The following is a 144179-nucleotide window of genomic DNA, read 5'->3' as shown; positions in this document are numbered from 1 at the left end:
AGATTCATTCATGTTCATACTTTGTTTGGATGATCTTGAATCCGAATTTTGTATAGTTTGATTTCTTGTTTACCATTTATGATTATTGCTTGAATTGTTCTCATAATCTTGTTTAAAGTTTAATATAAGAATTGTTTGTTGTAATGTTGTTAGAGTTGATTTTAAGTTCAATATGATTGAATTTAGAAATCTTCATACTTTGTTTGTTGTTGTTGTTGAATCCGAAAATAGGATTGTTTGTTGCTAAACTATTGTTCAATCAAATTTTAGTTATTCTTGGTTGTTCAATTTATGTTCATATGATTTGTTGTTGAAATGTTGTTAAAATCATGTTCATGTGATATTGTTGTTATGATGTTCATCCATGTTCATATTGTTGTTTGAACATTGTTAGAAATTGATCATATTGACTATATTTTGGTTATGTTTGATTAAATGATGTGTTATAGCTGATGGGTAGTTTGGTAAATTTGTAATACGATTCAGGGGTAGTTTGGTAATTTCAGTAAGGTCGGAAGGGGTAGTTTAGGAATTGTACATTTTGAAATTGTTTATTTGAAGCATGGGGGACAAAATGAAATGGGGTGGGTTGTGATATGATTATTTAATATAAAGGGGGGACAAGATTTAAATTAAAGGGAATCTTGCATTATTTTAAATAAAGCATGGGGGACAAAATATAATGGGGTGGTGTGATATATTTATTTAATGTAATGGGGATGAGTGGGAAGATAATGGGTTTGGTAGAGAAAGGGATTGGTTTTAATTGATTTATGGGATGGGATATATATATGTGAAGTCTTGAACACAAAAGGGGAGAAAAAAAAATACAGACAGAAAAAAAAAGAGATTGAAAAAAAGCTGAACATTTATTCCGAAAAAAAAAAACATTGAAACTCTCAAGAAAAGAAAAACATACAAAGAAAAAAAAAGTTGAAAATTAGAAGAGAAAGTAGTACACACATGATAAATATTCTGGTATACAGGTGTATAAATTAAGGGTTGAAGATTAACTAGCCTGTCAAAATCTGAAAATTTCCCTTGGTTTCTGTCCGTTATTTTCGGCATTCCCGGATTTTATTTTGAATTTTTCAAAGTTGTCACTGGGATTTTCGTTAACTGGTTATTGCTGGTTATTGTTGTTGTTGCTGTGTTACGTATTACGTTGCTGACTTTCTTCTTCTTATACTGACAATATCAGGTACACAACTGTAATTTTGGCATTTTGTAAGCTGAAATGAAGAATGGAGTGTTAAATTTTTAATTTAGTTTAATTTAATTTTTGTATTGTATTTAGGTTATTCATGTATTATTATTCTGTAAATCACTGTCATCGGCATAACTAGGCATATTATAGCGACATATTAAATAACGCCTTTACCAGATTATTAGGAAATATATTTAAGCCTGATTATTAATTAAAACTGTTTAATAAAAAAAATAGAAGAAATAACGTAAAAATGGCGTTATTGAATCAGTTTGGCAAAAATTAACTAAGTTCCTTATTCAGAAGGTTTTTCGTCAACGATAAGTTAATCCGAATCATGTAGTCAATTTCAGTTATAACATGAATTAGTTTGCAAACAAGTATTAGGACATGATGAATTAAAACAAAGTTAGTTAATGTTAAATTGTTTAAATTTTTGGAAATATGATTTAGTACTCAAGTTTTTATTTTTATTTCTTTCAATTTTCAGTATTTGTAAATAATTAGTTTCAATAAGCTTAAGTCTTACTAATAATTTGAATTTTAATCCAACTATGGGATAATTAGTTTTTTTTATTTTTTTTTACTTTTCGATAATTCCATGTTGTATTTATGATTATAATTTTATTACTTTCTGTTAATATTTGTTTTTCTCTTCTATTTAATATGTCATTTTCAAGAATGTAGATATTGATTTTATATGTATAAAAAACTTAGTAATAATAAAAATGTAGTCATTAAAGGATATTATTAAAGGATATCGCTAAAAATAAATAGATGTAAATAATACAAAATTTATAGGATTCTCCAATCTCATTTATTTATTTAATTATTAAAAAAAAATTACTTAGAATTTGGGATGGATTGTTTAGTGAATTTCACTTCCTTCCCCAAAGATAATGACGCGTTAGACTCTTTAGGCGCGATTTAATTAATTTTACCTTCTTAAACTCGGATGCGCATTTCATGCGACCCAAATCTAAATCCTAAAACATCAAATAAAATATGTTTCGTATTGTGGGTGCATTTCATGTGACACAATCCAAAGATATGTTTTAAGCGATGTTCACATTCCTAAAAAAAAAATAATTATAATAATAAAGCGGTAAAAGATAAAATTTGCACATGGTTCATAATTGTATTAAAAATCAGATAAATAAGCCGAATATAACAGTTGAGCGACCGTGCTAGAACCACGGAACTCGGGAATGCCTAACACCTTCTCCCGGGTTAACAGAATTCCTTATCCAGATTTCTGGTACGCAGACTGTAATATAGAGTCATTCTTTTCCTCGATTCGGGATTAAAATTGGTGACTTGGGACACCCTAAATCTCCCAAGTGGCGACTCTGAAATAATTAAACCAATCCCGTTTCGACTGTCCTTTAATTGGAAAAAACTCCCTACGCACCTCGCGGTGCCGGAAAAAGGAGGTGTGACAGCTCTGGCGACTCTGCTGGGGACTTAACCCAGAACCAGTGGTTCAGGGTTAGAAATTCGAGCTCATATAAATTGTTATATTTGGTTTTATCTGATTTTTACATGATTGAGCCTAATGTGCTAAATGCTGCTTTTACCGCTTTGATATTACGTGAACTGTGTATAAACTGTGCCGAAACCCATCTCCTCTCTGAGTCTTCTAAATCATGAAGAAGGGTGTACTTCGTACGACTTCTTTTCTGTATAGTGTCAAATCCCAATTTAGAACGAGGTTCGGACAAGTTGCTAAGCCGGTGAAGCTTCTGTATTCCCGGTACGCTACCCCCCCTCGGCTCGAGCTGTCCGCTCGGGTAAGCCAGGTCTAGAACAAACACCCAGGTTCTGAACCTAGTATAACAAAACCACATGTCGGATCCCTAGTAGGAACGTTTGTTTGCATCACGTGCATCTGACTTTGGAGGCTCAACACAGGGGTTGGGTCTGTCTAGGACAGGTGCACCAAAAATGAAAATGACCATCCTGATGCATCTTATTTGTTTTATGTGCATTTATTTGCTCGGTCTTGCATGTTGACCGGCTTCTGAGTCTCGGGAGTGTAAAAAATAAAATAAAATAAAAATAGCAAGTGAAAAGTTATTTGATTAATTTAGAAAAAATCAGTGTCCAAGTACTGTCGAAGTACTGCCGAATTTTTTTTAAAAAAAAACATATATATATTTTTACTTTTAGAATTGTTGGTTTGCCTAGAAAGCAGAAAGTGTGTAGGAATAAGTCTTTTATTTTAATTTGCTTTATTTTAAAAAAAAATGAAAAATGAAAATAGTTTTTTTTTATATAAAAGGAAGTGGAAAAATTTGTTTGTTTTCAAAAAAAAAAAAAAAAAAAAAAAAGATTTAGTTAGTTTATAGCCTGAACTACGCGGGTATGATTCTCACCGGATGTGAGATCAGAGGCAAACCTCTTTGGTTTCGGCTCACCATATTCAAAAAAAAATCCAAAAATATTTAACATTACTCACTTCTTTAGAAAGTTTTTCTTTTAGACCTCAATTTTTTTTAAAAAAAAAAATATATTTCCTTTTAATCTCAAAATCCCAATTATTTGTTTAAAAGATATTCAAAATAAAATTCAAAAATATTTTTTCTGTAGTATTTCTTTCATAAATTCAGAATATTGGTTCAAAAATATTTCCTTTCTCCTTAAAAGTTTTTTTCAAGAAAAAAAATTTATTAAAATCCAAAAAAATATTTCTTTAGAATATAGATAGTTTTTAAGTCAAATAAAAGTTTTTCCTTCTTTAATCACTATAATAAATGTGCAGGATGAGCACAAGTCAAAATGAACCATTCTCAGTGTGTAGCGAGGTCCCTTCGCAACTCCACATGTGGTGGAATGATATGGGAAAGGATAGTATAAAGATAGTGGAAAGAGTTTTGGGAGGTTTTGTCGATCTGTTGAATATCAAGCCAAGGACAGATATCATCGAGGCTCTAATACCGTTCTGGGACCCAACCCGCAACGTGTTTCGTTTTGCTGACTTTGAACTTTCACCTACACTAGAGGAAGTCGCCGGATATGCGGGGTTGAATGGGAAACTAAGAGGGCAGTATTTACTTTCACCAAGACCAGTATCTCCGCACGCGTTCTTGGATTTGCTAAGCATTAGTCGGAAGGTACAGAATGATGATTTGTCGAAGGGATGTTGTACTCTCCAATTCTTGTATCAACGGTACGGAATTCCTCAGGGTTTGGAAGAACCAAACCTCGGATTAATTCACACTGGGAACAGAATCAAGTGGGAAGCAAGACGTACTTTGGCATTTATCACAGCATTTCTGGGAGTTGTGGTCTGTCCCCGCAAAGATAAAAAAATAGAGATAGGCCTTGTAGGGATGGCCGATGTTGCAATCAAAAGAACCGACAGTACTGTGGTTCCTTTGATTTTGTCTGAAATCTACCGAGCTTTAACTATATGCCGAGAAGGAGGCAAGTTCTTTCAGGGATGCAATCTGTTACTCCAGCTGTGGATGCAAGAACACCTCCATCACCGAGTGGGATACATGAACCACGGGTTGACTGAGAAAAACTGCATTAGCGGCTTTGAGAAACGAATGACAGGCGTCATATTTCCCGAAGGCGTCGAAGCATGGCTTGCACAATTGAGGTCAACAACAGCCGACCAAGTTGAATGGGCATTTGGGTGGTTGAATGATACTGAGGTAATATACATGGCGGCCGAGGAATGTCATGTTCTTTTAATGGGACTTCGTAGCATCCAACCATATGCTCCTCATCGGGTACTGCGCCAACTAGGAAGATTTCAGGTAATTCCCACTGATGAGGATCTAAGCAAGCACGCCATTGAGTTGAGTCCAGGAGTCGTGTTCCCCGAAGGAAAAATTAGAAAGTTGTGGCACGAATGTAGATTCCTTGAACCCAAGACTATGGTTCGAGAGCTGGCTAAGGGTGAGGTAGACCCAAAATACGATGTTTGGTTCGGGAAAAGGTTCCAGATTCGTCAGAGGCCTGCCAAAAGAGCTCACGTCCAACAATTTACGGATGATTCGCAGGAACAGTGGGGCTGGTTAGTGAGAGAGGAAGGCTACCGGGTTGAAATCGGGCAGCTGAAGCGACAAATTGAAAGGCTTATGTTTGAAAACAACGTTCAAGTAGCCTCAGAGCAGGGTGAGAAGAACAAATTAGCCAAAGAAAACCAGGCACTGAAAGCCCGAATTCGCCGAGTCAGTAAGAGTGATAGCGACCGACAGAAACGTCTATCTGATGAAAGGTTGATAGCGGAATTGAGAAATCAAGTCAGCCAAAGCCGAGAAGACTTGGAGAGATCCCAGGCTTGTATAACAAGAATGCGGGTCAGATGGGCTACAGTTACAACATCACGGAGAGAGCACCTATGGCAAGTAAAAAGGGACTACGAAATGAGTGTTGCGACATTGAGAGAGATAAACACCATTCTCAATAATCGGGTCCTCAAACAAGCCCAGGATGCTAGAACATATAGAGAACACTACCATGAGTCGATAGCCCGGATGGAAGAACAAATGGAGAGGTTCCAAGAGCAGCTCATTGACAATACTCGAATATTGGGACTAAAGAATCAACGGATAGAACAACTGTGCATAGAGAGGGATAGAATCAGGGGTAGGATCAATGATATAGGGCGCTATATCACCACAAAGTGCCTAACATGTGAAGAGATGCCTCGTGATGTCCTATTTGCCTCAATCATGGGCTATGTCCATCAGATCATGGAGGAACTAAAAAGCTTGCAAAGAAGCCTGGCCCCCAAGCCCGCGGAAAGGCCGAATGATGCCTCGCGGGCACCAAAATTCAAAGCTTTAATGTATCCCTAGTTCAATCTTGCACTTGTTTGTTTTTCAAGTCTGTTGTCTACCCATATGTTTTTTCCTTTTCTTCAAACATTCTCAAAAAAATATATATATATATATATATATATATATATATATATATATATATATATATATATATATATATATATATATATATATATATATATATATATATATAAAGTCTGTATTTTTTGTTTTTTCTGTGATGGCTTGTAATAGCATTATTTTTGAGTAATATAAAAAAAAATATAAAAAAAAAATATTTGGTCTTATGGCACGAACTACGCTTGGTCTGATTCGTGCGGGGTCACGATACGTAGGCAATCTCTATAGGATTCGACCGTAATTAAAAAGAAAAAAAAAGAAAAAAAAAAGAGGAAGAATATATATTTGTCAGAGCAAAAATAAGCCGGGATGATGCATGCGGTCGGAGCAAAAGCATGTTAGAAATGATTAACTGCCTAGGAGCATTGCATCCCCCTAACGTGCAATTACAATATCTGTTAAGACTCTACCACTGACAAGTTTGTTGTTTTTCCAATCAATATCAGTTAGTTGTTAGAGCGTACTGGCACCGTACCATTATCAGACAAGATCAAAAGGTCCTATACCAGAAAGCATGACTGGGTCAGACAACAGCGTTGAGTCAGAAAAAACGGCCAACCAGATGCTGAAAGAAGCCCTGGAGAAAATGGAAAAAATGAGGCTAGAAATGAATGAAATGCAGATAGCCTTAGCTAGAGCCCAGAAGGGGCAAGAACTACCCGTTACTCCTACCCTCCAACCAACACACACGCCGGAATACCCTTCTCCCGGTCCTTCAACAAGTTTCCCAAGCCATCATTATTATCAGGGAAGAGAGGCTTATGATTCCCAAGCTCCACCACCCACTCAAAACCCTCCTCCACCAAATGTTCCCGTCTTTGTGGCACCTCCCCCAGCCCCATTGCACAGATCATCTAGTGAGCCACTGTTTCAGGCTCACGATACACAATACTACCCCCCTGAACTCACATTCAAAGCACCCGAGCCACATACCTATAATCCCCACTTTGAGGTCCCGGCGGAGATTGAAAAGCCGGCTAAGAGCCCAGAGCAGGACGAGGTGATGCGGAAATTTAAAAGCCTGGAGCAATCCTTCAGGAACATACACGGGTTAGGTAACCAAGTCAGCGTGGCTTACAAGGATCTATGCCCTTTCCCTGACGTTCAATTACCAGCAGGGTTCAAAATGCCCAAGTTCGATTTATACGAAGGGCATGGTGATCCTATGGCACATCTACGAGGTTTTTGTAGCAAAATGAGGGGAGCAGGGGGCAAAGATGAGCTATTAATAGCTTACTTTGGCCAGAGTTTGAGCGGGTCGGCGTTAGAGTGGTATACAAGACAAGATCCGAGCAGGTGGTACACCTGGGATGACTTGGCACAGGCTTTCGCAGGACATTTCCAATACAACCTTGAGATAGTCCCAGACCGTCTCACATTGCTAAAGCTCGAGAAGAAACCCGGAGAGAGCTTCCGGGAATTTGGGTTCCGATGGAGAGAACAGGCAGCCAGAGTTGATCCCCCAATGAGAGAAGGAGAAATGGTGGATTACTTCTTACAAACTCTCGAGCCAACTTACTTTGGTCACTTGGTGACGTCAGTTGGCAAATCATTTAATGAAGTTGTGAAAATGGGAGGTATGATAGAAGAGGGACTTAAGTCTAATAAAATCCTGAGTTATTCGGCAATTAAGGCAACAACTCAGGCCATTCAGAGCGGCACGGGAGGTGCGCTAGGGAAGAAAAGGAGAGAGGAGGTCACGACATTAGAGGCCGACAATTGGTCCAGATCTAGAGGTCCTTCCCCTCATTACCAACCCAGACCCCATCGTCTAAACTACCCACACATTCCAAATTACCCTCCACAACCCTACTACCAACCACAAGAACAACATTTCACCGTCCATCAAGCCCAGACATACACCCAACCTCCGGTTCGCCCACAATGGCGCACGCCGGTTCCCCACAATACATACCCACCTCCACATAACACATACCCACCACCACAAAACACCTATCCACCACCAAGAGCCTACAGGAACCCTCCAGGGATGGGTTTCAGGGGAAATCCGGCCGCCAGAAATGAAAGATTGCAGAGGCAAAGAACTTTTACTGAGTTGGGGGAAACTTATATTGCCTTGTTCCACAAATTGAGGCAGTTGGGTTTATTAAATCCTGTTGAGCCTAGATTACCAAATCCCTTACCCCAAAATATGGATCACTCGGTAAGATGTGAATATTGTTCGGGAGCTCCCGGACATGATACCGAGAAATGTTGGAGGCTGAAACATGCAATACAAGATCTTATTGATACCAACAAGATCGAGGTACAGGCACCGGAGGCACCTAACATTAACCAGAACCCATTGCCAAAGCACCCTGAAGCCCACATGATCGAGCTTGTGCACGAAGGAGGGGAGCCGAAGAAACCCCCACAGACAGTGATGATGATCCGTGCCACTCCAAAAGAAAAATCGATCAATGAGGAAGCAGGGGTACAATTGAAGGGGGAAGATGTCAAGCCAGTGGTGATATTGGGGAAGAATCCATCTGCCGCTACAAGGAAACCAGAACCAGCCATGTTGGTAATAACGGGAGCATCATCTGCACCCGTGGTTGTTGTGAAAGGGGTCTGCAGGGAACCGGTCATCATAAAACCAGTAGTCCAAACACCAATGATTGATAGCAAGGCTGTGCCTTGGAAGTATGAGAAGGCAGTGGTGATGTACAAGGGACAACAAGTGGAGGAGAATAGTTGTGAGGCGCAGGGACTGACTCGATCAGGACGGTGTTTTGCTCCGGCGGAGTTGAGAAGACCCAATCCAGCTGCAATAAAGAAACCTGTGTCAGAAGAAGAAGCTGAGGATTTCTTAAAGAAGATGAAAGTGCAGGATTACTCCGTGGTCGAACAGTTGAAGAAAACACCGGCCCAGATCTCACTGCTATCATTATTAATCCATTCGGATGAACATCGTCGGGCCCTGATGAAGATACTGAATGAAGCTCATGTGCCCAATGAAATTTCTGTAAATCACCTGGAAACGATTGCCAACAAAATTTTCGAGGTGAACAGGGTAACATTTTCAGATGATGATCTGCCAGTGGAGGGCACGGAACATAATAAAGCTCTCTACCTAACTGTCAAATGTGAAGATTCGGCAGTTACTCGGGCATTAGTGGATAACGGCTCAAGTGCCAATATTTGTCCATTATCCACCCTGAACCAATTGAAGATCGACCACGGAAGAATCCAAAAGAATAGCATTTGCGTCCGAGGATTTGACGGAAATGGAACAGCCACCGTGGGGGATATTATACTTGAGTTGACCATCGGTCCAGTCCAGTTTACCATGGAATTCCAGGTATTAGATGCTACGGTATCTTATAACTTTCTGTTGGGACGTCCGTGGATCCATGCAGCCAAAGCAGTGCCATCCACCTTGCATCAGATGGTCAAGTTCGAGTGGGATAGACAAGAGGTCGTATTGCACGGCGAGGACACTGCGTGCACCGTAGGAGGCGCCATTGTACCCTTCATAGAGACTAATGATGACAAAGGTCCCTGGGTCTACCAGATTTTTGATGCAGTGTCGGCAAACAAGATCCCCGAGGGTGAAATCATTCAGCATCCTAGGATAGCTTCCGCAACGGTTATGATGGTTTCAGAAATGCTAGGTAATGGGTTTATGCCAGGAAAAGGCTTGGGAGCTGAACTTCAGGGAATTGTTCAACCTGTTTCCTTGCCCAAGAATTTGGAGACCTTTGGGTTGGGGTTCAAACCGACTGCGGCAGATGTAAAACGAGCTCGGAAAATGAAGAAGAAAGTTTGGTTTCTTCCCAAACCTGTGCCACGTCTCTCAAGATCTTTTGTTAGAGCAAGCGCCAAGGGGTCACCAGTCCCGAAAGTTCTCGGGCGATTGATTGGGATTGACGGGGATCTGAATCAGAGTTTCGAAAGATTGTTCACTAATGTCAATATGGTAGAAGTCGGAGAGGGTTCCAGTGGAACAGACATACAGTTTATGGGGCCTGAAGCCAAAACCAACAATTGGACGGTTACTCCTCTTCCTACTCGGGGAGAGTCCTGGTAGTAGGCTTTGATTTTTGCTTTTTTTATTTTTCGGATTATTCAGGGTGTAATCCAAATCTCATTTTATCTTGTAAAAGTGTGAACCCTGTTATCCCGCATTTTAATAAAACTCTTTTCTTGTCTCATTTTAATTTTGTTTTATTCTTTTCTCTTTCTGAACAGTTCTCTTTTTACTGGTTCTAATGACATGGCATGCACGACGGATCTTCGACCTAGTCTAATAAATCAATCTGACTCTGATTTAATGATACAAGAGATCGATTATGAGTCTGAATATGATGAGGATAAAGCCTTCGAGGAAATAAACCGAGAACTATGCCAATTTGAAGAGAAACCCAAGCCTAATCTGAATGACACCGAGGCTGTAAATCTAGGGGATGCGGATAATGTCCGAGAAACCAAAATCAGCATCCACATTGAGCCTGGCATCAGGGAAGAATTAATCAAAGCACTCATTGAGTTTAAAGATATTTTTGCATGGTCATATGACGACATGCCGGGTTTAAGCACCAAGCTAGTGGTTCACAAATTGCCCATTGACCCGGCCTGTCTTCCTGTCAAGCAGAAACTGAGGAAGTTCAAGACAGATATGAGTGTGAAGATTAAAGAAGAAGTAACCAAGCAGCTGCAAGCAAAGGTTATTCGGGTCTCTCGATATCCTGATTGGTTGGCTAATGTAGTGCCAGTACCAAAGAAAGATGGGAAGATCAGGGTATGCGTCGACTACCGTAATCTGAACAGGGCAAGCCCAAAGGATAACTTTCCATTGCCCAATATCCATATCTTGATCGACAATTGCGCCGGGAAAGAAATCGGCTCCTTTGTGGATTGCTACGCTGGGTATCATCAGATTTTGATGGATGAAGAAGATGCAGAGAAAACAGCTTTCATTACGCCATGGGGGACTTATTGTTATCGGGTAATGCCATTCGGTTTGAAGAACGCTGGGGCAACGTACATGAGAGCAATGACTACTGTGTTCCATGATATGATACATAAAGAGATCGAAGTGTACGTAGATGATGTGATCATCAAATCCAAGCGTCAGGAAGACCACGTAGCAGACCTTAGGAAGTTTTTCCAAAGACTTCGAAGGTACGACATTAAGCTCAACCCAGCCAAATGTGCATTTGGTGTTCCATCTGGAAAGCTGTTAGGATTTATCGTCAGTCGGCGAGGCATTGAGTTGGATCCGTCAAAGATCAAATCCATCCAGGAATTGCCGCCACCGAGGAACAAAACAGAAGTAATGAGTCTGTTGGGAAGGTTGAACTATATCAGCAGATTCATCGCTCAGCTCACAACAACTTGTGAACCCATCTTTCGATTGTTGAGGAAAGATGCCGCGATAGAATGGACGGCAGAATGTCAGGAGGCATTTGACCAGATCAAAGGTTATTTATCTAATCCACCTGTATTGGTTCCACCTGAGTCGGGGAGGCCATTAATCCTTTATCTAACGGTCCTGGATCATTCGTTTGGTTGCGTGTTGGGTCAACACGACATCACAGGAAGAAAAGAGCAAGCCATCTATTATCTCAGCAAGAAGTTTACAGTCTATGAGAATAAGTACACTCAACTTGAGAAAACATGTTGTGCTCTAACTTGGGTAGCACAGAAGTTTAAGCATTATCTGTCGTCACATACTACTTACCTTATTTCACGTCTGGATCCATTAAAGTATATTTTCCAGAAGCCTATGCCCACAGGAAGATTGGCAAAATGGCAGATATTACTCACAGAGTTCGACATTGTCTATGTGACGAGGACGGCCATGAAAGCTCAAGCATTGGCCGATCACTTGGCTGAGAATCCTATTGATGAAGAATACGAGCCTTTGAGGACGTATTTTCCAGATGAAGAAGTGATACATATAGAGGAGTTAGAACTGAATGAGAAACCAGGGTGGAAGCTTTTCTTTGACGGGGCTGCTAATGCAAAAGGAGTTGGAGTAGGAGCAGTACTTATTTCAGAAACAGGACATCACTATCCTGTTACAGCTCAGCTACGTTTCTATTGTACCAACAACATGGCTGAATATGAGGCATGTATTTTGGGCCTACGATTGGCTGCAGACATGGATGTTCAGGACGTCTTGGTCTTGGGAGACTCGGACCTCCTAGTACATCAGATCCAGGGTGAATGGGAAACACGGGATTTGAAGCTTATACCATACCGACAATGTTTGCACGATTTGAGCAAGCGATTTCGATCAGTGGAGTTCAGACACATCCCGAGAGTTCACAATGAGGTTGCCGATGCTTTGGCCACTTTAGCATCGATGTTGCACCATCCAGACAAAATCCATGTTGACCCATTGTATATTCAGGTTCGTGATCAGCATGCCTACTGCAACATAATAGAAGAAGAAATGGATGGCGAGCCATGGTTTTATGATATCAAGGAATACCTCAGGATGGGGATATACCCGGAGCAGGCAACCGGAGATCAAAAGAGAGCCATTCGACGACTGGCAAATGGATTTTTCCTCAGTGGAGGAATGTTGTACAAAAGAACCCCAGATCTGGGATTGCTGAGATGTATTGATGCAGGTCAAGCCACGATAGTGATGACAGAGGTACATGCTGGAGTCTGTGGGCCCCATATGAGCGGATATGTGTTGGCAAAGAAGATTCTGCGAGCGGGATATTATTGGCTCACTATGGAGCATGATTGTATCAGTTTCGTACGAAAATGCCATCAGTGTCAGATACACGGAGATCTGATTCATTCTCCACCAATGGAATTGCACACAATGTCCGCACCATGGCCATTTGTAGCATGGGGCATGGATGTCATTGGGCCTATCGAGCCGGCAGCTTCGAACGGTCACAGGTTCATTCTGGTAGCCATCGATTATTTCACTAAGTGGGTTGAAGCCAAAACTTTTAAGTCTGTAACCAAGAAGGCAGTGGTGGATTTCGTCCATTCCCATATCATTTGTAGATTTGGGATCCCAAATATAATAATCACGGACAATGGTGCTAATCTTAACAGCAACTTGATGAGAGAAGTATGTGAACAGTTTAAGATTACACACCGTAATTCCACTCCGTATCGGCCCAAGGCGAATGGAGCAGTTGAGGCAGCCAACAAAAATATAAAGAAGATATTGAGGAAAATGATTGAAGGATCCAGACAATGGCATGAAAAGCTACCATTTGCGTTGTTAGGATACCGCACTACTGTTCGTACTTCAATAGGTGCGACTCCTTATTTGTTGGTATACGGAACCGAAGCAGTAATACCAGCAGAAGTTGAAATTCCTTCCCTTCGAATTATCGCTGAGGCCGGGATTGACGATGATGAATGGGTCAAAACCCGACTAGAGCAGCTGAGTTTAATGGATGAAAAAAGATTGGCAGCAGTATGTCATGGCCAGTTGTATCAAAAGAGAATGGCAAGAGCATACAATAAGAAGGTGCGCCCCAGAAAATTTGAAGTAGGGCAACAAGTATTGAAACGGATCCTCCCACATCAGATTGAGGCAAAAGGCAAGTTCGCCCCGAATTGGCAAGGGCCGTATATTGTGACCAGAGTATTATCCAATGGCGCTTTACGTCTGACGGATGTTGAAGGAAGATGCGTCGACATGGCTATCAATTCTGATGCAGTCAAAAGATATTATGTGTAATTTCTTTTGTTGTTTATTTGTTTGTTTGTACTTAGTGCTTATCGGATAATGAAATGACGGAGGCAATTCTTTCTTCTATCCAAACACTTTTAACCTTTGCTTTACCCCTTTGAGCCATACTTATCTTTTTATACCCCTCTCTTGGAATCATTAATGAAAAAATGTATGAAAAAAAAACTTTTTGAAGGTCGCAAGAAAACAAAGGAGTCAGTGAACTACGTTCGACCTGATTCCTCAAAGAGGATACGTAGGCGCGTCACGGCTCGGTCATAAGGTAATAAAAAAAAAAAAAAAAATCAAAAGAAAAATCCCCAAGTAAGAAAACTGGGGCAGAAATTATGTTTCTAAATTTTGAAAGAAAAAAAAAAAAGAGTTTGATTCCAAGAGTTGTAATACTTTACCCATCAAAGTTATTTTGAATTTTATATCCTTTTCTTCTAAAACCTATATTGATATCCAAAAAAGACCTCCCGATCAGTATCCGAGAGGTGTTAAGATAGGCAAATGAAAACCAAGAATAAAACATCGGTCCCTGACTGAATGAGGATCATGAATTGAAAGAATTTTTAGCCAAAAGAATTCCCGGCAGAGATAAATCTTATCGGCAACACTCCAATCCCAAGCTGAGAAAATAAGATGAGAGAGTCTTATCGGCGAAAACCTTCACAGGCGCCATAAGGCGACGTAAGCTGAGAAATACAAAATGAGAGAGTCTTATCGGTGAAAACCTTCACAGGCACCATAAGGCGACGGGAGTTGTGAGAAATGAGAGAGCCTTGTTAGTGAAAACCCCGCGAAGGGCACTATAAGGCGACAAGATAGATTGACGGAAAAGATCCGTATTTTGCGAAGAATTGGGCACCTATTTATCCCCAGCAAGTGAAGACATCAGAAAGTTTGATCGACACAAATAGACTGGGTTGATTAATCCGGAATGCACAACATGATCATTGGAATCGGTTGTATCACCCAGATAAGTTCATTTTTTTTGTTCAGAAAGATTTTCTCATTTTTCTATCTTTTCATTTTGTTGTTTAAAAGAATTTTTCTAGAAATTTATGTTTTAAGGAAGGTCTTTCAGAGCTTACTACCAGTTGCCAAAATGGTACAACATAAAAAGTGAAAAGGGCAGGCAAGAGACAAGGCAATAAGGCAAAAGACGTTGGTTGCTAGGCCGAATAATATTGTCCTAAAATGGCAAGGAAAGTACGGGGAAGAGCCGAAAAAAAAATATGTTGAGGAAATTGTAAGCCAAGTTCCAAGACGATCCCCAGAGTACTCCGACCGAATATCGACCAAGCTACGAGGTGGTCGGACAACACAGAAGGGGAAGGGAAGAAAGGAAAATTCATCTTCGGCAAAATAACCTCCAGAAATTTTTGAGATACAAAATGGTGAAGGGATAAATGGAAAAACCGTCCCCAGCAGAATGTTATCCCCAGCAAATAACATCATCCCCAACAAGTTTTGAGAACGCCGAACAAGAATAAGGGAAAGGGAACAATCATCCCCATCAGGAGTGACATGACCATTCGCCATATTTCAAAAAAAAAAAAAAAAAAAACTAACTAAATTTTCTTTGATTTGAACAGGAAAATAAAGTGTTGATGATGGCCTAAAGATACGCCATAAGAAAGATCGCCAGAATTGGGGCATAAAATTTTCTACCACAAGTGGAAATTTTCTCGGAGAATCGAGGAAACAAATTCAAATTATTCTTTGCCAATTAGGCGCCCACCAGTATAATGCGGGAATACATTTCTGTCTTTTCATTTCATGTTCTAGGTCACCCACCAGTATAATGCGGGTATGCATTTATGTTTTCATTTCATGTTCTAGGTCGCCCACCAGTATAATGCGGGAATACATTTCAGTTCTAGGTCACCCACCAGTATAATGCGGGTATGCATTTATGTTTTCATTTCATGTTCTAGGTCGCCCACCAGTATAATGCGGGAATACATTTCAGTTCTAGGTCACCCACCAGTATAATGCGGGTATGCATTTATGTTCTCATTTCATGCTCTAGGTCGCCCACCAGTAAAATGCGGGAATACATTTCAGTTCTAGGTCACCCACCAGTATAATGCGGGTATGCATTTATGTTCTCATTTCTGTTCTAGGTCGCCCACCAGTAAAATGCGGGAATACTTTCTGTTCTAGGTTGCCCACCAGTATAATGCGGGAATACTTTCTGTTCTAGGTCGCCCACCAGTAAAATGCGGGAATACATTTCAGTTCTAGGTCGCCCACCAGTATAATGCGGGAATACTTTCTGTTCTAGGTCGCCCACCAGTAAAATGCGGGAATACTTTCTGTTCTAGGTTGCCCACCAGTATAATGCGGGAATACTTTCTGTTCTAGGTCGCCCACCAGTAAAATGCGGGAATACATTTCAGTTCTAGGTCGCCCACCAGTATAATGCGGGAATACTTTCTGTTCTAGGTCGCCCACCAGTAAAATGCGGGAATACTTTCTGTTCTAGGTCGCCCACCAGTAAAATGCGGGAATACATTTAAGTTCTAGGTCGCCCACCAGTAAAATGTGGGAATACATTTAAGTTCTAGGTCGCCCACCAGTATAATGCGGGAATACTTTTAAGTTCTAGGTCACCCACCAGTATAATGCGGGAATACTTTTCTGTTCTAGGTCGCCCACCAGTAAAATGCGGGAATACATTTCAGTTCTAGGTCGTCCACCAGTATAATGCGGGCATACATTTCATAATTTTGCATTGAAGCAACTTTTTAGTCTTGTATTACAGAGCTTGGAATCAGTAACCCCACCAGAAGGCGGAAGGTTACAACAGGAATCCCCAGCAGTAAACAATAAAATCCCCAGCACCGGGAAGCAGAAGGTTGCAACAAGAGGTCCCAGCATAAACTCAAGTCCATGTGTCAAAAGGAAGAAAAGCATCGGAAGAAAAGCACCGGAGGAAACACAAGCCGACAAGAAAGCAAGGCAACAAGAACAAATTTTAGTCTAGCCTAGCTTCTTGTTTTCTTTTAAGCACGGTGTAACAAGGAGATCGGTAAGCAGTAACAGTAACATTGCAGTCCAACGGTAGTCCCAGCTACCAAAATTTCCCGAACTACATTGACCTGATTCCTGTTTAGCCCAGGATATGTAGGAAACCTTTGAAGCAAAGGTTCGGTCAAATCTTTTTCAAAAAAAATGCTTCAACGGAGTACGCGAATGGGCAAAAATCGCTCGCTTTATCTTTGCACGAAAACCCTTCATGTCTTCGGGCAAAGAGGGGCAGCTGTAAGCACGTGATTTTTGCCCTATATGAGAATTACTCCCAAAAATTCAAAAAAATAAAGTAATTTTTCTTGGTGTGCAATTTTGTGATGTTTTGTGATATTTTGAATAATTATTTGTATTTGTCTGTGCGTGTTTATTTGATAAATTAATAAAAAATACAAAAATATGTCGCATTTTGCATGTAGGATTTAATTCTATAGTTGTTAGTAATTAAATTTGTTTTACAAAAATTTAAAAATTACAAAAATAAGCATCGTTTGCATTTTTAGCATTTAATGTCCAAATATACAATTTTATGCTTAATTAATACTTAATTGTGCGTTAATTGTTATTGGGAGTTAATTTGCGCTTTTATAACTTAATTTAATTCTTAATAATAGTTTAAGTATTTTTATAATTTAGTTTTAGAGAAATAAAAGAAGAAAAGAAAGCAAAAATATAAAGAAAGTCGGAATTAGGCCTCTTCTTCAATTTCAAGCCACAAGCCCAAAAATTGGCCCAATCTTCCCTACGACCCAGTCCATTTCGAACTGGGTCGACCCAGTCCATAACCCAAAAGACTCAAACCCCATTTGTCTTTCATTTTTACAAAACAAAAACAAAACAAAAAAAAAATAAGAGAAGAAAAAAACCTAAGTCATCCGCCCCCCCCCACCTTTGCTTCTTCTTCTCCAAGTTTCTCCCTAGCATCAATGGCTTCCCTTCCATCCTCCTCACTGCACACACACACATGTCGTCTCCAAGCTGCCCTCCCATGAACAACCTCAGAAACCATGAACGACCTCAAAAACCACCAACGCGACTTCATCCTTCTCGCCGTGTCGCGTCGTTTTTTTACTGTTGCTGCACCCTTTTCTCGACACATCTGCTGCTTCAGTGATTGCCATGGCCGTGCTTCAGTTCCTGGACAACTACGCAGTCGATGCCTTGTCGCCGCTACAGCTCCGCTCGTTGCCATGGCTGCTGTCGCGACTGCGTCTTCTCTTCGTCGCCGGTTGTCGCAGCTACTCCCTCCATCGTGCTGCTGCCGATGCTGCTGCTTCTGTTTCAATCAAATGACCAAACGAACACAGCCATGGACGAGCTTCGACGTCGACCATGTCGTCGTCCATGGCTGTCCGCGACGTGTTGCTGCCTTCGCTGCCGGATCGCTGCTGCCTATCGCCGTGACCGCTGTCTTGACGTCGCGTTGTTGCTGCTCGTCGCAGCAGGTGTTGGACGGACTGCTGCTGCTGCTCGTCGCGGCAGTAGCTACGGGCTGCTTCATCTTCTCTTCGTCTTCATCGTCATTTGTTCGAGCTTTGGGTCGAGGCTCGGACAGATTTGTTTACAATCAAAGTTCTTCGTTGATTCATCTCCGGTTAGTTGTTTTTGAGTTTTATTTTGTCCAATATTTCGTTTTTATATTTCTAAAAGTTAAAATCGTTAAATATTTGATTCTTGTTTTGTTCGTTGTTGATCGTTGAAATCATTTTTTTTCTAGTTTGTTCATGTTCATGTGCTTTGTTAAAATTAATTTTCAGATTTCAAAATAGAAGTTTAATTAGTTGTTTTCATGTTTATTTCATGTTTGTATTATTGTTTAAGTAAGTATTTGTTAGTTTGATGTTTGTTAGATTCAAATTGAAATTTAATCAACTATTTCTTCAATTTGTTTCATGTGTTTATGTATTGTTAGAAATTGTTAATATTGTTAAGTTCAAGTTTAAGTCCATAATTGTTTCTTCGTCGATCTTGTTATTTGTTTAAAGAATTTAGTTGTATTAAAGGAATATATTGTTTTAATCGTTTAATCCGTCATGTTTGTTGTCTTAAAATAGATTCATTCATGTTCATACTTTGTTTGGATGATCTTGAATCCGAATTTTGTATAGTTTGATTTCTTGTTTACCATTTATGATTATTGCTTGAATTGTTCTCATAATCTTGTTTAAAGTTTAATATAAGAATTGTTTGTTGTAATGTTGTTAGAGTTGATTTTAAGTTCAATATGATTGAATTTAGAAATCTTCATACTTTGTTTGTTGTTGTTGTTGAATCCGAAAATAGGATTGTTTGTTGCTAAACTATTGTTCAATCAAATTTTAGTTATTCTTGGTTGTTCAATTTATGTTCATATGATTTGTTGTTGAAATGTTGTTAAAATCATGTTCATGTGATATTGTTGTTATGATGTTCATCCATGTTCATATTGTTGTTTGAACATTGTTAGAAATTGATCATATTGACTATATTTTGGTTATGTTTGATTAAATGATGTGTTATAGCTGATGGGTAGTTTGGTAAATTTGTAATACGATCAGGGGTAGTTTGGTAATTTCAGTAAGGTCGGAAGGGGTAGTTTAGGAATTGTACATTTTGAAATTGTTTATTTGAAGCATGGGGGACAAAATGAAATGGGGTGGGTTGTGATATGATTATTTAATATAAAGGGGGGACAAGATTTAAATTAAAGGGGAATCTTGCATTATTTTAAATAAAGCATGGGGGACAAAATATAATGGGGTGGTGTGATATATTTATTTAATGTAATGGGGATGAGTGGGAAGATAATGGGTTTGGTAGAGAAAGGGATTGGTTTTAATTGATTTATGGGATGGGATATATATATGTGAAGTCTTGAACACAAAAGGGGAGAAAAAAAAATACAGACAGAAAAAAAAAAAAGATTGAAAAAAAAGCTGAACATTTATTCCGAAAAAAAAAAAAACATTGAAACTCTCAAGAAAAGAAAAACATACAAAGAAAAAAAAAGTTGAAAATTAGAAGAGAAAGTAGTACACACATGATAAATATTCTGGTATACAGGTGTAGAAATTAAGGGTTGAAGATTAACTAGCCTTTCAAAAATCTGAAAATTTCCTTTGGTTTCTGTCCATTATTTTCGGCATTCCTGGATTTTATTTTGAATTTTTCAAAGCTGTCACTGGGATTTTCGTTGACTGGTTATTGCTGGTTATTGTTGCTGTTGCTGTGTTACGTATTACGTTGCTGACTTTCTTCTTCTTATATTGACAATATCAGGTACACAACTGTAATTTTGGCATTTTGTAAGCTGAAATGAAGAATGGAGTGTTAAATTTTTAATTTAGTTTAATTTAATTTTTGTATTGTATTTAGGTTATTCATGTATTATTATTCTGTAAATCACTGTCATCGGCATAACTAGGCATATTATAGCGACATATTAAATAACGCCTTTACCAGATTATTAGGAAATATATTTAAGCCTGATTATTAATTAAAACTGTTTAATAAAAAAAATAGAAGAAATAACGTAAAAATGGCGTTATTGAATCAGTTTGGCAAAAATTAACTAAGTTCCTTATTCAGAAGGTTTTTCGTCAACGATAAGTTAATCCGAATCATGTAGTCAATTTCAGTTATAACATGAATTAGTTTGCAAACAAGTATTAGGACATGATGAATTAAAACAAAGTTAGTTAATGTTAAATTGTTTAAATTTTTGGAAATATGATTTAGTACTCAAGTTTTTATTTTTATTTCTTTCAATTTTCAGTATTTGTAAATAATTAGTTTCAATAAGCTTAAGTCTTACTAATAATTTGAATTTTAATCCAACTATGGGATAATTAGTTTTTTTTTTATTTTTTTACTTTTCGATAATTCCATGTTGTATTTATGATTATAATTTTATTACTTTCTGTTAATATTTGTTTTTCTCTTCTATTTAATATGTCATTTTCAAGAATGTAGATATTGATTTTATATGTATAAAAAACTTAGTAATAATAAAAATGTAGTCATTAAAGGATATTATTAAAGGATATCGCTAAAAATAAATAGATGTAAATAATACAAAATTTATAGGATTCTCCAATCTCATTTATTTATTTAATTATTAAAAAAAAATTACTTAGAATTTGGGATGGATTGTTTAGTGAATTTCACTTCCTTCCCCAAAGATAATGACGCGTTAGACTCTTTAGGCGCGATTTAATTAATTTTACCTTCTTAAACTCGGATGCGCATTTCATGCGACCCAAATCTAAATCCTAAAACATCAAATAAAATATGTTTCGTATTGTGGGTGCATTTCATGTGACACAATCCAAAGATATGTTTTAAGCGATGTTCACATTCCTAAAAAAAATAATAATTATAATAATAAAGCGGTAAAAGATAAAATTTGCACATGGTTCATAATTGTATTAAAAATCAGATAAATAAGCCGAATATAACAGTTGAGCGACCGTGCTAGAACCACGGAACTCGGGAATGCCTAACACCTTCTCCCGGGTTAACAGAATTCCTTATCCAGATTTCTGGTACGCAGACTGTAATATAGAGTCATTCTTTTCCTCGATTCGGGATTAAAATTGGTGACTTGGGACACCCTAAATCTCCCAAGTGGCGACTCTGAAATAATTAAACCAATCCCGTTTCGACTGTCCTTTAATTGGAAAAAACTCCCCTACGCACCTCGCGGTGCCGGAAAAAGGAGGTGTGACAGAGATTGTATTAGTTTTGTGCGCAAATGTCATCAGTGTCAGATACACGGAGATTTGATTCATTCTCCACCATCGAAATTGCACACAATGTCAGCGCCATGGCCCTTCGTCGCTTGGGGCATGGATATCATTGGACCAATTGAGCCAGCAGCATCCAATGGGCATATGTTCATTTTGGTGGCCATTGATTATTTCACCAAATGGGTTGAGGCCAAAACTTTCAAGTCTATGACCAAGAAAGCAGTGGTCGATTTTGTTCACTCAAATATCATCTGTCGATTTGGAATCCCAAAGGTGATCCTCACGGATAATGGTGCTAATCTTAAAAGAAATTTGATGAAAGAGGTATGTCAACAGTTTAAGATTACAAACCGCAATTCCACCCCATATCGTCCCAAGGCGAATGGAGCAGTTGAGGCAGCCAACAAAAACATAAAGAAGATACTTCGGAAAATGGTAGAAGGTTCGAGGCAATAACATGAAAAATTATCATTTGCATTTTTAGGTTATCACACCACTGTCCGTACTTCAGTAGGTGCAACTCCTTATTTGTTGGTATATGGAACTGAAACCGTAATACCTGCGGAAGTTGAAATCCCGTCCCTTCGGATTGTCACTGAAGCTGAGATTGATGATGATGAGTGGGTCAAAACTCATCTGGAGCAGTTGAACTTGATTGATGAAAAACGATTGGCAACTGTGTGTCATGGCCAGTTATATCAAAAGAGAATGGCGAGAGCATACAACAAAAAGGTGCGTCCCCGAAAGTTTGAAGTGGGCCAGCAAGTGCTGAAACGCATCCTTCCACATCAGGCTGAGACAAAAGGCAAGTTCGCCCCGAATTGGCAAGGGCCATTCATTGTAACCAGAGTGTTGTCCAATGGTGCTTTATGTTTAACAGATATCGAAGGAAAATGCATCGACATGGCTATCAATTCTGACACAGTTAAGAGATACTATGTATGATTTCTTTTAATTGTAATTGTTGTTTGTTTGCATTTGGCATGATATCGGAGAATGAAATGACGGAGGCAATTTGTTCTTCCATCCAAACACTTCAACCTTTGCTTCCCCTTTTGAGCCTTATTTATTCTTTCATACCCCTCTTTTGGAATCAGTAATGAAAATGAAAAAAGGGAGAAAAGAAAAATAATGATAATAAAGACAAAAGAAAAGTCACAAGAAAAACAAAGGAAGTGGGAACTACGTTTGACCTGATTCCTCAAAAAAGATACGTAGGCGCCTCACGGCTCGGTCATGGTGTAATAAGAATCAAAAATCCCCAAGCAAGAAAAACTGAGGCAGAAGTTGTGTTTATAATTTTGGGGAAAGAAAGTTGATTCCAAGAGTTGTAATGTTTTACCCATCAAAATTATTTTAAATTTTTCTTTAGCCATACACCAGAAACCCATATTGATGTCCAAAAAGACCTCCCGATCAGTATCCGAGAAGTGCCAAGTAGGGCAAATGGAAGTCTGGAGTAACACTCTGGTCCCCAACAGAAAAGAAATGAAATGAGAGAATCCCCAGCAGAAAAGAAATGAAATGAGAGAATCTTAACACCCCAATCCCCAACTGAAAAGAAATAAAATGTGAGAGTCTTATTGGTGAAAACCTTCACAGGCACCATAAGGCGACGGAAATTGAGAGAAATAAAATGAGAGAGTCTTATTGGTGGAAACCTTCACAGGCACCATAAGGCGACGGAAGTTGAGAGAAATAAAGTGAGAGAGTCTTATTGGTGAAAACCTTCACAGGCACCGTAAGGCGACGAGAGTTGAGAGAAACGAGAGAGTCTTATTAGTGAAAATCCCTCAAAGGTCACTATAAGGCGACAAGGAATTGAAAGTGGGCAAACGAGGTAAGGTTGACAGAAATGATCCGTTGAGGCATCAAGAAGAACAAAGATGTTTATTCGGCAAAAGAGTTGGGTGGTGGGACCTTTTGAAATGCAAAGTAAGGTCATCAGAAAGATTGAGTGATATAATAGACTGGGTTGATTAAGCCGAAATGCACGACATGATCATTGAGATCGGTTATACCATTCAGATAAGTCCTTTTTCTTTTTTTCTTCAAACAATTCTTTAGGAAAATTTATCTTTTGAAATCATCATCTTTCATTTCTTTTGGTTAAAGATTTTTTTATAGTAGTTTGTCTTTAAGAAGGATTTTCAAAGCCAACTACCAGTCGCCAACATGGGGCAAGGTGAATGGGGATAAGATAGGCCGAAGATAATGTGACGGGACAAGAAAGACGTCATTATAAGACCAAATGACGGATTGCTCTAAGATGTCGTGGAAAGTATGGAGTAAAAGTGGAAAACAACGGTCGAGAAAGTGGGTGAATACAGAAGCATCAAGAAGGTCGAAAGTTATCAGCCAAGTTTCAAGACGGTCGAACAACGCAGAGCATGGAAAAAAGAAAAAGGGAAAACCATCCCCAGCAGGAATGTCCCCCACGTTTTAAACTAACAAATTTTCTTTGATTTGAAGCAGGGACAGGAAACGTTATTGATAACGGAAAGACATGCCACAAGAAAGATTGTCAAACTGAGGCAGAAATTTTTCTTTCATTTCGAAAATTTTCTAGAAGTCTAACACAAGTTTTGAGGGAAGAAATATCCCCAACAGTTTTTGGAAGAAGGGAATACAAGTTTTAAAGAAATCAATTTCGGGAGGAAGATAACACAAGTCTTACGAGAAGTAATTCCAGCGGAAAGAAAACACCAGTTTTAAGGGAAGTAGTCTTTGAAGGAGGAAAATAACATATTTTTGAATGAAACACCGGTGTTATCCCCAGCAGTTTTCAGAGGAATGGAACACCAGTTTTGAGGGAGGTAGTTCTGAAAAAAGATAATTCAAGTTAGAAGGAAAATGGTTCAAGAGGCAGGAAGGAACAACGGCAATAGAGCGCATTTTTAAGAAGTTGTTGAAGTCAGGAGCCCGCCTGGAGAATGGAGGTGTTGTATTTTAAGAAGTTGTTGAAGTCAGAAGCCCGCCTGGAGAATGGAGGTGTTATATTTTTAAGGAGTAGTCGAAGTCAGGAGCCCGCCTGGAGAATGGAGGTGTTGTATTTTTAAGAAGTAGTTGAAGTCAGGAACCCGCCTGAAGAATGGAGGTGTTATATTTTCAAGTTGTTGACGAAGTCAGGAGCCCGCCTGGAGAATGGAGGTGTTATATTTTTAAGGAGTAGTCGAAGTCAGGAGACCGCCTGGAGAATGGAGGTGTTATATTTTAAGAAGTTGTTGAAGTCAGGAGCCCGCCTGGAGAATGGAGGTGTTATATTTTTAAGGAGTAGTCGAAGTCAAGAGCCTGCCTGGAGAATGGAGGTGTTGTATTTTTAAGAAGTAGTTGAAGTCAGGAACCCGCCTGAAGAATGAAGGTGTTATATTTTCAAGTTGTTGACGAAGTCAGGAGCCCGCCTGGAGAATGGAGGTGTTATATTTTTAAGGAGTAGTCGAAGTCAGGAGCCTGCCTGGAGAATGGAGGTGTTATATTTTAAGAAGTTGTTGAAGTCAGGAGCCCGCCTGGAGAATGGAGGTGTTATATTTTTAAGGAGTAGTCGAAGTCAGGAGCCCGCCTGGAGAATGGAGGTGTTGTATTTTTAAAAGTAGTTGAAGTCAGGAACCCGCCTGAAGAATGGAGGTGTTATATTTTCAAGTTGTTGACGAAGTCAGGAGCCCACCTGGAGAATGGAGGTATTATATTTTTAAGGAGTAGTCGAAGTCAGGAGCCCGCCTGGAGAATGGAGGTGTTATATTTTAAGGTTTATTGAAGTCAAGAGCCCGCCTGGAGAATGGAGGTATTATCTTTAAGTTGTTTATCGAAGTTAGGAGCCCGCCTGGAGAATGGAGGTATTATCTTTTTAAGTCGCAGTAGAAGTCAAGAGCCCGCCCGGAGAGCAGAGGGTTACAACTAAAACCCCCAGCATAAACTCAAGTGCAGAAGTCAAAAGAGAGGCAACTATGGTCAAAGAAAGATAATTCGCGTGACGAAGGAGAAACAATTCGAATTTCACAAGAAAGAAAGAAACATCAGAGGAAACACAAGACAACAAGAAAGCAAGGCAACAAGAGCAAGTTTGAAGATCTAGATAAGATTTTGTAATTCCTAAGTTTAGTCTAGCTTTTTGTTTTCTTTTAGCATGGTGTAATAAGGAGGTTAGTAAACAGATAGCAGCAGCAGCAATAGCAGTGACAAAAAAACCACAGCTTCATGGTAGTCCCAGCAACCGAAACTTCCCGAACTACATTGACCTGATTCCCTTTTAGCCAGGGATATGTAGGAAACCTTTGAAGCAGAGGTTCGGTCAAATCTTTCAAAAATGCTTCACACGGAGTAGCCGAATGGGGAAAAATTGCTCGTATCCGCTCACTTTATCTTTGCACAAAAACTCTTCATGTTTCCGGACAAAGAGGGACAGCTATGAGCACGTAATTTTTGCCCTATAAGAACTACTCCCAAAAATTCAAAATAAAATAGTTTTGTGTCGCTTGTGATATATTTGTACTTGTCTGTGCATGTTTATTTTTACTTTAATTAAGAAAAATACAAAAACTATATGTGTTGCGTTTGCATTTACAATTTAGGATTAATTAAGTAACTTGTTTTACAAAAATGAAAAATCATAAAAAAATAGTGTACTTTGCATTTTTTAGCATTTAATGTTGAATTGTGTGATTTTATTGTTAATTGGCATTTAATTATATGTGATAAATGTTATTAGAAGATAATTAGTATTTTTAACAAGTTAACTTGGTTTATAATTTTAGAAAATAATTTAGGAAGAAAATAAAAGGAAAGGGAAAAGAAAAGAGGAAGGAAATAAATCTAGGCCAATTTAATTAAATTCCCAAGCCCAAACACCCAACCCACCAAAAAAGAACCAGCCCAAATCACCCCTATCTGGCCCAATCGACCAAGCCAACCAAACGACGTCGTATGGTCACGTTCAATCTGAGTCATCGATCTCCTAAGATCGAACGGCCCAGTCCACCCCCAACATCGAAGAAATGACGTCGTCTCAGGCCTGTCGATCCAGGCCATTCATTTCATTTGATCCAACGGCCGCAAATCGCCCCCATGCCCCGACCCATTCCCATCCAAAGACCGATCCGGTCTCGAGGTAAATGAAGCGACGTCGTTTCCATCAATGAATGGATCCAAGCCGTTGATCTCATCAGATCGAGCGGCCTGGATTCATTCCGCCCCTTCATATATATACTTCAAACCATACCCCCCCCCCAAACCAAACCCCTCCTTGCCCCATCGTCTCTCTCAGATCCCTCAGAGACCAAACGACCCTCCACCAAACCCTAACTGCCCTCGTACCCCTTCGCCTGAAAGCCGGCGGCAACGATGGCGGTGACCACGAAATTCACACCCCTGAACCTTCTAACCACCCTCAACACAAATCCCTACCTCTTTAACCTCGAATCTTCAATCGAAGATTCGAGCAAAACCCTAAACCTACCCAACCAGTCCCAAGTTCACACCCCAGCTCTACCTGACCTCCTACGTTCCCAAACCACCCCTACTTTGGGTCGAATCTGGCTAGAACTGGTCGAATTTTAAATCTAATGAAGAACCCTAGAGAGCCAAAACCTGGAACTTGTCCGAGTAAAGGGGAAATTTGAGGTCTTAACCGACTTTAGCCGAGTGTTCTCAGTCGAGAACACTCGATTAAGGTCCGTTTTGGCTTCAAAGTTTCAAGACGAAGTTCAGACTGAAACGTATTGGGTTTGGTCTAAAGTTTCGAGGTATTTCTTTTGTTTGCCTTTTCCTTTTGTTGTTGTTTTATTTTAGAGTGATTAGTTCGTCATTTTGTCAATGATTTACCTCCTCCTCTCTTCGGACCTTTTTCTTGGTCCAAATTTTCTGTTGTTGATTATATGTTATAACTGTTTAATCAATTGAATAAGTTTCGTCGATTAGTCCGGTAGGTTTGAGTGTTAGTTTAACACGATAGTAGTTTAATTTTGGTTTTGATTTCATAGTTCATTCCAATCTGTTTCCCCTCCTGTTTCATTTATGTTCTAAATTTTGTGTTGAAATGAGCCTGTTGGTATATCTGAACTTAGAACTGAGCCTGTTGGTATATTCAGTTCATCACATTGAACTGAATTTATTGGTCATTTGTTATCCTAAGTCTGTCAATCCTCTTAAAGCTCTTTTGGCTGTTTCTTCTTTTGTATTCCAATTTAATTAAGCGTATGCTCGTCTAGTTGATTTCAGTTCATTTGTTTCTGAGCTAAATATGATTGGTTCCCCGATATAGTTAGTTCAATATGTGATGCCCTAAACCCTTAGTCTTCATTTTTGATGCCATTTGATTTGATATGAGTTTCTATCTTGAATTACTGACTGATTTGATAAGTTGAATTGGTTATAGCTATTGTAGTTTGTTGGTTAATTAGGATTCAACTTAGTTAGTTGGTAGGTTTGAATATGTTAGAGTTGAAAGGTTTAATACAAATTAAAAGGGATTGGGTAGGATAGTAATTTCAGGGACTTTAAGAGGGTATTTTGGGATTTAAAAGGTTTGAAAATGGTTTAAGTTGAATGTTCTGTCCACTAAGTACTAATGTACCATTAAAATAATGCATTAGTGGGGAACACAACATAATGGTAGGGGAAGGCTTAAAAGGGATTTATTAAAATATGTTGCCCATGCCTGTTTGAACATTAAATAAGGAAAAGACAAGGGATAATGGGAAAAAACATACTCTAGTGGAATTAAAAAGAAGATCATGGGCAGAATTATTTTAAGAATTCTGCCTGAGTGCTCTTAAGAGCTGGCAAGGTCAGTGTTTGGGTATAAGTGGGGGGATTTTGGATAGAGTTGGGGATCCTTTTTTAGTCTGGTCTTGGTTTTTCTTTTGGGCAGACCTTAGAGGAAAAGAGCAATCTGAAAAGAGAAAGTAAAAGATAAAGGAAGAGTAACAGACAAGAAAAAATATATTCCATTGAGGAAGTTTTCTGATTCTAGTTCATCTAGGAGTAAAATAGCTTAAGTTTTCTTGGTATTGTTGAGTAACTGAAGCTTGAAAGGTACAAGAATATGATTTCAAGTTGAATCTGGTTTGTTCGACTGAGTTGATTGGTTATTTGCTTGGGTTTATTGATTGTCGGGTTGATTCTTGGATTCTCTGGTGTCATATGTTTCTGAAAATTCTCCTATTGTCGTTGTTGAACCCTGCTGGATTGGTCATTTGCTGTTGTTGTTGCTGTTTGACTGACCCCCTCGTTTTTTTGGTTTATACTTCAACTTCCAGGTGCACGACTCGAGACTCTATGGTTGTAGCTTCACATGATTGAAACATAAAATCAATGAAGATTAACCAAATGTCTTCTGTTGTTGTTTTAAAATTGATTCGTTGTCTGTGATTTGAACTTGGACTCTAGTTTAATTGTGTGGAACAAAATTAGTTTTGTAATCATATGAACTAGATTTGAATAGGGCTGTTGTATAATTTGAACTGCAATTGAATTGTGTTAACTATCATTTGGTACAGATTGTTAGGTAGTATGAGAACTTGTGTTCCTTATTAACTGGGGATTTGCATGTTCGATAGCTGTTATTTTGAAAGTTTGTCTGTGATCCATTTATTGTGCAGTAGATGTTAGTTGCATTTTGAGGACTGAAATAGGGATTGTTGTAGTTAAGGTTGTTGTACTGGGCTGCACCAATTGAATGAACTATTTGAATTAATCATAGGTAATCTGGTTGTTAATATGAATACAGGTTGATGCACCTTCACCTAAAGCCAAAGCTTGTAGTAGTTATATCAATCAGCCACGTAGTTAATTGTAACCTCATATGATTAATTACCTTAAGCATTAATTGATATATTAGCTTGAAGTAGTATTTTCAAATTAGTACAAGAATGTTAGTAAACATCAGAATGTGCGCGTCTATTGGATTTATCCATTAAACCTGATAAGTTTCACTTAGTTATTAAGGTGTTAATCTGATCAGCAACATCTGAATAATGCATCAGAACAATTGTTAACTGGTCATTTGCTCAATTTGAACTATCATGTTTGGCTTAATCACGTGGGCTTAACCATTCCTTTTCCCCCAAGAGGTGTAATCTCCAGATTGATAAACGTGCAGCTCAGGTCCCGTTTTATGACTGTATGCGCTTGGACTTGGGCTGAGATATACGGATGGCCAGTTTCAAAGCCCGATATTTGGCTTTGGTATATCATCACCAATTAGTCTGCTCCAACCCTGAGACAAATCGATTAGGACATGTACTTGTTTATTTATTAGAGATCAACAAAAATAGAAATCATAGTTACCTTAGGATTTTCCCTTTAAAATAAATAATAGATGAGATGAGCCTAGCCAAATAAACGCATAAATTGCGGGGCCCTCAATAAATGGTTAAAATGAAACATTTAGAATTCAGGATGGGTCGTTTAGTGAATTTCACGGCCCTCCCCAAAGATAATAATGCGCTAGTCATTCTAGACGCGCTTTTAATAATTTACTTTCTTAAACTCGGGTGCACATTTATGTGACCCAAATCCAAATCTCAACAGAGTTGAAATGTGTCAATAACCACGGGTGCATTGATGTGACGTGGTTCGAGATGTATTTTCACGACGTTGCAATTCTCGTTAAAAATAATAATAATAAAAGCAGTAAAAAGTTAAAATTTGCACATAGGTTCAACATGTATTAAAATCAGATAAATAAGCCGAATATGACAGTTGAGCGATCATGCTAGAACCATGGAACTCGGGAATGCCTAACACCTTCTCCGGGTTAATAGAATTCCTTACTCGGATTTCTGGTTCGCGGACTATAATACAGAGTCAATCTTTTTCTCGATTCGGGATTCAACCGGTGACTTGGGACACCATAAATCTCTCAAGTGGCAACTCTGAATCTTTAAATAAAATCGCGTTTTGATTGTCCTTTAATTAGAAAAACTCCCTTACGCCCTTGCGGGCGCAGGTAAAAAGGAGGTGTGACATCCATGAGAAGCTTTTTTTGAAAAAGCCTGACCGAACCTTGCTTTAGAGTTTGCCTACATATCATTAGCTATAAAGGAATCAGGTCAGTGTAGTTCTGAAAGTTTCAGTAGCTGGGACTACCAAGAAGCTGTGATTTCACTATTACTGTTGCTGCTACTGCTTGCTGAACTCCTTATTACACCAAAATAAAAAATAAAAAGCTAAACTAGTTAAGCCTATCAACTACGAGTTACAAGATTCCTATCTATAAATCTTCTGAAGCTTGATCTTGAGTCTTGGCTCGTTCTTCTGGAGACTCTGATCTAAATCTAGATGCTTGTTAGTTGCAGTGGCTGGTTCATTCTTCAGCTTTTCGGATTAAGGCGGGACTCGAAAAGCTTGTGACTTCAATCAAATTTGAATAGTCCGCATCTTTTCTCCGCTTCTGCACCTTGATTTCAACTTCTTTTTTTTGTTCTTTTTCTTCTTTTCATTATTCTGGATTGAGACTCATTCTTTTGGTCGTCTCGAACCCTGTGCCTCGAGGTAAAACCTGCTCAGACACCAAAACAAACAAACAAACGAAATTTTTCTGCCCCAGTTTTCACTAGGAAAATTTCGTGAGTTATTGTAACAAAATTCTAAACTACTTCTTTATTGAAAGCAGTAAAAGTCAGGATTGTGTATCCCTGGGAAAAAGAGATTAGGGAGTGGAGACCTTATATCTAACACGAAATCAACTAGGGAATGGAGACCCTATGTTGGAAAAGGCGACAAGGGAGTGGAGACCCTATGTCTAAAATAAACTCGACTAGGGAGTGGATACCTTATGTTAGAAAGGCGACTAGGGAGTGGAGACCCTATGTATAAAAATAAACTCAACTAGAGAGTGGAGACCCTATGTTGGAAAAGGAGACTAGGGAGTGGAAACCCTATGTCTAAAAATAAAACTCAACTAGGGAGTGGAGACCCTATGTTGGAAAAGCGACTAGGGAGTGGACACCCTGTGAAGACTCTATGTTGAAAAAGCGTAAAAATTGAGATTGGGGATCCTAAGCTACCATTTTTTGAATTTTTCTTCTTATCTCCCTTTTTTTATTTTGTTTTGTTTTCTCTTTTCTTCTCTTTTTTTTAATAAAATGAATGAATGCAGGAAAGAATTTTTTAGGGAACTTCCCTCTTTATGGATTGTTGCTGCAAAGCTGCTTCTAACACTTGTGCATTTCTTTTTTTTTTTTGGTTGCACCTACTTCTTACAAGGTTACTTTGGATTGCACATGTTTCAAGTTTTCAAACAAAGAACAATTGTTAGTTTGAAACGGTGGTTGGTTTTATGGCCTTGATTGTTTTGATCACTTGATCTCGGCCCAACTCTTTTGATGAAAACCTTTGTTGCTTGCTGGCTTTCTGGAGGTCGGTCTCTCTTCTAAAACTGAGGACCTCAACTTTCCAAAATTTCACATGACGGCTCACCCATGTGGGGCTTTGGCCTTTTCATCTTATTTTGCCTTTATGGGCACTTGACTTTGGATTTCTTTCATTTTCGATAATTTTGACTTCGGAGCATCGGCTATCATGGCCAGTCGGGATTGACCTGATGCACCAGCTGAGGCTGGGTGCTTTTCTTTGAATTTGGCTTTTGTTAAGCAGAAACCTGTAAAGCCAATATTGCCATATTTTCTTTGTATTAGTTTCAGAGAAGAATTAAATCGAAAATGATTCAAAGAAAAGTAAACAAAGGATAGGAAAGTGAATTTAAAGAGAAGTATCTCTTTTGGGGAGGAAAGAAGGACTTATCTAGGGTGCATGCAGACTTCAATAGACATGACATGCTTCTTGGACTGGACACCCGATCTGCCCAACTATCCAACTTCTCGTAAACCCATCATGACCCATGTTTTAAAATCGAGAAACCTTGATAGGACTCTTTCAATGCCAATGGTGGTAAGGGACTTCTTCTTTTCGATCAACGACGCCCTTTGTGGGTTTTCGCCAATCGACCTCTCTCATTTTTCTTGTCACTATCGCCTTATAGTGAACTTTACGAGTTTTCACTAACAAGACACTCTTATTGTCGCCTCACGGCGCCCGTGTGGGTTTTCACCAATAAGACTCTCTCATTTCACTTCTCTCATTTTGTTGTATCAGATCCAAGTAACTTTATCCTCCCATTTTGAACCTCTTTGCCGAGTGATCAGAAGGACTTGAACAGGGTTTTGGGGTAAAAAGGATTTGGTATTGAGTTACAACTTTGGAACCTTTTGGGCGAAACCTTTGCCGAACCATTATAACATTTGCCCTGATTTCACTTTTGGAGGACTTTGGATTTTTATTTTGGTGTGACTGAACCCCAGAGAGAGGCTGCCTACGTATCCTTTCGAAATCAAGTCGAACGTAGTTCAGGAAAACATTTTGTTTTGTTGTTTTTATTTTTTATTTTTTTTCATTCTTAATTACAAATATTTTCAAGTTCCAAAGAGGGTAATGAAAGAAAGGTAATCGGCTCAAAGGGTTAGCAAAGGATTGGAATGTTTGGGGTAGCGAGAATGAAATCCTTCGTCATCCCAATCGGATAATGTTGTTTCTGCAGAAAGACTAGACATAATACCTTTTGACTGTGTCTGCATTTACAGCTGTTTTGGAGTCATTTCCTTCGATGTCTCCCAGGTACAACACCCCTTTTAGCAACAATTTTCTGATAATGTATGGGCTTTTCCAGTTAGGAGCGAACTTTCCTTTTGCTTCCTGATGGTGGGGGAGAATACGCCTCAAAAAGAGTTGCCCCACTTCAAAGTTTCTAGGCCGCACTTTCTTGCTGTAAGCATGGGCCATTCTTTGTTGATATAACTGCCATGGCAGACTGTGGCCATTCGCTTTTCATCAATTACGGTTAACTATTCCAAACGAGTCTTGACCTACTCACTATCCTTGATTTCAGATTTAACAATGATCCGAATAGAAGGGATTTCAACTTCTGCGGGTATCACGGCTTCAGTGCCATAAACCAAAAGATATGGGGTTGCTCCGACTGATGTGCGCACAATAGTGCGATATCCCAATAGTGCAAACGGCAACTTTTCATGCCATTGCCTGGAACTTTGGATCATCTTTCTCAGAATCTTTTTGATGTTCTTGTTTGCTGCTTCGACGGCACCATTGGCTTTGAGCCGATAAGGAGTAGAATTTCGATGCGTGATCTTAAACTGCTCACATATCTCCCTTATCTAGTGACTATTCAAGTTTGCAGCAATATCTGTAATGATAGTTGCAGGAATACCGAAATGGCAAATGAGATTGGAGTGCACGAAGTCTAACACAACTTTCTTGGTGACGGATTTGAGAGTAATTGCTTCAACCCACTTTGTGAAGTAGTTGATAGCGACTAATATGAATCTATGCCCATTTGAAGCTTTTGGCTCGATCGGCCCAATGACGTCCATACCCTAGGAAACAAATGGCCAAGGTGGTGAAATGGGATGCAGTTCTTAGGCGGTGCATGAATCAAGTCACCATGCACCTGACACTGATGACATTTCCGGACGAAACTAAAGCAACCTTTTTCCATAGTAATCCAGTAATAGCCTGCTCGAAGGATCTTCTTTGCCAAAACATACCCATTCATGTGGGGTCCACACACTCCTTCGTGCACTTCATACATGATTCTTCCGGCCTCTTCGGTGTCAACACATCTTAACAAGTTGAGATCCGGAGTCCTTTTGTATAAGACCCCGCCGCTCAAGAAGAAACTGTCAGCAAGCCATCTAATGGTTCTCTTTTGATCTCCATTGTCTTGCTCGGGATATTCTTTCGTTTTCAGAAATCTCTTGATATCATGATACCATGGCTGAACATCTGGTTCCAACTCAACCGTATTGCAGTAACCATGCCTTTCTCAGATTTGGATTTCCAACGGGTCAATATGGAGATTACCCGGATATGGTAACATCGAGGCCAAAGTAGCGAGTGCATCGGCTAACTCATTGTGAAAACGAGGAATGTACCTTAACTCGACTGACTTGAACCCCTTGCTAAGGTCTTCCACACATTGCCTGTATGGAATAAGTTTGACATCCTGAGTTTCCCATTCACCCTGAGCTTGTCGGATGATCAAGTCTGAATCCCCCATGATCAATAGTTCTTCAACATCTTGGTCGATTGCCATATTCATACCCATAATGCAGGCTTTATACTCGGCAGTATTGTTTGTGCAGAAAAACCGAAGTCGGGCTGTGGCTGGATAGTGCTGACCAGTGGGTGAGATCAAAATTACCCCAATTCCAACACCTTTTGCATTCACAGCTCCATCGAAGAATATTTTCCAAGCATTGGTGTCTTGTGACGTTATCTCATCTAAATTCACCTCCTCCTCCGGAAAGTAGGTACTCAGAGGTTGATATTTGTCATCAACAGAGTTTTCAGCTAGGTGATCTGCTAAAGCCTGGGCTTTCATTACCATGCGGGTGACATAGACTATGTCAAATTTAGTGAGCAAGATCTTCCATTTTGCTAACCTCCATGTGGGCATCGGCTTTTGGAATATGTACTTTAAAGGATCCAACCTGGTGATGAGGTAAGTGGTATAGGCCAAAAGGTAATGCCTAAGCTTCTGAGTGACGCGAGTAAGGGCGCAGCAAGTCCTTTCTAACAGGGTATATTTGGCTTCATAACTTGTGAACTTCTTGCTCAGATAGTAGATTGAATGCTCTCTCCTTCCGGTCATATCATGTTGCCCGAGGACACATCCGAAGGAATTCTCCAAGTCTGTCAAATACAGAAAAAAAGGCCTCCCAGGTTTAGGTGGGACCAAAACTAGCGGGTTCGACAGATATTCTTTGATTTGTCAAAGGCTTCTTGACACTCATCCATCCATTTAATCGCTGCATCTTTCTTTAATAGCTTGAAGATGGGTTCACATGTAGAAGTCAACTGAGCAATGAATCGGCTAATGTAGTTCAACCTTCCTAGCAGGCTCATAACCTCTTTCTTGGTTCTTGGAGGAGGCAAATCCCGAATAGACTTTATCTTTGTTAGGTCTAGCTCAATGCCCCTCCGATTGACTATAAATCCCAAGAGTTTGCCATATGGAACCCCAAATGCACATTTAGCCGGATTTAGCTTCAAATCATACTTACGCAGCCGCTCAAAGAACTTTCTCATGTCCCGAACATGGTCGTCCTGTATTCTGGATTTGATGATCACATCGTCCACATACACCTCAATTTCTTGGTGCATCATGTCATGAAAGATGGCAGTCATGGACCTCATATAAGTTGCCCCGACATTCTTCAAACCAAAGGGCATAACCCTGTAGCAATGGGCGCTTAGGGTATGGTGAAGGTTGTCTTTTCCGCATCCTCTTCATCCATCAACACCTGATGATATCCTGCATAACAATCCACGAAAGACTGTATCTCATGTTTGGCGCAGTTATCAACAAGGATGTGGATGTTCGGCAAAGGGAAATTGTCCTTGTGACTTGCTTTGTTCAGATCCCTGTAGTCCACACACACTCGAGTTTTTCCGTCTTTCTTTGGTACGGGAACCACGTTAGCCAGCCATGTGGTATGTCGTATCACTCCTGCCTTCAACTATTTTGTGACCTCTTCTTTAATCTTGTCACTGATATCAGTTTTGAACTTCCTCTGTCTTTGCTAGATAGGGGGATAATCGAGGTAAGTCGGCAACTTGTGGACCACCAAATCGACACTTAATCCTAGCATGTCATCGTAAGACCAAGCAAACACATCTTTGAATTCAAACAAAAGTTGGATCAATGCGTCCATAGTTCTTTCATCTGTGTGAATGCTTATTTCAATTTCTTGGACTTCTTCAGAACTACTCAAATTAACCGGCTCGGTTTCATTTAAGTTCAGCTTAGGTTTATTTTCAAATTGTTCTAGTTCTCGATTTATTTCCCTAAAAGCCTCTTCTTCATCATATTCCGGTTCTTGATTCATTATTTCACAATTAGACAGCGTGTTTGGATATGGGCATGAAGTCCGCAAGTATACCATGTTATTTAAAGCCGCATTATTAGAACTGAAAGAAGAAATAAGAAAAAGTAACAAAAATCATAAAGAATAAAGAGATGAACGATGAAATATTGATTTCATTTCATTGAATTTTTGAAGATAATAGGGTTTACATTGGAATTTAAAGACAGGAAACTAAAAGAAACATCCGAGTTACACCCTAAAATAACTCGTGATATAGAAAAGGTGGTAGGACTGGACTATTGAGATTCCCACCTAATTGGGAATGGAGTAGCCTTCCAGTTTTGCAACTTGGCATTGGGCCCCATGTGCAGCACCTCAGCGGTGCTCGAGCCTTCTCCCGGCTGAACCATGTGGGTTTCATACAGCATTTGCCTCATGGCTCCACATATGTCCTCAATTTCTTCGGCCATGAAGGTCTCATCTTCTCTTCCTCGTTGTACTTGGGCCTGACGAATGTTCTGTAGAGATGCGGAACCGGTTGAGGTAACACCCAACCATCGCTCTTTCATTTATTTGCCCATGTCACATCAGCTTCTGTGGCGCGAAAACCCACGCCGAAGAACTTCTTAGTAGCAAGTAGGGTGATAGGTTCCGTGATACCTTGCAATGATGTCCTGAGTCCCTTCCCAGGCTTATAACCATGCTTGATCATTTCAGCAGCGACCATGATGGATGCATTTGACAAAAAAGGTTAAGGACAAGGGTTTCCCTCCTCACATTGATCTGCGACCACCACTTCGAAAGTTTGATAAACTATATGCTCGCTACCTTCTCTGGCTTCGATACATAGGACTGACGGGTTCTGTAAATCGACTGCTCATCTTCTCCATGAACCACAATTTCCTGTTCTTCATATTCAAATTTCACCATCTGGTGCAGCGTGGAAGGTACGGCCCCTGCCACGTGAATCCAAGGTCTTCCCAAGAGGAAATTATAAGAAGTGTCCATGTCTAGGACTTGAAAGGTCACCTCGAAATCCACAGTACCAATAGTCAAAATAAAATCGATCTTGCCTATAGTGTCTCTCTTGATGCCATCAAATGCACGCACGTAGCCATTGTTAGGCCTGATTCTCTTAGTCCCAATCTCCTTTCTTTGCAAAGTTGAGAGAGGGCAGATATCAACTCCGAATCCGCCATCTAGCATGACTCTATTCACATAGTATCCCTCATATTTAACTATCAGATGGAGGGCTTTGTTGTCGGCAGACCCTTCCGGGGGAAAATCATTTTTGCTAAAGGAAATCCGATTAACTGCGAAGAATCTTTCCGCCATCCTTTCCAGTTGTTCCACAGTGGTTTCAATCGGAACATAAGCTTCATTGAGGGTTTTTATCAACACTTTCTGATACTCAGTTGAATTCATTAACAGATACAATAAAGAGACCTGAGCAGGAGACTTTCGGAGTTGGTGAATTATCTCGTAGTCCACAGTTTTTATTTTTTGGAAGAACTCTTCTGCTTCTTCGGCACTAACTGGTTTCTTGATTGGGAAGCGTTTCTGCTTGGCATTGTTCACTTCTCCCACATTAAAGTATTTCTCAGCTGGGTTAGTTTCATTTGTTTCTCCCAAGATCTCTTTTCCCCTGTAGGTTATTACCGCCTTGTTGTAATTCTATGGGATGACAGTAGATTTGTCATAGGCCTCTGCGATGCGCGGCCAATAACCACGGGATCATTCAGCCTTAGTAAAATTACTGGCCCTCGTACCACATAGGTCCCTTTAGGAACGTACATCTTAGATCCCTTGTTCAGCTCAAACCTTCTTGGAGGGCTCAAAGTCATTTGTTCTTTCTTGTGACCCCGGGGAACATACAAAATGGCATCTTTTAGGGGTGTTGCCTCAGTTTTGGTTTTCACTGTCTTTTCTGTATTTTGAAGGGTGGGTTTACTCTTATTATCCCCCTTGTCTTGTTTTGCAGTATCCTTTGGCTTCTTCTCGACATCAGCAATTGCAATTATGGCTTTTAAAGTAGGATCAAACTCCTTATCCTCGCAAATCATTCCTATAACTGGCTTGTTGTTGTGAGCGGTAATGAGTTGTTGGTCACATTAGGAATGTCTTCATCCTTTAGCACTATCCGTTTTTGTTCTATGAGATTTTCAATAGCCCTTTTTAGAGTCCAACTATCTTCAGTATCATGCCCTTCTGCTCCCGAATGGTAAGCACATCGAGCATTGGCTCGATAGGAGGGCGGCTCTAGGTTTTTCCTGGTTTGGGGTACGGGTTGCAACAGACCCATTTGGACTAGTTTAGGGAAAAGACTAGAGTATGACTCACCAATAAGTGTGAAATTCGTTCTCCTTGGTGGATCTCGAGCATGGGCATTGTTGGGGAAGTTATTTTGTGGAGGTCGGGGATTATACTAAGCTTGGTGAGGCGGGTTGTTTTTGGGAAATGGAGCTCAGTTTTGGTTGAACTATGGTTATGGCCGAGCGTATGGCTGGGCGTTCATTACTGCGTACGTCTGAGGTGCCATAGCATAGGCCTGATGAGGATAATAATGTTGTGGAGTGTTTGAAGGGAAGTAATTTTTGGGTGGACGGGGGTTTCTTACACTTGAAGTTGTCATCGCCACCTCTTTTTTCTTCTTTCTGTTTACTACACCTCCGGACCAGCCTTGAATTGCTTGGGATGTAGCTCTTATGGCAGATTGGCTCAATATGCACCCCGTTTTCAGACCATTCTCGACCATCTCACCAATCTTGATGGCCTCAGCAAACGGTTTCCCCATTGCGGACATCATATTCTGAAAGTAGTCAGCCTCTTGGGCTTGTAGAAAGACACTCACCATTTCTATTTCATCCATTGGAGGCTTGACCCTGGCCACTTGTTCGCGCCATTTGATAGCATATTCTCATAAACTTTTCGAGGACTTCTTCTTTATACTGAAACTGTCTGACAAAATCCCGAGCTAGATCATCCCAAATATGCCAACGAGATATATCCTGATCTATGTACCACTCAGATGTGATGCGACCAGACTCCCTCCAAAATAAGCCATGAGAAGCTCCTCTTTTCCACCTGTTCCTCTCAGTTGATTGCAGTACCTTTTGAGGTGGGCTATGGAATCCCCATGCCCATCATACTTTTCCAACTTTAGGGTCTTGAAACCCAGGGGTAAATGCACATGTGGGAACATACATAAATCAGCGTAGGATACGCTCTTTTGTCCGCTCAAGCCCTGTATATTCTTAAGGCTCTGTTCCATTTTCCTCATCTTCCGAGTGATTTCCTCCTGCTCGGGGTTCTTGGTAGTTTTCTCTTGTCCCGTGGTAAACTCGTACCGGAGTTGTTGAGGGTAAGAATTGGTGGCGAACTGGGTAAGTTCTGGTGGAAAGGATGGTACTTGGAAGGTGAAGGATGATGGATCAAAGCTAAGCCTGGGCAAAGTGGGTTGCACCATAGCCGAAGTTGGCTGAGCGGTGAACATGTTGGAGGCCACTCTTGAAATCACCTAGGGGAGAACCTCAGAAGGTGTTCCAACGAAGTGAGCTGAGATGGTGGGGTATCCAAGTGGGGTGTTCGGGTAGCTTATTGGGACGTTGGAGTTTCCACTTGCCCTGGGAAGTAACTCGGGGAAACCAAGTATGGCGCTTGGATGCTCCCTACCATTGGACCAGGCATCCCATATTTCAAGCACACGGAGGTGCAGTACCCTATTCTCCTCAGTAGTTGCTGACTCGGAGGCTGGGATAACAGATAGTAGGCTATCCTCCGGGATAGGAACTATTGGCAGATGACTTTCTGACGACATTTCAACACTTCCTTTTGATCTTGTAAAGTACGGATGTGAAGCCAGATTACCACAAAACCAACCACCTTAATATAGAACCTAAACTCAATAGTAGACAACAAACCGGTTAGTTTGAAGCAATTAACACATAGGTAATCGCACATTGGGGGTGTGATGCACATATACAGTTAAATGTATTTCTACATGTTTTGCACCGATTGCATGTCTTATCCCGGCTTTTGTTTATCTCCCTGATCTTCTCTCTTGCTCTTTTTGCACTCTCATTTTCTCATCTTTTTTTTATTTTTTTTTTTTGGTTTTTTCTTTTGGCTTTATCTTTCTTTTCTTTTGGTTTTTCTTTCGGTTCTTTCCTTCCCACATTCCTCTTTTATTTGAGTTATTTACAAAATCATGACCGGATCCGATGAGGATTGCCTACGTATCACGACGCCGCGTTAATCAGATCATCACGTAGTTCAAGAAATAAATGCGAAAAAATAAAGAAACAATTTTTTGGGATTTTCTAGTTTTCATTAATAAAAACTCTTAAACTTTTCTATTACAAAAGACTCCAACATACTCTTTCTAGGAATTTAAAAACTACAAACGGACTTGAAACATACTTTAAACTAGAAACTGAAATACAGAATCAAAATAAAAATAAGAACAAATCAAGAGTACATAAGTGATTCTACTCCAGGGGCCTGTGAGACATCGGTTGGTTTTACCACGGGTCTATGTGCAAGATTCCCTTAAAGACGTTCCAAGTCACTCATTATTTGGCGAACAAAGGTCATTACCGCAGCAAAGAAAGTGGTTCGAGTCATATCTTCACATTCATGGCACTTCATGACGATGTAATCAGCAATTGCTCTAACCCTCTCCCTAATAATACCCTTTTCTTGGAGCAAACGCCTGATTTGCTGAGACAGCTGTTGCATATCTTCCTCTACTTGGGACATTAAGGCATAACAATGTTCCCTTTCGGCTTTAAAGTTCCTAGCTTGTTTGGCCATCTCATTTTCGAGGGTAATTAGTTTTTTCTTCAAATCTGTGATTGTTCCCTCGTATTTTCTTTTCAACTGTCGTACAAACTCCGCCCGTCCCTCTGCATTCTTTGTCAGCTCTGCTCGGACTCTTGCTAGATTAGCCTTGAATTTTTCTAAGTCATCTTGATACTCAGATACTTTCCTTCTAAGACCACTTATGAGCCTTTCATCTGCCCGGCTTCTTTCCTGGTTCTCGACAGCTATTTTCATTTTTTGGATCTAGGCTCAAAGGGTTTTGTTTTCTTGAACCAGCTTCTTCTTTTCCCCTTCATCGGCAGCAGCTTGTACGCTATTATCAAATTTGAGCTCCTTGATTTGTCCCTCCAATTTTCTTATCTTGGCCCTGTAATTTGCCTCTTTTGCCAACCAGTCCCATTGCTCTCGCGAATCGCCAGTGAATTGCTGGATGTGGGGTCTTTTAGTAGGCCGTTTGGGCTTTCGAGGGATTTGAAACCTCTTACCAAACCAAGTCATGTAATTAGGGTCTAACTTGCCTTTAGATAAATCCCACACCTGAGTATTTAGTTCTAGAAATCTGCACTCATTCCAAATCTGACGAACTTTTCCTTTTGGGAATACAGCCTTTGGACCCAATTTGATGACTTGTCGGCTCAGATCTTTGTCATGTGGGATAGTTTGAAACCTGCCTAGTTGTCTCAGCACCCTATGAGGAGCATATGGCTGGATGCTCCGGAGACCCATTAAGAGAAGATAGCACACCTCGGCTAACATGTAAATGACTTCAGTGACAAGGAGCCAACCGAAAGTCCACTCAATTTTGTCCGAAGTTAAGAAACTCAAATGCGCAAACCAAGACTTTGTACCTTCTGGAAATTCACAACCTACCACTCGGTTTTCATACTCTTTAATGCAATTCAGACCAGTCATGTCGTAGTTCATGTACCCCAAGAGGTGACAAAGATGTTCTTGTATCCAAAGTTGTAGGATCAAGTTACAGCCCTGGAAGAATTTTCCCCCTTCTCGGCAGATGGTTAAAGCTCGGTAAATCACCGCTAAGATCATTGGAACAAGGGTGCCATTAGTTTTTTTAATCATGACGTCGACCATTCCCACAAGACCCAATTCTATGTTTCCATCTTTTCTTGGGCAGATTATGAAACCCAAGAATGCTACTATTAAAGCTAAACCCCGTCGTGCCTCCCATTTGTCTTTGTTTCCTGAATGAGTTAGGTCAGTATCTGGTGCCTCAAAACCGTGAGGATTGCCATAGCACTGGTACAAGAAATGGAATGTGCAAAATCCTTCGGATAGATTCCCATCTTGAACCTCCCAACTAATGCTCAATAGATCTAGAAACTTGTGAGGAGATACTGTTCTTGGAGCCACCAGGCACCGACTTCTAAGGTTCCCACTAAGACCGGCATAGCCCGCTATTTCCTCCAATGTGGGGGTGAGCTCAAAATCAGAAAAGTGAAACACATTATGAGTTGGGTCCCAGAAAGGTATCAAAGCCTCAATCACATCCAACCTTGGTTTGATTTTCAAAAGTCCCACAAGATCACCCAAAACTTTTACCACAATCTCTCTACTGACCTTTCCTAAGTCGTTCCACCACATATGGAGTTGTAATGGGATTTTCTCAAGAACTGTGAAGTGTTCATTTTAATTTGTGCTCATCCTGCACATTTATTAGGGTGATTTGGTTAAAAGATCATGATTTATTTCGACACAAGAGGGGGTTATCAATTTTTCAAAATTTTTTATTTCAAAACAAAAATCTAGCCTTGCAAATACGGCCTTTCAGCACTTCAGGAAAGAAGATTTTAAGGTTGTGTTTGCTAATCGGCCAAAAATTTGAAAAAGAAACCATATGTGGTTGTTCTTGCAAAAATAGCCTTTCGGCGCCCTTTTGGGGACATTTTGGCTATTTAGACAAGAATGGCACCACCTAACTTATTTATGACAAAACAATAAAGTTTTGTTCTTTTTTGGGTTCTTTTTGCAAAAAATCGAGTTGGACCCGGCGAGTGTTGCCTACGTATCCCACATCCGGTGAGAATCAAACTTACGTAGTTCGGGTAGTTTGACATAATATAAACAATACCACATGTTTTCTTGAAACAAAAATTCTTTCTTTTTTTTTTTCAAAATTTCAGCAGAGTTTCAGTACTTTTGGACGTCGGGTTTTTCAAAACAGGTAATTATCTCTCTCAGCCCTCAAATTGATTTTTCTCTTTCCCAACTTTTCTCCATTATTCATAAGCCGGTCAACATACAATCTGAAGCAAATAAATGCACAAGTAGAATGCATCAGGATGGACTTTTTATTTCGGGTACACCTATCCTAGATAGACTCAACCCATGTGTTGAGTCGCCGAAGTCAAATGCACGTGATGCAAACAAGCGTTCCTACTAGGGATCCGGCATGAGGCTTTGTTATACTAGGTTTAAAAACTTAGGTATATTGTTCTAGACCTGGCTTACCCGAGCGGACAGCTCGAGCCGAGGGGGGCAGCGTATCGGGAATACAGAAGTTTTACCGGCTTTGCAACTTGTCTGAACCTCGTTCTAAATTTAGGATATGACTCTAACAGAAAAGAAGTTACATGAAGTGCACACTTCCCAGATGATTTAGAAAACTTAGAGAGAAGAGAGTTTCGTAGCAATTTATATACAGTCCAAACAATATCAAAGCGGTAAAAGCGACATTTAGCACATTAGGCTCAACATGTACAAATCAGATAATAAATAAAGCCAACTATAACAGTTATTCTAAGCTCGAATTCTTAAACCTTGGTTCAGGGTTTGGATCCCTAGCAAAGTCGCCAGAGCTGTCACACCTCCTTTTTACACCCCTGAGGGTATATAGGGAGTTTTCTCACTTTAAGTGACATTATTCGAAATGGGATTGTTTATTAAATTCAGAGTCGCCACTTGGAATAGTTTAATTGGCGTTCCATGTCACCGGTTTATTTTTAAATCCCAAGTCGAGGAAATTCGACTTTCGTTTTAAAGTTTGCAAACCACAAATTCTAAGTAAGGAATTCTGTTAACCCGGGAGAAGGTGTTAGGCATTTCCGGGTTCCATAGTTCTAACACGGTCGCTTAAACTTATTAAAATTGGCCTATTATCCGATTTATTACATGTTTTAGCCTATGGTGCATTTTTAACTTATTAACCGCTTTAAATTATTTTAGGAAGATTCAACTTTATTTAAAACATGCCTTGAACCACACCATATAAAATGCATCGGCGGTTCGCGACACGTTCTATTTAACATTGTTAAGAATTGAAATTGGGTCACATGAAATGTACACTCCGAGTTTAGTAATTAAAGGAAAGTCAATTTAAAGAACGCACCTAAAGCAACTACGAAAATTCAAATTTAAAACAATGTTTGCGAGGGCCATGAAAAATTAAATTGATGGCACACCCCGATTTTAAAGGGTTAGTACTAATTATATGAGGGCCATGGACTTAGGGGTTTTATTCGGCATGACGCGCCTCAAATTACTTCTATTAAAAGGGTTTCTTAATCTAGTCTTGTGAGAGCCATAAATTATTGGTTTTAGTAACATGGCATACCTCAATCTAAATTAAAAGAGTCTAATTAATCAACGAAGACTAAGGGAATTCGAATTTATCCTAAACTAATGCTCAAACTAACCTAATAAATAATGGACTTGCGTTGAATTGAAATCAAGCATTTGGCTCTTGAAAAGGACTAAGGCCAGCAGTGGGCCTCATTACCTCAAACATAAAAGGCCCAACTGGAACTTCCGGTGTCTTAAGTAAAAGAACACATGGGGGGAGGTTGGATTTCGAACTCACCACTTGGCATGGATGAGCAACCTTTCAGCAATTTAGCTGGGCCCAAAATGAGCCTAACACGTTTCATTAGCCCTCGATCCAAACCTCAAAAATAGGCCAGACTTAGGCCCAACAATTAACGACCAAGCACATATACAGCAGGGGTAAGGGAATTGATTACAAGCCAAGCTAATTGTTAACACATGATAGCATCAAAATCATAATCCATATTTGTTTATCATACCACCACTTTTATGCAGTGGAACCTCCTTACTCAAGGAATTAAAATATGCTACAGCTCTTGAAACCATTGAGCCTATAACTCATGACCATTCATGCTATCAGACATGCTAAACTACCACTCCAACTTTAAACAAACATCCTCAACATGCAATGCATATGACCCTCGAAAGCCTTATGAATCACTGTTATTATCTATTTCAACCATAAGATTCTAAATTATATAAAATAAAAAAAAAGAAACTACTAGTCAATTTCACAATGACTCAATGCCATTAATCATATTAAGATATCACCTTCTGAAATTTACTCAAAATCAACATTATAACATTCACATACATCATCATGCTCACAATATTAAAAGTTGAACTTTCATCCAAAAACAAACATTGAAAGAAACAGTTCCCAAATAATTACTACTAGGTACAACAAGACTATAAGAAAAGCTCACTGTAGACTGATTGTCATTACTAGTTTGGGAAACAATTCAATCAAACATCACCAAATAAGATGTTACTCGTCTATAATAAACCATGCTACAACAGTCCAAATTAAGTACATGACAAAGAGAGTTCAAATACAGTCCAAAATGCACTATCTAAGCATGATTGAATATAATAAATTTCAAAATAGTAAGGCTAATTCAATATGGAACAACCAGGTAAACTTTGAAGAACATAAACTAGTATTCAGCTAACATTCATCCACAACTATTTGAATCAATTATGGGGCTTCCAAATACACTTCACATATTAACGAGATCCAAGAAATACCTGGTTACAGCAACAAAATAACAAGAAAATAGCCTGAGGTTAGGAGGAAGCAGCAACAATATATCAGTAACACCAACACAGCAAAAACCAGCTTTTATACCATTTTTGGATCCAAAATGAACCAGAAATCCTTTGAAGGTTTCAAAGTTAAGAAGATTAAAAGAAGACCCTAAGCCAATTTCGAACAAAGAATGCAGAAATTTCAGTATTCTTTCAGAGTATTCCTTCAGCCGTTTCTAAATTTCAGTATATGTCAAAAACTCTACTCATTTCACTGAAAACCAGCCTTATATATAGGGCTTTTAGGGCAACAAAATTGGTTTCCCTATATTATCAATCAATCCTTCCCCAATTTTTATTTTTTCACTTTTAACCTTGAATTTTTAAACCATTTACTGAACTAACCCAAACCCCTCTTTTCTGGAAGTTTCCCATTCAGTATTTAAAAGATTCTCTCAATTAAATTCCCCCAAATACCCTTTAACCCCCTGTTATTTACCCTCATAAACCAAACATGGGTCAAGCTAATCCAAAAATCAAACCAAAACCCTGGGCTCACGACCCGAATGGACCCTCCCCTCTTTGGGCTTCTAACCAACGAAGCCCAAAGTTTTAATTCGAAACAAAACCCATGAAAAGAACAAGCCACCGAAGTTACAAAAACTCCTGAAATCGATAATTCCAAAAGAAGACAAAATAAAGGGAGACTGAGCAAATCAGACCATGAAATCAAATGGACTAAACAACATGCTAACCCAACTTAATCCTAAAATGCAAACAAAACAGTTCAAAACAAAAAATAAGAAAGAGAAGGAAAGAATCAGAAAGAGACGAAGACGAGAATAAAATCAAAGATGAAAACCAAAAAACGGAAATACCTAAAATAGGAAGACGGACAATGAGCTTAGACGGAACTCCGATGTTTTCTGATTTAAACCAAAAATAAGTGTTAATTGGCTTGTTCTTGTGAGAACAACCGTCTAACACTCGTTTCAGGCCAAATTTTTCTTCAAAGATGGGAGAATCATGGACTCAGGCCTTTGCATGATGAGTCAGAGGCGGGAATGGATCTAGGGTTCGTTTTAGATCTGAAATTAAAGGAAACTGGTGGGGATTTTGGGAAAATTGACGATGGCTCAGTGTTTGAGGGAGTCTGGGGAGTGTGTGGTGAAATTTTGGTGGGATTTCGAGATTCAACACCGGCGGAAATGGCGGAAGTTTGAAGGGCGGCGGGCTAGGTTTGGAGGTCTAAGAGATAGGGGAAATGAAGTGAAACAGGGTACTAAGTTTTCTAATAAGGTTTGGACAGTTTTAAACGAGAAATGGCGAAGCATCAGGGTCGTTGGATGGAAGCAAATGAAGGGCTCGGGTCTACTTTTAACCCTTGAACTCTAAAAGACGTAGTTTTAGTTCCATACTACGTCGTTTGAGTTGTCTAAGTGACTGAATGGTTGGACCGGGTTAGGGGCGTGGTTTGGGCCGGATCTTGAACGGGTCTGGGGGGAAATTACTTGGGTTGTGCCAAATTGGCCCAAAAATCAACAGCCTTCTCTTGAACCTTTTTTTTCTTTTCAATTTCCAATTTCCCTTTTTCTTTTCAAATTAATTTAAGACCAAAATTAACTCTTAAACTAAATTAATTTACCAAATTAAGATAATTACTCGTCATAGTATTTACAAAAATTAATTAACTCCTAAATTAAAAGAAGAACTAAAAAATTTAAAATTAAAAAGTTGAAAATGCAAAGTGAGTCATTTTTTGTGATATTTTTCATATTTATAAAAAAACTAATTTACTAATTAACCTAAAAATGTAAAAATAAATCCTAAATACAAATGTAGAGTATTTTTGTATTTTCATGATTTAAATAAAATTAAACATGCACAGAAAAATGCAAATAATTAAGAAAAATCTACAAAAATTCCTAAAATGGCAAATAATTAAAAGAAAAATCTATTTCTTTGGGATTCTGTAGAAGTAATTCATATATGGCAAAAATCACGTGCTCACATATGCTTCGATAGTTCTGCAATTGATCATTCTCGTACTATTCTTCCTACTTTTCTTGTTTTTCCTCATCCCTTTACCCTTCTTTTCTGGAAAATCTCCAGTTACGCCATCGGTGTTAATTAGAATGAGCACATTTACACAGAATACAATATTCTAAGAACCCAATGAGAAACAACATAGTAGCTCAGCACTGCAAGCGCGCTAGAAGTCACCCTTATTGTGCTGTCCAGGGAGCTATTGACTAATGATCTAAAAAAATGCGTGAAGCAACATTAAATTGCCCTCTTCATGCTCTTTTAGCCATATCCTCAACTTGAGTAAACTTTTTTTTTATAGATACTTTTCACAGCTATCCAAGGATCCTTTGTTGCGGGGTCTCTTGCATCTATGGCTGCTTTATTTTATGAAAGTGTCAACCATGTTAGAGTTGTCTTGTCCTATGAAAGAATAAAACATGTGATAGACTTTATGCATCAGTTGAGAAAACTACTTTATGTTCAAGGGAAGAAGATCAAGTTGCAGGTAATTATTTTTGAAGAGATAGCTTCATTAAAGCTAAAAACATTTGATGCTTAGAGTTTTATCCAATATTTGGAATCACAAACCTCAATAGGATAGCAGCTGGTATTGGAGGAAACTTAATTTTCAAAAAGAGGAAATGAAGGATTTGTACCAACATAATAGATTCACCCTAAGCATAGGGGATGAGTATTCTATTTCGAACTGCTACAATGTCATTATTGGGGTGCATGGAAGACTGGAAACGGCATGACTTCTTTGGACTGCTGTAGCTCAACCTAAGCACAGATTCATAGCTTGGCTTGCTCTACAAGGTAGACTGTTGCTGAAGGAGAGATTAATCAAGCTACATATTCCAGTGGAAGATATTAATTGTTGTTTATATGATGATAATGCCAAGGAATCCCATCAGCGCTTATTTGTGGACTGTAATTGGGCACAACAATTCGTAATTCCCTATTCCAATGGACTAGTGTTCACAACTCGATTGGTAACTATCAGCAAGCATTAGCCAACATAAAAAGGAAGCACCGGAAGCAAGGTAAAAAGGAAATGGTGGTTGCAATGTGGGAAGCGAGTATATATCATACATGGAGGGCTAGGAACTGGAGAATCTTAAGATGGCAAACTGTGCAAAGAGAGCTAGTAATTGCACAGATTAAAAAGGAACTGTTAGGAAGAATAGATAAACTTAACAAGTCTAGGAAGATGAATCGAAGTAGGAGGTTCATACAGAAATCCACATGGAACAACCTGAAGGGTTTGTGGTTCCAGGTAAAGAAAAGAAGGTATGTGAACTTGTTAAATCCTTTTACGGACTAAAACAAGAAGCTAAATAATGGGATGCGAAATTTGACCAAATAATGTTGTCAAATGATTTTAAGATAAATGAATATGACAAATGTGTGTACATTAAAAATATTCCAAATCACATAGTCATTGTTTGCTTATATGTGGACGATATGCTGATAATGAGTAATGACAATGCGACATAAATGCTACTAAGCGTATGCTAACTAGCAAGTTTGATATGAAGGACTTGGGAGTTGCTGATTTAATTCTGGGAATTAAGATCCAGACTCCTCAAGGTCTGGCATTGTCACAATCTCATTATATTAAGAAAGTACTTGAAGCACTAAGGCTTTAAAGTTGCAAAGACTCCAATTGACGTGAATCTTGCATTAGCAAAGAACAAAGGCCAAAGTATATCACAATTGGATTATGCTTGTGTGTCGGGATGTTTAATGTACATCATGAATTGTACACGATCAGATATAGCTTGTGTTATAAGTAAATTGAGTCGATACACGAGCAATCCATGTCAATCTCATTGGATGGCAATGAAACGAGTTTTAGGATATTTAGAACATACCCAGGGCTTTGTTTTGCACTACAGTAAATATCCTGCAGTGATTGAGGGATACTGTGATGCAAATTGGATCACCGGTTCTACTGATTCTAAGTCCACAGAGGAGCGGTATCTTGGAGGTCATCCAAACAAACTTGTATTGTCCGCTCTACAATAGAGGCAGAATTCATAGCCTTAGATAAAGCCGGTGAAGAAGCTGAATGGATCCGAAATTTCTTGGAAGACATTCCATTTTGGCCTAAACCGTTGGCACCAATGTGCATACATTGCGATAGTCAAGCGGCAATTGAAAGGACTGGGAGCGTTATGTATAACGGTAAATCTCATCATATACGATGAAGACATAAAACCGTTAGGCAATTACTCTCTAGAGGAATTATCACGATTGATTATGTAACGTCAAGCGATAATGTAGCGGATCCACTTATAAAAGGCCTAACTAGAGAGATAGTTGAGAAATCATCAAAGAGAATGGAACTATGGCCGAGAACAAGTCATTGTGGCGGTAACTCTACCTAGAAGACTGTAGATCCCAAGATCTAGGTTCAAGGAGATCAAACAAAGTCATTAATGACGGTTCAATATTTCAACTAAAATTTTGGTCCATTCTCGTGATGAGACAATGTTCAGTACCAAGGATAAAGCGTTAAGACTTTTTAATGATTTCTAAATTTGGTACGGGGTATATCAAATAGTGTATCTACGGGATGACACGTTTAGGAATCACCTATGTAAGTGTGAAGTGTAAGCCGCTTCAAGGAGAATTTTGTAAGGCCAGTTCTTTATGCACTTATGAAACCAGGTGGTGTTCATGGTTGAAACGAACACAACAATGAGAACCAAAGACGGTTAAGGGTTGGTTGTGTGACTTATGGTTGTCTAGGTATACACCAAAGTTCGACGGTTCAAAGATATCAAATCTATCGATTGACCGAGTATATCCGACATAAGTTCACTACGGAAAGTTCAAAGGGAAACATATTTATCCAGATACAATTAATCCTTGTTTGCGAATCACACAGTTTTCATGCATATTTCCATGATATAGCCACTTCCCATTCATGTAGAGGATTGTTGGGGTTTTTAAGCATTAATATGGCTTAAAAGTGAGTGAATGGGAAATGAAGGGAAATAAAAATTTTAAGTGAAATTTTAAGTCTCCCCCTCCCCCCAATTGACAAAGGGACATTGTCCCATATTAGAAGAGGAAGAGGTTTTTGATGGGTATATAAGCAATTGCTCTTCTTCTAGCTCTTAGAGAGTTGAGAATAAGGCAAGCCTCACGCCGTCATCGTCGTCGCTCGCTCGGCTCGGCTTCGGCTTCGACTTCGGATTTGGATTTGGATTTAGATTTGGTCAAATGATTGATTGATTAATTTTTTGGACCAAATTTATTTGTTAATAGTAAATATTAACAACAATGTTATTAAATATTCGTTTTAATAACAGAATATTAATATTAATATTAAAATCCAACAAAACCGTTTTCAATTTTTCAGTTGTGTAACTGAAAATTAAACTTCCCTCTTCAATTCCCGATTTATTAATTTATAAATTAGCCATTTATGTTATGGCATTTATGTTATGGCCATTTTGCATAAACAGTCATTCTGAAGAGTTGCACCTCTTCAGTTTTCAGCCCAACGTTGGCTATAAATAGAAGTCCATTCTCTCAGAATTTTCATACGATTTTCTGAGTTCTCCTCCTTCTTCTGCATTGTTTTATTTTCAAAGAAAGCAACAGTAAGTGTGATTAGCTACCGAGCTTTGTGTTCGCTGAAACATTGGGGTTTGAAGTACCACTACACCAGTGTGTAATTCGTTCTATCCTGGGAGGAAATAATCCATAACCTTGGGTACTAGGAGGGGATTAAAATTCCTTAAGGAAACACTGTGAATTCAGTGGGCTCGGATTAACTTTTGTTTCATTTACATTTTCTGTTTATATGTTATTCTATATTTTCCAAAATTAGTTTATAAATATAGTATACTAATACATTTTTTAAAAGCACTTTTGAAAAAACTACTTTCAAAATAGCTGATTTCTCCAGTTTGGCCAAACCTGCTATTAGGCTAATGAGCAGCAACTCTTTCGCTAATCAAAATTCTACATAGTAAGCTTATTTTGTTTCTTTGTTTATCTTCCAGTGTTGTAAAGGATAACTTTTCACAATCTCAGTCTCATTATATTTATCCTTTTATCTTATGCTAGCTTTTCTTAAAGATTTTAAGTTACACGTAGGAGTGACAATTTGAGTCCAAACCTATTTGACCCATTTAAGATTGGGCTGGTCATTGATCCGCCCATTTGTTGAACTTAACACATTTTGACCTAGCCCATTTCAATTCTTTTAAAGTTGGGCTAATTTAGCTCAAATTGATCTACAAATAACTTTGCTAAAGTATCTTTAAAATAATTTTTTTTTGTTTGATATGTTATATACGATCATTACAAAAGAAAAAAAGTCTTATTCGATAATTAAACAATTCATAAGAATATAATAAACATTAATTAAAGATTGATAAGAGTTGGACGGGTTGGGCTATGACCAAATGTTAGCCCAACTTGACCCAACCTATCTCAACCCAAGTTACTTTTAAGGAAATCCGCTCTTTTATTGACTCAACCCATTTTGACCCACTTAAAATCAGTTTAACCCGCTCATTTGACACCCCTAGTTACGTACAACTGATAATAATCATTATTTTACACTTTTTAATATAATTTAACTTATTATAACAAGTTGTGTATTATTTATTTTAGGTTATCAATTAATAGAGTAAATAAGAGTTATCTTATAAATAATATGAGGGCAAACATATATGTTACTTGGTCAATGCACAAAACTTAAACCCAACTCTTTTCTTTTTTTTTTTTTTTTGGGGAGGAAACAAGGCTAAAGAAGCCTATTAGAGACTCTGACCCAACCTTACCTTCCTAGACCCAATTACAGACAGATATGGGTTCCAAAAGCCTTACAACTCCCAAATGGAAAGAAATTGATGATCCTCATCTCTCCACGCCTCTGTAATTCTAAAGATAACACTTAAAGAGGAACAAGTACAAAAACAAAAGATAGAGAGGTTAAGTAAAGAAACAAATTTTGAGATCTGGAAATGGCGAGGGGAATTGGGGCATTTTTCATGGCCACACTGGTCATTTGGGTCGTCTCAGTATTATTCTTTATACTATTCAACAAACGCACCGAACTGCTCCCAATCGTTGCGGGCTTCATATTCTACCAATCAGCCAATTGGGTCATCCGCAATTTCTCATCCTCTCGTAATAATCCGCTCTTCGTTAACACCTCTGTATCTCTCCTCCACTCTTCTACTACTTCAGCTTCAATACTCTTCATTTTAGCCAATCAATGGATAGTTATGACGTCATCAAGTGACGTAATTAATCAGATGTTTGAGCACTCACAGCTTGTTGTGCACACGTGGCCGGGGGCGTACACAGCTTTGTGCTTTTCGTGTGGTTATTTTGCTTATGACCAATTAGATATGCTTCTCTATAATCTATATACTAGCCCTTCGATTCTGGTGCATCATTTGTTGCTACTTGTCTGCTTCACACTTGCCTTGTATAAAAATGTCACGATTAATTACCTTATTCTGACTCTAATTTGTGAGCTGCATTCTGTTTTTCTGCATCTGCGTAAAGTGCGACGAATGGCTGGTTTTCGTGATTCGACAAGTAATTTTGTGAAGGTAGAATGGGTTCTTAATTTGACGAGTTTTGTGGTAGCAAGAGTTGGATGTCATGTTCTCATCACTGTGAAACTGATTAGAGATGGTTCTAAGTTTGAAAAGGGTGGTGTGGAGCTTCCTCTTGCACTTTTTGGTATGGCTGGGATGAACTTGCTTAATGTTTTTTTAGGAGTTGATCTATTTAAAGCTTACAGGAGAGAGATGAATCCTCAGAGGAGGAGTTATGAGAATCATCGTGATTGACAAGAGAATGATTTTTCCCATGTTCTATAAACAATTGAAGTTAATCGGCCATTCTTGTTCATAGTGGTTGAGAGGTCAAGAGTTCGAGGCTGGTAAGCTGCCAAACAATAAGGACTTTTCAGAAGATTTCAACTTAATGGCCGAACTCTATGACATTCTATCTAAATTTAGTGGATTTGAAATTATTATTATTTGTACTTATTTATTGAATTTTTCAGCACTAGTCTTAAGCCAAAATTACTATAAACGCGCAGCTTGTTGACTAGATTTGCATTTGCAGTGTTAGTGTACTTGGGCTTTGTTTGGCAATGCGAGTTGTAACTTTCAAAGTCAACATTCTCAAAGAATTTTATTAGGCACTATGACCGGGCGTTTAATTCCATGAATGTAGGTGTCATTTATTCTAACTGCCTAGCTATATTTATAAGAAAAAGTTGTAAATTTAAATCTTTCACAATTAGGAAATCCAAATGGGCAATAAGACTTATAGCTTTAGTCCAAAAACATTTGAGGCCTGAGATGAAATTATATCTGGAGAATGAAAGCAAGAAAATAACTGAGACAAGGGAATGTGCTTGTGGCACAGCTTTTAATGTACATTCTCATAGGAATAAATGAATAATAGCTGATAGTCTCGCTCTTTCAATTAGAATATCACAATTAAGAAATCACTTACAAACAACAAAATCAGGTGCCCAGGAAGGGAAAATATAATGTGTAAAGGTTCAGCATTTTCACAGAAAGAGGACAAATGCCGCAAGTATCAACACTGCATGAGATATTAGACCAAGCCCAGAGATTAGGTTTGCTGAACTGGTATCTGGCGTAAAGCTTCCCTCTGGGTTGTTTGTGGTCAAAACTACTACTACCCAGTTATCATCAGAACCAATTCCAACACCACTAAACTTGGTATCATTGAGATAATTAGAGTACTGAGACTTCGTGTAGTTGGAAAGAACGAGGTCAGAGACAAGGTTGGGAATGCAAGCTGGCATTATCATTCCGTCTCTTGTGGTTGTGGCGTTCAAGTCGCATTTAGAAAGGAGTTTAGGATAGTCAGAAAACTGAGGTTCGGTGCCAGGTACAGTATTGGCACCTGTTGTATTTGTACATGGTTGATCTTTAAACTGGTCAGCCATTTCATCAGCAAGGCATTTTGCTTTGTCATTCTCGCGTAGAGCTGTCAAGTTTAGGGATGCCCTGTAGCTGTTAATACCTCGAAGAAGGTTGTCTTCCTCGTCTGCACCAAAGTGTCAAAGATGAAACTCCCAAGTGCAGATAATAAACTATATAAAAGATTAACAAGTAGGTTCTAAGGAGGTATAACTTCTAAAGGAAACCTAAACTGCACTCATAATATGGTGTAGAAGTGAATCACAAATTGATAAGATGTTCATAAAATGTTACAAAGCGGGAACAGGTGGTCACGTGTTTCCACTAGTAAACATGATACACCCTCTCTCTCTTTTGACACCAAAAAGAACCAAAAAAAAAAGAAGAGAAAAACAGAATTATTCGAAGCTGAAAATAAGTTTCTGCTAAAAAACCCTTTTCACATTTCAATTATTGTCTATTTCTCAAAGCACAACATTAGCAAACTCCGGCCTCCTATGTCCGAGGGAGTTTGGAGTTGACTTGCTTGAGATACTGGTTAGTAAAAGTGCATATTGGTCAAATGAATTTCTCAAATGACTATGCCTTTCCTTTAGTGGAGAATGGTAGAAGATTGGTAAAAATGATCTACCGTGATCTAAGCATATGTTTGATACATATAATGAGCACAACTGGCTTAAAACCATTCATCCACTGAATTTCGAAAAAGTTCTGGTATCTCGGTTAAAAACCATACATCCTGGGGATTTCTGGGTTATCAATGGAAAAAAAAGAAAAAGAAAGAACCTCCGATAGAAAAAACTGACTGGTGTACATATGGCCCGTATATCACTGAAGATGGAGAACCTACAGATCAGATCTCATCACTTATGAAGAGATTAAGTTATATCAGTTGAACCCAAAGGATTGTTCCCTTAATAGAGCAAATGCCATTTTACTAGTGTAAGTTTTGCAACTTCCAAAATAAGGAAGTATTCCTCATTGAGAAGAAAATTGCTTGCAGTGAAAACCAAAAGTCATCAATCTAAAATAAGATTAGCTTTGAATTCAAGTCATAGAACATTTCCATTAATCAGAATACCTCTCCATAAAACCAGGCAAAATTTTCAGCAATTCCCACCCGTTTCTCACATTCCAATTCTGATATGCTAAAGAGGACAGGTCAGCCAGTTATAAACTATTTTTGATCAGTTTCATTTAGCTCAAGTAAAGATCTTGATAATTACTAAAAAAAGGTGATAATTAAACAAGTTTAGAGGCAAATCCCCTAAAGCCCCTCCTAATGTAGGTGAAAAATTTTACGCTAAAAATCCTTGTAGTACACTAAAACATGCCAATGATCTGAAAAGAATAACTGATTTCCAGAACCACTTTAAAGAATGACAACATAAAAGCAGAGATCTGTCTCATTCATCAAGTTTGATTAGCAGATCTAACCCTAATGGTAATATAATCCACACATATATACTTCAATAACTTAATACTAACGCTTGCTCAAGAAAAGCTCAAAACTTCTTAAATTTCCATATATAAATTGGTGTACCAGAAACTTAAGTGCACAATCAGAACACAACAACTTTAGTACTACAACTAGCAAGCTAAATAAAGAATATCAAATTAAACTAAACCACCCCAAATTTTTCAAATTACAAAATCTTGAAATGGGTTACTCAGTGAACTGTGAAACAGCAATACAAATCCAGATCTTTAACCCAAATGAAACAATAGAGCTAAACTGAACAAGCTCAACACTTCAAATGGACAACAGGAAAAAAATCCCATTTAGGAATCAAATCTTAAAATTGAAACAAATAAAGATATGATGAAGGACAAGTGATAATAAAAATTAGTAACTTTGACTCAAAATCAAGAATTCAGCAAAAAATAAAAAATAAAAAGGTGAAGAGTTTACCATCACATTTGACAATGGAGAAGAGAATGGAATGAACAAGAAGAAGAGAGATGAAAAGGTAACGTGGAAGAGACGCCATTTTTATTCTTACTGAATTGATGTTCCTACTTGATTGAGTTTGAGCTTATTGGTTATTTTATAAGAAAGGAAGAGGAAGAGGAAGTTTATATATGGGACAGAAAAGTACACCGAATTGGAAAGCGGCATGCCGACGCCCGAGAGATACGGCGTCGTACTATTTGCTCTTATTTTCTTCCAACATGTTTTGTTTAAAAGAAAGTTGGAAAAAAAAAAAAAGGAAAAGGAAACGACATTAATGGTTTTGATGATGAAGTCAATATTTAGTGCTTGGTTGCTAGATTAAAATGGGGAAAATGACTTCTTTCGCTTATGAATAGATGTTATTTTTCATATAATAATTTACTTTTAACTTTATATTACTTGTATTATTTTTCATATAATAATTTACTTTTAACTTTATATTACTTGTTCTAGTATAAATACCTTTCAATTTGCTAATATTATTATTAAATTTAATATACCTTTTTCTACAAAATATTTTTCTCTTGCCAACCAAACACTGATCCCAAAATTCCGTGAAAAATAACTTTCTTCCTACCACTTAATTAGTAAATGTTACTTATATTATTATTAATATTTGATATATATTTTTCAAAAAATATTTTTCTATCACCAACCAAATACTGATCCGAGAAATATATTTTTCACAAAAAATGACTTTCTTCATATTAAATACACAGTTAATTAGTGAAATTTCTCATTTACTAACCCGATTAAATTGATAGTCTCTTTAGTATCATGGGCATAAAACATGAAAAAGGAAAAAAGGATTGTCATTTTTTAATGACAGTGTTGCTTAGGCCAATTTTATAGTTGTATAGAATATATGTTCAAATAATTTAGTCAATGGAAAAGTTCGTGCGGTCTTGCACTATTAAGCGAGAAAAAAACTTATGGAATACACTTTTAAATACATATATCCTTTGTTCACGACTTCTTCTTGTGATAATTATGCTATCTTATTGTTGCTTATTTAAAAATGAAATAAACTTAGAAATCCAAGAATACTGTTCAAAAAATTCAAAACTACTGCTTATGATATATATCACAATAGTTAATGTCACACCTCCTTTTTCACTACACCCCCGAGAAGGAGTGTATAAGGAAGTTTTTTTCCAACTTAAAGTGACAATCGAAACGGGATTATTTTATTTAAACTCAGAGTCGCCACTTGGAATAATTTTATGGTGTCCCAAGTCACCAGTTCAAATCCCGAATCGAGGAAAAGATTGACTCTGTATTACAGTCCGCGAACACAGAAATCCGGGTAAGGAATTCTGTTAACCCGAAAGAAGGTGTTAGGCATTCCCGAGTTCCGTGGTTTCACCACGGTCGCTCAACTGTTATTATTGGCTTATTATCTGATTTTAACACACTTTTAAACCTATGTGTATTTTTAACTTTAGAACCGCTTTTATTTATTTAAAGAATTGATTCAAGGGTATTTAAAACACATCGCAAAGCCGCGCTACATGAAATGCACCCGTGGTTCACGACACGTTCTATTTAACCTTGTTGGAAATTAAAACCAGGTCACATGAAATGCACCCCCGAATTTTAGAAATTAGGCATCACAACTACGTCACGGGAACCGTACCCGTAGCCATGACAATTTTAGTGATCGCACCTAAAGCAAGCTACGATGTTTATGAATATATTTTTTTGAGTTTAATTTTATTCACGTAATCTAATTCAAACTAAAATCAGAGCTCGACTTAATCATTATCAGTATCCAAAATGGACTAATTCAAAGTCGGGCACGAAAGCCAAGCGCTAGCATCACGATTTTACGGATTTAAAGCATTTGCATACATGGTCATAATCCCATTTCGATATTTTAATATTAGGAAATGGAAATCATAACCAATGCATTCATCACAGTAATCAATTAATTTCAACAGATATCTGATACTAATACTCGATATATTCTCCAACAGATATCTAATACTAAACCTCAACATATTTTACTAGACCATTTCATTCAACATATATTTACAAGTTAACCAAACAAAACAAGTACGCGATCAAGAATGTTGTTCACATTGAAATGATCTTACGTGTTAAGGACTACTATGTCTCTATTGAACTTAAGAGTTCAAGAATGAAGCCAACATGAAGAAATCAATAAAGTTGCAGCTTATAAACAGAAGCCTTATGCAGCAATTTAATCCAAATCAGTAAAACCTAACTTACTTATACAGGAAATTAAACATAATTTCAAGTTAAACCACAAATATTAGCACCCAAAAGAACATGTACCTGATATCCTCTCAGTTTGTTCGGCCTTATGAAATTTCAAGGCCTCAATCTTCAACAGGAGCACGATAAAGGAAAGCAACGACAACCCAAAGTCCAATTCCTCATACTCTGATGTCTCCCTTTTCAGTTAAACAAGAAATCGACAGAAGCTCAGCTACTTAACAGTGGAACCAACAGCAAAATCAACAACAATCAACAACACGGGGAAAAAAAACTCCATAAAAAAACGAACAATTTTTTATTTAATTGAACTGGAGTGAAATCACAAATGAGCTATGCAAACTCGAGAACTCATGACAAGTGGAACCGGCGGCGAACTCGACTCGATCGGAAACGGAATGTCGCTGCAAACGACCTTGTCAACGTCTATTTTTGTGACTGGTTTAGGTGTTTTGAAGTGAGTTTTACAGCTGGATTTAGCTTAGAAACAGCTCCGATTTTTGGGTCTATGTTCCAAGCATGAAGAAGAAGCAAGACGGGTGGTCGATTTTTGGTGTTCGATGGCGCTGCTTCAGGTTTCATGAAGAGGAAGCTCGCTAGGGGGGATCCTGATGAAGAAGACCGACCAAAGGGGGCGGGGTACTTCTGGTTGTTGATTTGTGAAGAAGAAGACGAACGGGAGGGTCTCTTTTTCAAAAGGTTGCGCTAATTCTCTCATCTCCCCTTTTTAGTGTATTAGGCATTACCTAATATAGGTCTAGGTTTAATGTGTATTTTTCCAATTAGTCCCTAGGTCTTTTTGTGTTAAGTCCTTAGGGTTTTTTTATTTTTTGTTCCAAAGAAGGGTCCCTAGGATTAGCTTAATAGGTATTGGATATTGAGCTTAAGGAATGGGCTAGAAACTTGGGCCTTTATGACTAGCTATGTTGAAAATTAGCTTAATTAACTAAAAGTCTATCCATATAGCAATATTATCAAAAATATTAATTAGCCCTACTTAAGTAAAATAATTATTAAAATAAAGACTGACCGTTAAAACAAAACTATTTTTTGGTATTTTTAGAGATAAAAAGTGACTACAAAACATTAATGAAACTATTTTTTGTAATTTTTATTTTCTTGTAATAAAATAAAGTGAAAGAGTCAAAATTAGTTAAAATAACGCTATTAGGCCTAAATTAAATATTTACATGCTAAAATATAAAAAATCTTGGGGAGGGTCAAATATCACATGTCTACAGCTGCCCCTCTTTGACTGGAAACGCGAAGAGTTTTCAGACAAAGAACGACTAGACATGTTTTTTGACCTGACCCTTATTTGGAGAGACTAAAGCTAAGAGAAAAGGGGAATATGATCGAGCCCTGGGATCTGAGCTGCCTACATATCCTTGGCTATAAAGGAATCAGGCCACGTGTAGTTCATAAGTGAATGAGATGATGGAGTGTGCCGAGATTGAGAGCCAGTCGAGGTGCCGTTCCGCTGAGGTTCCGGTCTGCAGTCCCGTTATTACATCAAAATCAAAAATGAAAAAGACTAACTAAGCCTATCAGCTACGAGTTACAAGATTCCTATCTATGAGTCTTCTGAAGCTTGATCTTGAGTCTTGGTTGGTTCTTCATGCGGACCCTGATCTGAATCTTGATGCTTGACAGCTATAGGTGTTGGTTCAATCTTCTTCAGCTTTTCAAACCAAGACGAGACATGCAGAGCTTGTGACATCAGCCCTGTCTTGAGCAGCTCACATCTTTCATTAACTTCTGCATTTGGATTCACTTCTTGTCTTTCTTTTTGTTGTTGTTGTTGTTGTTGTTGTTGTTGTTGTTTTCTATTTTTTTTATTCTGGATTGTGGCTAACTTTTGTTGATCATCTTGGACTGCTGACTCGCATTCTTGACGCGAGCTTCTTTTGTTGCTGACCTGAATTGCATTCTGAATTGAATTCCCCTTTTTTTCTAGGTTGGCGCTTGATTGCTGAACTTGAACCATCTTCTCTTGTTACTTGACACTGTTTTCCCTTGCACTTTGAACCATTTTCCCTTGAAACTTGAACTGTCTTCCTTCGAAACTGCTTTCCCTTGAAACTTGAGTTGTCTTCCTTCGAAACTGTTTTCCCTTGAAACTTGAGTTGTCTTTTCTTGTTCTCCAGGTGGGCACCTGATTACAACAAAACAGACAAAACAAAAGAACTTTTTTCTGCCCCATTTTGCACTAGGAAGATTTGTAAGTTGTTAGCAAAATTGTAAACCACTTGCACTATTGATGCAATGATGAGAGTAAACTAAAGAATAGACTAGGAAAACTATAAACTAAGCTCTAAAGTAAAAACTCACCCTATTCTCCAGGCGGGGCCCCTGATTTCAAGAAAACTAAACATTGATAACTTAAGAAAACTAACAATTGACCCATTTTTCAAATCCAGACTTCCTTTTTTTTCAAAATATCCTAGGAGAAAATTCGTCAGACTAGGTTTCCTATCTTAAGAGAAAGATTCACCAGACTAAGACATTAATCCTAGGAGGAAATTCATCAGACTAGGTCCTTTTTCTCTTCTCCTTTTTTTTGTTTTTTTTTTCTAGTATCTTAGGAGAAAGATTCATCCGACTAAGATTTCTATCCTAGGAGAAAGTTCATCAGACTAGGTCTTCTATCTTAGGAGAAAAATTCATCAGACTAAGATTTTGATCCTAGGAGAAAGTTTATCAGACTAGGTCCTTTTTTGTTATCTTAGGAGAAAGATTCATCAGACTTAAACGTTTATCCTATGGGAAAATTCATCAGACTAGGTCTTCTATCTTAGGAGAAAAATTCATCAGACTAGGTCTTCTAATTTATTATCTTAGGAGAAAAATTCATCCGACTACGATTTTGATCCTAGGAGAAAATTCATTAGATTAGGTCATCTATCTTAGGAGAAAAATACATCAGACTAAGATATCTATTGGGAGGAAAATCCATCAGACTAGCACTTTTTATCCTAGGAGGAAAAATGTGAAGATCAATGGCAAGATTTTATGCACAATAGCAAGACAAATAAAGGCAAAGATTTGAGAAACTTCCCTTTGTCGACTCTTTTCGTCTTTTCTTTTTCTTCTTATATTTTTTGTTGTTTTTTTTTCTTTTTTTTTCTCTTTTTGAATCACTTTCCTTGCACCGCTTTGTTCCTGTTTCATACAAAGAAAAAATTGTCAGTTTTGAAAATGGTGGTCGGTTTGTGGCCTTGAATCTTGGGCAGCTTGGCTTCTGCTCAATCAGCTTAAGTCAGATTCAAGAGACTTTTGCTCTGCATCAACCCTAATTGTTTCACACCTAGTATCATTTGTATTTGCAGCTCAATCAGCCTTATCCCAACTAGAGATCCTTGCTTAGGTGACCTTTTCCGATATCTTGAATGACTACCTGCTTTTTTGAGCAATTTGTCTGTCAGAGAGAATCACCAGTTATCTTTGCGTGCGCCAAGTAGGCTGACAAGAGTCTTTTGGGGAAGCTTTTGCATGAATCCTCAAGGCATGTTGAAAGTAACAACTGAGTGCGCTGGCCAAATTTACTTTGTACAACTGAAAATCTGGTAGCAGATTTTGAAATCTTTTCTTGCTTGTTTTGAGAAGGACTGACTCAGGGTGAAGGACACAATAACGCAAAGAAACAAATATTAACAAGAAATTCCCCTGTCGGAAGGACAGAAGGAAGAATTTTTTTTTTCAATAACTAGCCTTAATGATCATGGCATACATTTTGGACTCAACGACTTGATCTATCAAACTAATCCAATCTTCCCTTTTAACATTCTTATGACCTTTGAAGTCGGACTTGTTTATGTCAATTCTTTGCATCAGCTTCACGACTCGCTTTCGACTAGTGGTGCCCCGGGGGATTTTCACCAACAATTCTCTCTCATTTATTTATCTCTTCTTACCATCGCCTTACAGTGCCGTAAAGGTTTTCACTAGTAAGACTCTCTCATTCATTTTTTTTTGTTTTCTTTTTTTTCACTTTTCTTGTGCGAGCATCTTGACAGTGTTCTATGTCGTGTGGCAATTGTTGCTTGTTGCATGCTTCTCTTGGCATTTTGAAGGCATTCAGGAGGTCTTTATTTGGAAGTTTTTGGATAGGGTTGGACAGAAGAGTCGGCATGAAGGCTTAAAGTAGACTCAAAATGAGAGGTTGCAGACTTACAGCTCTTGGAATCGACTCTTTCAAAAGTGAAATAAAATCTTTGCCCCAGTTTCAGCTATTGGGGATTTTTTGGAATTTTGTTTTTTCTTTCTTTTTCTTTGGATTCTTATTTGGTTGGACAGAACCGTGAGGCTGCCTACGTATCCTTTTTTAGGGAATCAGGTCTAACGTAGTTCAAACATCTGACCTAAACTATTTTTTATCTTTCTTTCTGTTTCTCTTTTTTCTTTTTTTCCTTTTGTTTTTCCTTTTTTTTTTCCTTTTTTTTTGTTTGCCCCAGCTTCTATTTTTGAGGGCATGGACCTTTGACAATTCTTTTTTTTTTTGAACTTTCTAAGAATTGCCCCAATTTGTACTCTTGGGACATGGATTTTTTTTGACTCTAAACTTGATTCCAAAAGAGGGTAGTCAAAGAAAAATAACACAGGCTCAAAAGGGTTAGCAAAGGATATAAAGTGTTTGGGTAGCAGAAAAAGGGTCTTCCAACCTCAAGAACGTCAAACATGGTATCTTTCGCAATCACAGCATTGACGAACATGTCTGTCTTCTTGGTGTGACGTGGTCACAAGACATTTTTTCATCCATTAGTGACAAACTTTCCAACAAACATCAATTGATTAAACATCCTCAAGCCCGATCTTCACAATGATTTGAAGGTGAATTTTACTCGACCTTAGTTCCAAAGTATTCCAACTCTTTATTCATCCTCAAAACTATTTTTTTTAGTTATCGAATTCCAGATTAAATCAGTTCCTAAGATCTTGCCAAAATTTCCGCATACATGTCATGTCATTAGAACTAGCGAGAAAAGAACTAGGAATAGAATGACACAAAAGGACAAACTGTATTTTATTGAGTAAAGGATGAAAGGGTTTTACAACTAAACAAGCAACCTAAAATGCGAGTTACAACACTAAAATAACCCGAATAATAAAAAAAAGAAACAAAACAGACATACAAGACTTACACAAACAGAATGGAAGGATAGAAGGCTTTGACTCAATAAAACAAATAAAATCTGGATCACAACCCTAAAATAACCTAGATAATAGAAAAAACATCAAAACAAGCTACCAAGATTCCTTCCTAGTGAGGAAGGAAAGCTTTTGAATTGGTAGGCTTGGCATTTAGCCACAAATTTGCTCATCAGAATTAGCAGAGCCTTCTCCAATATCAACATCATTAACTTCAATTAGCAAGTTCCCGAGAGGATTCTCATACTCCATATCACTAGGCATCATCCCCACAAAGTGTGCATCATGATGTGCAGGTAAAAGATTCTGCGTGATATTCTGGATGTCACTGCCTTGGATCACAATCAGGTTTTCCTGGATCATCCTTTCTATTTCTCTTTTCAAATCCCGACAGCTTTCAATATTGTGCCCCTGGACATTGGAATGGTATTCACACCTTTTAGAAGGGTCAAAGCTTCTCGCACGTGGGTCCACATGATTTGGAGGAATAGGTGCAATCATGTCATAATGCTTTAACTTCTCAAATAAGCTTACATAGGACTCTCCTATTGGTGTAAAATTATCTTTCAACCTTTGTTCCCCTTTATACCTATGGCTTGGATGTGAGTTATAGGGCACCTAAAAATTTTGAGGAGGCTGTTGGATATTTTGTGATGCTCGTGCTCGCCTTCTAGGGTGTTTTGGTGGCTGGACAACATACTGAGGTAGAGCGACAGAGTATTGAGGGTTCTGAGGTGGATAATACTGCTCAGGGGAGTCATGGAAAACTTGAGGAGGCTGCTCATACCTTCGAGATGTTCTCCTGGGACCTCTTCTCGACCCTGATGTCATCATGATTTCTTCAACCTTCTCATTTGTGTCGCTAAAATTATCAGACTCAACCTGGACAGCCTAAGTTGCGGCTTTAAAAACTGCTTGACTTATAATTTTTCCTGTCTTAAGACCATTCTCTACCATTTCTCCCATTTTGATTGCTTCCGAGAAGGATTTGCCAACTGCGGACATCATGTTTTGAAAATAATATGGCTCTTGAGCGTGAATGAAGACAATGATTAGCTCGTGGTCTTCCATGGGTGGCTTAACTCTAGCTTCTTGCTCTCTCCATTTAATCGCATATTCCCTGAAACTTTCAGTTGGTTTCCTCTTCAAGTTTGAAGAGGAATTGCGGTCTGGGCAATGTCAATGTTGTATTGGAACTGTTTGACAAAGGCCTGTGCCATGTCATCCCAGGCATACCAGCGAGATGTGTCTTGATCCATAAACCATTCAGAGGCTACTCCCGTAAGGCTTTCTCCAAAATAAGCCATCAACAATTCTTCATTTCTTCCTGCACCTTTCAGTTGATTGCAATACCTTTTCAGGTGGGCTATGGGATCTCCATGTCCATCATACTTTTCAAATTTGGGAATCTTGAAACCAGGCGACAATTGGACATCGAGGAACATACATAGATCCTTGAAGGCAACACTCTTTTGACCTGCTAACCCTTCCATATTTTTCAACCGTTGTTCTAAGATTTTCACTCTTTGGGTCGTTTCTTCCTGTACCATCTTTCGGGCAGGCTTCTCAATGTTTGTAGGAAGATCAAACAAGTACGAGTGGTACTCAGGAGAGTGGTACTGCTCTTGTTGTGTAGCAAATTGTAACTCATGACGAGGTTGTCCTTGGCTACTGGCCCATGCTTGACACATTTCGTTCATTTGTTGTTTCAGTATTCTATTTTCCTCAACCATAGCAGACTCTTGTTGAACCCTCTGACCCTGAGTCTCTTGGGCATTTGTAACGGCTTCGATGTCAGTTGTCAATGACATTTTTTCCTTGGATCTTGTGTTGTCAGTTTACCACAAACCGACCACTCAATTTTTTTCACAATTCAAAACAGAAACATGTTAGAATGGACTCAGTCGGTCCTTATTATTATCATTCTTCCACTCTCTCTTTTTTTTCTTCTTTTTTTTTTTCAAAGTCATTTGATCGAACATGATGTGGGTTGTCTACGTATCATATGGGGAACATGAATCAGATCTTGCGTAGTTCGGGAAGATTGGGAATAAAGTAAATAAACTAACTCTTTTTTTTTATTTTGAAATTGTTTTTTCCGAAAGAAATACTTACAAAGAAGAAAGAAAATATTTTTGGATTTCAATTTTTTTTAAGAATTTTGAAAAGAAAGACTTCTAAAGAAGAGAAAAAAATATTTTCTTGAATTTTAACTTCTTTTTTTTTTTTGAAAATATCGAAAGAAATATTTCTAAAGAAGAAAGGAAATATTTTTGTACTTTTACTTTGAATTTATGAAAGAAATACTACAAAAGAAAAGAGAATTATTTTTTGAATTTGCAAACAAATATTTTTGGATTTTGAGAGAGATTAGAAGAAAATATTTTTGTATTTATTCTTTTTTTAAAAAAAATTGGGGTCTAAAAGAAAGATTTTCTAAAGAAAGAAGTAAATGAAAATATTTTTTGGATTTTTTTTTTAAAATGGGATCTCAAAAAAAAAAGACTTTTCTAGAGAGGAAGTAAAGGAAAATATTTTTGGATTTTTTGAAAATTATGGGCCGGAACCGATGAGGTTTGCCTACGTATCTCACATCCGACGAGAATCAGACCCGTGTAGTTCGCCCTTTTTTGACGGAACAGGGAAACATGACTTTTTGAAAACATTGCATTATTTTTCTCTTTTGTTTTTTGAATTTCGGGAGAGTTTCAGAAATTTCAAATACCTACCTCTCACTCTTGATTTTTTTCCTTTGATTTTCTTTTTTTTCGATTTTCTTTTTTCTCTTTTTTTTAATTTTCTTTCCCTATTCTAGAAGCTGATCAACATGCAAGCCAAAATAAACAGATGCGCAAGTAGCACGTAAGATGCATCAGGATGGTCTTTTTAATTTGGGTACACCTGTCCTAGACAGACCCAACCCCTGTGTTGGGTCCCCAAAGTCAAATGCACGTGATGCAAGCAAGTGTTCCTATTAGGGATCTGACATGAGGCTGTGTTATACTAGGTTTAAAAACCTGGGTGTATTGTTCTAGACCTAGCTTACCTGAGCGGACAACTCGAGCCGAGGGGGGGCAGCGTACCGGGAATACAGAAGCTTCACCAGCTTTGCAACTTGTTTGAACCTCGTTCTAAAATTGGGATAAGACTCTAACAGAAAAGAAGTCACACAAAGTGCACACTTCCCAGATGATTTAGAAGACTCAGAGAGAAGAAGGGTTTCGTAACAATTTATATACAGTTCAAGCAAAATCAAAGCGATAAAAAGTGGCATTTAGCACATTAGACTCAAACATGTAAAAATCAGATAACAAATAAAAGCCAATCATAACAGCTATTCTAAGCTCGAATTCTGAACATTGAACCAGAAGTTCTGGGTTCTTATCCCCAGCAGAGTCGTCAGAGCTGTCACACCTCCTTTTTCACTACACCCCCGAGAAAGAGAGTATAAGAGAATTTTTTTCCAACTTAAAGTGACAATCGAAACGGAATTATTTTATTTAAACTCAGAGTCGCCACTTGGGATAATTTTATGGTGTCCCAAGTCACCAGTTCAAATCCTGAATCGAGGAAAAGATTGACTCTGTATTACAGTTCACGAACACAGAAATCCGGGTAAGGAATTCTTTTAACCCGGAAGAAGGTGTTAGGCATTCCCGAGTTCCGTGGTTTCAGCACGGTCGCTCAACTGTTATTATTGGATTATTATATGATTTTAACATACTTTTAAACCTATGTGTATTTTTAACTTTAGAACCGCTTTTATTTATTTAAAGAATTGATTCAAGGGTATTTAAAACACATCGCAAGCCGCGCTACATGAAATGCACCCGTGGTTCACGACACGTTCTATTTAACCTTGTTGGAAATTAAAACCAGGTCACATGAAATGCACCCCCGGATTTTAGAAATTAGGCATCACAACTACGTCACGGGAACCGTACCCGTAGCCATGACAATTTTAGTGACCGCGCCTAAAGCAAGCTACGATATTTATGAATATATTTTTTTGAGTTTAATTTTATTCACGTAATCTAATTCAAACTAAAATCAGAGCTCGACTTAATCATCATCAGTATCCAAAATGGACTAATTCAAAGTCGGGCACGAAAGCCAAGCGCTAGCATCATGATTTTACGGATTTAAAGCATTTGCATACATGGTCATAATCCCATTTCGATATTTTAATATAAGTAAATGGAAATCATAACCAATGCATTCATCACAGTAATTAATTAATTTCAACAGATATCTAATACTAATACTCGACATATTCTCCAACAGATATCTAATACTAATACTCAACATATTTTACTAGACCATTTCATTCAACATACATTTACAGGTTAACCAAACAAAATAAGTACGCGATCAAGAATGTTGTTCACATTGAAATGATCTTACGTGTTAAGGACTACTATGTCTCTATTGAACTTAAGAGTTCAAGAATGAAGCCAACATGAAGAAATCAATAAAGTTGCAGCTTATAAAAAGAAGCCTTATGCAGCAATTAAATCTTAATCGGTAAAACCTATCTTACTTATATAGGAAATTAAATATAATTTCAAGCTAAACCACAAATATTAGCACCCAAAAGAACATGTACCTGATATCCTCTCAGTTTGTTCGGCCTTATGAAATTTCAAGGCCTCAATCTTCAACAGGAGCACGATAAAGGATAGCAACGAGAACCCAAAGTCCAATTCCTCATACTCCGATGTCTCCCTTTTTAGTTAAACAAGAAATTGACAGAAGCTCAGCTACTCAACAGTGGAACCAACAGCAAAATCAACAACAATCAACAACACGGGGAAAAAAAATTCCATCAAAAAAACAAACAATCTTATATTTAATTGAACTGGAGTGAAATCACAAATGAGCTATGCAAACTCGAGAACTCATGACAAGTGGAACCAGCGGCGAACTCGACTCGATCGGAAACGGAATGTCACTAAAAACGACCTTGTCAACGTTTATTTTTGTGACTGGTTTAGGTGTTTTGAAGTGAGTTTTACATCTGGGTTTAGCTTGGAAACAGCTCCGATTTTTGGGTCTCTGTTCCAAGCATGAAGAAGAAGCAAGACGGGTGGTCGATTATTGGTGTTCGATGGCGCTGCTTCATGTTTTGTGAAGAGGATCACTAGGGGGGTCCTGATGAAGAAGACGACCAAAGGGGGGGGGTCCTTCTGGTTGTTGATTTGTGAAGAAGAAGACGAATGGGAGGGTCTCTTTTTCAAAAAGTTGCGCTGATTCTCTCATCTCCCCTTTTTAGTGTATTAGGCGTTACCTAATATAGGTCTAGGTTTAATGTGTATTTTTTGTGTATTTTACCAATTAGTCCCTAGGTCTTTTTGTGTTAAGTCCTTAGGGTCTTTTTATTTATTTTTGTTCCAAAGAAGAGTCTAGAAGGGTCCCTAGGATTAACTTAATGGGTATTGGATATTGAGCTTAAGGAATGGGCTAGAAACTTGGGCCTTTATGACTAGCTATGTTTAAAATTAGCTTAATTAATTAAAAGTCTATCCATATATCAATATTATCAAAAATATTAATTAGCCCTACTTAAGTAAAAATAATTATTAAAATAAAGACTGGCCGTTAAAACAAAACTATTTTTTGGTATTTTTAGAGATTACAAAATGACTACAAAACATTAATGAAACTATTTTTTGTAATTTTTATTTTCTTGTAATAAAATAAAGTGAAAGAATCAAAATTAGTTAAAATAACGCTATTAGGCCTAAACTAAATATTTACATGCTAAAATATAAAAAATCTTGGGGAGGGTCAAAAATCACATGTTTACAGTTAACATGACCGTATCTATTGCACTTCGGTTGTCTGTGCAATAATAGGTAGAAGTACGTTATGGCAGGATCAGTCACCGGGGCAAACAACCTTCCTACAAGAAGAATTGTGCTATGCCCCCCGCTCCCTAATAAAAGAGTTGCCTGGTGGATAGGTTGCATCACGTCCTATCGTTAACTCCTCGCGACAGCCGTAAAATCGATTTTCAATGGAATGAAAAAGACATATATGTCTCTCCATGATAGATGTGTTCCTCCTCATTTTTTAATAACAAATTCAAATAGGCTTGACCCTTCTGCTGGAATGAAAGAATTAGAGTCTTGATCCTCTACTTAACCTGAAATAAAACCTCTCAAGACAGGGGAAGATTGACTATCGGGTTTATTTCCGAGTCAAGATAGAAAGAGGCCAAGAGTGACTACTTGACAGAAAAGGGGTTGCCCCTATGAATAAGGGAAGTGACTGGCCTTCTTTCTTAGGGCAAGGAAGGATGTAGGGAGCGATCCCCTACTTCATTGGATGTATGATGAAAATGGGGACTTCCAACTGAGATTCATAAAGAGAATAGAGAATACAACGTCACAACCTCTGAACACTACAAATACAGTTTTGATCCCTTTCTCTTAGAGAATCTCGACTAGATGAGGGAGATATAAAGGTAACGTTGACGCTACGAAAAAGAAAGTCATTATATAAGTAATGAATAAATGAAAGGGGAATCACATAAAGTATGCAGATTGAAGAAAGATTTGTATGGATTGAAGCAATCCCCGAGGGCGTGTGATCACGCCCAACTCTGCCTCCTCAGAGGTCTAGCGGTCATTACAAATATAATCCTGATTACAAGTTCATAGTCGAATCCCACAGGGAATTAACCTACTAATTACAACCACTAGTTTCGCACGAATTCAAGTAATCAACCTTCTGAAATATTAAATAACGATTTGAATGTTTACTAACTAAGAGCAAAGTAATTAAGATGTAGTAATTTATAACTAACAGAGCAATATTGTGGACAAAATTTGAAAAAGTCTAGGGTTATGATTACCCCTATTGTCGGAATCTCCCGCGCCATGTTTCCTATAAATTCGCGTAAGTATTCTCTACCGATCGTGAGTAATTTGGGTGTTGTAGCTCTCTCTTGAGCAACTACCACAATTTACTAGATGTATTCTCTTGAACTGCGTTAGCTGGCGCTAATTCACTGTTCACTCCAATCGCACCAAGGCTCCGTTATCTCTAATCCTGCCTTTAAACCCTCTGTATTGTTCTCTCAAGTACGTTAGAGTGTTGTTGTTCAACAATTACCTAAATATGTACTCTCTCTTAAGCAATATACATACTAAATAAGCATAATTGATTGAGAGCTCTTCAATCAATAACAACAAAAATATTGTTGAACAAGTAGAGAAAGATCAACGACAAATTTATATTAAACATAGTGAAAAATCACCCTTCATTAGGTTCATAAAACCCTAGATGAGAGAGTTTAGCTACTCATAAATGTATCAACAATCATCATGATGTTCAAAGATATTAAACTATAAATTAAAGAGATAAACGGAGGAACAACTCGTTTGATTCTTGCTCCATAGTGTTTTGTAGCCTTTTTCTTCTCCAAAATGATGTCCAACCCTTTTCAACTTGTTTGGGGAGTATTTTTATGTTAGGGCCAAAATCCCACGGTCTAAATTCGGGATGCAGTCTTTTAACCCGCAACTTTTAATCACCGGGCTATAGACCTCGCGAGGCTAGGCTTATAGCGCGGTCAACCTGGCTATAGAGCTGGCTACGCCTGGCCTGTAGCGCGGTCAAGCTGGCTATAGAGCTTGCTATACTTGGTCTGTAGCGCGGTAAAGCAGGCTATAGAGATGGCTATGCTTGGCCTGTAGAACGGCTTGGGTACTTGGTTATTTTGTGCTCTTTTCTTGCATTCTCAGCCTCTTTTTGCGCAAATTTTATTCGATTCTTTCTTCCGATGCTCCTACACATAAAACAATACAATTTAGCTCAAATGGCGCACAATTAATCATTAAACCAACAAAATATAGGGCGAGTAATGTACTAAAAATATAACATATTGGTCGAACATCAGCGTGGTTTGAGAAGTAAGGCCATAGTTTAGTTTGGCTACAAAAGGCGTGCTTATGATCACACACATTTCGTAATAAAGGGTGAGAAAGTAAGCCGATTTAAAATTGAGAATTTCGTTTTTCATCATTTCATGTTAAAGTGAGAAGCTAATATCTGTTTTAAATTTAACAAACTTGTTGTTGTCTGAACAGACTAGTCTATAATCAGTCCAGAATTTGAAGATTTAGGTATACATTTTACGAAAAAGGGCAAAAACTGCCCCTAACCTATTCGCTTAAGTTTAAAAATACCCTTCGTCCACCTATTTTGTAAAAATTGCCCTCGACGTTAAAAATTTGGCCCATTCATGCCCCTAACATCAACTTTTCGGCTCACTCATACCCTAAAAACTAACAGCCCTATTTTGATTAAGAAAAAAATTTATTATTTATTATGTGTTAATTTCCTATTGGCTTAAATTAAAACCTCATCCCATATCCACTTATTAGCTTACTCCGTCTTAGATTTTCACCCTTCAACACCCACGGATCTCCATCTCCATCTCAGATTTTTCAGCATTAATTTAATTTTTAAATTAACATTTTTTATTAAATCAATTTTCTGAGTGAAATTAGGTACTCTTTGAAATTAATGCTTCATTGTAAGATTTTATGGTTTAATAAGTTATCTTTCCGCCAACGTTATACTTGTTGTGCTACCATGTAGCTTTTAAGAGTTAATTGAAATCATATGAGCAAATTAGCTTCACAGTTCATCGGTATTGATTTGGTTGGGAAACTGTAGGCGATGATTAAGATGGGGAAGATGAACAGGGAAAGGGACCAAATAATAAATTAATAAATAAAAAAATATAAAATTTTAACAAATGAAACCTAAATAACAATTGGATCATGAGTCGGGTATGGAATCGAGTGGTTGAGGGACTAAAAAGAGTTTAACGGGTTGGGACGACTAAGATTGATCATTGTTGGGTTATATATAGATAATATATAGGTTAGAATTAGATTTTTAATTTTGACCAATATGCAATTGTCACGCCATATATAATAAAATAATTTTTTTGTTTCAGCAAATGTCCGCCTGAAATAAGGCATGAATGGGCTAGATTTTTAACGATGAGGGCAATTTTTACAAAATAGGTGGGCGAAAGGTATTTTTAAACTTAAGTGAATACGTTAGGGACAGATTTGGCCCTTTTCCGTACATTTTATGATCTTTGTTTTAAATAACTAAATGGGCTATGTTGACTCACTGTTTATAAATGATGCAACCATCTTTCATATATGGAGGATCCAGAAAGAAGAGGGAAAAAGAAAAGAATAGGAAAGAGTTTAATAGAGTGTATTTAAAGGTGCAAGTTCGGTTGAGAAGAAAAGGACTGGATACCCATACCATAGGAACTTGAGACTTGAGAGGGGGGAAAGGGAGGGGGGGTCTTTTTTTATTTTTATTTTATTTTTAGGAGGGGGTGGTTTTAGTTCTCAAATATTAGGTGTAGAGTGTAAAAAAGGACCCCCACTTCCAACCGAGAGGTTGTGAGATCGAGTCTCCCCAAGAGCAAGGTGGGAAGTTCTTGGAGGGAAGGATGTCGGGGGTCTACTTGGAAACAGTCTCTCTACCCTAGGGTAGGGGTAAGGTCTGCGTACACACTACCCTCCCAAGACCCCACTAAGTAGGATTATACTGGGTTGTTGTTGTTGTAGTGTCAAAAAGGAAGTAGCTATATGACTAGTGGCCTACGGAGGCTCCAACAAACCGAAAAGTGTATTTGGATTCCATTTTCGCATTGTTTTCTTTTTTAAGAAAATAATACTCACTCCGTCTCATAATACGTGTCGTGGTTAGTAAAAATAGTTGTTCCAAATTATTTAATAAAGGTAAAGTAGTCAAAAATTATTCTTAATATCAATTGCATTCACATTTAGTAATATGGATAATGTCATTGATAGAAATGACACATAAATTGAGAAAATATTTAATAAGGGTAAAGTAGTCAAAAATTATTCTTTTTTAAGGGGCGTGCACAAGAGAATCACGACACATATTATGAGACGGAGGGAATAGTACGGGAACATTTCTTTTGGGAAATCTAGGTCTAAGTGCAGCATGTGAAATTTTGTATTACAACATTTGTGGTTCTAACTTCAAAATGGATAGAGGTTGATATACAAACTAATTAACTGCAAGTTTGTGCGTTTTCACTCAATCTTTAGTTTTATTTAAAGAAAATATTGGACGTTTTAATTTGTTGATATTTCACTTTGGACAGAAGTCAGAAGTTATAAGATTAATTTCATCTTTTTGTACACTAAAAGCGATAATAACCGTCCCTCGTTACACACGTACATAGAGACTATTCTTAAAATATATATCGATGATTTCAAGTACTAAAACCGGAAAAAAAGAGATAGCAAACCTTCTATCAAGGGTTCAAGGTTGCTTGTTACCTCTCATAGTCCTACATTCGCGACTTCTTTAACTCTACTTTTCTATAATATATAATTAGAAACCTTTTTTATAGCATAAAAATTGATACAACGGTCGTACTCATTCACTAACTTATAATTCTAAATCCTCTTCTAATCATGCATCATTTTCAATAGAGGTAACAAGGTTTTTATACCATTCTTAATTATAAAGAAGGTTTAATTAATTGAGGCAATTACTGAAATAATATCCATAAAGTTAAACTAAGAATAAAAATATTTTGATATGAAATCCTAGACATATTAATTTGCAAATTGAGGGAATATTAACTTTTTTCGTTTTAAGAACACTGAACTGACAACAAGACTTCCGTGGCGCTAAGTTTTGGGGAAGTGACAATATCCAGATCGATTGAAATGTGCTTGTTTGGCCTTTTTATTTGTACAGGTGTAATTGAAAATAGATGTTTATATTCGGAAAGTATCTTCTTTCGTTTGGAACTTCGGATAAAATGTTAACTTAAAGGATCGTAAATATCAACATCAGAGAATATCTTTTTTTTTTTAAAAAGACAAAATGCCTTAAGGGTCTCCAAATGTATTCACTACTTGCTTAGAAATTAAGAAGGTGACTTTCCACCTATTAATATAAGTTACTTTCTTCTGTGCATTATAAAATGTTTTTCCCTCTTTAAAATATGTCTCATCAAGACCAGGAGTAAATAATGTTTTTTAATTTATTCTTCAATTTTGCTTTATAAAGCCGAGTGTCATCACGGGGAGGAGGGGCGGGGTAAGAGAGCTAAGGGAGCTACTAGGCTAAGAGTGGGGTCTTAGAACATAGGAACTTAGACTGGAATGTAGAGTTAGCGAAAATTCTCGAAAAAAGGAAAATTAATATAGCTTGTGTAAAGAAGACTAGATGGGTAGGAGATAAGGCGCGTGATGTGGACAGGTTCAAACTATGGTTTTCTGGGAGGGTGAGGGGCAGAAACGAGGTAGGTATCCTGGTTAATAAGGACCTCCGTGAACTAGTCATGGAGGTTAGAAGGTGAATGACAAGCTGATATCTATTAAGCTAGTTGTTGGAGGTTTTACTTTGAACATAATCAATCTATACGCACCCCAAGCAGGCTTGGATGAGGAAGTCAAGAGGCGTTTCTGGGAGCATTTGGATGAGATGGTTCGTGCTATCCTGCATACCGAGAAGCTTTCCATAGGAGGAGATTTCAACGGTCACATTGGAGCGACATCTGGGGGTGTGATGATGTACATGATGGCTTTGGTTTTGGAGATAGAAACAAAGGAGGAACGTCTCTACAGGACTTTGCTAGAGCATTTGATTTGGTGATAGCAAACTCAAGTTTCTCAAAGAAGATGGAGCACTTAATCACCTTCCGGAGTTCGGTGGCCGAGACTCAAATTGATTATCTACTCTGCAGGAAGTCCCATAAAGGTCTTTGCACGGATTGTAAGGTCATCCCGAGTGAGAACCTCTCGACCTTTCATAGGATCCTGGTCATGGATCTTGCGATAACGAAGAAGAGGAGGAAGAGGGAGATGTATAGCCAACATAGGATCAAGTGGGGAGCCTTGACATAAGCTAAAGCGCAGGAGTTGGGGGTCAAGCTGCTGACTATAAGGCCTTGGAGGAGTAGTGGGGATGCAAGCTCTATGTGGACCACGACTACACAGTGCATTAGGGAAGCTGGGGGAGAGGTATTAGGGGTCTCAAAGGGTTACTCTAGTGGTCACAAGGGAGACTGGTGATAGAATGAAGAGGTACAAGGAAAAGTGGACACCAAGAAAGCAGCGTATCTGAAGCTAGTGAAAAGTGTAGACGAGGAGGAGAAAGGGGCGAATAGGAAGCAATATAAGTTGGCTAAGAAAGAGGCAAAGCTAGCAGTTACGGTGGCCAAGACTGCAACTTTTAGTCATTTTTATGAGGAACTCGAGGGCTGAGGTAGGAATAAGAGGTTGTTCAGGTTAGCCAAAGCGCGAGAAAGGAAGGCACGTGACTTGGACCAAGTGAAGTGCATCAAGGACGAAGAAGGTAGAGTTTTGTTGGATGAGGGGCTTATCCGTCGGAGATGACAAACCTACATCCATAGTCTCTTGAACAACGAGGGGTACATAAGCATTGTACTGACTTGGAACTCTCCAGGAGTCGTTGTGACTTTGGGTATTGTAGGCAGATTAGAGTTGATGAAGTTGAGGGGGCTATGCGTAAGATGAGCAAGGGCAAAGTGATCGGGTCGGATGGAATCCCAGTAGAGTTTTGGAAGAGTGCGGGCAAGGCGGGATTGTAGTGGCTCACTAGGTTATTTAACATTATTTTTAGAACATAGAAGATGCCTGAAGAGTGAAAGTGGAGCATGATGGTTCTTGTATACAAGAGCAAGGGTGATATCCAAAATTGCAATAACTATCGGGGTATCAAGCTGCTTAACCATACTATGAAAGTTTGGGAAAGCCAGTTCGGGTTTATGCCGGGGAGTTCGACTATAGAAGTTATCCACCTTGTTAGAAGATTGATGAAGCAGTATAGGGAGAGGAAGAAGTACTTGCATATAGTGTTCGTCGGGTTAGAAAAGTCGTACAATAAAGTTCCATGAGAGGTTTTGTAGAGATGTTTGGAGGCAATAAATGTACCTATTGCCTACGGTAGGGTGATTAAGGACATGTATGATGGAGCAAAGACCCGAATGAGGATAATGGTTGGGGACTCAGACCATTTTTCGGTTATGATGGGGTTGCATCATGGGTCTACACTCAGCCTTTTTTTTGCCCTAGCGATGGACGTACCGACGCGCCACATCCAAGGGAAGGTGCTGTGGAGCATGCTATTTGCAAATGATATTTTATTGATTGATGAGATGCGAGGCAGTGTGAACGCGCAGTTAGAGGTATGAAGGAAGACCCTGGAGTCTAAAGGATTCAAGTTGATCAGGACCAAGACTAAATACTTGGAGTGTAAGTTCAGTGGTGAGACCCAAGGAGGGGAAGGAGAGGTGAGGCTGGACTCATAGGTCATCCCTAGGAGAGAAAGTTTTAAGTACCTTGAGTCTATTATTTAGGAAATGAGGAAATTGATGAAGATGTCACACATCGTATTGGGGCGGGATGGATGAAATGGAGATACACTTCCTGTGTTTTGTGTGACAAGAAGGTGCCACTGAAACTTATAAGTAAGTTTTACAGAGTGGTGGTCAGACTAACGATGTTGTATAGAGCTGAGTGTTGGCCAATCAACATCGCTTATGTCCAAAAGATGAAGGTAGCAGAGATGAGGATGTTGAAATAGATGTGCCGACACACCAGGTTAGATGGGATTAGGATTGAGGTTATTCGCGACAAGGTGGGTGTGGCCCGTATTGAGGAAAAGATGTGGGAAGCGCGGCTTAGGTGATTTGGTCATGTGAGGAAGAGGAGCACAGACGCCCTGGTGAGGAGGTGTGAGAAATTGACATTGGAGGGCCTACAGAGAGGTAAAGGTAGGCCAAAAAAGAGGTAGGGAGAAGTGAATAGGCAAGACAAGGCGCAGCTTCAGCTGACCGAGGACATGACCCTTGATAGGAAGGTATAGAGGTCGAGGATTAGGGTAGTAGGGAAGATAGTCTAGTGTGTTCATAATAGTAGTATTGGCACACAGTCTCGCTTTTTGTTAGTAGTAGGTTTTTATGACTAACCATTATTTTCTTTCATTGTTGATCACTTAACTATCTTCTTGTTTTTATTTTGCTTTTATATGGCTTTTTGGTGTTCTCCCTTCTTGTCTATATTTTTATTAATATGGTGCTTATCCGTTCCTGAGCTGAGGGTCTATTGGAAATAACCTCTCTATCCTCACAAGGTAGGGATAAGGTATGCGTACATGCTACCCTCCCCAGATCCCACAGTGCGGGATGATACTGAGTATGTTGTTGTTGTTGTTGTTGTAAGTCGAGTGTCTTCCGAAAACAGCGTCACTATTTTCAAGGTAGGGTAAGGTCTGCGACGTACTACCTTCCCCAAACCTCAATTGTAAGAATACACTGGATATGTTGTTGTTCTTATTATTTTTCAATTTCTTCCTATATTTACCCAAAAATGCCATATGACACTATCAGAAGTTCTGCACTTGATGACGTCATTTGAATTTTCAATAAAAATTGATGTTCTTTTGATGAAAATTGGAATGAGATAAATGTATTATCCTATTTATTAGGCAGATGAAATATGTTACACCCCATGTTTTCGTACTTAAGAGTACATCGTAAGTTAATTGATGTAAGCTCAGAAATGAAATCATCTTTAAAAAATTTATAAAGTAAGTTAATCATGTTACCGTGAAAGTTAATAATATATTAGATCATGAATAACAACTATCAAGATGGTTGGAAGGCTTAGAAGCTAAACGAATTGAAGAAGATAAGTTTTGTCGAAAGTCGACAAGTTTGATGTTACACCCTGTGCATTCTAAGGTAACGTATCATGAATATGAGACTTGTTAATCATGATTGAATGAGTTTAAAGTCATAATATAACTATATATGATGTTTGGACATAAAATATAATATTTTGGAAAAATTGGATTTAACTTAAGGAAAAATCGAGTTAAGATTTGCCTTGTAACGAGCCGTTTTGAGAAATTAAATTTGTAAGATTTATAATGTCATTTTGGGACATATATCATACCAAAATGAAGGTCTTGGAACCTAGTTTCCAACGGTCTAAATCATTTATCCATACAACATCGAGGTAGAGAATTATGGATTTTTAAAATAAGGGTCACTAAGTCACGTTGCCGCACTTCGGAGAAACTTGCAGGTTTATAGGCCAAGTTACGACGCAGTTTTCTTCCAATATATTGAGAGTTACACGGAGATATTTACATGGAATTAAATCCCTATGTGTCTAGTTTCCAACGCTATAAATCATTTGTCAATACGATATCGGAGTAGAGAGATACAAGTATCTGAAGTGGCACTGCTCAAGCTGCCAAGCAGGCAGCTTATCCACTTGCTTGGAGAATTGAGGTGGTGGGCTTATAAGTTGTCTTTATCCATTATATTTCGTCAATATCCAGAGATCAATTACTGTAAAACACTCTCAAACTCTCCAAGAACTTGTCCAAGGTTCCAAGAACTAAACTCAAGAGAAATCAACACAAATCCTCATCAAAGGTGTTAAAGACTATAAGAGAATACTTCTATGATGTTGTGGTGTGATTAGGGGCTATTGTGAGCTAAGTTGGGATAGATTTCGAGTTGTAGATAATGTCCAAAGTATGTATAACATCTTCTTGATTGTGCCTAAGGTTAATCTTGTGTTGGTTGTGTTGTTTGAGTGAAAAACCATAAGATACACTTGAAGGAACATGGGATACGGTTGTCTTTTTGGTTGAACTGTTTTGTGGTTAAAAATATGATTTGTGGTGGCTTAAAATTGTGAGAAATAATTTGATAATGTTGTGGCTGCTGTTGTTAAGATTTCTTAGGTGATAATTAAGTTGATTGAAGAAGAAAAGATGAAAAACAAGTGATTGACGATAAAAATTAAGGTGCTAGACGTATGTGGTTGTTTTGGAAGGCATTTTGTAGAGGTTTTAAACTAGAAATAATATGGTACATATAAGTATGATGTTCTGAAGGTTGTAAACTAATTTATAGAATAAGAGTTGGATTTAGTTTATATCTTGTTATGAGTAAAAAACGAGCTTGGCGCTCAATATGCTTGTTAAGATAATCGGAGAAACTCATATTGGATTATATTATTGTTGTTGCTAGTGTTGGTTATATTTGTTGTCGTTGGGCTATTGATGACCCTTAGTGGTCTTTGGGATGTATTAAAATAGGGGAGTTGTTGCCCGATTTTTCTTAAGTCATGCGACTAGCCAAATATGATAGTACGACATTATATGTTAACGACAATATCATTTCACTTGTTGTAGATGCAAGAAGTTGTGTTGAGCTTGGTTGAGTAATAAGGAAGAGATCATACAGGTATGTTAAGGCTAAGACCTTGCATGATCTCGTAATTACACAAGTTTGATAACGAGGCATAAAGAGAAATTCATATTCCTGAATTTATGTACATTTTTCTAGTCTCATAAGTTATAGTATTCTCCCTTATCATATTCAATTGAGTATTGTCTTCTTCCAGTCAAGAGAGCATAGAGCCTATATATACAATATTACAGTTTTTTCATTACCATCGAACTATAATCGATGGGCAGACCCCTATTGGGCAACCTTTGATCAGATGGTAAGTTATATGCCGAGCCTACTGTGGCCGAGCGCCTATGAGCGAGCCCGGCATGGCCAAGATACAGAGCCTAGTATGGTCGAGCGCCTATGAGCGAGCCTACTATGGCAGAGCAATTATATATATACCGAGCCTTATAGGGCCGGACAGCTATTTTACTTACTATATTGAGAGAGTTGAGTCAGTATCAGCATGTAAACATATCTTCAAATTATTTTTGATTCTTAGTTACTTTCAGTTATTATATTATCAGCTCAGTTTCAGTTTTCAGTTATTCTGTTGCCTTACATACTCGGTACATTATTTCATACTGACGTCCCTTTTGCTGGGGGACGCTGCATTTCATGCATGCAGGTCCTGATAGACAGCTGGATAGATCTTTCTAGTATACAGAGTCAAACATCAGCTTGGTTGGTACGCTCTACTTTCTCGGAGTTACCGGGTCTATACCTTGGAGACTATTTTTTATATATATACAGGTTTGATGGGTAGGTCGAGGCCCTGTCCCGATCATGATACAGTTTCGTTATCTCTAGAGGCTTGTAAATGAGTCCTGTATATTTTGTTCTATCAGTAGACGTTCATGGCGGCCTCATCAGCCTGCACAATTATATATATATATATATATATATATATATATATATATATATATATATATATATATATATATATATATATATATATATATATATATAAAAGCTTTAGGGTATGTTTACCCCTCAGATGAGAGAGATGATATTTTAAGATGATTCAGAGTATGGCCTCATCGGCCTAAGTTAAGGGTACCCCTCCAGAGTTCACAGTTACAGAGTGGTACGCTCGGGTCGAGTATGGCATCGGGTACTCGCGGCCCATTGATTTGGGTCGTTACAAGATATTTCAATGTCATTTTTTTAAAGATAGAGTTGAAGCATTTTTGAATTTCTTTTTGAAGTTTTTCAAAGAAATTCTCAACCAAAGACCATTAAAGAAAAGTTTCACTTTTGTAAATATTGAAAAACCCTACAGTAGTTTTTTAGATTAAAAAGTTCTAATTTTTTCAACCGAAAATTGGGGGAAAAAATCCACTAAAACTTTTTCACCACTTTTTGAAACAAAAAGCCACCTAATTATTCTAGGGAATATATCATACAAAGAGGAAGAAACCAAATTAAAAAAGGCAACTTGGTAACCATTTTCTGGGCTCTACTACGCTCAAAATTTAAAAATAAATAAATAAATAAAAAGAAGAGAAGCTTTAGTTCTATAATCTATATGAAGAAACCAATAGAATATTCGTATACCGTAGTAGTTAGCATTTGCAAAATCTTGGTCAAGGACTTCTCTGCAAAATAAGAAAAGAAGAAAAATCACGGAGATTTTTCTCTTTGTGAAAGTTCACAGGAGACAAAAGAGAAAATTGGTGGATACAATTGAATTTGGATAATGTGGCTCAGTCCACAAATAGAATACACCCATGTAAGCATACTCTTTAGGCAGGCCTTTAACTGGTTCCTCGCCTTCTCATCAACATAAAATCGAAGACATTTACTTTACACCACAAACTACAAATATATACAGCTTGTTGCACTTTGTTTTTCTTCTCAGTTGGCATAGAAAAATGGCGGTTGCCGCCGACAGCCGTTTCGCCTTATCAGCGGCAGGCCAACTTCATAACACAACTGTAGCATTGACAGGGAGAAACTTAAGGGTAGTGAAGTTCTGCAATGGAGAGTTGATGGGAAAGAAGCTCAAGTTTACAAAATTTCAGTTAAGGAGCAATGTGGTGAAGCCTAATATCTGCATGTCACTTACAGCTGATGTTGCAGGTGAGGCTAAGGTGAGTGGTTCTACATTTTCTCACATGGCTCAAACTTGCCATGTATTTCTTTGCTTTCTTTACAATTGAATTGAATGAGCATGGGGCTACTTAATAAAGAGATGGGCCACTTCTCAACATAAAATGTGATCTCACAACCAAATTAGATCAAATGATACGTCATGAATTAATTTCATAAGTTCCGTCAATGAAGTTGACATAATCATGAGATAGGCTAAATGAGCATAAATTGCACTAATTTGAGCTGAAGACATCATGCTAAAACAACTTAAACCAATCACCCGATATGCAATTGAACTCATGAGCAGACGTAGAGATGTGATCGCACTACCCTCAACTTTAAATACAACATTTATGACAGTTTAAACCAATCAGCATTATCTGGTAGTGTGTGTTAGCATTTAACAAAAAAGAACTTAAAATCTTGAATTCATCTCTGACAGTGCTAACTTTTGAAAAATGCCTAGTTTGACCAAGTGTGGAATGTGGACAGTTAAAGGATCTTGAACCGGAGAAGGCCGATACAAGGACTGTAGTAGCAATCATTCTAGGAGGGGGAGCTGGCACTCGTCTTTTCCCCCTCACCAAGCGCCGTGCTAAGCCTGCTGTAAGTTTTCTTCAGATTATCGAAGAAAATATTACCCGCACCTCACCATTGAGTCACTATTAATTCGTCTCAGGTTCCAATTGGAGGAGCATACAGGCTAATTGATGTACCAATGAGCAACTGCATCAACAGTGGCATCAACAAAGTTTACATTCTCACCCAATTCAACTCTGCCTCGCTTAACAGGCATATTGCTCGGGCTTACAACTTTGGCAATGGTGTCACATTCGGAGATGGCTATGTCGAGGTAAACACCAATGTTTATTTTCCTGTATAGTTCAGGTTTTGATGATATTGGCAACATCATGGCTGATAAGTTGTAACATAGGTCTTAGCAGCAACTCAAACACCAGGTGAAGCAGGTAAAAGATGGTTCCAAGGTACTGCAGATGCTGTTAGGCAATTCCACTGGCTTTTTGAGGTACTCACTCTCCTTTGTATCTGATCTCCTGGTCACATTGCATTGCAATTTCCTTAGATTCATTTAGAAAAGACCCGATACCAAGTAAGAGCGCACTAGCTGGTCGGTGTGAATAATAAAGTCTTAAGTCAGTCTTTCTTGAACGCCACATCCTAGAATAGCAACATCCTTCTTATTACAGCACAAACCACAAAAAAGGAATTGCCTATAGAGAGGAAGTAGGCTTTAGACAAAAAGTGCCTCTTGTGCCCCTAGTAGGGAAAGAAGCTGAGAGAGAGAGAGAGCAGCTCTCCCTTAAAGTCCTTTATAGATTTCTAGTTAGGAATAGAGCTGTGGCTTAGATCCCCTGATCGAGTAATGGGCTTTGTTTTTCTCTCGTTCACGTTGATAGCCCCAGTTTATCCCAATAGTGAAAATAACTCCAGATTCCTGCACTGCAACATTTTTGTCTTCCTGATATTCATATATTAGTTCGTATCAATATGCCCTTCCTCTCAGGTTTCTTTTTATCTTCCTCCCATGTTTTTCTTCAATATGTAACAATTGATCTGAAGAGGCATTGAAATGCATATATTCATATGTTGTATCAGGATATTTCAATAGTATATGACCACAACTCAACCTTTAGACTGAACAAGGTCCAGCAGTAACTTGCACAATGAAAAAAATGACATATGCAAGATCAAGTTAACTGAGCTGTGTCAGTTTACTTCCAGGAAAACTTAATCACATGCGAAAAATACAGAACTTAACAGCATGTAAATACAAGCAATATGTTCTCCACGCTCAGCTATGACCATCACCACAATTATCTCATCATATGGCTTAATAGTAGACATCAGTTAATGAAATTCACATTGATTTTCATAACTGAAGGATCAAAGAAGCAAGGACATAGAAGATGTGCTCATTCTCTCTGGAGATCACTTGTATAGAATGGACTACATGGACTTTGTTCAGGTAAGGCTATAGACTAATATATACCTTGCTTGATATCATTTTCTCGGAAAGATTGTCTATTACTCAAAAGTGAAAAAATCCATCTCCACTTCTTGACAGAGTCATAGGAAAAGTGGTGCAGACATTACCATATCAAGCTTGCCAATAGACGACAGGTAGTTTAAGAGGGATAATCAAAATCCTAGATAGGCTATTCTTCCTCTCAGCAATGGCATGCTATGTCAAGTATTGCTTTGATAATCACTACAAAACATAATTTCTTCTACTGAATCACTTGTATGTTTTCATGATAGACGTGCTTCAGATTTTGGCTTGATGAAAATTGATGACACAGGACGGGTCCTGTCCTTCAGCGAAAAGCCAAAAGGAGATGACTTGAAGGCGATGGTAATTCTTGAAAATTTGACAGTCTCAGAGCTTAACCTACTTCAAAAATTTTAAGTTGCTGCAATCAATTGACAACAAGTACTTCAGGCAGTAGACACATCTGTTCTGGGATTATCCCCGGAAGAGGCTAAAAAGAAACCTTACATTGCTTCAATGGGAGTTTACGTCTTCAAGAAGGAGATTCTCCTAAATCTCTTAAGGTATGTAACGAGCTTCTTCTTCTATAGTACCTTATTTTAGAAGGTGTCATGGTCAACATGCAAATGATAGAAATTTTGGAGAAAGCGGGCCAGAAAAAACAAGAAATCATAGTCATCCAGATAATAGGGGCAGCTACGTTCAAAAGAAGCAAATTGTGGTGGCTATTATAAAACAAGTAACATGCTGAAGATATCAGGTAAAAGAAGATCATTAACTGCTTACTCTTTGTCTTCTTTTAGATGGCGTTTTCCGACAGCAAATGACTTTGGTTCAGAGATTATTCCTGCCTCTGCCAAAGAATTCTGTGTCAAGGTTTGTACCACTTCATTTCTGTTTGGCATTTACACAAGACCTTGATCTGTTTGTTCAAAAAATTTACTACGACATCCAATCTTCTTGTTTCCATCATAAGGCAAGATATTCAATGTTGTTTCAATTCACTATTCTGGCTATGATCTCCTAAACAGCTTAACTTCAACCTCTATGGTGACTAAAGCATTCTTCACCTGATTTTGCAGGCTTACTTATTCAATGATTACTGGGAAGATATTGGTACAATCAGATCCTTTTTTGAAGCAAACCTTGCACTCACTGAACACGTAAGAATCAGAGAACTATATGTTTTTAGCCTTTAAATGGTCTTGTTTCTTCAAACAATCTGAGTAAGATAAAAGCTGGCTATTGGACACCTGTATCAATCTCATTTGACAATCTTAAACATGATTGTTTACAGTAAATAATATGGCCAACTAATTTTTCTTTTTCATTTCAGCCACCAAGTTTTAGTTTCTATGATGCAACAAAGCCTATTTACACATCAAGGAGAAACTTACCGCCGTCAGCGATTGATAACAGCAAGGTTTAGACAAGGACATAGTACTTCAATCTTAAGCAGAATTATCTTTAAATATTCTTCCACTAACCAAGTCTAAATGTTGTCAGATTGTTGATTCAATTGTATCACATGGTAGTTTCTTGACCAATTGCTTCGTGGAGCACAGTGTTGTCGGAATCCGATCCCGTATAGGCTCCAATGTTCACTTGAAGGTTAGTCTAGTAAAACTGCACACTAAATGAAATTTCAGCACTATGCTTTTGAAAAACAAAACTAAAATTGGTTTTCCAACTAGACTCAACAAACAAAACTCCATGTAGATTCAACAAAAAAATGTTTCATATTGAAACAAGAAGTAGCACATATATACCCATGCAAACACGTTTAGCAATCATGTGGGTTATTTGGAAAGAAAGAAATAGAGGGCATTTGAAGGGGCGGAACAAGATATTGTAAAATTGCAAAATAGTCTTTTGTTTCTTGTTTCTTTTTGGTGTACTCATGAGGTCCCGATTTGTATAGAGGACTGGGGCTATCTTGTTGAGAACCATATTTTGGTATAGGTTCTCTTCTTTTTGGTATACGGCTTGTATACGAGGTTTCCCATAAAATTATTTACCTTTTCAAAAAAAAAAAAATTACTTCTCTGCTTACTTGATTTTGTAATTTCTGCTAATTCCTCATACACTTGGTTGGTGTGAAATCCGTACAGGACACAGTGATGCTTGGTGCTGACTACTATGAAACTGATGCTGAGATTGCCTCACACCTAGCTGAAGGAAAAGTGCCTATTGGAATAGGAGAAAATACAAGAATAAAGTAAAACACTAAGATGTTTCTCCTTCTGTGTCATTCAGCTAGAAATTGGATGTGACTGATCTTAATTTCAATTCTGACGTTGTTATTTCAACTAATATGCAGAGAATGCATCATTGATAAGAATGCAAGAATTGGAAAGAACGTAGTTATTGCCAACTCAGAGGTACGATCCTCCCGTACTCCTACCAACAGCAAAGGGATTAAATTTTATTTCAATTTTATCCTGTTCTTACTGGGACTCACTTATTTTCCTCTACTACATCAATTTGCAGGGCGTACAAGAAGCAGACAGATCCTCAGAAGGTTTTTACATTCGATCAGGCATAACAGTCATATTGAAGAACTCAACAATTTCAGATGGATTAGTGATATGAATTGCAGCAATGATTTGTCTTCTTTTCTTTCATGTAGTGTTGACACAGAAAGTTGTGAAATTAAAATATGAGCAGAAGTAAAAGTCTCACATTCTCAACTTGTCCACTTTCAGCGAGTAAAGTTTGAACTACAGGCTGATGCTAAAAATAAAAGTTGTTTATCCCATTCATGAATTTCGATCAAACAATAATATGCTTGATATAAAGTAAATGTTTTCAAAAAACCGGCCTGCGATGACACTAACAAAACACTATAGAGTGTTGACAGTAATATTTTACATTAGTCGAGAACAAGCTTCTTCTAGTCAGAACCAAAGAAGGATAAAAAGTTTAGACTTACAGGTAAGGCCAGTTAAATGCATCAAAAAACCTGCACAGTGTTTCACTAGATCGCATCATTATTCAAATATTTCTTCTGTTTTCTCACCTGTTTACTGGATCCTTACCAACATTGCTCTGAAATTTTAGGTGGTAGTTAACAATTTGGGTAAAAGATAAAGGAACTTAGTGTAACATTTTTGAAAGAGCACTCGAAGATAACCATTCAATTATAACATTTTACCAATTGACCTTGCAAATGTCTTGCTTAAATTAATAAAATTACGCAGCTGTTTAGAAGTTATGAAAACCAAAGGGACTAATGTACTTTCTAATTGATGGTATCAGCTGTTAATTTATCTTGTCCTTCATTTTTAAATAAGCAAGACAGAGTCAAATGTGATTTTTGAGGCTAAGATTATGGAGAAGAACTCACAATACAGTTAAACGAATAGCTGTTCACAACAAAACATTAATTCGTTCTCGAATCTCTGTAACACAAACCGCTCTTCCACTGTTATAATGCTGGTAACAAAACATTTTTTATCTGAAAATGGTTTCCTACCAGTCCTGCCAGCTCGATGAAGGTAATTTACCGCATCTTTTGGGATATCAAAATTGTATATATGTGTTGTCTCTGGTAGATCAACTCCTCTAGCTGCTATATCTGTTGCCACCAATAGATAACCTCCTCCTCCTCGAAGCTCCTGTATCTCAGCAACATATAAACCATGTACTAAAATATGAATTACATTATATACAGAAAGACGAAGATTAAAGTTCCATTTCCTAGAGTCTAATAAATTGACCAAATATAAATAACATATCAGCACAACTTACAGATAAGGATGCCGCTCGTTTATTGAAATTCATATCTTCCTCTAGAAGAGAGACATTGGAAAAGCCTCCAGAAGATGACATTAAAAAATCTACCAAAAGAGTTATCGGTGGTGCATTTCCTGCCTTTTTTGACTTCTCAGACTGCTCAAAAGTTAAACAATATTGTTCAAAGTATACAACTATTTAATAAGTTAAACTAAAATATCAAAAATTGCACAGATAAGTAATAGTCATTTTTTTATCTATGACCATAGTTCCTTTCCAATTCAAAACAGTAACTCCATTCAATTAGACATGTGATGCACCGACAGCTGATTTTTCAACAATACATGCAGTTGAAAGGAAACTCTGTGTGTGTGTGTGTATATATATATGCATTCCCATAATGAAATTTAGAAGTTCTGTGTAGTTCCCCAAATAAAACACCCATTTAGAAAGACAAGTAAAAGGAAGCATAAAAACAGTCTTCTTGAAAGTCCAAAAGTAACCCAGCAAAGTGAAAACCTTTTCCAGCTTCTGGTGCAGAGGGATGAGAATACTCATACTGCTATTCTCTACAAGATCATTCCGGATAATAATCTGGAAACTCATCCAACCTCTAATTCCACAGTAATTCTTGTGTGTGCTTTCATAGACTATGAATAAAGAGGGGTCTCAATACTTGAAAGTGATCAACATCACAATTGAATATTGATCACACTATTCAAGGAATTATGGTTCCCTGTCATTCTAACTAGTAACTACACACAAAGACAATCTACTATATCGAGACTCAACAGGGTTAAAGACACTAACTTGCTCGCTGACAAAAATTATGGCAGATTCAGGTGAATCCACCTGCAGTAAGGAGAGCAACACTTGATTCTTTTCCCTTTTGGTGCATACCTGCACGTGAAAAGTCGGAAACAATTACATAGAAATAGAAATAAACAAGGGACAGAGTAAGTAAGATCCAGCAACGTGAAAGAGAATCATCTAATTTCTGACGATCAAGTTTTTAGCATGCATGTTCCTCTGGTCCCACACAACGTAATAAAAGATTGCTGGTTTAATTTTTTTTTTTTTTTTGTGTATGTGTGAAGGGGGGGGGGGGTCATCTGATAATTTTAGGATACCGTAAACCTGTGAAAGTGACAATATACAATCTACGTAAATGGAATTTGTAAGAGAGGTAATTTGCAAGGAAAAAAAAGGTTAAAGAGAGCTGTATAAATTTATGTTAGTCTCACCACAAATCTATGATGGAGGCACGAGGGCATCGGCTCTACTGAATTCACATGGACATGAACTACGTCAGCCTATCATTATAATTTAGATAAGTACATCTTTTATGTGATTATCATCAGGTAATTACAAGTCATAATAAGAAATCAAAATGAATACTTGTGCCAGCTCACTTTGGTCCATTTTTGCTGTACACAGTCATACAAGAATCTCCTGTGCTGGGGAATTGAAGCACTAGCAAATATAGTTTGACGGTTCTTGCTGGATGAGTAGGACGTCAATAGCCTTTTAAGAGAGCTGATCTCTTTTGAAGAGTTGAACATGAAATCAACCTAAAATTATGTAATAATGAACATTCTTTCTATTTTGCGAATTGAATTGAAGTTGAGCAAAATAATTGCAAAATACAAGTAGAAGATTCAACTGTTAGAGACTTAAGTATGATTAAATTAGATAGCTTGTTCATGATACAGAAGCATTTTAGAAATATTGTTCCCGGGCACTTTTTCAGAGAAGAGTTTATTCTGACAGGCGACAGCTCTTATCAAAAGAAGCAGAAAAGAAAAAGTTATAATTGCGCTGACAGCATGGTTTTAAATTGCTCGGCAGCATCATGCTGATATCATTGAGCTCACTCTTCATTGGATCCCATTCTAGTAAAGTTTCAACACAGACAGAGAAATATATATGATAGAAAATGCATCTTGATTACCTCATCGACAACAAGTACTTGGCAGGAATCTAGCTTTAAAATATGTTTCTCAAGCATTTGACACAAACTCCCCATAGTTGCAACCACAATAGTGGGTGGCTCAGCCTGTAACAGCACAAGCATCTCAGAATCAACACCAACACGTAAAAAAATATGCTGAAGCTTCCTCTTAATTTCTTGGAAAAAAGAGCAGTAGTAAACAAAAACAGAGGTACTGGGAGAGAGGCAACAGAAGTTAGAACAAGTTCACAGAACATCCTGAAAAAGAAAATTGCAAAGGTGCAACAAATTGAGTTAAAGATCCACAACAGTATCTTTAGAAAGATGACGTACACTACTGCAATACCACCTGTACCAAGAAATCTATAGACTGAGTCCAACCCAGTGTTTTGTGTATGTTTGTGAATCTCGGTGTGTGCGTGCCCGTGTGAGAGAGTGAGCGAGAGAGAGAGAGATTATGGATAGTTAATACATAGTTATTTATTGCTTACAAGGTGGTTTCCATTGTGCTTGATTCAGTTGTAGACAAGATTTGTTCATATGCGGTTCTGGACTTATCTTTCATTTTCAAGCAGTAGGGACATTTGAAAATTACACGTTTCATGATGAACCACAGTGAAGAGTGTAAACTTCAAGATGCAAGACAGAACAACAACAATAAGCACCAAAAATAAGGAAATTTGGACAAAATGAAATAAAGATTTCAAGGTTTACTAAGAGGGAACCAGAGGAAGGAGACAAAATATTTTTTTTTTTTTTTGGGAATGGTAACAGAGAACAAAACACAAAATCCTAATTAAGAGTTCTGACATCAACATATTCAAGTGAAGGCTGGGGCAAGTAGATGAATGTCAAGATGATTTTGACTCTAGGGATATATGAGTAATACAAGTTGAGAGCACTAGTTTAAGCTTTCCTCATTCAGTGATTGAAATCTACAAGGAACAATAATTTCTATGGTACCTTTAACCAACTCTTGTGTCTGTTTAACATCCCCCCATCTAGAAGAGCCATAACAGTGCATGATTTCGGTCCTGATTTAAGTTCTGAAGGCTTTGCAGCGAGTGTCCGAGCAACCTTCGTAACCTAGCTAAAGCAGAGTTAACTTTCAATGCATCCCTAGAGTTCCTTCTTTCTGCAAACATATGCTACAAGTAGAATGCAAAAAGGAATAACTCCACAAAATCTTACTTGCATGCCAAGCTCCCTAGTAGGCACCACAATCAATGCTTGTACTGCTGACCTTTGACTGTCAATGACTGACAGCATTTGTAGCAGGTATGCCAAAGTTTTTCCAGAACCTGTCTAGTGGGATAAATAAAAAGCAAACGACTTCCAGAATTTCATTAACAGCATACGAAGCCAGTTGGAAAATGGGACAAGAGGAAAAAAGGCAAAAATGATTAAAATGGGTAAGCAAATGGGTCATTTATTGCTAAGATCTTGTAAATGAGTTTTCGTCGCCTTTACATTTCATCTTTCCAATTTCAACATTTTGTTTTAGAAGTAACAACTTGTACATTTTCCTACTAGAAAAATTAGACCTTTCAAATGCCCTTTTAACAGTATTTTTCCCCTGAAAAACAATGATATGATGGATATCTTTAAATGATGAAATGGCAAGAAAAATTAAGAAACCTTTCAGCCCTCTCCGTCGCAAGTAAGGAGTCGGGCACAAAGAAACAAAAAGAACAAAAAAAAAAAAGGAAATATGCTCAAATGATAGAAGTTTGTGACATCCACCCCCTAGGATCTGTAAGAATATTGTCAACTTACATGGTAGTATGGTACTAGAATCATCCAATCTATACATTCATATAATCCTGATCTTAGCGGAGATGATGTGGCACCTCTCTTAGACTAGGATTCTTATTTATCTTTTACCTCTTTTTTTCATTTTGATCAACTCCACTTTTTTTCTTTCCTTAATTATATTCATTCTTCCCATTTTTTCAAAAACACTTAATACATCATAATAATTCAATGGATGTAGTTTCCTACAACTTGAGGATTCTTTATTTCAAAGCCAGTGGTGGAAAAACTTTGGCAATTAGGCAGATGGAAAGTTAGTAATTCTTCCCAATGACTGGTACAAAGTGACCTATGTACAATTTCTCAGTCTGAATATTTGCCGGCATCTATATCTATGGATGCTTAAACTCTCCTGTCAGAGATGCAAGTGCATTCTGGAGAGATCTACACATATAACATCTAATGCTACAAGAAACAAAGAGATTTCTTTGAGATCTCCTGCATCATCTTGAATGAGGAGTCCTTAACCCCAGTCCCAAGCATTGATATCTCCGCTTTTGTGGTGGTTTTGCTGGAGGCATTGTCAGTCAAGCACCCATAAGCAGTGGCAATGGTAAAGGAGAAGATGAATTTAAGCTGTTTGAGAAAATAAACGTCATTTGGCAATCGATAACGCAGACGAGCTAAGGGAACGGATAGAAGTGCACTGTGAGAGAATTATTCATTTGATGCAGCAGTGACATTGGCAGATCTAGCTAGAGCATGTGTGGAGGATGAGCCGTCATTAAGAGCAAATGCTGAAGAACTTGTGGAAAAGTTACCTATTCTAATCCATAACAAAACTTCAGATGTATGCTTAACAAAGTGGATAACCAGAGGAGGGAGATTCAACCCTTAAATCTTGCTAAGACTCGAGCTAACTTGCTCTTCACCTTCCCGTCCTACATTGAATCCTCACATTCTCTTTTTATATACGGAATGAAAGTGTATGTTTCTGTTTTTCTGTATATCCTTTTTGTCTGCGTATAATTAGACTATAGCAATTACTAATGATTATTGTTAGACCGAAACATCCTCTCTTAAGCATACAAATCGAGTTGAGAGTACCCGAATTTGGTTGGACAAGACAAAAAGGTTTAATATCATGAACTTAATTGAAGTTATAAATTTGTCAGTTTAGATTATTTTGTGAGAAAAAGAAATTTTTAGTTTTTGCGGAAAAATCTACTTTTTAATATTTGGGTATTAAAAGAAGATCTTTTCGCAGATTTAATGAAATCTTTCACGACTGTGCGATGCACGGGTAATACACTAGTGATATATAAAAGATGATGTATGTATTGTTATAGTTCAACAAATCAAGAATAATGTTCTCCCTACCTAGAGTAGCTCACCATTCACTAAATAAGAGCTGCTACAAGCTTACAAACAATAGAATGGCTTCAAAGAACATTGAAGTTAGAAAAATGAAACAGCACTCCTTACAGAAACCATAGTTGTGAATGTTTCAGGAGCAATGCATAAAACACATCTTAAACAAAAAGTCCTTCTCACACAAAAATATCAAGAATCACGCAATCCAGCTTCAACAAGTACAACACTGAAAGCAATGTCCCATAAGTATACCTGAGCATGAAGCACACAATCACGTCCCGAATAGAGGAAAGGCAATGCCAGTAGCTGCACTTCTGTAGGTATCACATATCCAACCTCTTCCACCCTGCAATTTGTGCTCCATATATCATTTCTCCTTAGATCCAACTCTTTAAATAATTCAAGTAATTCTCACTTTCTTTTTTTCCCAAAGACAATCTGAAATTACAGTGCACGGGTTGAATTAATGATAAAAAATTATTATTTCAATCATTTTCTAGTAGACTTTCCGCTGCCTTTATTACAAAACCCAAACTTCAATCACTCTATATTCAGAAAGTTCAACCAGAATAAACTAATGGACGGAGATAGTTAATAAATATTGTCTAAAGCTTTACAATTTGAAGATTACCTAAGAATTACTTCACAAGCTCAAAATATTAATAATTTCTTAAATCAAAATTTTGGTTCTTATGAAGTACCAATTATTGTAATATCCACAGCGTCAATTAAAAACTACTCCTACTTTTAATTCAATGTAAAAAAAAATCACACTTTTTACATGCGCAACTTCGATATAAAAGCTCTGTAAGTATCAATTGAATCAATATTTGGAGAAAATTCTGTAACAAGCACTAGTCCTTCTAGAAAAATCCGGAATATCAAGCAATGTAATTCAACAAAGCGATGAGAAAAGAGTTGAGTGTTAAGGAACGGCAGCTAACCGGCGAATCACGTGCTCGGGCACGTGACCATGACAGAGTTCCCGGAGCGTTGCCGTTGATGAATCCTTCGTTTCAGTTCTAGCTTCGATGTCGGAGGTGCTGAAGGAAGCTATCAATGGCTTTTGACGGAAGAGAAATTTCGGAGTCCGATAGGTATAGTTAGGTTTGAAATGGTGGGAGGTACGGTTCAACGATGAAGTCCATAAAAGAGTATGCAGCTGAGTTGCAGAGAAACACGCCATGGGAAGTAGGAACTGGACGCTCGAGAAGAACGCAGAAGTAAATTTGATGAAGATGATGAAACAACAACAACAACGGGCCCGAGGGGCGTAGAGGCCGTTTCGAGGAGACCGTCCGCTCGGGAAAGCAAGGATACATGATATATTAGTACAATCAATACAATCATACTAAAATAATAGGAAATAGGCGGAAGGTAGAATAATAACGAGCATTAGTAGATAACTAGTAGCGTCTAAGACTAATTCTTAACTGGCTAGTCTCACTCTAGTGCGCCGTAAAAATATTCACAACTTTCCCCTAATTTATAACTTTAATGTTCGACCTCCATAATTTCCTGTCAAGGGCCATGTCCTCAGTAATCCTAAGTCGCGTTATGTCCTGCCCGATCACCTCTCCCCAATACTTCTTAGGTCGCCCTCTACCTCTCCTCGTGCCTACCGCAACCAGTCGCTCACACCTCCTCACCGGTGCATCAGTGCTCCTCCTTTTAATGTGCCCGAACCATCTGAGTCTTGCTTCCCGCATCTTGTCCTCCATGGGGCCACGCCCACCTTCTCTCGAATATCTTCATTCATAATCTTATCCATCCTTGTATGCCCGCACATCCACCTCAACATCCTCATCTCTGCTACTTTCATCTTCTGGATGTGTGAGTTCTTAACCGGCCAACACTCAGTCTCATACAACATGGCAGGCCTAAAACCACTACTCTATAAAACTTACTTTTTAGTAATGGTGGCACTTTCTTGTCACACAAAACTCCCGACGCTAACCTCCACTTCATCCACCTCACCCCTATACTGTGTGTGACATCCTCGTCGATCTCCTCGATCCCCTGAATAACCGACCCAAAGTACTTGAAACTACCCCTCTTGGGAATGACTTGAAAGTCAAGCCTCACATCCACTCCCGCTTCCATCGGCTCGACCCCAAATTTGCACTCGAGGTATGAAGATGATGAAACACAATACGAAAAACAGTACGATGTCGTTATGAAAATGGTGGAATACAAATATCTTTTCTCTTTAAAAATGGCATATATGCTATGAAAATATTATGTTATGGACGTCCATTTAATACTCCATTATAGATAATCTTTCTTTTTCTTTTTTTATTTATAGACCGTGGTATCTACATACGACAAGGTTCCCAGAAAAGTTCTCTATAGATGCTTGGAGGCAAAAAGTGTGTTGTTTGCCTAAATTTGGGCAATTAAGGACATGTATGGGGGGCTATGACTCGGGTTAGGACAATAAGAGGCGACTATGAGCATTTTCCAGTTATTTTGGCGTTACACCAAGGCTCCGCGCTCAGCCTGTTCTTATTTTCCCTGGTGATGGACGCGTTAACACATCAAATTCAAGGGGATGTGTCGTGGTGTATGTTATTCGCCGATGACATAATTCTTATTGATGAGTCGCGAACCAGTGTTAACGAGAGGTTGGAGGTCTGGAGACATGCTCTTGAGTCTAAGGGTTTCAAGTTGAGCAGGACGAAGATGGAATACCTGGAGCGGAAGTTCAGCGCTGAGCCAAGGGAAGTTGACGTGGAAGTGAGGCTTGAATCACAGGTCATCCCATGTAGCTGTAATTTCAAGTACCTTGGGTCGGTTATCAAAGGGGAAGGGGAGATCGATGAAGATGTCACACATCGTATTTGGGTAGGGTGGATGAAGTGGAGGTTAGCATCTAGAGTCCTGTGTGATAAGAGAGTGTCACTGATACTTAAAGGTAAGTTTTACAAAGCGGTGGTTAGACCGGCCATGATGTTCGGGGCTGAGTGTTGGTTTGTTAAGAACTCACATACCCAGAAGATGAAAGTAACAGAAATGAGGATGTTGAGGTGGATGTGCGGGCACACTAGGATGGATAAGATTAGGAATGAAGATATTCGGGAGAAGGTGGGTGTGGCTCCCATTGATGACAAGATGCGGGAAGCGAGGCTTAGATGGTTCGGACACGTACAAAGGAGAAGCCCAGATGTTCCGGTAAGGAGGTGTGAGCGCCTGGTTTTGGAGGGCATGAGAAGAGGTAGAGGACGGCCTAAGAAGTATTGGGAGAGGTGATCAGGTAGGACATGGAGAGGGTTTAGATTTTCGAGGACATGGCCCTTGATAGGAAGCTGTGGAGGTAGAGTATTAGGGTTGTAGGTTAGGAGATAGTTGAGTCTTTCCTTACTTCGTCCCTTTGTGAGGCTAGTCTGGTAGGGTTTCTGTCGAAGTCAGCTAGTGACAATGTTGTGTCTTACTACTATTTCATTTTTCCATAGCGTCGGGTCTATGTACTGTCTATCGTTTTTCCTTTGCATCTACTTTCTCATTTTCATGATGTTATTTTTCCTATATTTTCTATTGGTGGTACTAATATTGTCTCTTTTCGTCTTCTTGAGCCGAAAGTCTTTCGGAAACAGCCTCCCTACTTATTCGGGGTAGGAATAAGGTCTGCGTACACACTATCCTCTCTAGATCCTACTAGTGGGATTCTACTGGGTCGTTGTTGTTGTTGTTGTATAGACTGTGGTATCTGCAACTTAGATAGATAGGAAGAAATCAATTACACATTTTAATATTTGGAAACAATTCAACTTTAAACTTTTTATTTTACCCACTTTATTCTTAATGAAAAGCTTTTATAGCCACGCAAATGTCATAACCCTACAAATCTTTTACCCCTTAAACTTTTAAGATCACATATTTCAAAAGTTTTCTTTTTTTTCTTAAACTTTGTGTCAAGTCAAATTATCTCATCTAAATTGAAATAGAGGGAGTATAATTTTTTGCCTCTGCTAGGATTTGAACCTGAGACCTCATGGTTCTCACCCACTTTATTGACCACTAGGCCATACCCTTGGGTGATTATAGATAATCTTCCTAAAGAAGCTTATCCATTTAATACTCAATTATAGATAATTTTCCTAAAGAAGATTATCCATTTAGAATTCCGTTAAAGTTTATCTATAAGAAGCTGGCAAGCTGCAAGTAGTTGAAGCAGACTGGTTGCAAGCAACTCAATGAAATGACTTGCAACAGCTTCTTATTAAACAGGAAGGTTGCGAGCAGCTCATGCAAACAGTTTATAAGCAGCTCAAGAAAAGTCTCGCAGTTGCTTCCTAGAAAGCTTGTACATGCTTTCTTTCTTCTATAAATAGAGGAGGTTTAGTTCATTATGTACATTAGTTTGAAATTGAATAATATATCAATCTCTCTTTATACTTGTATTTGGTTTATTTACTTTACAATCTTTATTTTATAACACGTTATAAGCACGAGACTCTGCCATTTCGAACAAATACTTTGAAAGTATCAAAGGTACAAGCTTTCTTTTTCTAAACAATGACAAATCTTTATTGTAGCCCTGAATATATCAAGCAAAAGCAACATGTCTTGGGTGATTGATGTTGGAATTTATCTTGATTCGATGGCTTTGGCAAACACCATTAAAGATAAAAATCGGGCATCAAACCAAGATCGTGCCAAAGCAATAATATTCCTATGCCATCACCTTGATGAAGGCTTGGAATGAAATATCTCACTGTTAAAGTTTCACTTATACTGTGGAATAATATGAAAGATAGATATGAATACCTGAAGATGGTCGTTTTTTCACAAGCACGTTATGATTGGACTCATTTAAGTTTAAAAGATTTTAAGTCTATTAGTGAGTATAATTTTGCTATGTTTAAAAAATTTCTCAATTGAGATTATGTGATAATAATATCACTGATCATGATATACTGAAGAAAACTTTCACCATTTTTCATGCTCGACTATGCTCATGCAGCAATATCGAAAGATGGGATTCAAAAAATGTTTGGAACTTATCTCATATCTTATTATGGTCGAGTTACATAATGCACTATTAATGAAAAATCATAAAAACCGCCCTATTATTCTTGTCCATTTCTTGAAGTGACTAAGATAAACTTCCACCAAGCTAAGCATAGAAAGGGTCGTGGCTCCAATCGTGGTCATGGTCGTGGTCAAGCAAAAACTCTAATCATAATAATTATAACGCACCAAAGAACCCTCCTCGCCACTAGCAATGTCCAAAAGTATGAAGCGGTGCAAACGATAAATACAGAAAGTGCATGCTATAGATGTGGAGGAAAAGGGCATTGGTCACGTACATGTGGTACGCCAAAGCACCTGGTTGAGCTTTATCAAACCTCCCTAAAGAAGACAGACAAAATGCGGAAGCAAATTTTATTTGTGAAGATAATGTTGACTTCATGCATTTGGATGTAGCTGATTTCTTTGCACTTCCAGAAGGAGAAATAAATCATGTGATCAGTGATGGATCTGTAGAAACTTGAATAATTTAATTTTGATTCTCTGTATTAGCTAGTATGATCATGATAATATAATTTCTATACGTAAATAAAAGTCATGCTTTGATAATAATATTTACTATAATATTTATTTTGTTTATATCATTTCATTTTCAAGAATATGGACATTCCTTAAAATATGTTTGGATCAAAAACTAATCATGAAGATATTTGTGTGATTGATAGTAGAACAACCCATGTTATAATCAAATATCATAAATACTTTCTTATTTGCATAGAGAAAAGAAAAATATTTTTACAATTTTTGGTGATAAGTTTAATTGAAGGCTCCAAAAGAGCCACTATATTTCTGCCTAAGGGAACAAAACTTATTTATAGACAATGCATTGTTCTCTTCTAAGTCTCGAAAAAACTTGTTGAGTTTTAAAGATATACGCCGTAATGAATATCATGTTGAGACAATAGATGAAATGAATGTGGAATATCTTTGTATTACAAAGAATGTCTCTGGCCAGAAGTATGCTATAAAAATTACCATCTTTATCTTCTGGCTTATACTATACTAAAGATTAGTATAGTTGAAGCACACTCTATCGTAAACCATAAGTTTAGTGATTCAAATACTTTTGTGCTCTAGAAAGGTGGCTTGAACCATCCTGGATCAATAATGATAAGGCCAATTATTGAAAATTCAAAGGGGCATTTATTAAAGAATCTGAAGATTCTTACAAATGATAAATTTTCTTGTGATGCTTGTTATCAAGGCAAAATGATTACTAGACCATTATAAATGAAGGTTGGCATTGAATCCTCAGCTTTTTTATAATATATACATGGGAATATATGTGGAACTATTCACCCACCCAGTAGGTTATTTAGATATTTTATGGTCATAATAGATGCACCTTCAAGAAGGTATCATGTGTGCCTACTATCATCTCGCAAACTGGCGTTTGCAAAGCTATTAGTACAAATAATTCGACTAAGGTCATAATTTCCAGATTATCCTATAAAGGCTATTCACCTTGATAATGCTGGAGAATTCTCGTCTCAAGCTTTTGATGATTATTGTCTATCAGTTGGGATAAAATTTGAACATTATGGAGCTCATGTTCATACTCAAAATGGCCTTGCAAAGTCATTTATTAAACGCTTACAATTGATACCAAAACCAACACTTATGAAACATAAAGTTGCCCACTACTGTTTGGGGTCATGCTATCTTGCATGCAACTTCACTTGTTTGTCTTAGACCGACGCATTATAATAAATATTATTCGTCACAATTAGTTTTTGGTCATGAACCAAATACTGCTCATCTACGAATTTTTGAATGTGTCGTATATGTGCCATTATCACCACCATAGTGTAGTAAAATTGACCGCCAGAGAAGGTTAGGAATATACTTTGGACTTAAATCTCTATTATTCACTATCTTGAACTATTGACAGAAAATTTATTTACTGCTCGATTTGCAGATTATCGAGTTAATACAATTTTTTCATAATTAGAGAAAGAGAAAACAAAAATCAAAAGAGAAATTATGTGGAAGTTTCATCATTGTCTCATTTTGATCCAATTACCCATATATGTAATCAGGAGGTCCAAAAGATCATCCATTTCCAGAATAAAACAAATCAAATTCCAGACATTTACTGATTTGAAAAGAATAACTAAGTCACATATTCATGTGAGTTGGGTTTAGAACGTCGTGAGACAGTTCGATTCTCGTTGAGAGATCTATTAGTGATTGGCCACCCTTCCTGGCAAAGAAAGAAATGCAGGTTCAGGCGATTGATAAAAAAAAGTAATTCATCATCATTCAATTAGGATCAATCTAAACCAAACAATCATATTATGTATATGATTCAACATGCCAACTATTAAATGAGTTGTACAAGACAGCCAATTAGAAATGTCATGAAATTCCCCGCTCATCGGGGGTGCCTTCGGCGTCCAGAATGTGCATATCTGAATTGATGTCCCAACAGGACAATCTTCTAGTGTAGTAGCTAATGAATCTTATGCACACCTGAAGCGTGGTAGACTATTAGGTTCCAAGGATAGAAATCCAAAGAAAAGGAAAAAGGTAAATGAACATTATGTCATAATAAAAGGATCTCTTAATGATATTCAAGATCTGATTAATCCTGATATTTTTGAAGATATTAGTAAACCCGAGACTCAAGTGAATGAGGAATTATTAATGAGTTCCATTGATGATAGGATAAATTTAAATTGATCGAAGATAGTTGTGGATAATATTTTTGCATATAATGTTGCACTTAATATTATACAAGATAGTGAGGATCTTGAGCCTCAATTTGTCAAAGAATGTCGACACATATGTGATTGGTCAAAATGACAATAGGCAATTCAATCAAAATTGAATTCACTTGCCAAACGTGAAGTAATTGGACATGTAGTCCAAACACCTAATGATTTTAAACCAACTGGATATAAATGTGTCTTTGTGTGCGAAAGAAAAATGAGATAAATGAAATTATAAGGTACAAGCCACGTCTTGTGCACAAGGATTCTCACAAAGACCTGGTATCGACTATGAAAAAATATATTTACCAGTTATGGATGGAATAACATTTCAATATCTCATAGTTGTACATGGATGCCTTGAAATACATATGATAGATGTAGTTATTGCTTACTTTTATGGTTCACTTGATAATAAAATTTATATGAAGATTCTGAAGGATGTAAAACACCTGAAGCATATAGTTCAAAGTCTCGAGAAATGTACTCGATTATATTACAAAGATCTTTATGTGGTTTAAACAATCAAAGTGCATGTGGTATAATTTACTCACTGAATATTTGATTGAAAGTTATATAAATGATGTCATTTGTTCATGTTTTTTTATAAAGAAAACAACATAAAAGTTTGTTATACTTGCTGTTTATGTTGATGACATAAATCTCATCAGAACTCCAGAAAAGCTCCAAAAGGTATTTGAATATCTCAAGAAAGAATTTGAGATGAAAGATCTTGGAAAGATAAAACTTTATCCATTGAGTAGACGGGATCTTTATCCATCAACCTGCCTATACAGAAAAGATCTTAAAATGTGTTTATATAGATAAAACGTACCCATTGAGTACCCCGATGATTGTTCGATCACTTGAAATGAATACGAATTTGTTCCAACCTCCAGAAGAGAATGAGGAATTTCTTGATCCTAAAATACGCTATCTCAGTGCAATTGCTGCACTTATGTATCTTATTAATGTTATAAGGCTTGACATAGCATTTTCTGTTAATTTACTAGCAACATATAACTCTTCTCCTACACGGAGACATTGGAACGGAATTAAGCATATATTGCGATATTTAAAGGAAACTCTTTATATGGATTTGTTTTATGCTAACAAAGGTAGTGCAGATCTTGTTGGTTATACAGATGTATGTTATTTATCTGACTCACAGAAAGCTCGATCTCAAACATGTTATCTGTTTATACACGGAGGTACTCAATATCATGGCGATCTACAAAATAGTCTATTGCTACAACTTCCTCAAATCATGCTGAGATAATAGCTATTCATGAAGAAAGTAGAGAATGTATATGGTTAAGATCAGTGATACATTTCATTATAGGGAGATGCGATATGAAATGTAATACCAAAATACCTACAGTTTTATATGAAAATAATGTTGCATGCATTGCCCAACTAAAGGGATGATTCATAAAAGGAGATAAAACAAAATACATTTCACTAAAGTTATTCTTCATGCATGATCTCCAGAAGAATGATAATATTGATGTGCAGCAAATCCATTCAAATGACAATCCGGCAGATTTATTCACTAAATCTTTATCAACTTCAATTTTTGAGTAGATGGTATACAAGATTGGAATGCAAAGACTCAAATATTTGAAATAAGGTTTTCATCAGGGGAGTAAAATACATGTTATACTCTTTTTTCTTACTAAATTTTTTTCTACAAAATTTTTCTTGTAAGGTTTTTAATGAGGCAGCTAGCAATGCGTATTACTAAATATGTGTACTCTTTTTCTTTCACTAAAATTTTTTTCACGGGATTTTTCTTAGTAAGGTTTTAACAAGAAACTTAATAATGAATATCCAAGGGGGAGTGCTATGATAATATTATATTGTGAATGTCTATTTAATACTCTATTATAGATAATCTTCCTGAAGCTGATTATCCATTTAATACTTTGTTATAGATAATTTTCTTGAAGAAGATTATCCGTTTAGTACTCCGTTGAAGTTTATCTATAAAAAACTGGCAGGTTGCAAACAAGTGATGCAGATAGGTTACAAGCAACTTAATAAAATGACTTCCAGCAGTTTCTTATTAAATAGGCAGGTTGCGAGTAGCTCGTGCAAACAACTTACAAGCAGCTCAAGAAAAATCTCGCAGATGCTTCCTTTCTTCTATAAATAGAGAAGTTTTAGTTCATTATGTACATCAATTTGAAGTTAAATAATATATCAGTCTCTTTTTATACTTGTCTTTGGTGTAGATAACAATATAAGAGTTCTACGAAGTACTATTAAACACGCTAAAAAATGTTTCCTCTATTTTGCCGAATATATAAAGAAGAAAACTCAATTAAGAGTTAAGGGAAAATGTCAAAATTTGACCTAGTACCATTCGAAACTATTCAATTTTATCTTTTGTTATACTTTAAATCCATTTATACTTTTATATTAGCAAATTTTTGTATTTGTCTTTATCATTAAGGGATATTTATAGTGAAATGGGTGAACGCCACATATAAAAATACTTTGAGAATATTGGTTTAAATTTACTCTTCTGCTTTTCACTACAATTTAAAATTACTCTTAGATTGGAACTTCATCTGCGTTGAAGGAAAAAATAGGATTTTATTTATAAGACAAGCATTTCTATCAATTAAAGAAGATCATAACTGTCACGCCCCAAACTCGAAGAGCACGACCGGCGCTCAACCGAGTGAACTTGGTTAAGCAAGCTTGTTGAATACTTTCTATCCAAACTCATCCATGATTTAAAGAGAATACATAACATTGTTAATTAACCAATAAGGAGATCATGTAGACAATACCAAATTTATTACCATTAGTTACTTCCTTTAATAAGTCTCAAAATACATAAACTTTCATGGTTCGAAGTGGAACAAGTGATTCAATCACAACACAACTTGTTTGACATTCCCATCACCCATATACAACCTACACTATGTCTACGGAGCCTCTAAAAGATACAAAAGATATTATGATAGTGCCAATAACAAGGTTCCGACTATACCTCAAAACGTGATAATATAATGAACAAAAGAAACATGACACCGGAATGAAGTGGGGCTCACCAAGTCTGCTGGGAGGAGGGTGTACCACTATCGCTGATCAACGCCATCTACTATGGAACTACCTGTATCCATTAAAGATATAGCGTCCCCGACAAAAGGGACATTAGTACCGTTGAATAGTACTAGTATATATGACTAAATACCCTCTCAAAAGAACGAACAGTAATGCAAGTAACGACAATCATAATATCAATTAAAGCCTAAAACAATTACCAAATATCAACTTAGGGATAAAATAAGTTTTCAATCAAATTCCCATGTTTTAGTTGGGAAATCTTTAGTACCGATATATCACCATTCACTATTTCGATTACAATTTCCAACACGGTCACCATCATGTGTGCGACATAGCATCCGATCACGACCCAATCGGTTAGGCCAACTTATGTGATACATCAACCACATTCACAATTTCAATTACTATTTCCAATACAGTCACCACCATGTGTGTGGCATGGCATCCGATCACGACCCGATCGACCATGCCGTCTTATGTGAGAGATCATCCTTTTCTATCAATCATTCCATTTCATACTTCTTGCACATCTCTTCATTTTATTGACACTAATGGTCACAATTGTAGTATTTCTCTTAGCACGTTGGCCGTGTTTCATATTTTACATTTCGTATTTCGTGCTTTGTATTTTATATTTCGTATTTCATGCAAACCTTTTCACTTTTAATTATCATCATAGACTTTTTAACGACAAGGCATTTCTATTCAAGACATTTAAGCACACATATGAGCAAATAAGAGTCATAAGCGTATTAAGATTTCTTACACAATGGTCATTAACTTTCAATTGAAACACAACTTGAAGTCATGGCATTTAGATATGAAAAACATACTTTGAACACATTCTCAAATAGTAATACAACATAATAAGAGCATTTGAATACATATTGAACACATACGTATTTTGACACAAAGCTTATCTGGAATAATAAATTCATAACGAGTAACTCGAGACTTACAAGGACATTGTGGGTTCAATTCTAAGAGAAGAGTTTAGCCAACATACCTCACTTGAGCTTTCTTAAACTCTAAAGTATTCCGGAAATCTTACCAACTTCAATCTATTTTATAAATATAACAAATTGAACTAAAAATTAGGAAGATGATTATGGTTCTAGCTCATTTGGGTATTTTATCAAACACTAGGTGCGCATTAAGGTTTCAAGGTCTTTTTATGGAGGATTCCGTCATCCCACAACCTATTCCTTACCATTTTAGCTTAACAGTCTTCCTACACCCTTGATAACACATGCATGCAATATAAACAACTCCCATACCCAAGAATTTTCGTACTAATTACCCATTTCTAGTTAAATTTCGAAATTAAGGGCTAGGGTGTAGAATCTTACCTTTTGGTTGAAGACCTTGTGAGTTACTCTAGAGGAATCTTCAAGGTTTGGGCAAAGATTGATGACAATAGCTTAGAATTCCTCTTATCACTCTAGACCACCTTCATCTCTCTCAAAAATGTGAGTTTTATCCTTCTAAAATGACCCCTAATAGTGTTTTATGAGAAAGGGGTCGAGTTATAAAAACACAAAACCGAAGCTTCGGAACGGAATCTACGATCACATATTCGACTGCATAATGCTTCTGCGGTCCACGAAATGGGCCGCAAAAATTAGCCTCCGGAACTGGGCATCACTGACTAGGTGTGCGGGTATTCTGTGGTCGCAAAATTGGCCGCATAATCTCCTCCCAGAATTCCTCACACTGATTTTGTGATGCAATCTGTGGCCCGTAAAGTAATTCTGCGGCCGCATAATGGTCCACAGTTTTTGCTCAAGTTTCTGCTTCAATCTGCAGCCATTCTACGGCCTGAAGAGTGATTCTGTGGCCGCATAGTGGGCCATAGAAATGTCTTTTTCTACCAACATTTTCCTTTACCTCGGTGCCACAGAACCTCGGGTTTTAGGTAAAATTTTACGGGGCCTTACAATAACAAAATAAGTAGTTGCTGACTATTCACAACCTAACTATGACTACACCCTCATTTAACAAGCAATCTGGTAACATTATATCGAAGAAAACCAAAATGAAACTAAGGAAAGGAAGTCAAATACAAGAAGAGCTCTTTTCCACTTTGGGATTCTGTCTCCCCATGTAGGTCTTATTTGCTTGAAGTGTATCACTTTGAAACCTTATTATGTTCCTTTCTCTCCATATCACATAAGTGTATGAGGAAAAATATGATATGACACGTGGTCACCTAAAGGAAGGACACATGGAACCTAAGACATAGATGGTCACCGAATGCATCTATTTCGCTTGTCACTGGGAGGGAATGTTAATAAAGATGTATTAAATGTTTTGCGTCCGATAGCATTTAATAGAGAATATTCTGCAGTATTAGGAATGGCATCCCGTTATAAGGAATTTGGCATTTATTTCCACCATTACACCTTCATCAATGACCCTCATAATTGACATTAAAGGAGGGCACTATCATAGGACCTCATTCCCAAGATATAGCTATAAATAGAGAGTAATTATCATTGTAAAGGACACGAATTTTCTGACAAACTTATACTACATTCTATACAAAGCTTTATATCATTTACTTTCTTGCTTTTTGATCTCATTATTGTTGTGACCAGAAGTCTTGCTCCCGGAATCGCCATTTCTGCTATTTTATCTATATTTTGTGGCTAAGTATTGCATTATTCTTCAATTGTTTATTATTTCTGGATCAAATTAGTTCACTTGTCTAGAAACCACGTACAAATTCAATTTTACTATTTTACGGGAAAATAGTTTGGTGCCCACTGTGGGGCCTAGACAGTCGTGTAATTAAATTGATCCTTGTCTTTTTTACTAACGTACTTTGATTGTTTTGTCTTAGAAAAGAAAAACCATAAGAAATGGTAGATAATGACGTTAATAACACGCACAACCCCGAGATTCAAGGAGACCAGCCTCACTTTGAGGATTCAATCAATGATACTCGTGATGAGGAGAATGATGCCACACCGGTCCATAATAGGAAGTATCCTCGACAAGTTTGGGAGGCAACTCCCGATGATGCTGATGATGAACATGTTGTTGATGCGGTAAGAGTTTTACAAGAGCAACAAGAACTCATCCTAGGTCATCTCATGCGACATGATAAGGTTATAAAGGAGTTGAAGCAAGCACTGTCGGGTGCCTCCAATAATGCAAATAGACGAGATCTAATTCCTCCCGGTGTCCCCACAAATCAAACAACGACAACAACACTCCCAGGGGTGAAATTGGCTCCGGCGAGGCTAGGGGGAGCGGATCTGGTCTCAACAACAAAAACGATCCTTTCAAGAATAAGCTTTTACAATTTATGAGGGAAGTAAACTCCCGCATGGACCAAATCCCGGGTGCGCCACCAGTATTAAAAAGCCCGGATTAAAAGAAGTATATTTGATTGCCGTACAAGTCGAGTGCTACACCAAAGTTGATCCTAAAACGGTTCAAAATGCTTGAAGTGCCAAAATATTATAGAACTTCGGATCTGCATGAGCATATTACTACATACACGATGGCAGTAAAAGGAAATAATTTAGCGCCTAACGAAATTGAATATGTGTTGCTAAAGAAATCCAGGGAAACTCTCACGAGAGGAGCTCTGACGTGGTATTCGTTATTACCCAAGCATTCTATATATTCCTTTGAAATGCTCATGGATTCCTTCATCAAGGCCCATGCCGGGGCTAGAAAAGTGCAAGCCCAAAAGGCCGATATATTCAGGATTGCACAAGGAGAGTCCGAGTTGCTACGCGAATTCATCATCCGTTTCCAGAAGGAAAGAATGTTGCTCCTGGCTGTCCCGGATGAATGGGCGACTGAAGCATTCACTAAAGGACTGAATCCGAGAAGTTCAGATGCTTCCCGGAAGTTAAAGGAAATCTTACTTGAGTTTTAGGCTACAACTTGGGCATATATCCACAACCGATACGAGTCAAAGATACGAATCGAAGATGATCAAGTTGGCTTTCCATCATCGGCCAAAGGATGAGAGAAGGATAGAGAAAAATCAAAAGATGACTATGACAGATGGGCTTTGAGGGGCCGGTTACTGCCTTACGAGCGGATTGAAGGCCGTAGCAGAAATTTCCGACCGATCGCGGTCGGAAATCTTACTTGAGTTTTAGGCTACAACTTGGGCATATGTCCACAACCGATACGAGTCAAAGATACGAATCGAAGATGATCAAGTTGGCTTTCCATCATCGGCCAAAGGATGAGAGAAGGATAGAGAAAAATCAAAAGATGACTATGACAGATGGGCTTTGAGGGGCCGGTTTCTGCCTTACGAGCGGATTGAAGGCCGTAGCAGAAATTTCCGAATAGCAGATAAGTTCACCGTTAACATAAAGACCGATCGCGGTCGGAACATAAATTACTGAAAGAGAAAGAAATGTTAAGGTCATGGGATATTTCTTACCCCAGGTTATTGAAATACAATTTGAACATTAGTATAGTGGAATTGATGTCAGGAATGAGAAACATCAAAGAGGCATGGTTCCCGAGACCAATGAGATCTGATCCCGGACAAAGGGATCCTAACTTATGGTGTGAATACCATGGGACAAACGACCACTGGATAGGGGACTAGCGATACCTTCGAGAAGAAGTGGCAACGCTATTGAAGAATGGTCACCTTAGAGAATTCTTAAGTGACCGAGCCAAAAACAACTAAGATCAGAACAGAGACAATGCGGAACCCTCGAAAGCAGGAGAAGAACACCATGCCAAACGATCAATATGATCTTCGGGGGGAATAAGATTAATGGGGTCACCTTTTCGGCAACGAAGAAGATGAAAGTTTTAATAACTCATAGTAAAAGGCTCCGGGAAGATGACATCACTTTCACAGAGGAAGATGTAGATAGATTGCTGCTTCCACACAACGATGCACTGGTAATTTTTTTAAATGCTTTAGATTTTAAGATTAAAAATGTTCTAGTGATCCAAGAATTTCAACTAATATCATACAATGGAGAGTACTGGAGCAAACCAAACTCACCGAAAGCATTATTCCAGCAACAAAGCTCCCCACTGGAATCAACCTTGCAAGCGCGACAACTCGGGGAGAGATTTTGCTGCTCACAAATGCTATAGGAGTAATGAAGACAACTCTCTTCGAAGTTGTAGACGGAGACATGGTACAATATTATCCTAGGAAGGCCATGGTTACATGAGATGAAAGCTGTAACTTCAATGTATCACCAATTGTTGAAATTTCCGACACTTGAGGGGATCAAGCAGATAAAGGGTGATCAACTGGCAGCAAGGGAGATGAATGCAATCTGGGTCTCCAGTAGCAAAGGAAAGGAGCATGTGGCATAGCAACTACAGGAACCAGTACTTGCCTCCGCATTGGAGGAAGTTAATTCGGGGGTAGAGGAATTGGAACAGTATCAAGTGCCAAGATATTTCCAAGTTCCTGAAGAGACGGAAGCAATGAAGTCCACAACAGAAGAACTAGAGTAAGTTGCGCTGTTCAAAGAATTCCTAGAAAGGAAATTCTCTTTGGGAATAGGATTGCACCCGGAGCTCGGGTCTGTTTTATTGAATTTCTTAAAATTAATGCCGATTGTTTTGCATGGTCGCACGAGGATATGACAGGTATCCCGACTGAGATAGCCGCGCACAAGTTAGCTTAGATCCCGACATACCTTTGCTAAGATAAAAGAAACGCCCTATAGCTGAAGCGAGGAATAAATTTTTCAAATAAGAGGTAACCCGCTTACTCAATATCGGTTCAATCCGAGAGGTAAGATATCTGAACTGGCTAGCTAATGTAGTAGTAGTTCTTAAGAATAGCAATAAGTTTTGCATGTGCGTAGACTATAAGGATCTTAATAAGCATGCCCAAAAGACTTGTTCCCATTTCCAAATATCGATCAAATGATTGATACCACGGTTGGACACGAATTAATAAGTTTCCTCGATGCTTATTCTGCATACAATCAAATCAATATGAACCCGAAAGATCAGGAAAAGACTTCATTTATAACAAATTTCGATATATATTGTTACAATGTGATGCCCTTCGGCCTAAAAAACTCTGGAGCCACTTATCAATGGCTCATGAATAAAATGTTCGAGAAACAAATAGGAAAGACTATGGAAGTATATATAAACGATATGCTCGTTAAGTCTTTGAATGCAGGTGATGTTAATACCCAATTTTTCCCTATGCATTTTATATATGCAAAATATTTTCAAAATAGCATATATATGCATATATAAGTATGCCCAAGTGTTTTAATATTTTTTCCTAATTTTTAAAAGATTTTTTAAATCAATTTATTGCCCATTTTAGCAGTACAAAAACTAATAGTTATTCCCAAAATCATCATTTTGGTGAATAACTTATTTTATTCTCACATTTATACTAAATTATAGCTAAGGTAATTTTTACAAATTTATTAAATATTTTAAAGCTAAATTGCAATCATATGCAATTTTAGCCTATCTTAAGATTTAATTACGTTTATAATTACAAAATTGATTCTAGTATTTTTAATTTAATATTTGTACATTATTAATTAATTTAGTACTTTTAATTTGTTTTCAGAAATCATTTTACTATTTTTATAAAAATAAAAGGAAAAAGTGGTTATTTAAATACTAGCCATATTTCATTTCAATTGTAGCCTAAAATCAGCCCCAATTAACCCCAATTTCAAATTCAAACGGGCCAGCCCAATTCCTAAAATGACCCTCCCCTAACCCGCTTATCCAACCCGCCCGGTTTCCCCTTTTGATCCAGGCCGTTGATCATTTCGATCAACGGCCAGAATTTCCCCTTTCCTTTTTAATTCCCAAACAACCCCCAACCCTATCCCATTTTTCACCAACCACCGCCTCTGAATCCTCTTATCTCTCAAACTCTCTCGAAAGTTCTTGAAACCCTAATCATCTCCTACTATCTTCTACCTTCAGCTCACCGGAATCCATGGCCTCTCATGCCATGGATGGCTTAAACTCATCTCCCTCTGCTCTTAAACACTTGGTGTTCGAAGTTTCGAGGTCTGACCTCAATGGTTTCTGTTCAGATCCTCTCCGATTCGATGTTTTATGGCCTCTCCGGCCTTGCTCTGGCATATCCAAGCATTATGAGCCTATTTCTGACTTATCCGACTCAGATCGGACCTTTTCCAAGCCTTTCTCGCTTTAGGGTTCCTCTGAAACCCTAGCTATTCGAGGTTTTCTCTGATCGTTTTCTTAAATCTGTTCTATATCTGTGCTCTACTTGAGTTTTTAAATGTTTTCCTAATTTTTCTTTCAGAAATCACTTCGTTTCGATTTAGGGTTTTTCTGAAAAGCTTAAAATGTTTCTCTGACTTTTCTTCTTCTTTTCTTTGTGTGTATTTGTCTATGCTATGTTCTGATGTTTTCTTTTCTACCATGCATGTTCTTCTATTGTGTTCTTATGTTTTCCTTTATCATGCATGTTCTTCTGTGCTTTGTTTTTCTACTGTGTTTTGTACCATGCTCGCATGTTTGTCTTGCTGTATCTTCCTATATGATCTTTTACTATGCTTTTCCGATATTTTTGTGTTCTTCTATTGTATGTATTTCCTACTAAGTTCTTAAGTTTTGTTTGCCTTCTACTGAACTCTGTTTAAGTCCCTTCTAAAAGGTTTTCTTAAACACGTTTCTTTTATTGTCGTGACTATTCTCTCATTATGCTCCTCCACTCTGTCTACTTCGAATATTATTTGTATTTGCTTGTCTTCTCATGAGATTCTGAAAGGAAATCTCCGAGCCTGTTGCCTCCTCATCTCTGTATTTGACTCGAGTCGGAAACCCTAGAATTTGGAGGTTTCCTCCGAGTTTGGTCATATGATCAAACTAGGGTTCTATTTGAGGACCCTTGGCTCTTTCAGACTTATTTCTGGGTCTATAAACTAAGTGTGAACTTCTTTTGTTTGCACACAATTCTGATTCTCCTACACTAGACTCTTCTGAATAGCATGACAAATTTCTTCATGTTTAACGTGTCTGTATGCTTTTATATATGAGGAATCTTTCTTTAGAATGGTTTTCCAACTTGTGATTGATTCAGAATTCCTTTTAATAAGTCTAATTGATTGGCACTGATTTTCCTTAAGTTGAAATCTTTCCCATCTTTCTGACTTGGTTCATTCATACGAAATCTTCAATTTTCGATTTTCTTGGCTATTAACTGATTTCCTTTCCTTATTTGTACAAACCGTTTGTTGTCAAGCCCTTGTACTTAAATAGACCATTATTTATTTACTCCTTTTATGCTGATTTGAAAAAGTGTTTGATGAATCCATTCCCTTAATTAGTTTTGCCCGTTTGAAATCAGAATCCCTTAATTAGGGGGAAACCTTGTGTAATTGATTTTCAAACTATTTTCTTACCTATTTCTCCTTGCTTTCTACACTATAAAAGGGCACGACCCTTCTGCACTTTAACAGATCTTCAGTTCAACACTTTTACACTTCATACTTTACCCTTACACGATTCTTTTCTAAGATCATAACATTATGACTTCCTGTTTGCACTTTGGCTTTGCAAGACTACTGATTTCTTTCACTTGTTTCTTTTAGACTGGTATGCTCTAGTTTTAGCTTCAGCATCATCCCAATGTGTTCACTTATAGCCTTTACATCCTTGTCTACTTTACTGTCTATATAGAGTTGAATGTTTAATTAGCATGTTAATTTCTTTTACTTGTTTCTGCTATGATTCCCTGTACCCATATTCCCCTCTATGTGATTTGAGTTGCAGTTCATGACATGACAATATGCAAGTTATTGTTCATGTCTGGACTTGATCCCTTATAGGATTCTGACTCCCAAAACAATGTGTTCTAACAGGCTTGTGGGGTGTGCCAGTACTTCCCATTGCTAGGTATGCCCACTAGCATGTCCCTATTTCTCTACCACTTCCCCTTTCCCCTTTTTCAAACACTGCACTTACACTTACTCTTAGCTTCTAAGCTCTTTCCCCCTTCTGTAAGCCTTGCCTTGGGACCTTGAGTTCCCTCTGAACTTGGATACTTGAGGGTTGGCCCTTCCACACTGTATTATGTTCTTAATCCTGTATGTGTTTGGGTGTGAGCACTGCCTAGAGTGCATTTGAGGCTTTTAGGGAACTCTGACACATCCAAATAAGAGAAAGGCTTGGGATTCTGGTCTTTGGAGTTGGTTCATCTCATATTTCAGACCTAGAGTCTGAATTAGGCTCCCCTTGGTTGTACTTTAATTTCTGATGTAATTTTGCTTTTCTTATTCATTCTGGGCTGTAATAATTTGTAATAACTATTGGGGATGTTAGTGAAAAAGGGAGGGTCAATCGTGCATGCAAAGGGTAGATACCGTGTTATAGGGGATTACTATACTTCTGCATTCACGTATCCTGTTTTCAGCTTTTGCACTTCTGCATTTCATATAGATACCATGTCTATAAGTTTTTTGGACTTCTGCATTTCATATAGATACCATGTCTATAAGTTTCTGCACTTGTGCATTACATAGAGACCATGTCTATAGGTTTCTGCACTTCTGCATTATATAGAGACCATGTCTATAGGTTTCTACACTTCGGCATTATCATATAGATAATATGCCTATAGGACTTCCTGCATTTTGCACCTGCATCTGTCACTAGGCAAATGAGTTTATAGGCTTAAACAATCGACTGCATATAGATGACCTGCCTATAGGATTCATGTATGCCAATGACAGCGTTTTAAATTAACAACGCTTAGAAAACATGCCTATAAGAACTATCTATCAAATCTAAATTGCCTCGCTCGTTTTAAGTTTAATCTGCAGAACTTGGTAAACAACTGGAAACCTTCTTGTAATCAGTTTGTTGCTTTTTTCTGAAACCAATAGATATCATGCCTCTAGGTTTCGCCCAACACCTAGGCAAGCTTTAGGGTAAAAGCTATAACTGCGCTAGTCTTTGATAATTACAACCAGCGGGCAGGTCTAATTCGGACTTCTTATCTGAAAATATGTGATAAATTAGCCTGTTTTAACCTTTTAAGTTTAATCAAACCATAATCAGTACGTGTAAGACATGTTAAAACTATATGCTCTATTTGGTTTAAGGAGGTTTACTTGAGCGGTATATGTTTACATGCTTTCCCAATACTTGCTATATATGTTTTGATTGTCGCATTAGAATTTTGTCCTTTAAAACTGCAAAACCTCATACCCTTCCCTTTTAGGATTAGTAGTCCCAAGTACCTCCGGGACTGATAGGAATGGGGCGAGTAATAGCATGCAATAAGTAATGAAACCATTCTGCGCTTTAATACCTTAACGGGGTGGGAAAGGGTAGATATGGATATGATGACCACACGATAACATCTCGTGTAGCCCCTCTTTGAGGAGTGATTACCGGATGTTGTGTGGGGTGATCCATATTATTTGTAAACCTAGGACCCCCCTCTGCCTTTACTTGTTTATTTTTTCAGAATTTTCAAATTGTTTTCCTAAAAAATTTAGCTTCCTTTTGATTTCTTTAAACTTTAATCTATTTGCAACCATTACGTGAAAACCCCTTATATTTAAAACTTCTATTTGCCTACTTGTTACTTAAAGTCACAATTGTAGCATGGACGGGAACCACACTAATGGATCCTGAGGGGTGCCTAACACCTTCCCCTCGGGATAATTTTTAGCCCTCACCCAATCTCTGGTTTTCTAGATCAATTCCTTCCTAGTGTCCTAATGCACTTTAATCATTAGGTGGCGACTCTCCAATTCAAACCCAATTCCCAAAGGGGAACGAGTTGTCCTCCCAAATGTCCTAAACCTAATTTCGCGAGAAAAATGGGGCGCGACAGCATGACGACTCTGCTGGGGAAGTACTTTTAGGCTTTTACCATTTCAAGTTATTACTGTGACATTACATTTCTTCTGTGCTTTATTTGTTTAATACCTTTAAGCATTTAATTCCCTCTTTTACTACAAAAACTAACTTGTCTCTTGTTTCTTTCCTTTGTTTCTTTTACTGCTTTCCTTTACTGCACTCCTTTATTTCTATTTTAAATTATTGTAATTATTACTTTATGAACGTGAAAATACGTGAAAACTTATTTTAATTATTACATAAACATGTTTTTAATATCATATTCCACTCGTTCCAAACAAATATCATAGTAACGCTTATAATGAGTGGTTTCGCTCTTCCGATATTATCACCCTTTAAATCCGGAAAAGGCTTATTTGCGGTAAAATCAGTCGATCAACGGTGTAGTCGACGGTTCCGTGCCTTTCCCTCTTGAGTTGTCCGCTCAAGGGTACCAGTCTAATACCCCATAGAAACCTTACTCTGTTTAATTGTGCATGCATCATGGTCAAACTTAGCCGAGTCAGTTATGTTGTCCGCATAATGACTCTTTAAGACAGCCTCCTCCAAAGTCTACTGGGTTTTCCAAAAACCCAAACGGACACTACCACATTATGTGCATTTATTTGGAGAATTAAATGCTTTTATGCCAATTATTGGTATTTAATAGTCGAGTCTGGTGGGGGTAAGGGCCTAACCCTTTTTTGTCTTGCAGAAACATGAGGCACGAAGTCCCCAGATTCGACATGGTCACAAACATCTACCCAAGATTGCTAAGCTGGTGGGAGGATCTTCATTCCAGTGATCAGACTCTTGTCCGAAAATACCTAGGAAATCTACCTTCTCTCCTGAAGGTCCAACCCAACAACAAAATCATAGAAGCTGCTACTCTGTTCTGGGATTGTGATAGGTCTGTGTTTTGCTTCGGAGAGATTGAGATGACACCTCTGCTAGAGGAAATAGAAGGATTGACTGGTATACCATAGGAGACTCCGGGTTTGTTAATACCGGAAAATCTCAAGGGTAGAGGTTTCCTCAAAATGATGGGCCTAAAGAAGAATCCAGACTTGACATGTTTGAAGAAGTCTTACATTCCCTTTGATTATTTGTACGAAAGGTACGATCACAGCAAATCCTACCGTACTTATCCGGATGAATTTGCCCTTACATCGTTGGGGCATATTCACCGAAGGGTCTTTATCTTCATGTTTTATTTCTTGGGGATGATAGTGTTTCCAATGAAGAAAGTAAGGATCCACACCAGGCTAGCCATGGTCACCAAAACTTTGATGGAGGGAATTGGGGGACAACCATTTAGCATAGTGCCCATGATCATCGCAGAGATATACAGAGCCCTGGAAAAGTGTCAACAAGGAGCCCCACACATCGAGGGCTGCAACTTGCTACTCCAACTCTGGCTCATGGAGCATCTCCAAAGGAGTGAGTATCGGCAAGAGATTCAGCGTAGAGACTGGGATGATCATATAGCCTTTTATCAACCAAGGCAAATGAACTACATGCCCAACATGTTTGCTCAGCCAGAAGATGCCAAGGGATGGGTGAAGCTGTTTGAAAATCTGACTGAGGATCAAATACAATGGATGTTCGAGTGGTTCCCTACTGAAGAGTTCATCGCCCGATCCAGGGACGCATAATTTCTGATACTGATCGGTTTGACAGGAACCTACCCTTATGTCCCTCTCCGGGTTATAAGACAGGCTGGTAGGAAATATGTTATACCTAGGGTCGATAAGATGAGTCACTTCCGAGCCGACTTCCAAGCTGATGACAGTCCTTATAAGTGTCAAGCTCAGCATATGTGGCATTACAAGATCATCATGGGGAGAAATACTATTTAGCCAGACAGATACCATGCTGGCTGCACCCCATACTATTCAGGATGGCTGGAGGACAATCATAATGGTCTGGGCCAACCTGGGTTTGTTCGAGGTCACAGAATCATTGATGAAGGGGCTGAAGCACAGGTCAAATATAACCAACTGCGCAAAAGGATTCGGGAATGTGAAAGCGAGCACTGTGAGATTCAAGAAGCCCACCAAAAACTGATTGAAGAGTGGAAAGACATGGCTGTCAGTGTCAACAAGTGATTACGATATCTGGAACGAGGTTTAGTGGAGCTGGAAAGGAAGTTTCTCAAGAGGATCGAGGACTGCCAGAATGCTGAAGGAAACGAGGGTGGACACCTGGCCAGAGCCGACCTGCTGCTGGGACTTTACGAGCTGGTGAAGCTGTTCGATGGAGCCAAAGATGCCGAGTCTGGGGAAGGTCCTTCTGGGACTAAATAGATAGGAATTTACCTTTTCGTTTTATGAATGTAATAAGGCCAATAGCCATTAGTGACATTTTTATCTTCTATTATTTAGTGTCGTTTTGGGATTCGTCTTATTTTTATCAATAAAATGAGGCATTTAGCTTTATAAGTTCTCCAAATCAACTTGTCGCTAGGCCTACCTCGGGCACAACGAGGCTCCCAAATTAGGACACGACTTACATTCTTGCACTACGTGTTTAAATATTGCAACATTTCTTTTCATAATCCTCACTGACTTATTGCCTTTTTTTATTTTTATTTATTCCCCTCTCCAAGGTTAGTTCGTGCACTCTGGAATCATCATCATATTCCACAAGATCCAAGGACCCTCCACCCACTCCTCCTCCTAGCCCCGTCAGAAACAGGAACAAAGGAAAGATGGAAGATTTGAACAACACCAGAAAGGAAAACTCAACTGAACGGGTAGAGGTCACTCATGGTACTCTGGTTCCTAAGGAAAGTGCATCCCAGCTTGAACAAAAACTGCTGAAATTCCAAGAAGAACTTGATCAGGTCCGGAACTTGGCGAGCTTATCATTTTCCCTCACCACCCCAGATGTCAATTTTCCTAACTCTCAGAACCCTACACCTCCACAAAACATCCCAAAACCACAAAACCATCCCGCTCCTCACCACCACTACAACACCTGTCATACTTCCAACAATACTCCACTGCTCATCCCAGAATCAGTGAACTCCACAAATGACCATTTCCACACTCATAACACCCCCATCTACATGGAAACCATGCCGCACTCCACCCAACCCATTTCAAGCACACCCGAGTCTGATGATAAAGACTCACTCATCAGGAGTCTGGCTGAAGAGCTTAAGAAGTTGACTAGCCGAATTCAGGACGTCGAAGGAAGCAAAGGAATTTGAGGGGCTAAACTATGAAGATCTCTGCATACAACCCGATGTTGAACTGCCCGAGGGGTACAAACCTCCGAAGTTCGAGATGTTTGATGGTACAGGAGATCCGAGAGTTCATTTGAGAATATACTACAACAAGCTGGTCGGAGTAGGAAAGGACGAAATGATCCACATGAAACTCTTCATGAGGAGTCTGAAGGGAGATGCTCTGTCTTGGTACATTAGCCAAGATCCGAAGAAGTGGTCGAACTAGGTAAGCATGGCGTCTGATTTCATGGACATATTTAGGTTCAACACAGAAAATGCGCCAGATGTGTTCTACATCCAGAACCTAAAGAAGAAACCCACGGAAATATTCCGCGAGTATGCCACTCACTAGAGGTCAGAAGCTGCCAAAGTTAGGCCTGCTCTAGAGGAAGAACAAATGAACAGGTTTTTCGTCCGAGCTCAAGACCCCCAGTACTATGAAAGGTTGATGCTGATTGAAAGCCAGAAATTTTCCGATATCATCAAGCTAGGTGAGAGGATCGAGGAAGTCATCAAAAGTGGTATGGTCACAAACTTTGAGGCTTTGCAGGCTACTAACAAGGCTCTATGGTCTGGTGGCACAACCAAGAAAAGGGACGTGAGCGCCGTGATGGTTGCACAGAGAACCAAGTCCCCTATCAAATACCAAACCTACCCGATGCCTCCACTCACATATCAACCTACCCCAAATTACCAAGCACCCTCACCCTCTTACCAAACTCCACCACCTACTTACCAATCACCTCCACCTCCCACATGTCAGCCTACTTCACCCAGATATTCCCAACCCGCACATGTCTACCAAGCCTACAATACTTAACCCTCTCACTATCAATCACCTCCCACTCGCCAAAACTTTCCTAGACCCCGACCAAATTTCGACCGCAGACCTCCCAAACAATATACCTCCATTGCCGAACCAATTGACCAACTGTATGAAAGGCTTAAAGCTGCTGGTTATGTCACCCCCATCCCCGCTATAACTCCTGAAAACCCTTCCCAATGGGTCAATCCTAATAAATCCTGTGCATACCATTCTGGCATGAAAGGGCATACCATAGATGAATGCCGCTCTCTAAAAGATAAAATCCAAGCACTGATCTATAATAAGATTATTATGGCAAAGGAGCCCGCTCCGAATGTCCGCAATAACAATCTACCAGACCACACAGGTGGAGGCGTTCACATGATAGAAATAGAGGATGACTGGGACCCTAAGGGGTCAATAGATTTGATCACAGAAGGCGACGATCCAAAGAAACCAACAGTCACCCTTAATCCGATTGTAGTCTAGATTCAACCTTCTGGGGACGCTGAGGTGAACATGTCCATACCACTTGAGTTTGAAACACCATCCTCTGCAAAAATGCCAGCACCGATCGAGGTCAAGTTTGGGTCCCCGGCAAATGTACCTGAACTATTTGAAGTTGAGTTCTTGTCTTCCAAAATACAGGCTCCGTTCGGAGTAAAGATGCCCATTCTAGTAGCAATGTCGGCTATAATGACGTTCCATACAAATGCCATACCTTGGGGACTATACAGCCGAGGAAAGAAGGAAAGGGAAAGCCAAATCTGGAGAAGCAGTCGCGGCATAGGGTATGACAAGAACCGGTAGAGTATACACCCCGAAACATTTGGATAAATCAAGCAAGCAGGCCTCTGGACGGCCAACCATCACTGAAGCTGGGCCTGATGATATCTGGAGAAAAATACAAGCAAAGGAGTACTCAGTCATCGATCAGTTGAACAAAACACCGGCACAGATCTCTATCCTAGCTTTGCTGCAAAGCTCCGATGCACATAGGAATGCCTTGTTGAAGGTGCTGAGTGAGGCATATATACCGAGCAACATCACTGGAGGTGAAATGACAAACATGGTAGGATAGGTATTGGAGAGCCACAAGATCACTTTTCATGAAGATGAGTTGCCACCAGAAGGGTTGAGTCACAATAAGGCGCTGCACATTACTGTGCAATGCGAGGATTATTTCATCACCAGAATCTTGATTGACAGTGGGTCCAGCCTCAATATTTGTCCGTTGGTAACACTCAGAACATTGGGAAAGAGTCTGCATGAGATCAAGGATGGGGCCATCAACGTCAAAGCTTTCGACGGTTCCCAAAAGTCCACTATTGGGGAAATTAGCTTGTGTTTGCAGATGGGGCCTACTTGGTTTGATGTTGAATTTCAAGTAATAGATGTGCCGGCATCTTACAACTTGTTGTTGGGACGACCGTGGATTCATGCCGCTGGGGCCGTAGCGTCAACACTGCATCAGGTGGTGAAATTTGAGTGGAACCACCAAGAGGTGATCATTCACAGCAACGGTAGCAATCCCATATATAGTTGCCAAACCATCCCAGCGATTGAAGGAAGGAGAAAGATAGGCGGGGAAACCTATCACCATATCGAGCAAGTCAACGTCGTTGACAAAGACAAATGGTGGGACAACAAAATTGAAAGCATATTGAACTGGAGCGGATATGAGCCTGGCAAAGGACTTGGCAAAAACCTCCAAGGAATCGCCAAGCTGATCAAACTGAAGAAATATGGCACCACTTTTGGTTTGGGATACGAGTATACTTGGAAGGAATTCAACAACTGGTCGCCACCATGACGCGGCCCTTACTACCCACTGGAGCAGCCGATACCCCATTTAGAACAGACTTTCCAGCCAGCCGATGTTATATATGGGTCGGAAGAAGAGGAAGAACTGGCAGCAATGAGGAATTTATTTGTGGAAGATGATGATATGGATTGCTGTGTCATTTTCAAGGAGGAGGGGGAGGAAGGCCCTTCTATACAAGCCGTAAGCCGAGGAGCATGCCTCAACAATTGGACCATCAGAACCACCAGAGCCCAGAAAGCCTCGGGGTAGAAAGGCTGAACAAAGCATCATGCACTATCTTTCATTTTTACTAGTTGATTTTCCTTTCGCATTTTTGAATTTTTGCAATAAGATCTTCAATATTCAAAACAGCTATGGAATTTAGCAAAACATTTCAATTTTCCCTATAAATCTTACTCTTATTATTTTTCTCTCATTACTTTACTCATACAGCATTACTATTACTTATCTTGATGAACCAATGACTGTGACATGCAACGAGACAACGCAACAAACGGACATAGATTCAGAGGAAGATAACATAGCAGAAGAGATTGTTAAAGAGGTTGAAAATTTTGAGAACAGACCTAAGTCCAACCTGGATGAGACCGAGATTATTAACCTGGGAGATACAGAGAATGTCAAAGAAATGAGAACCAGTGTCCACTTATCGCCATCAGAAAAGAAGGAATACACAGAATTTCTAAGGGAATATGAAGACATATTCACTTGGTCGTATGATGACATGACTGGTCTAAGTACATCTATTGTGGATCACAAACTGCCAACTGATCCGACATGTCCACCGGTAAAGCAGAAGCTCAGAAAGTTCAAGCCTGACATGACTTTGAAAATCAAGGAAGAAGTCACTAACCAAGTCAAAGCTAAGGTTCTCAGGGTAGTAGAATATCTGACATGGTTAGCCAACATCGTGCCAGTGCCGAAGAAGGACGGGAAGGTCAGAGTTTGTGTCGACTACCGGGATCTCAATCGGGCCAGTCCAAAAGACGACTTCCTCTTGCCAAACATACACATCCTGATTGACAATTGTGCCAAGCATGAGTTGTAGTCATTCGTGGATTGTTTTGCTGGGTATCATCAGATCTGGATAGATGAAGAAGACGCTGAGAAAACGGATTTCATTACACCGTAGGGAATGTGCTATTACAAGATAATGTCGTTCGGGTTAAAGAATGCTGGGGCCACCTACATGAGGGCCATGACTACCATTTTCCATGATATGATACATAAAGAGATCGAAGTGTATGTAGATGATGTAATCATCAAATCCAAGAAAGCCACTAATCACATGGAAGATTTGAGGAGGTTCTTCAATAGACTGATAAGGTACAACTTGAAGTTGAATCCCTCGAAATGTGCATTTGGGGTTCCTCGCGAAAAACTACTTGGGTTCATTGTGAGTCGCCGAGGAATAGAACTAGATCCATCAAAGGTCAAAGCTATTCAAGAATTTCCATCGCCAAAGAACAAGAAAGAAGTAATGAGTTTCTTGGGGAGACTCAACTACATCAGCCGGTTCATAGCTCAATCTATTGTCATTTGTGAGCCAATCTTTAAGATGTTGAAGAAGGACACCGCTACTAAATGGACTGATGACTGCCAGAGGGCCTTCGACAGAATCAAGAAGTACCTGTCAACACCACCAGTTTTGGTCCCGCCCGAGCCGGGTAAACCTCTATTACTCTACCTTGTAGTGATAGATGAAGCGTTCGGTTATGTTCTTGGGCAACATGATGAAACGGAGAGGAAGCAGCAGGCCATCTACTATCTTAGCAAGAAGTTCACCCCTTACGAGGCCCGGTATTCTCTGTTAGAATGCACCTGTTGTGCTCTGACTTGGGTAGCTCAGAAGTTGAGGCACTATTTCTGTGCCTATACCACGTATCTCATATCAAGGATGGATCCGTTGAAGTACATATTTTAGAAGCCCATGCCCACTGGCAAGCTAGCCAAGTGGCAAATCCTGCTAAGTGAATTCGACATTGTCTACATAACTCAGAAAGCAATCAAAGGACAGGCTTTGGCAGATCATCTTGCCGAGAATCCTATGGACGGAGAATATGAATCCTTAATGACGTATTTTCCTGATGAAGAGATATCATTAATAGGAGAAGACATTGGAGAATCCTATGACGGTTGGAGAATGTTTTTCGATAGAGTAGCGAATTTCAAAGGAGTTGGCATAGGAGCAGCCCTAGTGTCAGAAACCGGTCAGCATTATCCAGTGTCTGCCAAACTTAGATTCCCTTGCACCAACAACATGGCTGAGTACGAGGCCTGCATCTTGGGACTCAAGATGGCCATTGACATAAACATTCAAGAGTTGCTACTGATCGGGGATCAGACTTGCTTATACATCAGGTCCGAGAGGAATAGGCTCCAAGATACTCCCTTATCTGCATCACGTACAAGAGTTGAGAAAGAGGTTCACAAAGACAGAGTTCCAACATGTTCCCAGAGTCCAAAATGAGTTTGCCGATGCATTGGCTACCCTATTATCCATGATACAACATCCAAATAAGAATTTCATTAACCCTATTCCAGTAAAGATCTACGATCAGCCAACTTACTATGCTCACGTCGAGAAAGAAGTGGATGGAAAACCTTGGTTTCATGATATCAAGGAATACTTGGCGAAAGGAGAATACCTAGAGCTCGCAAATGCTATTTAGAAGTGCATGCTTCGGAGGTTATCCAATAATTTCTTTCACAGCGGAGGAATCCTATACAGGAGGACTCCTAATTTGGGATTACTAAGGTGTGTCGACGCAAATGAAGCATCAATTACTAGAAGAAATCCATGCTGGGACCTGCGGGCCACATATGAATGGCTTTGTCTTAGCCAAGAAGATACTCCGAGCTGGTTATTTTTGGATGACTATGGAAACGGACTGCATCCAGTATGTCCAGAAGTGCCACCGCTGTCAGATACATGCAGATATGATAAAGGTGCCTCCAAATGAGCTTAATGCAACAAGCTCACCATGGCCGTTCGCCGCTTGGGGAATGGATGTTATCGGACCAATCGAACTTGCCACATCAAATGGGCATAGGTTCATCCTAGTGGCAATTGATTATTTCACCAAATGGGTTGAAGCAGCATCGTACAAGGCAATGACTAAGAAAGTCATAGCAGACTTTGTCCGCGGTCATATCGTTTGTCGGTTCGGAATTCCAGAATCAATCATTACTGATAATGGTTCCAATCTCAAAAGTGACTTGATGAAAGCCATGTGTGAAATCTTCAGGATCAAACACAAGAATTTTACAGTCTACAAACCTCAGATGAATGGAGCCGTAGAGGCCGCCAATAAGAATATCAAGAAGATATTAAGGAAAATGATAGAGAAACATAAGCAGTGGCACGAGAAGTTATCACTTGCTTTATTGGGGTATCACACCACAGTCCGCACATCAACCGGGGCAACCCCCTATATGCTGGTTTATGGTACAGAGGCTGTTATTCCCGTTGAGGTAGAAATTCCTTCCATAAGGATCATACATGAAGCTGAACTCGACAATGCAGAATGGGTGAAAAGTCGTTACGAACAACTAGCTCTTATAGACAGAAAGAGAATGAATGCAGTTTGTCATGGTCAGCTTTATCAGAACAGAATGTCCAGAGCCTTCAACAAAAGAGTCAAGTCGAGACAGTTCACACCGAGGCAGTTAGTGTTAAAGAAGATTTTCCCCTATCAGGACGAGGCCACATGGAAGTTCTCTCCCAACTGGCAGGGTTCGTACATGGTCCACCGAGTTCTAATAGGAGGATCCCTCATACTTGCAAAAATGGACGGAGAAGTTTGGCCGAAGCCGATCAATTCAGATGCAGTGAAGCGATATTATATGTAACCTTCATGCTTTCCTTTATGATGTAATTTGAACTACGCCTGACCTGATTCCCATTTAAGAGGGGATATGTAGGCAGCCCTATGGGTTCGGTCACAATTCAGTAAAATTTTCATTTCCCCCGCAATTGGAAACTGGGGCAGAATTTTAAGGAGGACCCTCAAAATTCCGAAGTGATTTCAGCCATTCACCGCAAGCAGCCGTCAAAAGCAGTAGCCCAGTAAACTGGGGCAGAATTTTGAGGAGGACCCTCAAAATTCTGGAGCAAGAGAAGTTGCAATGTCTTGAACTACGTCGCAGTCGTAGGTTCATCTAAGGAAAACTATTCTCGATTATGTATTTATGTTATATTTTTTACTAAATCATGCATGTCTGTTACCAAAGTTGCTTCGTTTAGCAACGCTACCCCAATGATATGCACAATATCACCGAAACATAGCCGAGCAGGTCAAGCAGAGCCAGCGGGAATACGAACTAACCTCCCTCCTTTTATAAACTCACGATTTTCTTTGGATGCAGGCACTTGAGTTGCAAAATCATCAAATATACTATACACTCACGAGACTCACATCGCTCGAAAATACTACGCTCAGAACAGTTTCACTTACTCACAGATGCTATCCGTACGCAGTGTCCCCAGCAGACATAATATCCCCAACAGTCGCAATATCGCAATCCGCTATCAGCTAAGAAAACTCTATTGCCATTTGCCATTTTACTTCCTGCATAAGGCCACCATTCTGCCTTCCGAGACTAAGCTCTGTCTCCATCTGCATTCTTTGCATTGTATAAGGCTACCATTCTGCCTTCTGAGGTTAAGATCTACTTCCATCTGTTTCTCTACATTGCATAAGGCTACCATTCTGCCTTCCGAGGTTAAGCTCTACCTCCATCTGCATTCTCTGTATTGCATAAGGCTACCATTCTGCCTTCCGAGACTAAGCTCTGTCTCCATCTACATTCTCTGCATTGCATAAGGCTACCAGGCTACCATTCTGCCTTCCGAGACTAAGCTCTGTCTCCATCTTCATTCTCTGCATTGCATAAGGCTACCACTCTACCTTCCGAGACTAAGCTCTGTCTCCATCTGCATTTCCTGCATGTCATAAGGCTACCATTCTGCCTTCCGAGGTTAAGCTCTACCTCCATCTCGCATGGCTGAAAGATCACCAGTTTCATTTACTTTTTGCATGGCTAAAAGATCGCCGCCTTCATTTACTTCTTGCATGGCTGAAAGATCACCACCCTCATTTACTTCTTGCATGGCTGAACGATCACCACCTTCATTTACTTCTTGCATGGTTGAAAGATCGCCACCTCATTTACATTTACATGGCTGAAAGATCGCCACCCTACTGCATCTCATGGGCTGAAAGATCGCCAAATTATCCGAGGGCATCATCATTCAAAGGCACCATTTGCATAGCCTGAGAACACCATGCCATGGCCCGAGGATCCCCTTTAATATTTTGCATATCATTATTCAAAGGCATCATGGTTCAGAGGCATCATCCTCATAGCCCGAGAGCATCATTTCATGGCCCACAAATCCTTTATTATACGCTTCATGGCCCAGGACATCATGGTATAAGGACGTCATCCTAACCATCCAAAGACAGCATTCATGGTCCAATTGGAACTTGCATCATGTTTAAATTTACAAACAATATACACTTGTATTGCTTATTTGCAGCTAAACCGGCGAGCACGATTGTATTAGCAGGAGTAACCCCGCTCTAGTTCCCACAGCTCTACCATTATCCCAACCCGAATATCTCGTCCGTTCTTGAAAAACCTCCATCGACATATTCCGCCGACGAATCCTGAACTACATATGGCCTGATTCCTGTAAGACCAGGGATATGTAGGCAGCTCAGGAACCAGAGCATGTTCAACCTCTTCAAAACATTTCGTTCGGTCAAATTGGCCATCATATCTTTACCCGACAACTCTTTCATCCTTCCCGGTAAAGAGGGGCAGCTATTGATACCCAATTTTCCCTATGCATTTTATATATGCAAAATACTTTCAAAATAGCATATATATGCATATATATAAGTATGCCCAAGTGTTTTAGTATTTTTTCCTAATTTTTAAAAGATTTTTTAAATCAATTTATTGCCCATTTTAGCAGTACAAAAACTAATAGTTATTCCTAAAATCATTATTTTAGTGAATAACTTATTTTATTCTCACATTTATACCAAAATATAGCTAAGGTAATTTTTAGGCATTTTTATAAATTTATTTAATATTTTAAAGCTAAATTGCATATGATTGCAATTTTAGCCTATCTTAAGATTTAATTACGTTTATAATTACAAAATTGATTCTAGAATTTTTAATTTAATATTTGTACATTATTAATTAATTTAATACTTTTAATTTATTTTTAGAAATTATTTTGCTATTTTTACAAAAATAAAAGAGAAAAGTGGTTATTTAAATACTAGCCCTATTTCATTTCAATTATAGCCTAAAATCAGCCCCAATTAACCCCAATTTCAAATTCAAACGGGCCAGCCCAATTCCTAAAATGACCCTCCCCTAACCCGCTTATCCAACCCGCCCGGTTTCCCCTTTTGATCCAGGCCGTTGATCATTTCGATCAACGACCAGAATTTCCCCTTTCCTTTTTAATTCCCAAACACCCCCAACCCTATCCCATTTCTCACCAACTGCCGCCTCTGAATCCTCTCATCTCTCAAACTCTCTCGAAAGTTCTTGAAACCCTAATCATCTCCTACTATCTTCTACCTTCAGCTCACCGGAATCCATGACCTCTCAGGCCATGGATGGCTTAAACTCATCTCCCTCTGCTCTTAAACACTTGGTGTTCGAAGTTTCGAGGTCTGACCTCAATGGTGTCCGTTCAGATCCTCTCCGATTCGAGGTTCTATGGCCTCTCCGGCCTTGCTCTGGCATATCCAAGCATTATGAGCCTATTTCTGACTTATCCGACTCAGATCGGACCTTTTCCAAGCCTTTCTCGCTTTAGGGTTCCTCTGAAACCCTAGATATTCGAGATTTTCTCTAATTGTTTTCTTAAATCTATTCTATATCTGTGCTCTACTTGATTTTTTAAACGTTTTCCTAATTTTTCTTTCAAAAATCACTTCGTTTCAATTTAGGGTTTTTCTGAAAAGCTTAAAATGTTTCTCTGACTTTTCTTCTTCTTTTCTTTGTGTGTATTTGTCTATGCTATGTTTTGATGTTTTCTTTTCTACCATGCATGTTCTTCTACTGTATTCTTATGTTTTCCTTTATCATGCATGTTCTTCTGTGCTTTGTTTTTCTACTGTGTTTTGTACCATGCTCGCATGTTTGTCTTGCTGTATCTTCCTATATGATCTTTTGCTATGCGTTTTCGGTATTTTTGTGTTCTTCTACTGTATGTATTTCCTACTGAGTTCTTAATTTTTGTTTGCCTTCTACTGAACTCTGTTTAAGTCCCTTCTAAAAGGTTTTCTTAAACATGTTTCTTCTACTGTCGTGACTATTCTCTCATTATGCTCCTACGCTCTGTCTACTTTGAATATTATTTGTATCTTCTTGTCTTCTCATGAGATTCTGAAAGGAAATCTCTGGGCCTGTTGCCTCCTCATCTCTGTATTTGACTCGAGTGGGAAACCCTAAAATTTGGAAGTTTCCTCCGAGTTTGGTCATATGATCAAACTAGGGTTCTCTTTGAGGACCCCTGGCTCTTTTAGACTTATTTCTAGGTCTATAAACTAAGTGTGAACTTCTTTTGTGTGCACACAATTCTGATTCTCCTACACTAGACTCTTCGGAATAGCATGACAAATTTCTTCATGTTTAACGTGTCTGTATGCTTTTATATATGAGGAATCTTTCTTTAGAATGGTTTTCCAACTTGTGATTGATTCAGACTTCCTTTTAATAAGTCTAATTGATTGGACTTGATTTTCCTTAAGTTGAAAACTTTCCCATATTTCTGACTTGGTTCATTCATACGAAATCTTCAATTTTCGATTTTCTTGGCTATTAACTAATTTCCTTTCCTTATTTGTACAAACCGTTTGCTGTCAAGCCCCTATCCTTAAATAGACCATTATGTATTTACCCCTTTTATGCTGATTTGAAAAAGTGTTTGATGAATCCATTCCCTTAATTTGTTTTGCCCGTTTGAAATCAGAATCCCTTAATTAGGGGGAAACCTTGTGTAATTGATTTTCAAACTATTTTCTTACCTATTTCTCCTTGCTTTCTACACTATAAAAGGGCACGACCCTTCTGCACTTTAATAGATCTTCAGTTCAACACTTTTACACTTCATACTTCACCCTTACACTATTCTTTTCTAAGATCATAACATTCTGACTGCCTGTTTGAACTTTGGCTTTGCAAGACTACTGCTTTCTTTCACTTGTTTCTTTTAGACTGGTATGCTCTAGTTTTAGCTTCAGCATCATCCCAATGTGTTCACTTATAGCCTTTACATCCATGTCTACTTTACTGTCTATATAGAGTTAATGTTTAATTAGCATGTTAATTTCTTTTACTTGTTTCTGCTATGAATCCATGTACCCCTATTCCCCTCTATGTGATTTGAGTTGCAGTTCATGACATGACAATATGCAAGTTATTGTTTATGTCTGGACTTGATCCCTTAGAGGATCCTGACTCCCAAAACAATGTGTTCTAACAGGCTTGTGGGGTGTGCCAGTACTTCCCATTGCTAGGTATGCCCACTAGCCTGTCCCTATTTCTCTACCACTTCCCCTTTCCCCTTTTTCAAACTCTGCACTTACACTTACTCTTAGCTTCTAAGCTCTGCCCCCCTACTGTAAGCCTTGCCTTGGGAGCTTGAGTTCCCTCTGAACTTGGATACTTGAGGGCTGGCCCTTCCACACTGCATTATGTTCTTAATCCTATATGTTTTTGGGTGTGACCACTGTCCGGAGTCCATTTGAGGATCTTAGGGAACTCTGACACATCCAAATAAGAGAAAGGCTTGGGATTCTGATCTTTGGAGTTGGTTCATCTCATATTTCAGACCTAGAGTCTTAATTAGGCTCCCCTTGGTTGTACTTTAATTTCTGATGTAATTTTGCTTTTCTTATTCATTCTGGACTGTAATAATTTGTAATAACTGTTGGGGCCGTTAGTGAAAAAGGGAGGGTCAATCGTGCATGCAGAGGGTAGATACCATGTTATAGGGGATTACTATACTTCTGCATTCACGTATCCTGCTTTCAGCTTTTGCACTTCTGCATTTCATATAGATACCATGTCTATAAGTTTTTTGCACTTCTGCATTTCATATAGATACCATGTCTATAAGTTTCTGCACTTTTGCATTACATAGAGACCATGTCTATAGGTTTCTGCACTTCTGCATTACATAGAGACCATGTCTATAGGTTTCTGTACTTCTGCATTATATAGAGATCATGTCTATAGGTTTCTACACTTCTGCATTATCATATAGATAATATACCTATAGGACTTCCTGCAATTTGCACCTGCATCTGTCACTAGGCAAATGAGTTTATAGGCTTAAAAAATCGACTGCATATAGATGACCTGCCTATAGGATTTCTATACGCCAATGACAGTGTTTTAAATTAACAATGCCTAGAAAATATGCCTTTAGGAACTATCAATCAAATCTGAATCGCCTTGCTCGTTTTAAGTTTAATCTGCAAAACTTAGTAAAAAACTTGCAACCTTCCTGTAATCAGTTTACTGCTTTATTTCTAAAACTAATAGATATCATGCCTATAGGTTTCGCCCAATACCTAGGCAAGCTTTAAGGTAAAAGTTATAACTGTGCTAGTCTTTGATAATTACAACAAGCGGGCAGGTCTAATTCAGACTTCTTATCTGAAAATATGTGATAAATTAGCCTGCTTTAACCTTTTAAGTTTAATCAGACCATAATCAGTACGTGTAAGACATGCTAAAACTATATGCTCTCTTTGGTTTAAGGAGGTTTACTTGAGCCGTATATGTCTACATGTTTTCCCAATACTTGTTATATATGTTTTGATTGTCGCCTTAGAATTTTGTCCTTTAAAACTACAAAACCTCATACCCCTCCCTTTTAGGATTAGTAGTCCCAAGTACCTCCGAGACTGATAGGAATGAGGCGGGTAATAGCATGCAATAAGTAACGAAATCATTCTGCGCTTTAATACCTTAACGGGGTGGGAAATGGTAGATATGGATACGATGACCACATGATAACATCTCGTGTAGCCCCTCTTTGAAGAGCGATTTACCAGATATTGTGTGGGGTGATCCATATTATTTGTAAACCTAGGACCCCCCTCTGCCTTTACTTGTTTATTTTTTCAGAATTTTCAAACTGTTTTCCTCAAAAATTCAGCTTCCCTTTGTTTTCTTTAAACTTTAATCTATTTGCAACCATTACGTGAAAACCCCTTATATTTAAAACTTCTATTTGACTACTTGTTACTTAAAGTCACAATTGTAGCATGGCCGGGAACCACACTAGTGGATCCTGAGGGGTGCCTAACACCTTCCCCTCGGGATAATTTCTTGCCCTCACCCAATCTTTGGTTTTCTAGATCAATTCCTTCCTAGTGTCCTAATGCACTTTAATCATTAGGTGGCGACTCTCCAATTCAAACCCAATTCCCAAAGGGGAATGAGTTGTCCTCCCAAATGTCCTAAACCCAATTTCGCGAGAAAAAGGGGGCGCGACAGGTGACCACCTTAAGCACTTGCAAGAAACATTTGACATCCTGAGGGAGCATAACGTGAAACTTAACCCCGAGAAGTGCGCGTTCGGGGTCAACTTTGGTGAGTTCCTGGGATTCCTGGTCTCACAAAGGGGAATTGAGGTAAACCCGACAAAATCAAGGCCATAAAAGATATTCTGGATCAATTGTCAAACAAAAAAGAAGTGCAGAGGATCACAGGGAGATTATAAACATTGAGCACATTCATTTCCCGATCGTCATTAAAATATTCTCGCTTCTTCGCTCTGCTAAAAAAAGAATAATTTCGAATGGACATCAGAATGTCAGCTAGCCTTGAAGGACTTGAATAAGTACTTATCAAGCCCTCCATTGCTCTCGAAACCAAAAGAAGGTGAAACATTGCTAGTCTACCTTGTGGTTTTAGAAGTTGCGGTAAGTGCAGTTTTAGTCCGAGAGGACGAAGGTACACAATCTCCCATTTATTACGTTAGCAAAATTCTAATGGGAGCGGAAACTCTCTACCCATATTTGAAAAATTGGACTTAGCTCTCGTAGTCACTTCTTGGAAGTTGAGACCCTACTTCCAATGTCACCCGATAGTTGTGGTGACTACATTCCCTTTGCGGAACATTCTTCATAAGCCTAAGATCTCGGGCAGATTGGCCAAATGGGTCGTTGAAATTAGTGAGTTTGATATTGAATCCAAACCAAGCTCTATTGGCACGATTTTGGGAGTGGTCAATTACTCATATCCCGAGGGAAGAATACACGGAAGCGGATGCATTGGCAAACTTGAGCTCATCGACAGAAATCAAGGGATCAAAATCAGGGATGGTGGTACAAATAATGAATTCAATCCTGGATACAGATGGTTACTATGAGGTGAATTCGGCTAGTTTGGTCTGGGACTGAAGAAATGAAATAATCGACCATCTCGAGCATAGGAAGTTGCCCGAAGATCCCAAAGAGTCACGAGCGCTACGCATAAAATCTGCATGTTATAGCTTCTAGAAAGGCCAATTATATAGAAATCCTTCCATGACTCATTAGCTCGATGCTTGGGTGCGTTCGAAGCTAATTATGTCATGAGAGAAGTTCATGAAGGAATATGCGGCAACCTCTTGGGAGCAGATTCTTTGGTGCTGAAATTAGTTCGGGCACGATATTATTGGCCCCGTATTGAACAAGACGCCAAAGACTTTGTCTGAAAATGCGATAAACGCCAACAATATGCACTACTAGCACATCAACCGGCAAAACCCTTACATTTGGTTTAGTCCCCGTGGCCGTTCATGAAAAGGGGGATGGACATTGTCTGACCGCTGCCACCGGCTCCTGGAAAGGTAAGATTTCTTTTAGTTTTGACTGACTTTTTTTCTAAATGGATGGAAGCAGGTCCTTATCAGAATATTGGAGAATGCGAAGTGGTTGACTTCCTGTGGGAAAATATAATTTACAGGTTCGGAATACCAAAATTGATAGCATGCGATAATGGGCCGTAGTTTATCGGCGCAAAAATTATAAAGTTTCTTGAAGATTTGAAGATAAAGAGGATCACCTCTTTATCATCCGAGCGCAAACGGTCAAGCGGAGTCAACAAATAAAGTGATTATTCAAAACCTTAAGAAAAGATTGGAAGCGGCAAAAGGCAATTGGCTCGAAAAATTACCCGAAGTTCTGTGGGCCTACCGAATAACGGTCAAGTCGAGCGTAGGAGATACTTCTTTTTCCCTTGTGTACAACGCAGAAGCTTTAATCCCGGTGGAAGTGAGAGAGCCCACTTTGAGATATTTCCAGGTAGATGAAGAATCAAATAGCGAAGCATTATTAATCAACTTGGAGCTGCTTGAGGAACGTAGGGACTTGGCGCGTGTAAGAATATCAGCTCAAAAGCAGAGAACGGAGCGATATTATAATCGAAGAGCTAATTTCCTTTATTTAAAAGTAGGAGATTTGGTCGTAAGGAAAGTAACCCAAAATACCCCGAAACTTAATATGGGGAAGCTGGGACCAACATGGGAAGGTCCTTACCGGATCTCAGCTATCACTTGAAAAGGTTCATATGAGTTGGAGAACCAAAATGGAGACAAATTGTACATAAATTGGAACATGGGGACCACAAAAGATATTATTGTTGATGAACAATATCCAATATGAAAGTATGTGCTGCACTCTTTTTTCCTTCGTTCAGTTTTTGTCCAAATTGGGGTTTTCTGGTAAGGTTTTTAATGAGGCAGCGATAGAAAGCATACTACGAAGATAGCACCAATAAGACTTTCAATAGCAAGGCAAACAAGCAAGTTTCCACTCGGGGACAGTTATATAATCTTTGGCTCGATAGCAAATTCCCACTGGGAAGTTAAGTTTGCTAGCGGAGAGAGGTTATCGGACCGTTCACGAGCATAAATTACTAGAGGATTGTTAGATAGTCCTTCGCTCGATAGCATGGGTTCCTAAGGGGAAGTAAGGTATGTTGCCAAGTTAAGGATTATATAGAAATTCATTGGTGGAATATTTGAAGGCACAAAGATATCAGGATATGGCATCAATAACTGCCACGTCGACCGAGAAAGAAAATTCGGAAATACAAACGTGTCATCGGGACTGGGGACTGCATAGCTAGCCCTATAGAAACAAGTTATACAAGATAGGCACAAGCAGTGGCAATTTCTTTTTTCAGCATAACAAATGTTTTTGTACTTTTTGAAATTAGAAGGAATTAAATAAAATGAAATCCTTTTGTTTTTATCTTGTTTCTTGTCTGAACGATGATTTAACTTTATCATTTAAAAGTTAAACAAGTACTTCAAATGCTAGTACCGTAATGAACAGAAAATGTCCTCTTCAAGAGCATTGTAAACATAAGAGGGTCCTCTCTTATAAAAATTCTCAAGTTAAAGGGTTGGTTTCAGAAGAATTTATGCCTGAAATCAAAATGTCTTCGAGAAAAGAATGCACCCGAAGACGTATACGAAAAGACGCAAAAAAGTAAACTTGCACAAACATTTATAGAAACCCTCATGTAAAAGGGATAAGGCTCAGAATCAAAGTACTTCAAAGAAAGCACATCCGAAACTACGCATAGCAAAGCACGAAATGAAAACGTGCACAAAATTCTTAAGCAAATGCAAAGATTAAAGACTTGCATGGATATTCAAACGAAAATAATACTAAACAATACTTGAGAAAAAATGTATCTTTATTTACAAAAACGTGCCAAAAATGGCAAAGATACAAGAATGGGAAAAATAAAGGAAAATCTAAACTGCAACATATCCGGAACTAGGAGGAAGAGAAGTGTCCGCGCCCCTGGGAGAAAAAGGTGGATCTGCCGATGGGTCGATGTTTTCCCTAGGTTAGTCTTCAGCATCACCATCCTCTATTTCCTCTTTAGTTCCCGTATACTCGGAACCGGAACCGGAAGAACCAGAAGCATCAGACTGCACTGGGAGTCCATTTTTAGCAGCCAACAGAGTCCATTTTTAGCAGCCAACTCAAGCTCTCGTGTCACGACCCAAATTCCATTATAGGCCGTGACGGCGCCCAATACCATTGTTAAGCAAGCCAACACTGATCAACTAGTGAGTTTCCATTTATTTTATTAAACAATCCTAACATATAACTTAACTTAAATTTAAAGCATTTGATAAATAACGGATTTTTATGGCAACTGAAACGGAATCAACTAAAAGAAATCATAATTACAGGAATACAACCCCAAAAATACAGTCTACTAATATGTGCCAAGATCTAGTGTGACAAGTGTGTGAGAAACTAGTAGAATATACAAAAGATGACTATCCTACTGTCTGAAATAGAATAGACAGATACAAGCAAAAGAGAAACTCTGGCATACTACTGAACGGTTAGAAAAGGAGCAGCTCACCGTGAAGTTTCAGTCCAGGATCAAGAATGTGCGCTTGGCAGGTAACTAGATCACCTTCCTCAGATCCTGTACAAATAAGTACAGAAGAGTAGTATGAGTACATAAGCAATATGTACCCAGTAAGTATACAGTCTAACCTCGAAGAAGTAATGACGAGGGGTCGACTTGACACTTACTAGGGCCAACAATAATATAATTAAAGTGTTATGCTAGGCATATATATCATGAATAATACTAACAGTTCAATAACAGGAAGAGATAAGATATTCTTTCATAACTCAAATGTCAATTTCAGTCATATCATGTAACACTTACATTTCAAAGCATTTAAGCAGTATAAATCACGGAGAGTTCTAAATAATTAACATGCGCAATTACGCCGAGGTCGTATGACCCGATCCAACATAGTATTAAAATGTGCACTGCCAGGGGGTCGAACGACGCGAACCATAGATGCATCTATTTACTACCAAGGCGCTCGACCCTATCCACAAATAACAATTCATTTTCAAGAAAACACTTCTCATTTACAGTCACGTATTTCATAGAAACCCTCAAGTAAGTGAATGTAACCTCACACAATTCTTTTTATAAATTTCTAACATGGTTTAAGTGATTAGTTTAGCAAGTAAGGACACAACATTCCAATTATAGCATGCTACGGATCCTAAACTACCCGGACAATAGCATACTAGTAGCTACATACGGACTCTCGTCACCTCGTACGTACGTAGCCCCCACAAATAGGTTCAAACATGCATTTAATTCACCTATAGGGGTTAATTCCCTCTTACAAGGTTAGAAAGAAGACTTACCTCATCACAAGCCTACTTCCCAATTCAAGAACGCGCCTAAATCGCCAAATTTGACGCTGAGCGACTCAAAACTTGTCAAATATTACGTAAACTAAATTGCAAGATTCCTAAAATTCACCACCGGACCCACATGCCGGATTTCAGAAATTTTTAAAGGAAGTTGTTACCCATAACTTAAAGAACATAAATATATGATTTCTACTAAATTCCATAACAAATTTCGTGGTTAAATCTCATTTTTAGCAAAATCCTAAGTTTTCACCTAAACCCATGATTTTTACTAATTTACATGTTATAATCTACCCATAAACTTTGTATTTAATTCACATGGTGTAGAAATTACTTACCTCAAAGTGCTAAGTGAAATCCCCTCTCCAAGAGCTCCAAAAATCGCACCATAATGGAAGAAAAGAGCAAAAATGACCTAAGTTTGTCACGACCCCGGTTCGCCCTCCGTGAACCATCGTGACGGCACCTAGTCTCTACGACTAGGTAAGCTTAAATTGCGGAAGATAAACCAAATTGCAGAAATTAAATGATCTAAAACAGAATTAGAGTAATAAAACAGTGTTTAAAAGTGCCGCTCGGCATACACAATATTTAACTCTCAAACCAATACATACTTCCAAGACCCGAAAACCCATGAATCACAAGGGAAGTACTGAAGGGCTATACTCCAGAAATGTCTAACAAAAGGGAAGTACTGAAGGGCTATACTATTACAGAAAGATAGAAAGGGACTCCTCGATCTGCAGGCGCGACAGATATACCTCGAAGTCTCTACAGAAGCGCCTCGCCTCAAGGATGATAAGACTGAGTGAAAGTACCTGGATCTGTACATGAAAAACATACGCAGAAAGGGCATGATTACACCACAATGGTACTCAGTAAGTGCCAAGCCTAACCTCGGTCAGGGCCCTACTGAGGTTAAATAAAATACAAAGTATAATAGTATAGAACAAGACAATATAATTAAGTGCAACAATAAGAAATAATATAGAATAGAAAGAGCAACAACAACTAGAACAGAGGCAAAATAATCATCGAGGGAACACAACTCAACACAGAGATAGCAACCAGGGATCTACCAGGATACCGTCCTATAGCCCCCAAATGTAAATGTCTAGTGGATCTCCTGGGTGTCGTCCCATAGTCCAACTCATAATGCGCCGGGGATCTACCAAAATCCCGTTCCGTAGTCCCTAAATGTAAATACCCAATACTGGGGGAATCTACCAGATGCAGTCCCGTAGTTCCATATAACTGTGCAGTGGGATCTACCGGAATTCCACATCCGTAGTCTCAAATAAACAGACAAGGGGGATCTACCGGAATTCCACATCCGTAGTCCCAAATAAACAGGCAAGGGGGATCTACCAGAATCCCACATCCGTAGTCCCAAATGTAAATACACAGTAGCAACATGGAAATATATTCAGCAAATGTTAGTTTCATATTAAGGCAAACAGGCAATTCTAGTCTAGCATGTTGCACAAAATTCAGGTAAAATAGTTTGAGCAAATAAAGCAATTAAATCACTTAGACATGCTTTCCTAAGCTAACAACAAGCTTAAAGTGCAAGTAATATAAATAGGAAAGGAAACCTACTAGTAATTACTTAATGAAAACTGAATTTTCAACAATTAGCACAGGTACGCACTCGTCACCTCACGTACAAGGCATTTCAATTAACAATAATACCAAATCCTAAGGGGAAGGTTCCCCCCCCCACAAGGTTAGGCAAGCCACTTACCTCGAACCGGCTCAAAATCAACTCGAAACCACGTTCTTGCCACGAGTACTCGACTCCAAATGGCCCAAATCTATTCAATTCAATTGCATAATGTAAATAACACTTCAAGTAAGTGATTCTACAATTAAATTCTAAGCTAATACATGAAATTAGGTGAAATGACCAAAATGCCCCTCGGGCCCATGTCTCAGAATTGGGTGAAATTTACATTTTCAGAAACCTCGTATTCTCACAATTCTATACATAACAAGAACACTGAAATCGGAGTTCAATTGGCCCCTTAAATACCCATGTTAAGGTTTTTTAATCTCAAGCACTATTTACCCATTTTTCCCAAATTTTTCACCACTAATTAGGTCTTTAATCACATATAAACGAGTTATGAAGTCAAAAATGTTACCTCCAAGTGATTCCCCTTTGGTTTCCTCAAAAATCTCCCTCAAAAGCTTCAATCCCGTTCAAAAATGGTGGAAAAATGAAGAAGGGTCGCGGATGGGTTATTTAAATACTGCGCAGATTTAACCCTACGCGATCGCAGAAATCCCTACGCGATCGTATAAGACAACTTCCTCAAGCTACGCGATTGCAACCAGCTCTATGTGATCGCATAGAGCAAATTCTAGCACCCTACTGCCACACCAAGTCCTTCTACGCGAACGTAAGGGTCCTTATGCAAACGCAATGACCAACCAGCTCACCCTATGCGATTGCACTCCTTCCTCTCCAAAAGCAATTCAAAAAAAATATGCCTGACCTCAACTTACCCTATGCGATCGTGGATGGTCTCACACGATCGCAGTGAACAAATCACTGCTGCAAAAATACCAGAAAACCAGCAATCTCTCAAAGGCCAAAAGTGCCCATTTGAGCATCCAAAATACACCTGAGGCCCCCAGGACCTCAACCAAACCTACCAACATATCCCATAACGTCATTCAAACTTGTTCCAACTTTCGGAACGCTCAAAACACCATCAAAACACCAATTTAGCATCATATTCAAGCCAAAAAACTTCAAAAACTCTAAAAATACGCTTTCGATCAAAAAGTCTATCAAACCTCGTCCGAATGACCTGAAATTTTGCACACACGTCACATTCAACACTATGGAGATACTCCAACTTCCGGAATTTCATTCCGACCCTTGGATAAAAATCTCTCTATCAAACCGAATAACTTTAAAATTCGACTTTCGGCATTCCAAGCCTAAATTAGCTACGGACCTCCAAAATACAATCCGAACATGCCCCTAAGCCCGAAAAATAAACTTGGGGAAAGCAGTTAATAGGGGATCAGGGCGTAAATTCTTAAGACGACCGGCCGGGTCGTCACAAAGTCCCACTTTTTAGAATTTCACTACCCAATTCTGCCTTCTTCCCGATCGCGAAGGCAAACGGTCCAGCCCTGGGAAACTTACTCATCGCGAACACGACAATTGCCTCGCGAATGCGGAGGCTAACATGGCCTACCTTACACAAACGTGAGGGATTCTTCGTGAATGCGAAGGGCTTCTTCGCGAACGCGAAAAATCAACAACAGCCACAGCTCAGCATCTTCTACGCGAACGCAAGCCAGGTTATGCGAACATAAAGGCTAGAGGACCCAGACCTCCATGAATGCAATCCTCGGCACGTGAACACTAAGAGCAAAAGTTTCCCAGCCCACAACACCCCGAATACTTCATCGCAAACGCGAGGGTGCGATCGCGTTCGCGAAGAAGGAAACCAAAAGCAGAAAATCTGGTGTGTTTCATCTCAACTCCGGGTGGTCCGAAATGCACCCGAGCCCCTTGGGACCCCGTCCAACAATTCCAACAAGTCTATAAACATAAAACAGACCTGCTCGAACTCTCAAAATAAGTAAAACAACAACAAAACCAAGAATCACACCCCAAAACCAAATTGAATCAAACTTTGAACTTCAAGTTTCTAAATCGCTTCGAACACGTCGAATCATACTTAGATTACTCAGATTGATACAAAATTTGCGTGCAAGTATTAAATGACATTACTGAACTATTCTCGGTCTCAAAATTCCATTCAGACCTCGATATCACAAAAACTCACTCCAAACCAAATTTAAAGAACTTCTAAAAACCTTCAAGAACCAATTTTCACTATTAGGCACCAAAACGCTCCCGGTTCACCCAAAACCCGATCCGAGCATATGCTCAAGTCTGAAATAATCATACGAACCTATTGGAACCTTCAAATCCTGATTCCGAGGTCATTTACTCAAAATGTTGACCGAAGTCAAACTTGGCCTTTTAAGCTAACCTTAAGTAACCAAGTGTTCAGATTTCAACCCAAACTCTTCCAAATCCCGAACCAACCATCCCTGCAAGTCATAATTCAGTAAAAGCAAGTACGAGAATTCTTATTAAGGGGAATGACGTTCTAGAAAGCAAAATGACCAGTCTGGTCGTCATATTCTCCACCTTTTAAATAATCGTTCATCCTCGAACAGGTTTAGATTCATACCTGAAGTGCTGAATAAGTGTGGGTATCTGCTCTGCATGTCCTCCTTAGACTCCTGGGTCACTTCCTCGACTGGTTGGCCCCTCCACTGAACCTTTACCGAAGAAATCCTCTTGGATATCAACTGGCGATCCTATCTATCAACAATAGCAATTGGCTCATCCTTATAATTCAAGCTCTCATCTAGCTTAATAGTGTTGAAGTCTAACACATGTGACAAGTCGGCGTGGTACCTCCGGAGCATAGACACGTGAAAAACCGGATGGACTCCTAATAAGCTGGGAGGTAAAGCAAGCTCATAAGCAACCTCCCCAACTCACATCAACACCTCAAATGGGCCTATAAACTTGGGGCTCAACTTGCCTTTCTTCCCGAACCTCATAATACCCTTCATCAGCGAGACTTTCAAGAGAACCTTCTCGCCGACCATAAATGCCCGTGCCTTCTGATCCGCATCTCTGTCTGTACTGTGTTGTATGAAGTCGCTCCTGGATCAACTTTACCTTTTTTAAGGAATCTTTCACCAAATCTGTACCATATAACTTTGCCTCGCCGGGCTCAAACCACCCGATAGGAGAACAACATCGCCGACCATACAAGGCCTCAAATGGAGCCATCTCGATGCTGGACTGATAGTTGCTATTATAAGCAAACTCAGCCAAAGGCAAGAACTGATCCGACTACCCTCCAAAGTCAATCACACATGCCCTGAGCATGTCCTCTAGGATCTGAAATGTCCGCTCTGACTGCCCATCAGTTTGTGGATGAAAAGTTATGCTGAGCTCTACATGGGTCCCCAACTCACTCTGTACGGCTCTCTAGAAATGGGAAGTGAACTGAGGGCCTCTATCTGATATGATTGAAACAGGCACACCGTGCAATCGAACTATCTCCCGAATGTAAATCTGGGCCAACTTCTCTGAAGTATAGGTAGTTGCAACCGGAATGGAGTGTGCCAACTTGGTAAACCTGTCAACAATGACCCAAGATACATCAAACTTTCGCAAGGTCCGCGGAAATCTGACTACAAAGTCCATAGTGATGCGCTTCTATTTCCACTCAGGATAGTCATCTATTTATGTAGGCCACCTAGCCTCTGGTGCTCACTTATCCTGATGGCAATTTAGGTATCTAGCTACATACTCCACTATGTCTTTCTTCATTCGCCGCCACCAATAATATTGTCTCAGGTCACGATACATCTTCGTAGCACTTGGATGAATAGAATATCGTGAACTGTGTGCCTCCTCTAGAATCCTCTCCCCCAAGCCATGGACATTAGGAACACATAGACGACCCTAGAGTCGCAAAACACCATCCTCGCCAATAGAAGCCTCCTTGGCACTACCCTGTAGTATCGTCTCTTTGAAAACTACCAAATGCGGATCATCAAACTGCCGAGCCTTGATCTGCCCCAATAGTGAAGACTGGGCAACAACACATGCAAGAACTCGATTGGGCTCATAAATATCCAACCTCACAAGTCTGTTAGCCAAGGAGTGAATGTCCAAAGCTAGTGGCCTCTCTTCTACTCAAATGAATGCCAAGCTACCCATACTATCTTCCTTCCTGCTTAAAGCATCTACGACCACATTTGCCTTGCACAGATGATAAAGAATGGTGATGTCATAATCATTCAGTAACTCAAGCCATCTACGCTGCCTCAAATTGAGATCCATCTGCTTGAACAAATGCTGTAAGCTGCGATGATCAGTATACACATCACACGACACCCCAGACAGATAATGCCTCCATATCTTAAGAGCATGAACAATCGCGACTAACTCTAGATCATGCACAAGGTAATTCATCTCATGAATCTTCAACAGACGTGAAGCATATACAATAACTTGCCCCTCTTGCATCAATACACAACCCAAACCAATTCATGAAGCATCGCAATACACAGTATGCATCCCCAAACCGGAAGGCAACACTAGAACTGGTGCTGTAGTCAAGGTTGTCTTGAGCTTCTGAAAGTTCGCCTCACAATTATTGGACCAACAGAATGGAGCAACCTTCTGGGTCAATCTAGTCAAAGGTGCTGCAATGGATGAAAAGCCCTACACAAATCGGCGATAATAACCTGCTAACCCCAGGAAACTCCTGATCTCAATCACCAAAGTGGGACGTGGCCAACTCTGAACTGCCTCAATCTTCTTGGGATCCACCTTAATACCCTCTTCTGATACAACATGACCCAAGAATGCTACAGACTCTAGAAAAAACTCACACTTAGAGAACTTAACATATAGCTTCTGTTCTCGCAATGTTTGAAGCACCACTCTCAAATGGTGCTCGTGCTCCCCCAGGCTATGTGAGTAAATCAAGATGTCATCAATGAAGACGATAACAAAAGAATTAATATAAGGCCTAAACACCCGGTTCATCAAATCCATAAACATCGCTGGGGCATTAGTCAAGTCAAAGGACATCACTAGATACTCATAATGACCATATTTAGTACGGAAAGCAGTCGTCAGAACATCTGAGTCCCGAATCTTCAACTGGTGGTACCCCGATCTCAAGTCGATCTTAGAAAACACCCTAGCACCCTGCAACTGGTCAAAAAATTCATCAATACGCGACAACGGGTACTACTTCTTAATGGTAACCTTGTTCAACATGCGGTAATCAATGCACATATGCATAGTCCCATCTTTCTTCTTCACAAATAACACTGGTGCACCCCAAGGTGATACACTGCGTCTCACAAACCCCTTGTCTAACAACTCCTCAAGCTGCTCCTTCAACTCTTTCAACTCTTTCGGAGTCATACGGTATGGTGGAATAGATATAGGCTGTGTTCCTGGAGCCAAATCAATACAGAAATCAATATCACGATCTGGTGGCATGCTTGGAAGGTCAAAAGGAAACACATTGGCAAACTCCCAGACTACTGGCACTGAATCAATCGCCGGAGACTCTACGATAGTGTCGCGAACATAAGCTAGATAAGCCAAACAACCCTTCTCAACCATATGTCGAGCCTTTAGAGAAAAAAAATAACCTGACTAGATGTACTAACGGAGGAACCCTTCCACTCCAACCTCAGCAACTCTGGCATTGCTAAGGTAACAGTCTTGGCATGGCAATCTAGGATGGTGTGATATGGGGATAACCAGTCCACGCCCATGATGACCTTAAAGTTGATCATATCAAGTAATAAAAGGTCTGCTCTAGTCTCGTAACCATAGAATGTGACCACACAGGACCGATAGATCTAATCCACAACCACAAAATCGCCCACATGAGTGGACACATAAATAAGAGTACCCAAAAGACTCACGAGGAATATCCAGGAAAGGAGCAAACAGAGATGATATATATAAATAGGTAGACCCTGGATCAAATAATATTGAAGCATCCCTACCGTAGAGAAAAATAATACCTGTGATCATGGCATTTGAGGCAAATGCATCTGGTCTGTCTGGAAAAGAATAGAATCTGGTTGGAGAGACGGCTAGCTGGCCTCCGTCAGATTGAACAATAGCTAGCTGACCTTCCCCTACCTGACCTCCACCTTTAGGACGACCCCTACTAGTCAGCCCTCCGCATCTGGGCGGCCGGATAGCTGGTGCTGTAATCATGGGCTGCTGACTCTGCTACACTGCCTTGCCCTGAAGCCTAGGGCAGTAT

The 144179-nt window shown here is 38.6% G+C and overlaps 5 protein-coding genes across 10 annotated transcripts; 3 read left to right on the top strand and 2 right to left on the bottom strand.

Moving 5' to 3' along the window:
• The first annotated feature begins 52932 nt into the window (after positions 1-52932).
• Positions 52933-54267, top strand: LOC104212499 (uncharacterized). Its single transcript, XM_009761784.2, has one exon. It carries the CDS (start codon positions 53066-53068, stop codon positions 53903-53905), a length of 840 nt encoding a protein of 279 aa, XP_009760086.1. The 5' UTR covers positions 52933-53065; the 3' UTR covers positions 53906-54267.
• A 195-nt stretch (positions 54268-54462) lies between these two features.
• LOC104212498 (uncharacterized GPI-anchored protein At3g06035-like) lies at positions 54463-57097 on the bottom strand. The gene is made up of 2 exons (XM_009761782.2): positions 56931-57097; positions 54463-55145 (listed from the first exon to the last, which is right to left on the bottom strand). Exons 1-2 carry the CDS (start codon positions 57007-57009, stop codon positions 54640-54642), a joined length of 585 nt encoding a protein of 194 aa, XP_009760084.1. The 5' UTR covers positions 57010-57097; the 3' UTR covers positions 54463-54639.
• Positions 57098-82396: 25299 nt separating this feature from the next.
• LOC104212497 (glucose-1-phosphate adenylyltransferase large subunit 3, chloroplastic/amyloplastic) lies at positions 82397-87453 on the top strand. Its single transcript, XM_009761780.2, has 15 exons — positions 82397-82751; positions 83245-83358; positions 83432-83605; positions 83687-83779; positions 84656-84739; positions 84839-84894; positions 85033-85126; positions 85214-85326; positions 85567-85639; positions 85846-85926; positions 86100-86186; positions 86270-86374; positions 86875-86981; positions 87084-87144; positions 87254-87453. Exons 1-15 carry the CDS (start codon positions 82533-82535, stop codon positions 87353-87355), a joined length of 1563 nt encoding a protein of 520 aa, XP_009760082.1. The 5' UTR covers positions 82397-82532; the 3' UTR covers positions 87356-87453.
• On the bottom strand, positions 83642-94907 carry LOC104212494 (DEAD-box ATP-dependent RNA helicase 58, chloroplastic). 6 transcript variants are annotated; one of them, XR_011402518.1, is made up of 13 exons: positions 94520-94907; positions 93828-93921; positions 91641-91754; positions 91413-91535; positions 90450-90554; positions 89911-90069; positions 89743-89811; positions 89309-89398; positions 88514-88654; positions 88270-88380; positions 86251-86396; positions 85543-85616; positions 83642-84327 (listed from the first exon to the last, which is right to left on the bottom strand). XR_011402518.1 is itself a non-coding variant. In XM_009761777.2 (10 exons), the coding sequence occupies exons 1-10, from the start codon at positions 94759-94761 to the stop codon at positions 88117-88119; spliced, it is 1401 nt and encodes a 466-aa protein (XP_009760079.1). In that variant the 5' UTR covers positions 94762-94907; the 3' UTR covers positions 88018-88116. The 6 variants fall into 6 exon arrangements, 3 of the variants coding, with proteins under 3 accessions (XP_009760079.1, XP_009760081.1, XP_009760080.1); XR_011402520.1 differs by having other exon boundaries at positions 83642-83807; positions 85550-85616; XR_011402519.1 differs by lacking the exon at positions 83642-84327 and adding an exon at positions 84462-85356 and having other exon boundaries at positions 85550-85616.
• Positions 94908-107256: 12349 nt separating this feature from the next.
• LOC138870684 (uncharacterized) lies at positions 107257-123744 on the top strand. Its single transcript, XM_070148512.1, has 3 exons — positions 107257-107445; positions 123072-123298; positions 123417-123744. The coding sequence occupies exons 1-3, from the start codon at positions 107257-107259 to the stop codon at positions 123742-123744; spliced, it is 744 nt and encodes a 247-aa protein (XP_070004613.1).
• Positions 123745-144179: the final 20435 nt, after the last annotated feature.

This window comes from Nicotiana sylvestris, chromosome 1 (genome assembly GCF_000393655.2).
Source record: "Nicotiana sylvestris chromosome 1, ASM39365v2, whole genome shotgun sequence".
Taxonomy (NCBI): Eukaryota; Viridiplantae; Streptophyta; class Magnoliopsida; order Solanales; family Solanaceae; genus Nicotiana; species Nicotiana sylvestris.
This window is presented reverse-complemented; position numbering and strand designations above follow the sequence as displayed.

What these genes read in the sequence shown, in the direction of transcription:
- LOC104212499 (XM_009761784.2), top strand. Translation starts at nt 53,066, where the DNA reads ATGGCGAGGGGAATTGGGGCATTTTTCATGGCCACACTGGTCATTTGG.
- LOC104212498 (XM_009761782.2), bottom strand. Translation starts at nt 57,009, where the DNA reads ATGGCGTCTCTTCCACGTTACCTTTTCATCTCTCTTCTTCTTGTTCAT. An exon ending in CTCCATTGTCAAATGTGATG is followed by an intron (nt 55,146 to 56,930) that starts GTAAACTCTTCA and finishes ACTTTGGTGCAG; the next exon opens with ACGAGGAAGACAACCTTCTT.
- LOC104212497 (XM_009761780.2), top strand. Translation starts at nt 82,533, where the DNA reads ATGGCGGTTGCCGCCGACAGCCGTTTCGCCTTATCAGCGGCAGGCCAA. An exon ending in TCGGAGATGGCTATGTCGAG is followed by an intron (nt 83,606 to 83,686) that starts GTAAACACCAAT and finishes GTTGTAACATAG; the next exon opens with GTCTTAGCAGCAACTCAAAC. An exon ending in GCTCCAATGTTCACTTGAAG is followed by an intron (nt 86,375 to 86,874) that starts GTTAGTCTAGTA and finishes AAATCCGTACAG; the next exon opens with GACACAGTGATGCTTGGTGC.
- LOC104212494 (XM_009761777.2), bottom strand. Translation starts at nt 94,761, where the DNA reads ATGGCGTGTTTCTCTGCAACTCAGCTGCATACTCTTTTATGGACTTCA. An exon ending in AAGTACTTGTTGTCGATGAG is followed by an intron (nt 90,070 to 90,449) that starts GTAATCAAGATG and finishes ACATAATTTTAG; the next exon opens with GTTGATTTCATGTTCAACTC. An exon ending in TACAGCAAAAATGGACCAAA is followed by an intron (nt 89,812 to 89,910) that starts GTGAGCTGGCAC and finishes TTATAATGATAG; the next exon opens with GCTGACGTAGTTCATGTCCA.
- LOC138870684 (XM_070148512.1), top strand. Translation starts at nt 107,257, where the DNA reads ATGGTAGATAATGACGTTAATAACACGCACAACCCCGAGATTCAAGGA. An exon ending in ATGAACATGTTGTTGATGCG is followed by an intron (nt 107,446 to 123,071) that starts GTAAGAGTTTTA and finishes TACATAACTCAG; the next exon opens with AAAGCAATCAAAGGACAGGC. An exon ending in ACCGGTCAGCATTATCCAGT is followed by an intron (nt 123,299 to 123,416) that starts GTCTGCCAAACT and finishes ATCGGGGATCAG; the next exon opens with ACTTGCTTATACATCAGGTC.